The sequence below is a fragment of the Acipenser ruthenus genome, chromosome 5 (assembly GCF_902713425.1).
Source record: "Acipenser ruthenus chromosome 5, fAciRut3.2 maternal haplotype, whole genome shotgun sequence".
Taxonomy (NCBI): Eukaryota; Metazoa; Chordata; class Actinopteri; order Acipenseriformes; family Acipenseridae; genus Acipenser; species Acipenser ruthenus.
In genome coordinates, this window is record NC_081193.1 from 6,681,363 (window position 1) to 6,802,489 (window position 121,127).

The 121,127-nt window shown below is 40.2% G+C and overlaps 3 protein-coding genes and 1 long non-coding RNA gene across 4 annotated transcripts; 2 read left to right on the forward strand and 2 right to left on the reverse strand.

Annotated features, from left to right (window-relative positions):
* Window positions 1-8,580: 8,580 nt before the first annotated feature.
* Window positions 8,581-9,866, reverse strand: LOC131737197 (uncharacterized). The gene is made up of 2 exons (XR_009328782.1): window positions 9,689-9,866; window positions 8,581-9,439 (listed from the first exon to the last, which is right to left on the reverse strand). It is a non-coding gene; the product is annotated as an uncharacterized LOC131737197 (long non-coding RNA).
* A 21,078-nt stretch (window positions 9,867-30,944) lies between these two features.
* On the forward strand, window positions 30,945-76,437 carry lama4 (laminin, alpha 4). The gene is made up of 40 exons (XM_034005351.3): window positions 30,945-31,381; window positions 40,714-40,815; window positions 41,782-41,909; window positions 42,299-42,379; window positions 42,959-43,173; window positions 43,667-43,767; window positions 44,663-44,843; window positions 45,238-45,330; window positions 47,252-47,403; window positions 48,005-48,115; window positions 48,719-48,830; window positions 49,090-49,254; window positions 50,761-50,954; window positions 52,768-52,884; window positions 54,259-54,407; window positions 55,350-55,491; window positions 56,560-56,659; window positions 57,193-57,309; window positions 58,326-58,511; window positions 59,544-59,683; window positions 60,117-60,281; window positions 60,680-60,825; window positions 61,739-61,901; window positions 62,863-62,996; window positions 63,380-63,554; window positions 64,091-64,222; window positions 64,397-64,539; window positions 65,014-65,143; window positions 65,922-66,059; window positions 66,580-66,713; window positions 67,227-67,385; window positions 67,860-68,013; window positions 68,495-68,688; window positions 68,899-69,088; window positions 70,101-70,256; window positions 71,629-71,788; window positions 72,103-72,233; window positions 74,737-74,830; window positions 75,183-75,302; window positions 75,859-76,437. Exons 1-40 carry the CDS (start codon window positions 31,280-31,282, stop codon window positions 76,002-76,004), a joined length of 5,652 nt encoding a protein of 1,883 aa, XP_033861242.3. The 5' UTR covers window positions 30,945-31,279; the 3' UTR covers window positions 76,005-76,437.
* Window positions 76,438-80,151: 3,714 nt separating this feature from the next.
* LOC117403308 (tubulin epsilon chain-like) lies at window positions 80,152-90,855 on the forward strand. Its single transcript, XM_034005367.3, is given in 13 exon segments — window positions 80,152-80,414; window positions 80,665-80,738; window positions 81,070-81,122; window positions 81,484-81,544; window positions 81,645-81,760; window positions 82,382-82,503; window positions 82,838-83,025; window positions 83,515-83,597; window positions 83,599-83,685; window positions 85,697-85,837; window positions 86,117-86,257; window positions 88,189-88,363; window positions 90,477-90,855. Coding segments are annotated over 13 exon segments (1,425 nt in total). The 5' UTR covers window positions 80,152-80,389; the 3' UTR covers window positions 90,636-90,855.
* Window positions 90,856-91,065: 210 nt separating this feature from the next.
* LOC117403223 (cellular communication network factor 6) lies at window positions 91,066-99,740 on the reverse strand. Its single transcript, XM_034921379.2, has 5 exons — window positions 99,640-99,740; window positions 95,251-95,530; window positions 93,660-93,890; window positions 92,547-92,740; window positions 91,066-92,096 (listed from the first exon to the last, which is right to left on the reverse strand). The coding sequence occupies exons 1-5, from the start codon at window positions 99,685-99,687 to the stop codon at window positions 91,815-91,817; spliced, it is 1,035 nt and encodes a 344-aa protein (XP_034777270.2). The 5' UTR covers window positions 99,688-99,740; the 3' UTR covers window positions 91,066-91,814.
* Window positions 99,741-121,127: the final 21,387 nt, after the last annotated feature.

Consider the following 121,127-nt stretch of genomic DNA (forward strand, 5'->3'; position numbering starts at 1 on the left):
AGTTAGTTTATTGATTACATTCACAGATGATTTGTTTTTGCAAATCGTGCGCAAGCTAACTGCATTCTCTATTTTTCTTTGGTCAATCTATAAGCTTGGATTGTAAGTGGAAGCAAGGTCCTATAAGTAGTTAAGGTTGCTTTTAGTCAGCCTGCCTTATGGTCGGGTGGATTTCTTACAACAAATGTCCTGTGGGAATAATAGTACAAACTGGTGATACATGCTGCCATCTAGAGTGTCTACCAAGGAACTACACAGCATGAAAATGTGGGGCAATTCTGCACAGTCTCAAAATACAGGTCCAGTCGTATTTATAGACAGCTGTCTTTCTGCATGAAGATAATTAAACAAGGATCAGTTAACCAAGACCAGAAGCATTTCCATGCTCACTGCAGCAAAGGGTTTGTAGTGTAGAAATGTGTTCTGAAGAAATTGCTTCTGCCTGTTAAAAAATAATAATTATTGTACTATAGGGAGCATGCCTTACCTTATATCTCTCCAATGTTTGCTTCTTTCATTAGATTGTACAGTAATGCATTAGGATCTTCCCACTAATAATCTCCATATCTACCTTTCTTTTCCTGTCTTTTCTCTTCTTGCAACTTGCATGGGCAGCAGTGTGGAGTAGTGGTTAGGACACTGGACTCTTGACCGGAGGGTTGTGGGTTCAATCCCCAGTGGGGGACACTGCTGTTGTACCCTTGAGCAAGGTACTTTACCTAGATTGCTCCAGTAAAAACCCAACTGTATAAATGGGCAATTGTATGTAAAAAAAAAATGTGATAACTGTATAATGTGAAATAATGTATAATGTGATATCTTGTAACAATTGTAAGTCGCCCTGGATAAGGGCGTCTGCTAAGAAATGAATAATAATAATAACTCAGAAACAAGCACTGGGTGGCATTGCTTTTTGAACAACTGATGCTTCCATTCTTTGACACAATCTTCTTTTCGCATCTCTCTTGCATTCTTTGTTTTATTCTGATCCATATAGATGCCTGCACATGTTGTCTCTGCAGGGATATGCCTTTCCATACATAAAAGCAAGCACATAGTTGTAGTCTTAAATATTTACAAATACAAATAAAATAGCTTTTTGAAAATAACGGTTGATTATTTAGATAATGATTCAGTTAAATTTTATTTCTAAAATGAGATAAGCACAAACCAATTAAATATGTTACTTTGGGGTAGATCGGCAAACCATGGAAGTGGTCAGTGTTGTGCATTAACCTGTGATGAGATATGCACATTACAGAACAAACAGAAAATGATGTTTGGTGTCTAATTACATTTGTCAACAGTATTATTATTATTATTATTATTATTATTTATTTCTTAGCAGACGCCCTTATCTAGGGCGACTTACAGTCTTAAACAAAAATACATTTCAAGAATCACAGTACAAGTAATAATACAATTAAGAGCAAGATAAAAATACAATGACTTTGGTTCTAGGAAGTACAAGAATAACAAAATACCACTCAATAACGGAGCAGATAACAGTGTCAGTGATAGTTACATCAAGATATAATTAAATACAAAATACTACAGATTAAATAACACTTGTGACAGACTACAGTACTCTAAAGTACAGGATTAAATGCAGTAAAATAGGGGGCAGATAAGAACAAGTAAAGTGCATTTAAGGAAGCGTGATAATTGTCCAGAGGAAAAAAAAGAGGAGTTCTACAGGTGCTGTCTGAAGAGGTGTCTTGACGAGGCGCCGGAAGGTGGTCAGGGACTGGGCAGTCCTGACATCTGTAGGAAGGTCATTCCACCACTGCGGGGCGAGGGTGGAGAATGAGCGGGATCTGGAGGCAGAGGAGCGTAGAGGAGGTAGAGCCAGTCTTCTAGTGCAGGAGGAGCAGAGAGGTCGAGTGGGGGTGTTGGGAGAGATGAGGGTCTGGAGGTAGCTGGGTGCAGTCTGGTCAAGGCATCTGTAGGCTAGTATAAGAGTCTTGAACTGGATGCGAGCGGTGATCGGGAGCCAGTGGAGTTAGCGGAGCAGTGGAGTTATCTGGGAGAAGCGAGGCAGAGAGAACACCAGGCGAGCAGCGGAGTTCTGGATGAGCTGGAGCGGATGGGTGGCGGACGCAGGGAGGCCAGCCAGGAGGGAGTTGCAGTAGCTAGACGGGAGAGCACCAGGGCCTGGACCAGGAGCTGCGTGGCGTAGTTGGTGAGGAAGGGTCGGATTCTTCGTATGTTGCTCAGGAAGAATCGGCAAGTGCGTGCCAGAGTGGAAATGTGCTGGGAATAAGAGAGGCAGGGGTCCAGGGTGACTCCGAGGTTCTTAGCTGAGGAGGAGGGATAGAGTGTGGTAGATTCCAGAGGAACGGAGATAGAGAGATCAGAGGAGGGGGAGGAGGAGGAGGGAAAGAAAAGGAGGTCAGATTTAGAGAGGTTGAGTTTGAGGTGATGCGAGTGCATCCAGGAGGAGATAGCAGACAGACAGGTAGAGATACGTGAGGGGATGGTGGAGTCAGAGGTGGGGAAGGAGAGGAAAATCTGAGCATCATCAGCATAGAAATGGTATGAGAAACCATAAGATGCGATGAGGGGGCCCAGGGAGCGGGTGTAGAGAGAGAACAGGAGAGGACCCAAGACTGACCCTTGGGGGACTCCTGTTGAGAGAAGGCAAGGTATGGAGGTTGCTCCACGCCAGGTTACCTGGTAAGTGCGGTTGGAGAGATAGGAGGAGAACCAGGCCAGAGCAGTGCAGAGATTCCCAGGTCAGCGAGAGAGGATAGTAGAATAGAGTGATCTACAGTGTCAAAGGCAGCAGAGAGGTCGAGGAGAATTAGGACAGAGGGGAGAGAGGCAGCTCAGGCAGAGTTTAGTGAGTTGGTGACAGACAAGAGGGTGGTTTCAGTGGAGTGAGCAGAGCGGAAGCCAGATTGGAGAGGGTCGAGCAGAGAGTGGTTGGACAGGAAAGCAGAGAACTGGCGGTAGTTTTAGAGAGGAAGGGTAGGAGGGAGACAGGACGGTAGCTCTGGAGGAAGGTGGGGTCGAGGGTAGGTTTTTTGAGGAGGGGAGTGATAGAGGCTTGTTTGAAGGCAGAGGGAAAGAGACCAGAAAGGAGAGAGGTGTTGAGAAGGGAGGAGATGAAGGGAAGTAGAGCAGGAGCAGCAACTTGAAAGAGGTGAGTGGGGAGGGGGTCCAGGGCACACGTGGTGGGTTTGTGACCCTGGAGCAGGGAGGAGAGGTCAGAGTCTGAGAGGGGAGAGAAGGTGGAGAAGGAGGGTGAGTTAGTAGGGGTTGCAGTGGGTGTTGGGGTTGGAGCGGGAGGGGGTGCGGGGGAGGGAGAGGTGTTAAAGAGTTTTGGATATCTGAGATTTTAGATGAGAAGAAAGAGGCAAAGTCATCAGAGGAGATAGAGGAGGGAGGAGGAGGGGGGGGTTTAGGAGGGAGGAGAAGGTAGAGAATAGTTTACATGGGTTGTTAGTGGAGGCTTGGATTACAGATTGGAAATAAGTACATTTAGCAGAGGAGAGAGGAGAGGAGAGTGCAGTAGAGGTCTAGGGCAGCAGGGAGTTTGGTTCTCTTCCATTTTTTTTCAGCAGATCGCAGTGTAATTCTTGCTGAGCGGAGCGCAGAGGAGAGCCAGGGTTGGGGAGAGGAGGGGCGAGCAGGTCGGGAGGTGAGGGGACAGAGGGAGTCGAGGGAGGAGGTGAGGGGAGTCGAGGGAGGAGAAGAGGGTGGAGGTAGCAGAGTCTACAGAGAGTTGTGAGAAGGAGTCGATAGGAGTGGAGGCAAGGACAGAGGGGGAGAGAGAGCGGAAGTTACGGCAAGAGGTGACAGTGGGGGTAGGAGGAGGAGGGAGAGACGGGAGAGACAGAGAAAAAGAGATGAAATAGTGATCAGAGAGGTCCAGGGGGGTGACAGAGAGGGTGGAGGGGCAGCAGGCCCTGGAGAAGGTGAGGTCCAGTTGACGGCCAGCTTTGTGGGTAGGGGGGGATGGAGAGAGACAGAAGTCGAAGGAGTGAAGGAGAGAGAGGAATCCGGCAGAGTGGCTGGGGTTGGAGAGATGGATATTGAAGTCACCTAACAGGACAGTTGGGGTAGACAGAGAGGGGAGGTAGGAGAGTAGATAGTCGAGTTCATCGAGAAAGTGAGCGAGAGGTCCAGGGGGGCGGTACAGTACAATTAGCAGGAGTTGACAGGGAGAGGTTAGTTGGACGGCATGAAATTCAAAGGTGTTAACAGAGAGTGAGGAGAGGTCGGAGGGGACAGAAAAGAGTAAGGAGGGAGAGAGGAGGAGACCAGTCCCACCTCCCCATCCAGTGTGACGCGGGGTATAGGACAGGACGTAGAGAGAGGACAGGGCGGCAGGAGTTACAGTGTTATCAGGGGACAGCCAGGTTTCAGTGAGAACAAGGAAATCGAGAGAGAGGTGGGAGGCAAAGGCAGAGATGAAATCAGCTTTGTTAGCAGAAGAGTGACAGTTCCAGAGTGCACTAGAGAGTGTGCGGGAGGGGGGGAGAGGCAGAGGGATGAGGTTACAGGGATGTGAGAGACAGTTATAGCAGGACAGTAGTGATATCACCTGTGTAAGATACTGAACCGATTGTATTAAATAACAGCCAGAGATTAGTTTGATTTTACATGACTGTTGGAGTGAACCTACAATACTGCACACACCCATATGATACTGTGTGAGTCAGACTGGCTACCACTAAAAAGTTAACTTACAAAGTACAGCAAAACACAATTTCCACTGCTGCCAGCACTGATGGATAGAACTAACACCTGCTGGATACACTAAAGAGGGATGCCATTATAAAGGTGTTAAAAAAGTGGAATTATCATGAATATGATATCCTTACAATTGACATTTCTACAACACTAAGTCTCTTATTAAATGTGGGAACTGTACTTTGCTCCAAAGCGTTACACGTGACACAGACATAAATATTGTATTTGATCATTTAAAAATGGAAACTGCATACAAGTCGCTATTTTATGAGTAATCCTCTTAATGAGATTTCTTTCTATTATGCACTGCACAGGGATATAGATGGTCCCTTAATAGTTCTATTTTAGGAATCTTGTTTCATTATGACGAACACAAACAACAAGCAGTCATGATCTATGATGAACAAGCAGTAAATCGAGTCTCTGCTGGAACACCACAGGGATCTAGAGCCTGTAAGCTATGGAAGTGTATCAGTTATAGCCTATCCTGCCCTACCATGGCTTGTCGTTCAAGCTCACATCAAATCTGAATACAATTAGATAAATAAACAAACTGTCTATTTCAATGTGTGAGTATGAATATGTTTTTTGGTGATGCCTTTTTAATAGTATGAGCTAAAAAAAAATGTACACTAGCTTTCAGGAACAAAAAACATTTTTAAAGGCAAACCAATTCCTCTCATGAATAGACTGAATACGAACAGATCCTCTAAGACCTTGTCATCTTGTATGTGGACCAGCAGATTGGAGATGTCGAAGTAGTAATGAATTTGATCTCTATCTCTTTCTCTGCCCTCCTCCAGTATCACTGATTTGCTTTGACAAGGGCAGCCTTTGGCTTGGTCAAAGTAAGCAACTTTCTCATGCTGAAAACATATTGAGAACAGCGGGACAGGAATGAAATATTGAGAACAGCGGGACAGGAATGAAATATTGAGAACAGCGGGACAGGAATGAAATATTGAGAACAGCGGGACAGGAATGAAATATTGAGAACAGCGGGACAGGAATGAAATATTGAGAACAGCGGGACAGGAATGAAATATTGAGAACAGCGGGACAGGAATGAAATATTGAGAACAGCGGGACAGGAATGAAATATTGAGAACAGCGGGACAGGAATGAAATATTGAGAACAGCGGGACAGGAATGAAATATTGAGAACAGCGGGACAGGAATGAAATATTGAGAACAGCGGGACAGGAATGAAATATTGAGAACAGCGGGACAGGAATGAAATATTGAGAACAGCGGGACAGGAATGAAATATTGACAACAGCGGGACAGGAATGAAATATTGAGAACAGCGGGACAGGAATGAAATATTGAGAACAGCGGGACAGGAATGAAATATTGAGAACAGCGGGACAGGAATGAAATATTGAGAACAGCGGGACAGGAATGAAATATTGAGAACAGCGGGACAGGAATGAAATATTGAGAACAGCGGGACAGGAATGAAATATTGAGAACAGCGGGACAGGAATGAAATATTGAGAACAGCGGGACAGGAATGAAACATTGAGAACAGCGGGACAGGAATGAAATATTGAGAACAGCGGGACAGGAATGAAACATTGAGAACAGCGGGACAGGAATGAAACATTGAGAACAGCGGGACAGGAATGAAATATTGAGAACAGCGGGACAGGAATGAAATATTGAGAACAGCGGGACAGGAATGAAATATTGAGAACAGCGGGACAGGAATGAAATATTGAGAACAGCGGGACAGGAATGAAATATTGAGAACAGCGGGACAGGAATGAAATATTGAGAACAGCGGGACAGGAATGAAATATTGAGAACAGCGGGACAGGAATGAAATATTGAGAACAGCGGGACAGGAATGAAATATTGAGAACAGCGGGACAGGAATGAAATATTGCTGAGTAAACCTGTTACCCTCTTTGCTGATGTACCTTCTAGCATGGGATTGGTACTGAGTCAGAATGCAGGCAGTACAGTGCAGTATGTGTGTGGTAAAGAAAATAGTACTGTTAGCTACAAGAACAGGAATCGAACGGTTTTAACAAATAATATTAACATAGGACGAGATATGAAGTGCTTATTCTATTATTGATTGCTATTACTTTTTTTGTGAGCCTCACTTAAACGTTTAATAATTGATTAATTACCCTGGTGCCCTATGTTGAGTCTTACGTAGCTAGCTGCCCAGAAAAATGCATTTTCCTTGTTCTTCTCCAGATGTATTTGTTTTGTGATAAAAAAAATGGCAGAACCTAATGGAAAAACATGCATGTCTGCTTTCTTTTTAATTTTAAAGTTATCAGTGCATAATAATAATAATAATAATAATAATAATAATAATAATAATAATAATAATAATAATAAATGACCATATATAACAATATGCACACACGTGTTATCAGTTGTACTTTGTGAAGAGAGTATTCTTTTTGCTTCTTCATTTTGATCCTGCAAACAACTCAATTTTTATATTCGATTAGACAATTGGTTACCGATTACACCTCTACATTAATTCTGCTGTTGGAGTATATTTTCTACCAGTGCCATTTGTATACCACTGCTTCATGTAAAATTAACTTCAAGGCAAGCTCTCAGTGCAGCAATGTTTTATTTTTTTTCAGTCTCAAACCTTGCCAAGCACAGTCAGTGCATCAAGTTTAGCAAGACCGGAACATCATACTGCTCAGCAAATAGTCGACAATCACAGTGAGAAGTCTTTCTAATTAGGTAGGTTTAATCTTCTTATAACCTGCATAGCTTTTTACTGCAGTATTCAATACTCGTCAGACTGCATCACACCAGAATTATTGCCTGGCTGTTTCATGCAAAGACTATAATTTATCCCTCAGGTCTTCAGCTTCTGCTCACACACCAGTGATTGGCAATGTTTAGACCCTTGTAACTTCAATAAAACAAGTGCACTGCTTTGATTAACTGTGCTTCACAGAGAGGCTTCAGTGGCTAGGAAATCAGCATCCAGAACTGAGAAGCAATGAACCTCAATGTAGCTGTAAGCTCCAAAACATAAGTGCAATCTATCATTTGCCGCACAGCACTTTGTCTCAGTCAAGTCTAATGGATTTAGTTTATTGACTTGAAAGAACAGACAGGCAGTGCAGCTGGAAAGAGAACAGACTATATTATGAAGGAAGCGAACCAAGTTAATTTCTGTGAAAAATAGCAGAGGTAAATCAAAATTGGTAGGTCCAGTGACAGGCTGTTCTTCAGCACTGTGGCTTATCATCTCTGTTCAGGTATCATAATATACTCGTCTCTTTGTTAGAGCACTACTTTACTACTGTCTTGTTCACGGTGTAAATGCTGTCAATGGAAAAGTGACTTCGGTAGTAATCACTCATCAACTCACACTTAAAATTAAGAAGAAATGGGTTGCAAACAAAAAAAACACGTTATATTTTGAGCAACAGCAAAACATCATAACAGAGTGGCAGCTTTGAGATTTGTGAATTTTATTTAACACTATGAATTGTCACACATTCACCTCATGTAATAATTTGCACTCTTCAGCTCTCGATCTACTGCAGATTCCAAATCAGCAGCCACCAATGAAGATGCCCTACGTAACTCCAAGTGATTACAGAGGATGCCTGTGAAGAACTCCCAGAAAGGTGTCCTAAGCTGTCCAATATGCCAAAAGAGCAACTTCAGTTAGCTACTGGAGAGAGTTCATTACAGGCCAAACTAGGCAAGAATATTAAAACTGACACTGCAGTAATGGACAAGTAGTGTGTCACGGGTGGGGTGACCTATGTAGCTGACGACTACGCCACCTTGTTTTTAATAAGGCAAGGACCTTAGTAACCGAATGATAATTATACTCTCCAGTTCAGGTTCTTAGATTCCCAGGTTCCCACACACAATGAAACCGTATCGGATAAAACAAATTTTATTGTTCAACAGGGTACTAAAAACACGGTACAAAAAAAAAAAAAAAAAGAATTGGTAGACTAAAATAAAAAAAGGACCACACGAGGGAAGGCCAAAAACAGAACAGAAAAAAAAGCAAAAATCCACAGCACACTAAGGCAATCCCCTCCTGTCGGTCACTAGCTCCAAGAAAAAAAAAAAAAAACCATAAAAACAAGGTCCACATAAAACACCAGTCACGGACGTAACACAAAGATGGGACAAAACAGAAAGAAATAGTCCGGGGGTAAATCCCATGCTCCCGGGGTCTTCTCCTCCAACTCGCTTGGTCCGTAATCGGACTCCTCGTCGCTGGTAGGACAGCCGCTCTCTGCTGGACCTCTCCCGGCCAATCGACCACCACTGTCCCCGTTGCACCTGGGAAGGAGGAGTGAAGCAGGAGGAAGCATCAGAAGCTGAAACACAGGTAAGTAAATCACTACTTCCACCCAGAAGCTCTGGTCACTTCCCTTAAGCCAGTCTTTCACGTCGCATTTCTCTCCACTCTCCCACGTTCCTACCATGCCCTCAGACCTCGCCCGATCCTTTGTGTACTGCCACCACGCCCGACCTGGAAGCTGGACTAGAAAACCTGGAGGTAAGGCAAGTAACACACCGTAGGCCTCGAATACACCCAGAAGGGTGATACGGGGCCAACCAGCGTAGGTAAGTAGACTAGGAATTTGTCCATCTGTGTAAACAATAATCCTTTCTTCTTATTTCTTTCAGCATGGGTAGAATTCAAAATATAACCCCTCTCCCAGATCCGTGGGGAGAAAGACCCAGGTGTCCAAAAGCTGGGACGCCAACTAATAATCCGTATCTTGTTCCAGAAACAGTCCAATAAGAAAAGCAAGTGAACAAAAGAAAACAGAAAAAATTAAAAAGTGACCAAATTAAATCAACAATAAAGTAACAAAAAAAACATGAATGTGAATCCCTTTGTTTTTTTTTGGTTTAGATAAGATAGCTATGTTAGTTATCACATATAGTAACAGCCACAAAATACAGCCTTCCGTCCTATACTATCCTGCACAAAAGATAAGAATAAAAGAAAATAGTTTTTCCAAACCTGTTGGATCCAATGATTGAAGCTCTGGCCAGTTCCCTCAGCAGCGTTCCAGCCAGAAGAAAAGTAATCCAGCAAACAATCGATTTCCCAAGATGATTCCTCCAAGGCTACGCGCTTCTGCCTGCACGCGCTTCTGCCTGCACGCGCTTCTGCCTGCACGCGCTTCTGCCTGCTCAGTCTTCTGTTTCCTGCCTCCATGTCTCTCCCTGTCTCAACTCCCTGCCTTATATAGTCCCATCTGGAGCGCCATTGGCCGTGGCACTAACCAGGCAAGGCATCCTATTGCTAGGCAGAACAGCACCCTGTCCATGAATCAGCACAGCAAAAAAAAACAGCAGGGGTTTAAGAGGAGCAGATTCCACACAATTTAAAATATACAAAATAAACACCCAGGAACCCATTAACATTCGTCACTTGTGACAAGTGTCCACAGCATCATGAATGGCCCTGTAAAATAATTGTATAAGGTGGTTACATGTCTTATAATATCCCCAAAGCTATTTTTTTACAGAGCTATGATCAATTACAGAGCTTTGATCATTCAGAAATACAATGCTGATTAATAAGCAACCATCCTCCATACTGTAACTCTAAACCGCTTAATCAAAGATGTAAAAAAATACTAAAAAACAAGATGCTTTGATGTGCAATCCTGGGTGAATCACAGTCTCAAAAAGATAATAAAACACCATCTAAAGCATGTATTAGTTGTAGTTTAATATGGTTAAATATAGTAGTTTGTACAGTGTATGTTACTGATATAACAAGAATGCAATACATACTGATGTTTGCAGAGCTATTTATTTCGGGGAAACAAAAGGAGCCAGATGACCACAGCAAGATCTCAATTACAGATTTTATTCAACAAGGGGTCAGGTCAGGTCAGGACAGGTCAGATCAGGTCAGGTCAGCACAACACAACACAGCACAGTCCCGAACTGCTCGCAGGCAGCTCCTAAATAGGGATCACCCCTGAGCCCTATTGGCTAACACACACACACACGGACCAATCGCTCAGACCCTCGGTCCTGCGCAAGCAGACCGGTGGAACCGAACACAAATCACAGTGCAGCTAGAATAGACCCCATCTACATACAGCTGCACTGTACACATGACACAAAACACGTTTCACTCACAGACTCATGCAGGGAGACACAAACGGTGGGAAAGACAGGACAGGACACACCACACACACACACATAGCACAGATCGCTACAATATATATATATATATATATATATATATATATATATATATATATATATATATATATATGTACATACACAGGTAGTGGACAAAAAAAATGGAAACACCTGGGTAAATGAGGGACACCAAGTATATAGAAAGCAAGGGCTTCCACACAGGTGTGGCTCATGCGTTAATTAAGCAAATAAAATCCCAGCATGCTTAGGGTCATGTGTAAAAATGATGGACAGGCCTGGTTGCCTATAATTATGGCTAGCATGGCTGCAAGAGGAGAACTCTGTGACTGACCTATATATACTAAATTGCCTTTTGTGCACTACCACATGTACAGCACAGGGGTCAGTATCGACTCTCTCTGCATTTTCTATCCAGGGCCCTCCACCCTGACACACTGCAAAACAAAGTCATGTCAGTCTGCGCTGAAATTTAGCATTGTGGCAGAGCAGGGCTCTGCCCTTAGAAATACTGGCAGGGAAGAAGTTAAATTCTCCTCCCTGCCCAGGTTGATTGCTTCAGGTGGGAGCAATCCACCAATTAATTATTCAATTATTATTCAGCCACCTGGCATAAAAGGAGGCCTCGGCCTCCCAGTTGGAGAGAGAGTTCTGGAAGGAGAAGAAGTGGTTTTCCTGTGTGTGCTGTGTTTTGTAAGTTTTTGACCAGTGAAGGCAACACCCAGCCTGGAAACTTTATTTGTAAGTTTTGTTTTGTGTTTATTATTTTGTGTTTAAAACCTTTTTGTTTGGCCCTTGTGCCTATTTATTTGATTATTTTTTGTTTTAATAAAGATCGTTATTTTGCCCTTTTCACTGTCTCTGAGCCTCAAACCTCTGTCATCCTTGTCACAAGCATATACAGCATGTTGGTTACTGAACAAACAAGCTGGTCTGTGACCCAGTGTTAATTAGATTGGTTTGAACCTCAGCTGTTATCTTTTAAACTGGGGTAGGCAACACTGGCAGTCCAGGTATCTGTGCCAGTCATGCCCCCGATTGTTAAAGTTAACCAATTAAGCTTCTTTGCTATTTAAAATGTGGTGACCACTGTAGTGACTTTGCAAATAAAGGGCATTTATGAATGATGCAAGGAACTGTCACTTAATAATGTCAGGTCCATGATAACATATTCTTTTAATAGACTGGGAGCATCTAATGTGTTACTGCAAGTTCCCAGATGTCTTCATGTCTTACTCAAGTGTGGCAAATTAAGTTACAGTCCTGTTTGAAATATTACAAAAGATCATTAAAAGATCTGCCGCAGTATACGGTGCCATATGCATTATTGATTTTTGTATGTTTTTCTGACACAATTTGTTCAAGTGGGTAACACGCTATGGGGCAATGCAGAATGTCCTCAGTCAAGCTATACTTCCTTCCTCCAGTCATCCATTAATTAAATGATTCCAGTAAAATGTTATGCAGCCACCAGGTCTGACACTATCCAAAACATCCTTGCATTATATGCTGCACAATCCAGCATGGACTGTCCATTGACGTAATGCAGATGTTTATTTTGGTGGCGATGGAAGCCAAACAAACACCTGTTTATAACGTGAACACGTGGTTTCTGTTGAATCCAGGCATCACATACTGTAAAGCTGGGGCAGCATTATTGCATGACACTACAATAAAATATACATACAGATGTGACACATGTGCCAAAAAAAACAGTAAAACAAAGGTGTTACCAAACCTAGTGCATCAGGACGTGTTGTGGTTGTATAGCTATTCAGTCAATTAGGTGTCCTATTAATGTCATCCATCAGGCTACAAACACTCTCAGAAACTACTCCAGGCAATTATACATAGTGTGTTTTTAGGCCTTCAACCGTGTTAAGTAGAAGTACCTCTTTCTTGCGTTTTCCTTGAACAGACTTTGATCTCAAGCTTCCACCCTTAATTAAAGAATATTTAAGGCCATGGTCAGAACAAACAAACACCGAGCCATGTCACTTATTTGGTCTGTCAGGCTCAGCAGAGGAGTACCGCTCAGTAGTACCTTTCTTTTCTGCTGTTGATTGGGTTTTCCATGGAATCAATGGCAGCATTCACAGCAAGAGGGCCCGGCACGTTTCATGTCAATACGCGCGTACCTGTTAAAGACCCTGAGGTTTTCCCAGGATAGGGAATGCTTATCTCAACTATGGATCTGTTCTAATTTAGGTGTGCACCCAAAGGGATTTTTCTCTATCGTCAAATTAAATTATAATCCTAGAAGCAGCTGCAACAATATTAATAATGGTATAGAGGTTTTCACTGGTGTATGTTCCAGGCTACAGTGCCATCAATCTTTGGGATGACATTCTAATCAGTGAAACAGAAATATATGTTGAGCATTTATAAAATAGTGGAGTTGTTTTTGTAAAAGTGTTTTTGCATATATGCTTTTAGAAAAGTATACAGCAGCAATAAAAAAGAAATTGCTAGCTATAGTACAATGTAATGTTAAACACACACCAACTGTTACTTTATCAACGTCCGCACCGCAGAACAATGCAGACCAATTGCCAAGCACAGTGTCAGTCACAGCCAATATGTTATTCAATAAAAGATTCACACTGTCAGCTGCTCGATTCAAAACAGTCAATATGCTTTTCTTATTAGTTCAAAAATACACTTTTAAAATGAAATTCAACAAATATTTTTTCTGTACAAAAACAAGCATCAAGGCCAACGGTTCTCAAACTGTGGGTCACGACCACAAATGGGGTCACAAGTGCCTTCTAATGGGGTTGCGAACACCTCTGCAATTTAAAAAATAAATTGTAGTTGGTGTGTTAATTTATTATTATTATTGGCACTTTTTACTCAGTTTTACTCCCAATGGGTCCCTCGCCCTACATCAGTGTTGCCAACTCCACAAAGCAGGAAGTATAATTGATGTCCAGAACTGTGCAGATCTGTGGAAATCTGCGCTACAAGAACGCCACCACTGCACTACTTCAGGACAGGAGAAACGTGGTCTATTGAGCTGCTTGTGACTGATGTTGTGATGATACAATTTGGCAACTTCTTTCTCTGAAAATCGGTGTTGCCGGCAGTGAAAGTAGCTAGATTTGTCGCTAGTTGCTTTGACAATGTTTTTGTCGCTAGGGAAACCCAAAAGTCACTAGATCTAACGACAAAATCGTTAAGATGGCAACACACTACCCTACCTGCCTTTGTCTGAACGTTCTGAACTGGTTACATAGCAACCAACTTCCCATGGCAGCCAAGCAGCAGAATCCACTTCTGTAGTGTTTAGTCCAGCCTCTGTGATTTTTCTTGTGAAGTGTTCAATGAGTTGTTTTATAAATATCTAAAGTGACAGTTTTCTGAAGAAAAGTGTTGGAAACAAGAGTAATGAAGCGGAATCGAGAACAACAAGAACCCAAAAAAGAAAACCTGAAATGTTTATAGATTCTTAAAGGCTGGCTTTGCTTCCTTGATTACCTGTTAGATATTTTTGATCGCGTAAACATTCGTAATGGCTATATATTAGTTTTGTTGATATTGCCTTGCAGTGCATGTTTTACTTTTCAAAACTCACCACTGTGTTCCGCAATAACACAGGGCAGTGGGGTCGCGTAGTCATTTCTGGTGGTCGCAGTGGAGCGAAGTTTGAGAACCGGCGGCAATGCACTTGAATTAACTGTGTTAACTGGTTTTAAAGTTTTACCACCAGATGGTGCTTTAAAAAGAAGTGTGCACTGTTCACGTTTTAGTAGAGGTGCAGTGGAGTCATTTTGTCTAGTTTATTTCTGGAACTCAAAAATGCACCATTAATTGAGTTGTTTATGGAAATCTTCATGAGCGAGAAAGCACAGCACTCTACGATCGTTCATGGGGTATTCTGTTTATATAACAAGTATAATGTACAATATGTTTTAACCTAAATTAAACAGCTGCCTTTGGAAAAGTGTGTGTGTGGGGGGGGGGGGGGGGGGGGGTTGGAGTTGATCTTAGCTGCAAAGGGACAGTGACAAATGTATTCACACTATATAAATTACACAGGAGCAGTGACAAAGCTATGTTACCATTTCCAGAAAAATGTCAACAGGAATACAAAATTAATTTATATAAGGTACTGTAGCTCCACTTAAACGAGAAAACTGCCAAGATTATCTATGTTCAGATAACTGGCCTGTGTACAATCTTAATGGTGAGAAAAATAGATTCCAGCTTGCTATATAGTCTTGACATAATCAGGATCCTGCCTGGTCTAGGTATCAGTTTCAGTTTAATGAACTGAAGGAATGAGTCACACTCCCACGGCAGCTCACATCTTCCCCAGTCCTTAAAAAGGCTCCAGTCACATGACCTCTCGCCCCATCTGGTTTTAATCAAATGAATCTAAACCCTCCAGCAGGCCTCATTGCGTGCCTATTCTTTAGAGAGGAATGTATCTGTCTTTATCTGGTCTGATTATTAAACCAGCACTAGAAGAAACAATGTAATACAGGGTATACTCACACTGACATGTCTCTGCTGCCTCCGACTCCCTAACTAAAACAAAAAACAGAAATTTAAATCAAGTGGAGTGAGATTTATTACAAGCTGTCAGGTTTGTTGTGTTTTAACTTTTTAAAGCTCAGCAAACAAACTAACACAAGTTCCATATAACTGTGTAATGTGTTATGAAATGAGAATCAAAAGATCTTAGACACATTGATATACAGTGCTCCCTCCCTTATTTCTTCTCTATCTGCTATTACTAGACTTTGATAGGTTTAAGTTTTTTGTAAAGCAGGGAACGTCGATCACAAAGTGAATTGGATGGCTATCGCCATGTCTAATCATGTAGAACTCCACTGGTTTTCCCCTGGGACACTTATCACCCTTCCTTAAATGCGCTTTACTTGCTCTCATCTGCCCCCTATTTTACTGCATTTAATCCTGTACTTCAGAGTACTGTAAACTGCCAAGTGTTTAATATGTAGTATTTTGTATTTAATCATATCCTGATGTAACTATCACTGACACTGTTATCTGCTGTATTATTGAATTGTATTTTGTCACACTTGTACTTGCTTGAACCAAAGTCATTGTATTTATCTTGCTCTTAATTGTATTATTACTTCTACTGTGATACTTGAAATGTATTTGCCTACGATTGTAAGTCGCCCTGGATAAGGGCGTCTGCTAAGAAATAAATAAATAATAATAATGTGTGCACGTGACAGATGCTGCCTAAATTAGGCACCTGGAAGCTCTTTGTATTGTGATCAGCGGGATGAATGGAACCTTTAAATTATTATTATTATTTATTTCTTAACAGACGCCCTTATCCAGGGCGACTTACAATTGTTACAAGATATCACATTGAACAGATATCACATTATTTTTACATACAATTACCCATTTATACAGTTGGGTTTTTACTGGAGCAATCTAGGTAAAGTACCTTGCTCAAGGGTATAGCAGCAGTGTCCCCCACTTGGGATTGAACCCACGACCCTCCGGTCAAGAGTCCAGAGCCCTAACCACTACTCCACACTGCTGCAATACGGAAGGGTCCCCCAGTGACTCACCTTGCTAAAGCACGGCAGTGTGGTGTGCAGGGTGAGTCATACAGTCAGGGGAGCGCAGGGGAGCGTTCACTAGAGTTCCTGGGTGTAGAAGAGGAAGCTGGCTTGGTCGTGGGATCGAAGGACGTCCACTGAACCTTCAGTTTCCCTGAGCTGAGTGGGGAATTTCTGTGCTGAGGGGAAAAAATAATTGGACATTCCAAATGGTGGAAAGAATTGGGGGTAAAATTACTGGGCACACTAAATAAAATAATAATAATAATAATAATAATAATATACATATATATATATATATATATATATACAGACGTGCTCAAATTTGTTGGTACCCCTCCACAAAAAACGAAGAATGCACAATTTTCTCTGAAATAACTTGAAACTGACAAAAGTAATTGGCATCCACCATTGTTTATTCCATATTTAATAGAAATCAGACTTTGCTTTTGATTTTTTATTCAACATAATATTGTAAATAAGAAAACAAATGAAAATGGCATGGACAAAAATGATGGGACCGCTAACCTAATATTTTGTTGCACAACCTTTAGAGGCAATCATTGCAATCAAACATTTTCTGTAGCTCTCAATGAGACTTCTGCACCTGTTAACAGGTAGTTTGGCCCACTCTTCCTGAGCAAACTGCTCCAGCTGTCTCAGGTTTGATGGGTGCCTTCTCCAGACTGCAAGTTTCAGCTCTTTCCATAGATGTTCGATAGAATTCAGATCAGGACTCATAGAAGGCCACTTCAGAATAGTCCAATGTTTTGTTTTTATCCATTCTTGGGTGCTTTTAGCTGTGTGTTTTGGGTCATTATCCTGTTGGAGGACCCATGACCTGCGACTGAGACAGAGCTTTCTGACACTGGGCAGTACGTTTCGCTCCAGAATGCCTTGATAGTCTTGAGATTTCATTGTGCCCTGCACAGATTCAAGGCACCCTGTGCCATGCGCAGCAAAACAGCCCCCAAACATAACCGAGCCTCCTCCATGTTTCACTGTAGGTATGGTGTTCTTTTCTTTGAAAGCTTCATTTTTTCGTCTGTGAACATAGAGCTGATGTGACTTGCCAAAAAGCTCCAGTTTTGACTCATCTGTCCAAAGGACATTCTCCCAGAAGGGTTGTGGCTTGTCAATATGCATTTTAGCAAATTCCAGTCTGGCTTTTTTATGTTTTTCTTTCAAAAGTGGAGTCCTCCTGGGTCTTCTTCCATGGAGCCCACTTTCGCTCAAAAAGCGACGGATGGTGCGATCAGAGACTGACGTACCTTCACCTTGGAGTTCAGCTTGTATCTCTTTGGCAGTTATCCTTGGTTCTTTTTCTACCATTCACACTATCCTTCTGTTCACTCTGGGGTCGATTTTCCTCTTGCGGCCGCGCCCAGGGAGGTTGGCTACAGTTCCATGGATCTTAAACTTCTTAATAATATTTGCAACTGTTGTCACAGGAACATCAAGCTGCTTGGAGATGGTCTTGTAGCCTTTACCTTTACCATGCTTGTCTATTAGTTTCTTTCTGATCTCCTCAGACAACTCTCTCCTTTGCTTTCTCTGGTCCATGTTCAGTGTGGTGCACACAATGATACCAAACAGCACAGTGACTACTTTTCTCCATTTAAATAGCCTGAATGACTGATTACAAGATTGGAGACATGTGTGATACTAATTAAAGAAACGAATTAGTTTGAAATATCACTATAATCCAATTATTTATTATCTTTTCTAAGGGGTACTGTGGCGGAGTGTCCCGCCCCTATTTATTATTATTTGTATTTTTGTTTGCGGCGCGGGTAAAAGCGCCGCGTCTTTTGTTATTATATTTAAAAACCCCGTGAGGATGCATGGCTGATCAGCTACTGATTATTTAACTAGCTGACAGTCATGCATCCTTACCAAACGCGTGCAGACTCTGGCCGGGGGATAATAAGATAATTACCAACTAGTTAAATCCCTCGGCCAGAGTATATAAACCAGCAGCACTCTGCACTCGGGGTTGAGAGTGTAGAGGAGAGTACGGGAGAGCGGAGAGAGAAAAAGCAACATTAACAAAACAATTGCTAAGACGTGCTGGATTTCCCAGCACATCACTTACTTGTTTGTTTGTTCATTCGTTTGGCCCTTGTGCCCTTTTGTTTTGTGTTGTGTTAATTTGTTTAATATTTTGTTTATTAAATACGCTGAGTGCACTAACACTCAGCTTCAACCGCCCATCCACTGTTTGGTTTGAGTTACTTCCTGGTCCGTGACGTCATCCACATCACCACTGCGAGCCAGACTGTCACATATGGTGTCCTGCGTGGGACAAACAACGCCTCCAACAGCCGGACCAGGATTGAAAAGTGCGTTTTTTTTGTTTGTTCGTTTTTTTTTCAAATTAAAAATGGGGAAAAGTAGCCGGAGGAGAAAGCAGCAGCAGCAGCAACAACAGCAGCAGGAGGCGCAGCAACATCAGCCTTACCTTGCCACACTGGATATCTGCCTCACCTGCCTGAAGGGTGAGGAGTGGTGCTTCGCGGTTGGTGAGGTTGGGCACGTGGCACCAGACCAACCCCCTCCATGGCAGGAGAAAGAGGAGCCAGAGCGTCCAGTGAGGGAGGACCTGCATCCTCCAAAGAGGACGAATGCACTCTCCTCTGAGGGAGTCTGGGACTGGCTGGTGGAGCCGGGGAGGGATTATGAGGAAGCCCTCCCTGCAGTGATCAACCTCCTGTGGGCAAGAGATGGGGAGCGCTGGGAGGCGTGGGAACAGCAACACCACCCAGCTTCCCTCCCAGACATCGCAGCCATGGTGTTCAACTACCTGGCTGCGGATATGGGAGAGACCCTGCTGCTGCCATCTCCAGCACAAAAGGGAGAGGAGCCATCGCTACCGTCTCCACCAGCAGAGGGAGAGGAGCCATCGCTGCCGTCTCCAGCGCCAGAGGGAGAGGAGCCATCGCTGCCGTCTCCAGCGCCAGAGGGAGAGGAGCCATCGCTGCCGTCTCCAGCGCCAGAGGGAGAGGAGCCATCGCTGCCGTCTCCAGCGCCAGAGGGAGAGGAGCCATCGCTGCCGTCTCCAGCGCCAGAGGGAGAGGAGCCATCGCTGCCGTCTCCAGCGCCAGAGGGAGAGGAGCCATCGCTGCCGTCTCCAGCGCCAGAGGGAGAGGAGCCATCGCTGCCGTCTCCAGCGCCAGAGGGAGAGGAGCCATCGCTGCCGTCTCCAGCGCCAGAGGGAGAGGAGCCATCGCTGCCGTCTCCAGCATCAGAGGGAGAGGAGCCATCGCTACCGTCTCCAGCATCAGAGGGAGAGGAGCCATCGCTACCGTCTCCAGCATCAGAGGGAGAGGAGCCATCGCTGCCATCTCCAGCATCAGAGGGAGAGGAGCCATCGCTACCGTCTCCAGCATCAGAGGGAGAGGAGCCATCGCTACCTTCTCCACCAGCAGAGGGAGAATGCCTGCTGGTTTCGCCTCCACAGCCTGGGGAGGAGCCCGAACGTCCTACGCCCGAGTGGGAGGAGCCCGAACGTCCTACGCCCGAGTGGGAGGAGCCCGAACGTCCTACGCCCGAGTGGGAGGAGCCCGAACGTCCTACGCCCGAGTGGGAGGAGCCCGAACGTCCTACGCCCGAGTGGGAGGAGCCCGAACGTCCTACGCCCAAGAGGGGGGAGTCGGTGCGTCCACAGCCCAAGAGGGAGGAGTCGGTGCGTCCACAGCCCAAGAGGGAGGAGTCGGTGCGTCCACAGCCCAAAGAGGGGGGAGTCGGTGCGTCCATAGCCCAAGAGGTGGAAGTCTGCGCTTCCACAGCCTTAGGACCCAAGCTGCAGTCCCAAGAGCCAGAAGGGGAGGAGTTACAGGCTCAACCCCCTGAATTTTTCTGGGGGGGAGAAGGGCAGGATGCTGATGTTCCCCAGCAGCCTCTATTTATGCTGCTGAAGGGAGCACGGCACACACCAGCCCAGCCGCCACAGCAGAGGGAGCCAGAACCGCCACAGCCTCCCTCTGAGTGGCCAGCATCCGCCCCATCGCCTCTGCCTCCACCACCACCAGGAGCAGAGCAGCAGGAGCTGCCTCTGTCTCCACCACCACCAGGAGCAGGGCAGCAGGAGCTGCTTCTGTCTCCACCATCACCAGGAGCAGAGCAGCAAGAGCTGCCTCTGCCTCCGCCACCTCCACCAGCAGAGGGTGAATGCCTGCTGGTTCCACATCCACCGTCGTGGGAGGACTGCTTGCCCCTCCCACCTCCACCAGCAGAGGGTGAATGCCTGCTGGTTCCGCCTCCACCGTCGTGGGAGGACTGCTTGCCCCTCCCACCTCCACCAGCAGAGGATGAATGCCTGCTGGTTCTGCCTCAACCGTCGTGGGAGGACTGCTTGCCCCTCCCACCTCCACCAGCAGAGGATGAATACCTGCTGGTTCCGCCTCAGCCACCGTGGGAGGACTGCTTGCCACTCCCAGCTCCACCAGCAGAGGGTGAATACCTGCTGGTTCCGTCTCAGCCGCTGTGGGAGGACTGCTTTCCCCTCCCACCTCCACCAGCAGAGGGTGAATACCTGCTGGTTCCACATCCACCGTCATGGGAAGGACTGCTCCTGCCCTGCCTCGCACCACCCAGGGATGCCTGCCTCGCATCGCCTGGGGCTGCCTGTTCCACATCGCCTGGGGTCGCCAGGGATCCTGCTTCGCCTGGGGTCGCCAGGGATCCTGCTTCGCCTGGGGTCGCCAGGGATCCTGCTTTGCCTGGGGTCGCCAGGGATCCTGCTTCGCCTGGGGTCACTACACTGTGGTCGGAGCCCCACGGAGGGGAGCTGCCGGCCATGAAGAAAGGGGGGGAGGTCAGGAGACCAGCTTCCCCAGCCGCACTTTCGCGGCCGGAGATCATGTGGTCAGAGCCCCACGAAGGGGAGCTGCCAGCCATGGAAAAGGGGGGGGAGGTCAGGAGACCAGCTCCCCCAGCCGCACTTTCGCGGCAGGAAATACTGTGGCTGGAGCCCCGTGAAGGGCAGCTGTCAGCCATGAAGAAGGGGGGGGAGGTCAGGAGACCAGCTTCCCCCGCAGCAATTTCGCTGCAGGAGAAAGGGTGGCCAGAGCCCCACGGAGGGGAGCTGTCGGCCATGAAGAAGGGGGGGCAGGTCTGGAGACCACCCCCAAAAATTTTTTGGCCAGAGGAGCTGGCCGGTGCGCGGGCCATTGGAACACTACGGCTGTTTGGGTGGGAGGAGGACATCCCACCGTGGCCGCCACCTTTGGCCCGTTGCTGCCCCTGTTCCTGCGCCGGGACTGCTGACCGGGACTTTGGGGACTAAGGGGGGAGGTGGCCGAAAAGGCCATGTGTGCTGCGCACAAGGGGGGGCATGTGTGGCGGAGTGTCCCGCCCCTATTTATTATTATTTGTATTTTTGTTTGCGGCGCGGGTAAAAGCGCCGCGTCTTTTGTTATTATATTTAAAAACCCCGTGAGGATGCATGGCTGATCAGCTACTGATTATTTAACTAGCTGACAGTCATGCATCCTTACCAAACGCGTGCAGACTCTGGCCGGGGGATAATAAGATAATTACCAACTAGTTAAATCCCTCGGCCAGAGTATATAAACCAGCAGCACTCTGCACTCGGGGTTGAGAGTGTAGAGGAGAGTACGGGAGAGCGGAGAGAGAAAAAGCAACATTAACAAAACAATTGCTAAGACGTGCTGGATTTCCCAGCACATCACTTACTTGTTTGTTTGTTCATTCGTTTGGCCCTTGTGCCCTTTTGTTTTGTGTTGTGTTAATTTGTTTAATATTTTGTTTATTAAATACGCTGAGTGCACTAACACTCAGCTTCAACCGCCCATCCACTGTTTGGTTTGAGTTACTTCCTGGTCCGTGACGTCATCCACATCACCACTGCGAGCCAGACTGTCACAGGTACCAACAAATGTGTCCAGGCCATTTTAGAATATCTTTGTAGAATAAGCAATAATTCATCTCTTTTCACAGCTTCTTTGCTTTATTCTATGACATACCAAAGGCATGCAAGTATACATGATAAAATAGCTTTTAATTTCATCACTTTTCAGGAGGAATGAAGCATTATTTCAATGAGCTGTAAGGGTACCAACAAATTTGAGCATGTCTGTATATATGTATATATATACACACACATTATAATACAGTAGAGGTTTGTAATGGACTACACCTCTGAAATGTGTGCATTTTTTAACTGTGATGTATCGGATCTAATTACCACCGTCATTTAAACCATTAAAAGAAGGGGAAAAACAGCCAACAGTGTGTGTGAGTCTCTTAAGTGGATTTATGTATTTAAAAGTATGTTAAATTCAAGGACTGATAATATTTTATTATTTAATATGCATGAGGATCCGCTGCTACAGTATTTAGATCAATTGAATAGACCCCAATAGCTATCCTGTTCAATACCAACTATGTTACAATGTACAATGTATGTACAAGAAAAAGCCATTGTGGGAAATAAAAAAAACATAAAAGTCCTGAAAATATAGGACACATACATTTATAAGATTATGGTTGATAAATGTGCAATGACCAATAACCCATTTTGATTATTATTATTAATAAAACCATACACTAACTTCAACCATTAACTCTTCCGGATACAGACTAAAAGCCTTCTTATTTATGTTATATTTCAGAGCCCACAATTGTGTATATTGTTTGTCAAATTACTTATCTAGGTAATGAAAGATGCTATTGCATGGAAAGTGGACCCATAGACAGTGCTCTAAGTTACTGTGCTTTGCCCCTGTTGACAGTAATTGATACAGTGCAGTTCCTGCTGGTAATGATGATCCTGTGGGTAGCTACAGGAAATGTAGTTCTTTGGTGCCAGATATTACATGTAGGATCTATAAGTGAAGGAGAGCTGTCAAATTGCCCTAACACCTCATATGAATTCTTGTTCTGGTGGATAGTTTTAAAACATATACACTATGCATTAAAAAACAAACTGTGGATAAGGTAGCGTAACTTTTAATATAGAGTTGTACACATACATTTAGGACCAAAAAAGTTTTCATAAGAATACAGAATTGAATTTTTTTTTTTTTAATGATCTACAGCAAGGGTTCCCAAAGTTTGGTGATGGAGGGCCAATTTCCGGAGGTTGCATGGGATGGGGGCCGCACAAGAAAATGTACCACTCATGAAACCGAAATATGTCCCAAATCATACCTTTTTTATTTCCTATACATTTTTGTATTTAAATTAGGAATGTTTATTACTACCACTGCAACACCAGCAGCTTTGAAATGTATTTGTATTTTATCCTGTGTCTTGGTGCCACAACAGGCTTAGGTTTGAGCACTAATATCATGCTGTCACATCTTACATTGTCCTGGTCACAACAATTAAAGAAGATGATACCGAAATAGATACTCTTCAAATTATACCAATTAAAGTCGTTTGTGGGTTATTGTTCAGTAGTGAGGCAGAATGCATCTTGACTTGCACAACTAACCACTTCACTAAGAGCTGAATGTATGTACAGTGAACTCTGCTTAATACGAATCTCTGGGGACCATACAAATAGTTTGAGATGTGCAAAGATCGAATTAAACAAATTATGTAAATTGCCCCATGGTGTGGACATTTAGAGCTATTTCCATAGTAAATGTGCAGAAATAAAACACAGACATTACTGTATTTTACCTTGATGTTTTTATTTTTATTTTTTTCTGAATACAACAAAATATTCACACATTTCTATTTAAAGTGCTATTTATTCATAAATTCTCTGTCATTCCATTGGTGCTTTTTATGCAATTACATATGATTGCTACGTAACATCCTACTAGCTGCTGTACTGTAGCCTAACTGTGGCCTTATTCAGAAACATTGTACAAAAAAGTAATGTAACAGTAACAATTGTTAACTGTAGCAGGTTACTGTTACTACAGTAGCGCTTTCCCCAACAAAAGATCCAAGTTGAACAGCAAAACTACAATACTGTACAAAAAGCATTTTTCCAATGTAGTTGAAGCTGAATACAGTTTTGCTCTTAAAATAATAAAATAAAATCTACAAAAGAAAAAGTGCCTGTATAGTGAACCGTAACGTTTCTTGCACTGGCTCTGTTATCATTACAGAAGTTAGCGAGCTACTTCAGCTGCATAAAGTAATCTAACATTGTCTGGATGGTACCTTCACGTCTTGATATCACAGTCATTGAGCATCTTCCCCTGTGGAAAGCGATCGGAGACAAAATAATAATTTAGGAAAAGTAGAAGTGCTGTCATAACATGTGGAGGGATTGGGCCGACTGCAAAACTCAGAACACAAATAAAGTTCTTAAGTTTTTTTTTTTTTTTATTAAACGAAGAATGCCTCAAGCCTTTCCAAATTAGATACAATTATGTTGACCTACTCATTATATAGCCTACTGAAAAGTTTCACTCAGGTACGTTAGTTGTGTATTATCACTATTATTATTATTATTATTATTATTATTATTATTATTATTATTATTATTATTAATGGATCAACTTACCTACTGTCCTCTTACATGAGATTTGTGGTGCTGACTTCTCCCGGCCACAATCTCTGACAACCTGGGCTTGATTCCCGTTGTCACAATGCGAAGGACTGAATGTAGGTGGTCATTGGTCAGTCTGGATCTCAATTTGGATTTGTTGATGTTCATGGTGGAGAAGGTTTTCTCACAAGTGTACGTGCTTCCAAATAGAGAAGCCAATCGAAAGGCATGCTGGCGGTAAGATCTGTCAGGAACGCCAGATCACAAATCCATTCAACGTCACTTAGATGTGGCAAATCCTGCCCTTTCTGGTGCATGAAATCTGTGATTTCTTTTCTCAACAGAAAAAAACGCTTCAGAGTGGCCCCTCTGCTTAGCCACCTGACAGCTGTGAAGTAGATCACTTCCCCAAATTCAGCCTCTGATTGTTCCAAAAAGGCCTTAAATTGGCGGTGATTCTGAGCTCTGGATTGAATTAAATTAACTGTCTTGATAACGATGTCCATGATGTGCCCCATCCCGAGTACGCGTGCAGCAAGAGCTTCTTGGTGAATTATACAATATTATGTCTACACCCCCGTCTTCCAAAACTTTCTTGCTTATAAGCGCCACAGCACCTGCCTTACCCCCATCATTGATGGTGCTCCATCTGGCAAGTTATTAAGCAACAGTATGCTTCTTTTGCTGGTGCCAGTAATATATATGGATGTGAACCTTGAACCTCAATGCTCAGAGACGCAAATATTGAACTATATCAGCTCCTAGAAGGAACCTATTCACCGCTAACCCTGAATGTGTTATTGTAATGGATGATGAACTGTACAGAACAAGACAGTTATGACTCCTCAAGTTGCACTTGAGGAGTACTAAATGAGTGCCATCAATTTCAATATTAGTACTTCACACTGGTGAAGTAATCAAAGACCTGGCTTGAACAGGCCCTGACATGGAATGGTGAAAGAGACACAAGTGAGCACTGCTGCTTTAAAACTAATATTAATTGACCATAACAGCAGTGCTTCAGATTGTCAAAAAAAATTTTGTTCTCAGATTTTCTAAACAGTGTTGCACTGTAAACGGGTACATCTGTGGTATTAAATTGCTGTCATGCGCATTTTAATAAGAGTCATCAGAGGTACACTGATGCTGCAGAGGTTTAACATTTGAACCTAACAGTTGTACTGTGTGTCAGACATATCAACAGGTCAGAGATTTTCCATCTGTTCTCAGACCTCATATCAAGCAGTGTTTCAAACAGAGGAGAACATGTTAATCAGCTCTAATATTCATATTCATTTTACAAGAATGTTCCCAAGGACATCCCTCAATGACAACTACACAGCTGCACTTTACTGGGGATAAACATCTGTGGAAGTAAGTATAATCACCTTGTACCATATATAAGCCTGTTGCTGTAGGACCGGGGTGGCCAAACTCTGGACCTGGAGGCCCAATCAACTTCAGGATTAACAGGTATAGTTAAATAGTGACCACCTTTGGTACCTGGGAGGAGTTAGAAATTGTTGAATCATTCAACAATTTGAACAAATACCTGGTCTGAAAGAGCCAGAATTGTCCATCCCTGCCATAGGAAATTGGTGTACTGTAATGTGTTTGTTTGAAATAAACTATTGCTCTTACCCCGACTTGTTTAAAATAACATTACAAAAACTATGCAAGTAAATCTTGCAATTAATTTACTAAACAGCTAGCAAGGTATCAAACACCCAACACAGTGCCAGTTCAGTACAAGAACTGGGTTAAAACCACAGCTCCTGAAACATACTTATCAGTTTAAAAAAGTGGGACCTGCACTGACTGCTTCAGTTATTATATGCATTCAATCATAATAAAAAGGATAAAAGATAATTCTCAAACATAATTCTATAGTTATTGGGGATGTGTGCACTAAAGATGGTAGGAGAACCTTATTCCCTGTTTTCATATTACAAATAATAAACATACGTACAGATCAGTTCACTGTTAACATCTAAACCTGCAAAGTGAAAGGAAACAGCTGTGTGTTTTGACTAAGTCATGCCTTCACAAACACCATTTAAAAACCGTTGAACCAGCTGTCGCTCTTGGTGGAAACAAAGGAATTAAGTTATTTGCCTTCAAAGTAAACATTTTACAGAAATATGTCTTATGTTCTGTGGTTTCTCAAGTTACACTAGGGGGACGTATACTTTATACTGTTAACATTCTCAATCACCAATCATTGCTATAATGTTACACAGGAAATTGATCTGCATTATTAATCTGTACAATATATACAGTATTGTGATCAGGATGACATCACTGGCAAACTGTTTCTACCAAGAAGAGACACAAACACAAGACAGCTGCAGGTTTAATTAAACCAAAGTAGTGTCAGAAAAAAACATGGATTATGTGCCATGGTAGTGCCGTGGTAATTTTTGCTAAGGGAAACACACTTTTGCACAATTAATGATACATTATAAAACAAACAGTTGAAAAAAACACTGCAAATGTATCCCGTGGTTTCAGGCCGAGCCGCCTCTTTCACTCTCACAAAAAACTCTCCTAAACACCAACTGATACCTCACTACAAAACAGCGCAGCACACATACCTGCAGCAACTAACCCACCGATATAAATTCTCTAACCCTCGTCATCACCTACAACAGGGTGTTAAATTGACCTATCTTATACCCCTCCAGCTGGACCCTTAATTAATTATTTCAACATTAATTTGATGGCTCCAGCCACATTCCCATGTGTGTTTGCAGACTCCCCACATCACACGCACCAATGCTCCTACAGGCTGCCACACACCTACACCAATAATAACACACAATACACCCAAACAATAAACAAGAACACCAACAATACAGAAAATAATACAAATATACACAGGGACGGGGTGTACATATATTTGGGGGAGGGAGGGAGGGAGGGGGGGTCACTGACAGGGGTTACATCTAATTAAATAATTGTATAGATATTACCAGTAGTGTAATAAGCTACTGTTTGAAGAAAGGTCAGTTTGCTTCGCTTACTCTAAGGTAGTCTTGTACTTCAAACATCATTTCAACAGGGTGTTAAATTGTCCCCTTCTTTTCCTGCAGGGGTGAAATGACCTCAGATGTGAGCAGTCCCTGACAGTGAGACATGGCAAACAGAGCCTTCCATAACCTAGTATGGTTCCAGACATCATTTAAAAAAAAAAAGAAAACATACATTTGCTGGAACATGTGTGTACATGTGAGACCAACTTAACGAATAGAAGTGCATGGCAGGTACAATTTATGGAATTATTTTGTTATCCAGAACCCCTTTGCAAATGTTTCTGCAGTAAATGCGGCACTAAGTACGGACTAGGCTGGCGAGAGACATGAGCCAAGCTTTTTTGGAACTAAGTCTCTGGAACATTCTTTCCCAGAGGCGATGTGTGACCTGGCAGTCCTCGAAATTAGGTTTTTACCCAACAGACCATTGCATTTATCAAGATTAATATCTTGTAGCAATTAAATGGGCTCAAAATACAATATCATTTGCTCTACATTTGTATAGACAAAGAGAGTTGAAAGGTCACATTTTCACATGATTTAAATGTAATTAGGAAGGCTGTTCAGTCCCAGCGCTTAGTATTCCTCAGACAAGCTTAAAGCAAGTTCAAAGCAAGGCAAAGGCAAATTTAGAGAAAAATCGTAATAACTAGAACCATTCCGAATAATTGCAAACACCATAAAACAGTAAGGGAAACAAGATTACAAATAACATTGGAAGCTACTTACTCTTTAAATGTTAGTTTGTGCAATAAACTCAGTCTGCTATTGCAATCACACAATTCGTGCAGACTATATATATATATATATATATATATATATATATATATATATATATATATATATACAGTACTGTGCAAAAGTTTTAGGCAGGTGTGAAAAAATGCTGTAAAGTAAGAATGCTTTCAAAAATAGACATGTTAATAGTTTATATTTATCAATTAAAAAAATGCAAAGTGAGTGAACAGAAAAAAAATCTACATCAAATCAATATTTGGTGTGACCACCCTTTGCCTTCAAAACAGCATCAATTCTTCTAGGTATACTTGCACACAGTTTTTGAAGGAACTCGGCAGGTAGGTTGGCCCAAACATCTTGGAGAACTAACCACAGTTCTTCTGTGGATTTAGGAAGCCTCAGTTGCTTCTCTCTGTTCATGTAATCCCAGACAGACTCGATGATGTTGAGATTTGGGCTCTGTGGGGGCCATACCATCACTTCCAGGACTCCTTGTTCTTCTTTACGCTGAAGATAGTTCTTAATGACTTTCGCTGTATGTTTGGGGTCGTTGTCATGCTGCAGAATAAATTTGGGGCCAATCAGATGCCTCCCTGATAGTATTGCATGATGGATAAGTATCTGCCTGTACTTCTCAGCATTGAGGAGACCATTAATTCTGACCAAATCCCCAACTCCATTTGCAGAAATGCAGCCCCAAACTTGCAAGGAACCTCCACCATGCTTCACTGTTGCCTGCAAACACTCATTCGTGTACCGCTCTCCAGCCCTTCGGCGAACAAACTGCCTTCTGCTACAGCCAAATATTTCAAATTTTGACTCCTCAGTCCAGAGCACCTGCTGCCATTTTTCTGCACCCCAGTTCCTGTGTTTTCGTGCATAGTTGAGTCGCTTGGCCTAGTTTCCACGTCGGAGGTATGGCTTTTTGGCCGCAAGTCTTCCATGAAGGCCACTTCTGACCAGACTTCTCCGGACAGTAGATGGGTGTACCAGGGTCCCACTGTTTTCTGACAATTCTGAGCTGATGGTACTGCTGGACATCTTCCAATTGCGAAGGGAAGTAAGCATGATGTGTCTTTCATCTGCTGCAGTAAGTTTCCTTGGCCGACCACTGCATCTACGGTCCTCAACGTTGCCCGTTTCTTTGTGCTTCTTCAAAAGAGCTTGGACAGCACATCTGGAAACCCCTGTCTGCCTTGAAATTTCTGCCTGGGAGAGACCTTGCTGATGCAGTATAACTACCTTGTGTCTTGTTGCTGTGCTCAGTCTTGCCATGGTGTATGACTTTTGACAGTAAACTGTCTTCAGCAACCTCACCTTGTTAGCTGAGTTTGGCTGTTCCTCACCCAGTTTTATTCCTCCTACACAGCTGTTTCTGTTTCAGTTAATGATTGTGTTTCAACCTACATATTGAATTGATGATCAATAGCACCTGTTTGGTATAATTGTTTAATCATACACCTGACTATATGCCTACAAAATCCCTGACTTTGTGCAAGTGTACCTAGAAGAATTGATGCTGTTTTGAAGGCAAAGGGTGGTCACACCAAATATGGATTTGATTTAGATTTTAATTCTGTTCACTCACTTTGCATTTAGTTAATTGATAAATATAATCTATTAACATGTCTATTTTTGAAAGCATTCTTACTTTACAGCATTTTTTCACACCTGCCTAAAACTTTTGCACAGTACCGTGTATATATATATATATATATATATATATATATATATATTGGTCAGCTGAGGGTTCCACATGATTTTCTATACACTATAAGCCCTATTTAAATGTTAAATTGCATACAAGATACTCTTTGTGTAGGGGGAAGTCAAGTTTTCCATTCTCCAGTTGTGTTCTTTTTATAGATCTATATGACATAATTTGCTGGTTTAATACACAGTCTTAGATTTAATATAAGACAGACGTACCTGACTACTTCAAATAAATATCAGAGAACTGAAACAACACTGTTGGACTACATGTGAATTATAAAAAAATAAATAAAAAGACTGGGCCTTTATTGTAACAACATACCCTTTGTACTCACTTGACTGCGACCCTTTTTGACATATTTAGTGCTTTAGGCCTCTAACATGGTTTTAATAAATCTGGCACCTTCTTTGAAATGACAGTTCTTAAGAAAACAAGGGGGGGGAGGTTGGATGGACAGAGAGCACTCGGCTAAGTTGAAGCTAGGCCTTGGTTCTTGGATAGCAGACTGAAAGTGGGAGGGACGTGCTTTCCTCTGAAGGTGAAGGGGTGTTGTGAACATGGGAAAGAAGCCAGACACTTACTATAGACTCAATTTGTATCCTGAGAAAGAGGTGATAAGGTGGCCAGGGATACAAGCAGAGTCTTTCTACTATTCCATCCCTCTTTGACACTCTCAGTTGCTCACCCCCTCCGTTTCAAAGGACTGCCCATCTGTATGCTATTTTAAAGGAGGCTCCAGAGGAAAAACAAGTCTGCCGGCAGGGAAGGAAGTCCATGCATTTCAGATTGGCGTAAGCAGCACCACATCTGGAAACCAAAAACAGGGGGAAAGTCAAAACAACTGAAGCACCCAACCGGGGAGGAAACAAAGAAAGAGGGGGTTACAATAACCAAGAGATAGACAAGAAGCTTGGATGAAAAATAGGAAATGGCTTTCATTTGTTTCTCCTTACTGTGCTTCTTATCCATGTTGTTGAGACTCTTTTCTCCAGCCACAGGGGAAAGGGGACAGCAATCTACAGTGGTCAACGTAAGTTCCTTTTCATTTCTAACACTTTTTTTTTTTTTTACAGTGGTAACACATAAGGAAACAAATATAAAATACTATAGTGTTAACAAAAGAAATGTACTGTAGTCTTATGCCTTACCTCCTGGTACTTAAATAAAGTTTAATATATGTGTAAAAAGTTTGTTTTGTAGATATTCAAAACAAATTTTTCTATGCTAAAACAATCAAGAAATCATTTTGACATGTGACATGTAAGGCTATTAATTTACGATTCAATAGAAGTTATGATAGATGTTTTTCATACATTTCAGTACAGCTTGATTCCCAAACAGGCACAAGTTAGAGAAACGGCTTTATGTTCTTTGGGGCTGAACTGCAGATGTTCTGTGAATTCTGGCTTAGGGATTTCATCAGTCATAATGAAAACCATCTGTGGTGAAACTAATTGCACTTGTGTAAGACAAACAGAGAGGAAGATCACAGGGAGCATGTGTCGCATAGACAATTGTGAATCGTGATGAATTTATATATATTGTATATATTGTTACTTTATGGACATGTGCTGTTAGGAGTTTCAGACCAAATGATGAACTGAAACATGTGATAGAGGCAAGAGGCTTGAGATGAAAAATGTGCTGGAGCCAAAAAAAAGTTAGCTTCACCACCCTACACAGTGACAAGACAAACCAGTGGATATGTGTATGGGTATGTGATCAGGATTTCCATTAGTGTTGTTGTGGACATTTTTGTTATCCTTTAGGTGTGTACCTACAAAGGGTGTATCTATCAAACAATACTCACGTTATTCTTTCAGAATTCTAGACAAAGGGGGACACACCCCAAATACTCCAATATGCTTGCAAAAAAATGCCAAAAATAATTTGTAAATTAAAATGTTTCTTCATTGCATTGATTGTGAAGCATCCTTTACATTTTAAAACCTGTCTATCACTCCACACTGGGGCAGCAGTGTGGAGTAGTGGTTAGGGCTCTGGACTCTTGACTGGAGGGTCGTGGGTTCAATCCCCGTGGAGGACACTGCTGCTGTACCCTTGAGCAAGGTACTTTACCCAGATTGCTCCAGTAAAAACCCAGCTGTATAAATGAGTAATTGTATGTAAAAAATAATGTAATTGAATGTAAAAAATAATGTGATATCTTGTAACAATTGTAAGTCGCCCTGGATAAGGGCGTCTGCTAAGAAATAAATAATAATAATAACAATAATGGCTCATGGCTCATTACCATATCTGGTAACAAACATGACAGTTGTCCTTCCAATGAGGAATGTAATCACTGTTTTTACAGTTTCCACAATTATTCTGTAGTTGTTTATCAACCAATATAAATCAATTGCTAGTAGTCAAATGGAAATATATGTATGTACTTAGAAGCACTAAAAATGAAATGATACAATAACAAACATTTCAATATGAAGTCTTTAACATGCAGGTGTAGTCAAAAGTCTACATACCCCAATGGAAATGTATAATTTCTAGAAATTTTTTGAAAACAAAGAATTTGGGGAAAAATCTTTTGTAGCAAAAGTTTTGGTTTTGTGAATGAGAGGAAAAAAAGTTACACGAAATAGATGTCTACAATTATTTATTTCAGTATTATTATTTTTTTTTGCAAAACTCCAAAAATGCTAATTCAAAAGTATTCATACTCTTTGATGCTATGATAGTATTGTCTAAGGTGCTAGAAATTTCAATATGATAATGCAGAACCTAATTCTAGAAAAGTCTAGAAATGCTGGATTGTAGGTGAACATTCTTAGAGAGTATAAAAGGGTTAGCATAGGATGATTGCTGTCATTACCAATAAGTCAATATGGCAAAAAGTAAAGAGCTATCTGAAGACAGGCAGAAAATTATTTATTGTCATAAAGCTGGAAAAGGATACAAGAAGATTTCCAAGCATTTGAGTATCCCAAGTTCAACTATTGTTTCTATTATCAAGAAGTACAAGACTCTTGGTACTGTCACAACACTCCCTCGGTCTGGAAGAAAGAAGGTTCTTTCACCAAGAACAAGTAGAAGAATTGTGAGGAAGGTTAATAACAATCTGAGATTGACTGCCAAAGATATTCAGAGTGAATTGGCTGCAAGCGGGACTGGGGTTTCCATTTCAACCATAGTATTGTATGGTGAAGGTCTCAATGGTCGCAGACCAAGAAAAAACCACTTTAGGAAAATGTCACATTCAAAACGGCATTTGAATGATGGATATGAGTCCTGGTCAAAGGTTTTGTGGAGTGATGAAACAAAAATCAAGCTATTTGGTCACACTGATAGTCGTTACGTTTAGAGAAGGTCTGGTGAGACGTACAAAGAAACGTTTTTTCTGTTTTTCCTTTAATGGCACAGGAAATTTAGTTCCAATACATGGTAAAATAGATTCCATAGCATACTAAAAGATATTGGCCAATCATCTAAACCCTCTGCTTCAAAACCTGGTTTAAAGCGCAGCTGGACGTTCCAACACAACAATGATCCAAAGCACACATCAAAATCTACCTTAGAATTATTCTTTTTTATTATTATTATTATTTATTTCTTAGCAGATGCCCTTATCCAGGGCGACTTATAATTATTACATGTTATCACAGTACAAATTATTGCATTATAAAATATCACATTACAGTTTATCACATTACAGAATATCATAATACAGTGAAGAGCAGATATGAAAGTACAATAAAATCAATTAAAGTAAGAGCAAAATAAAGTATACAGTAACTTATAAGTAAGAGCGAATTTGACTAAGTGCAGTTAAACCTTATAGTAACTATTTACTTATATGAGTAAAGTCCAGTAAGAACACACAGTAAGTACGATAAATGGATGAGAATGATTTCAAATAAGAGAAGTTACAGAAAATGTGAGTACAGATACCTATAAGAGTACCTATAGAATGGTTAAAGAAGCCTACACAATGGTTAAATGAGAATAAAATCAAGGTTCTGGAATGACCTAGTCAAAGTCCTGATCTAAATCCGAGTGAGAATCTTTGGTATGAGTTGAAGAAGGCTGTGCACAAGAGAAGTCCTCAGAATTTGAATGAACTGGAACTGGAGTTTTGCATTGAAGAATGGTCAAAAATCACTAAAGAATCATGCCAAAAGCTCATTGACAAATGTCCTAATAATTTCAAAAAGGTTATTATTGCTAAAGGTCTCTGAACTAGCCATTAATTTTATTTTCCTTGTCAAGATATGAATACCTTTGAATTAGCATTTTTTGAATTTTGCAAATAAATTGCTGAAATAAATAACTGTAGACATCTACTGTAAAAACCTTTGTATGTCTATTTTCTAGTTATTTTAGGGGGTCCTAAAAAGAGGGGAGTGACTTATACACCGGTGTGACCCATAGGCTTTTTCCTGAAATTGTTGTCTAAAAAAAGGGGGGGGGGGGGGGGGGGGGGTGGCCACTTATACACAGGTGCGACTTATACAAAAAACTACGGGGTAGATTCTCAAACCTATTTAAACCAACACAAAAAAAACATTTCCAAAAGTAAAAACAACAATTACAATATTAAAACAAATGAGAAACTACATCAAACTATTTACAAGCTGTTACATTGAACACCTGAGTTGTTTATTTCTGTTTGCAGTTATTATCCTATTAGGAAATATATTTACCCCTTTTTAAAACACAACCAGATGGTTTGAGGAAATTAGATTCAGGTTTGGTCAACGCTCTTCCTCCCCATTGGCATGGACAATGTGCAAACCAGTCCTCTGGCAATTGCAGTACTGGTATATTATTTACAAGTAAAGGGATTGTATTAAAATTGTACTTTGAGGTTTCTTAATTGGAAATCCCACACTAACATATTTTACAGCCATAAAACCACCTGGAATTAACAAGAGCCTGGCTCTTTTGCATAGTGGTTAAGATATTTGCTTGCTTTGCACAAGGTCGTCGGTTTGGGCCCAGCCTCTGCCCTGTTACATTGGTGCTGTGACTCAGATCTCAGTGATTGGCTGCAGCTGATCACCAAAGTTAAAAGGGTGAAGAGTGTAACGGGCAGTGTTGTGTGATACGCTGCCATTACGAATTCTGTCCCCTGTCGGTTCTCGTACAGCCTCCGCCCTGTTACATTTGCATTGATTTTAAGAACCAAATAGTAAAATCACTGCACTTACTGTTACAATCAAGAAACAGGTTCTGGTTTCTTTTTGTTTGTAAAGAGGTTCTTCTTTGAAAATACAATGGCTGACTACAATAACAAAAGCATCTCTGTATGCCAAACTAAACACAGAATCTTTAGCCAGCTGTGACCAATAATGGCTTCAAAGTTGGAGGCTGCCTCGTTCCCACTGTTTATGGAAAAAATGACTGAGCACTTTCATGGTCCATGACCTGCTGAATATGTTTGTTTTGGACGTCACTGCACCTTGAAATCAGGGCTTGTTATTGTATGTAGCCCCCACTGTGTTTTTTTTTTTTTTTTCCAAAGACTACAGAGGAGGGCTTTTAAGCACATTTAACATTTGCTGAAGATTGTGGGCTTGATTCTCCAACTATTCACAAGCTACAGGATGTTTCTTACTGGAATATTAAAATGCACAGTAATCTGCTTCTAGCAGCCCCAACAACTGTCTAAAGGGATTTCTACAGACAGGTGCATTGCCCTTGTTTAAAAGTTTCTTCTAATACATGTTTGAGAGTATTAGAAAAACAAATGGTTTGTATTCAGGGACCCACCAGCATTTACCATTCTTTACACAGTATGTGCTGCTCCTATACTTTCCTCTGTTATTTAATAATATAGTTTACATTAAAGCAGTGGCATCAGGAATTAGTCCCGAACCAGAAGTAATCGCTAGGGCTGGTAGTGTTTAGGACGGCTGCTCAAAGAGGATTCTGGGGAATGTCAGCAGCAGCAGCAGCAGGAGCAGGAGCCGGCTATAAAAGCTTTACTGTTCACAGGATGTTTCCCATTAGTTCACAGTAGAAGCATATCTTTGTGTTTCAGCCTGTGAGAAAACAAATCAAGGAAAAATATGTTGTGGAACTAGGCACATATTTTAGGAATGTGCAAATGCATCCCGCCTCGCAAGTCAAGGAATAAGTGACCAATTGATACTGAGAGATTAAAGGCCAAGTCATTAGATTCTAACAGCCATCTATGAACAAAGTCATATTCATTGCTGAAATCTTTATTCAAATGGAATGTATTTCCTGTTTTTTGACTTACAAATGAACAATATTCGTTAACAATGTACAGTTAATTAGTTGTAAATAACCAAAACTCTTATTAGAAAAGCATCTGGTTTCACAGACTCAAATTAAACTTTGGACACCCGTGGTGTACTATAATTGCAACCACAATTTCGTTTTTCAAATGGACTTCAGATCTTCGTGGTTGTTTGAATTGGATTTTTTAGGGTTTGGTTTGAGTTACACTGTGGGACAGCTAGCTATAAAACTAATGCATTTTTCAAAATGCCAGACATCATTTAACAGTATGTCAGCCCCTGCTGTGCATACTCCATTGGTGTCCATTGAACACATGCCCATGAAAAAGTCTGGCTTTGATCTAAGAAATACAGAAGATATAAGGACAAGATGTTTTTTAAATGGAGAACAGAAGAACAGAAGAATGTTTACGAATGAGAGGAGGCCATTCAGCCCATCTAAGGAAATAAAAGTGGTACTCACAAAAAAAAAGACCAAATCTTGTCAGATATCCTGTTGGTATGCTTTCATTAAACAGATAGCAAAATTGTTTTATACCATTTAGTAAACCTTCATGAAGAGTTTCCACTTGAAACACCAATCTACATAACTTCCTTGGTGTTTTTTAAAAATACAAATGGGGTGTATGACATAAACCTGGGTTTACAAAAGGCCTATGGCAAAGTGAAACATTAAAGATGCATTTTTAAAATAATTGTGCTGAGAAACCAAGAAAAACAACAGAAAGCAGAGAGTATTTTCAATTGAGATGAGGTACTGAGGGATCAGTGCTGGGACCCTTGCTCTGTCTCTTCAACATAAATTACCAAAACCATGGGATACAAATCAGCCATTCAAATACTTACATTTGAAAACCACATCAAGGTGTGGGAGTAGCCCGCAGATACTCAGAGTCTCATCCAAATTCAATGTTAACAAATGGAAAGTGTTACATGCTGGCACAAAAATACAGGATATAATGCCAAATAAGATTTACTGGACTCCGTGTGAAAAACACCTTGCTGTTTGTAGCGAATCCAGGCACTTTGGAGAGGCATTAAAAAGGCTAACAGAATGCATGATTATATAGCAGTCAATACTTGAAATACTGTGTTCTCTTATTCCTGACTGCTCTTATGTTTCTGTGGATGTGAAGTCCAATAGGCTCCTCCTGATTTAAATATTTAACAATCAGTTGCAGGCAAATCAAGTGACAAAATGATAATATGGAGGAAGCCTGTCCAAACTGGAAAACAAACACAGCAGTTAGACTTACAGTACATGCTCTCAACAGTTTATATACAGGGTGATTAGAATATAAAGCGTTGATGTGGTAAACTTACTTTCTAATCACCCTGTGTGTGTGTGTATATATATATATATATTGTAGCACAGCGGGGAGGGGGTTGAAATCCTCCCCGCAGTAAAATGTGTAGTTTTGTTAATTGGGGAAGGGTGTTGTTAATTGTTTTATTATTAATTATCCCCTGCACCTGGTAGCCATTGTTAAATTAGAACCAGGTGCAGGGTATTTAAGAGAGGCAGTCAGTTTGCTCAGGGCTGCTGAGGAGAAGGAGGCAGAAAGGAGTGCTCTGCTTCCTGGCAGTCGTGAGGTAAAAGTGTGCTGTATTAAACCTGTGTGGTTTTTGTTTATTGTTTGGTGGGGAAACGGCCTAGCTGTCCCACTTGTAGTCAGGGTGTTCCTGTGTGTTTAGTTAGTACTCCTTTGAGGAGTTAGGCTTTTGTTTGTTTTGTTTGGGGTTTATGAATAACTATACAGGCCCTGTCCTGTTTAAATAACCTCTGTGGTCCAGTAAATGTTTCTTTTACAATCAAGAAGGTCCGGAATTGTAGCAAGGCACCCCTACTTTGTTACAATATATATATATATATATATATTAGGGCTACTCCAATTAATAGATTAATCAGACTGATTAATCAACTAAAGAGTTGATCGCAGATTTTTTTTTTTTTTTTTTAATTAAATCATGCAGTTTTATTTTTGTATATGAAATAAAATCAACCAATAGAAATCTGCATTTTCTCCGCGGCAGTCTATTCATAAGTGACCAGAGGCAGGACATAAACGGTGACGGTCTTTATTAGGTTTAACCAATGGGAGAGTCAAAGATCTGCTCCTTGTTATACAGGTGTCCAATCATGAGTGAGCAGAGGCGGGACACAATTGGGAGTTTAACCAATGGGAAAGTCAAAGATCTACCCTGGTTTTACAGCTTTACCCTGCACCCAGCTCTGATTTGCAATGATAGCCAGGTGCAGGGGATAATTAATAATAAAACAGTAATTAAACTAAAGAAATGTGCATACGCACGTGTTTTTGGCAGGGAGGATTTGGGAGGGAGGCTGTGTGGTCCAGTGGTTAAAGAAAAGGGCTTGTAAGGAGGAGGTCCCCAGTTCGAATCCCACCTCCGCCACTGACTCATTGTGTGACCCTGAGCAAGTCACTTAAGTCACTTAACAAGTCACTTAACCTCCTTGTGCTCCGTCTTTTGGGTGAGATGTAATTGTAAGTGACTCTGCAGCTGATGCATAGTTCACACACCCTAGTCTCTGTAAGTCGCCTTGGATAAAGGCGTCTGCTAAATAAACAAATAATAATAATAATAATAATAATAATTTTAACCCCCTCCCTGCTTGGTTACAATATGAGCCCCTTCTGAGGCACTTAACTTAATGACGTCAAGCTTATAGTTGGCAAAAGGTCAGGAACTCAACATTTTGGATGAGGTGGGGTTTTTTTTGGACTCACTAGAGCCAGACAAATCAAGCTATTTAAACATAATCAATCAGATGGCATTTGAACCTTCATGATAAATGTCAGTGAAATGTCAGCTATTATCTTTTAATGATTTGAACTTCAACAATATAACTGAGAACATTTCTGGAATGTTCTTAATTGTGTACTCTTTTCTCTGCCCTTGCGAAGGCCTTGCTGACATTTTTTTTTAACAGATTGGAGATGATCAGTCTCACATGCTGGCAAGGGTTTTTATTCCATGCAAAACGCCATTTGATTAAATATCAACAATAATCATTCTGAATGACACCATTAGCCCTGACAGTTTCATTTCAAGCATTCCTTGACTTCTGCTTTAATGGATCGCAAGTACATAGGGCCTCATTTACGAAAGGACACTAAACATTATGGTGCACCATAATTGCAATTCGTGTGCACCTTAATGATTTCCGGATTTACTATTGCGATGTTATTCATTATCGCGCAAAATAGTGGGCATATTATGGCGTGCACTGATTTTATTGTGGCACACTATGGCAATCAGAAGGAATATGTGATTTGTATGGTAATGCATAAGCTTTATTCGCACCGTATTTACTATAGGGCGGTAGTCGTAGTGTTCACCTTAAAGTGAGCGATAATTAGTTTGTTTGGAAACCAGGCTTTAACCACTGATAGGCACTCTATTTAACAAGTTTTCTGGACTAAAATCTTTCTGGCATTATGGAGGCATTACTTGCACACAGAGGCTGTATGGGTAGGATCCAAAGAGGAAAATGAATGAGTTATGAATTTGAAACGGAAGATTTAGTCTTTAAAACTTGGATGGTCATCCCCCTGTGCGTGTTACCGCAGACCAGTTCTGAGCAATCTTCTCTTTAGTTTTTCTTTTCAGCTCATCCATTTTTTTAACATGTCAATGGCTCTTTGGCTGTGACCCAGGGCTGCATCTGTTGATCGCTCATTTTCGGTCAATGTAAGCCACCTCCACCTTTCACAATAAGCTACTGACCAAAAGATACACCTGGACTGCTGGGGCTTTTTATATCACAGTGGTCACAGGTAATTCTCGTGCATTATCGGGCACGTTAAATTATCGCTCACAATACATGTAGTGTGTGCACTATGGTATGTAAATGAGCCGAATAGTGTGCATGTAACTGAATGCGTTCTCTCTTAGTAAGTGGGGCAGTACCATTTAGATTTATGGTGCACACTAGGCTCACTGCATAATGTATTTGGTGTAAAAATTGCAATGCATAATTTTAATGCATGCTGCTCAGACCACCAGAAGGCTACAGTACATGTTAACCTGGCATAGTCGAATGAGAAATTTGAATGAGTGTGTTCCCTGCAATTGGGTAATGCACAGTATTTTATGGTGTTTTCCTTCTTATTTTTAGGTTTGTGGAAAAGGATATTTTCTTTATGAGCTGGAAACGTGTCTACCATGCAGCTGTAATGGTCACTCGAACAGCTGTCAAGATGTAACAGGTATCTGCAATGTAGGTGTCTGGCTATATTATTATTATTATTATTATTATTATTATTATTATTATTATTATTATTATTAACTGATCAATTAATATTCTTTCTTCCACATGGTACTGGACTTCCCCAGGATTAGGTCCTGTTCACACCTAAATACTTGATCTCTTCACATATTGAACATAATCTATTAAAAAAATCATAATTGTGGAGAAATATAGTAATTTTAAGCAAATTAAGTAAACATTAACACTTCGGTCAGCTGTTTAAAACCATCAATCTGGCTTCAAGAATGTCAAAACCCATGTTTACAGTTTGGTTGGTAGATTTCTAAGTACCTTTAAGGAACAGAAATAAATTGCCTCAACTGACCTTCATTGTAACTGTTTAACGTTCCCTATATCTAAAGTCAATTATTTGATTGCTTTCACCTTTTCTTCCGCTGTAAGATGCCGTATTCACAAAAAGTGAAATAAACAGAAGAAATGTACATCTGATATGTAGGGTCAATGAAAAACACCATACATGTGATTTCTGTACTACCTTATTAGTGCTTTCACGTCCATTGTATTTTGTAGTTACAATAATGGCTAAAATGTTCACTGTTATTTCCATTTCAGATAAACTATTATTACATTTTTAATTGCAGTATGTTAGTGTTTGCATAACTTAAATAATATACAATGAACTGTTTAAGGCAAGACTTGAATTTCCTACAGGGGACTTTCCAACGAGAAAGTGGCATTTTGCCAGATCCAGACTTTGCTTGTGGTGGTCCAAGGAGATAACATGGAAACAGCTAAAGCAAAGCAAATACAAGTCAAAGCAACAAGGAAAAGTAAAATGAAACCAGTACAATTATGTTTCATACTAATATTGTAACAGACAGTCAGTTGTTATTTTCTGTTAGAACAATAAAGCACGATTTTCATGTAAACTTGTCCCAGAGTATGCTCTGATATTCCCTTTGCCTTGATTTGTAGAATTGTCAGAACAGCACAGCTGGAGACTATTGTGAAGAGTGTCTTGCTGGATATGTTCATGATACAGCTGAGGAGGGTCAGCTGATCTGCAAGCCTTGCGCGTGTCCTTTTCCAATCAGCTCCAACAAGTACGTTCTAAGCTATTTGTTTTTTTATTTTGCTGGTTTTTAGTGGCTCCAATCGTTTAAAAAACTGACACAACCGGTGAGAATCTACCTGTGAATTAAAATAAAGAACCAGTAGACATACATTTCAAAACCATTTTACCTTTTATAAAATTAAACCTAACATTAACCAAACATAAACCCAACATTCCTTAGTATTTAGATTTCATGACTGTGTGGTTGAGGTTATGCGGAATCTGTCTGAAACTATTATGCTCAGTGTAAAAAAAAAATTGTACTTGCACGTTGGGTATAAAATCGCCCACCCACTGTGTGCCCTTTTACAAAATACATACTAAAATGTACTATTATTATTTGTGTTGAACATCTGTAAATGTTTTTCTCTCTGTCAGCTTTGCAGTTTCATGTGAAAAGAAGGGCAGCGCAGTTCGGTGTATGTGTAAGGAAGGTTATGCTGGACCCATCTGTGAAAGGTCAGTACTTCTGTTGATACAAAGCCCAACACTCTACCTATGTTATGTATCTAGCAGCTGTTTCACATGGACATCAAGCGGAAAGATTTTGCAGTAAGTACCCAGAATTAAATGGGATAGAAAGGGTACGTATAGGACAACTGATAAGATGTCAACCTTAAAAAGCAACACAGTGTGATTCTGTGTGTGAAGAACCAATTAAAGGGGAGAATCAGAACACTCACCGTCCGCTCTCTAAGATTTTTACCAGGCCAAAAACCACTACTGTATGTTTTCCAAAGGAAATACCGCCCTGACAGACTACATTGAGCCAGAAGAAAGAGTGAAGAAAAGTCAGATTTTAGCAGTTGGGGTTTTCCAATCTGAATATTCCTCAGATGTGTTAGGTTTATAGTGGTTGTTGTTCTGTTGCATATTCACTGACCATGAATCTTAATGCTTAAATTGGATTCTGTGTTTTTATTTCTACTGTCCAGTGATATAAAAACAAGAAGCAGAAACTTAAATGTATTTTATAATAACAATTGCTGAAGAAATACTGTATTCACTCAACTGCAACCTTTGTTTATTACTGACTAGATGTGCCCCTGGTTACTACGGCAACCCTTTATTGGTTGGAGGCACCTGCAAGAAATGTAACTGCAATGGGAACTCTGATCCTAACCTGATCTTCAATGATTGTCACAATACGACTGGCCACTGTCAGAATTGCTGGCACAAGACTACAGGAGTCAACTGTGAGCGCTGTGCTCCTGGTTACTACGGGGATGCCATCGGCGCCAAGAGCTGCAGAGGTAAAAAAAACACTATGATGTTTCTTCATTTGTGAGCTTGTATTGTATTCAACAGTCCAGGATCATGAAGGGTAGGACTACCACTTTCACATCGGCCCCAAAGTGTAGCAAGATAGATAGTCATTCCACTGTAGCATACCTTACATAAAGCTTTGCATATCTATATATAGTGGAGGAAATGCATGGACATGAAATATGCTAGTATTTGAACAATACAAAAATATAAGCTTATACTGGTATAAAACTTCATTGAACACCAGAATTAATGTGAGACATATTGGATTTGGTTGTGTTGACTATTAACGATACAGGGTCATCCAAATGTATTACCATTTTTTTTAAAGAATAGTTTGATAAACAGTGCTCTTGGAATTATAAGATGATTAGAAATATTTGCCTATTAATTGATTCACTCGATTTCTAATATGAAGTGATGCCAGTTAATGTCCGTTATAATCCAGTTCTATTGTGTGTTTTTCTGCATTATCTATAGAATGCAATTGTGATACGTGTGGCACAGAGTCCTGTGATCACAGGACCGGAAGGTGTTATTGCAAGCCAGGAGTCACAGGCCCTTACTGTGACCGCTGTGAGGTAAGAAAAGGAACTAGCATCTTAGGCACCTTCAGTTTGCTGTGAATGCTGACAATTGTCAAGAGACTATGTAAAGCTAGAAACAGACACCCCTTGTATTCCACTAAAGCAAATGAATTATTGACACAAATATATCAGCTGAATTATTTTAGGGCAGTATTTAAGGGAATGCTAGAGAAGGTATGTGGATTGACCAAAGATAATGGAAATGCATTTATAACAGGGTAACACTTTACAGTGTCTCTAATTACTGTGTATTTACATAGTAGTTACGTAGTAAATACATGTGTATTTATTATTATTATTTATTTCTTAGCAGACACCCTTATCCAGGGTGACTTACAATTGTTACAAGATATCACATTATTTTTACATACAATTACCCATTTATACAGTTGGGTTTTTACTGGAGCAATCTAGGTAAAGTACCTTGCTCAAGGGTACAGCAGCAGTGTTCCCCACCTAGAATTGAACCCATGACCCTCCGGTCAAGAGTCCAGAGCCCTAACCACTACTCCACACTGCTGCCCTACACATTTACACATACACTGTTCTTATGCACAGTTACAATGTACTTAATGTGTAAATTGTTTTGCACAAAATATGTAAGTACACAAGGGTTAGAGTTAGGTTTAAGGGGCTGAGGGATAGGTTTAGAGTTAGAGTTAGGGTTAAGGATAGGGATAGGGTTAGGTTTAGGTTTAGGGTTATATCATTCAAACAAATGTACACATTAAGTGCATTGTAACTATACATAATAACACTGCACTTATGTGTACGTACACATGTATTTACTAAGTAACTACTAGGTAAATACACAGTCATTACAGACACTTCATGTAAAGGGTTACCGTAAACAGATAACCCTCATGAGTATTTCCTCCGGTACGAGTAGGTCGGTCACTATGGATTCAGCAGTTGCCATGGATGCAGGAGGTGCGTGTGCGGCGTGGCCTCTGTGAATGAGATCTGTAATCCTGTGACGGAAGCCTGTGTGTGTCAGCCTGGTGCTGCTGGCCTGCGCTGTGAGCGCTGTAAGAATGGCTACTGGAACTATGGGCCTTCTGGCTGCCAAAGTAAGTGCACTGTATCTGGTGGTTATTCTCATACTATGTTCTTTTGTTTATTATATTCATGATCAGATCTGTTTGTTAAAACTTCAAGATCGAGCTTACACTGTAGATAATGATATTGGCAAAAGCAACAATTGACTTCAGAGGCTTTTAGTAAAATTTTAAATGACCTGCTGGGAACTTTGTTAAGGCTGCTCCCTATTGCAGAGAACCACCCACAGCTCGGCTTCATGTTTCTGGTCTTCACTGTTTGAACCGTGCCTAAACATGAAGCTAATTTCAGGCAGCTCAAATCAAAATTATGTATACTGTATGTCTCAGAAAACAATTGCTTACAAAGTTTCCCAAAAGTTTCCTTGTCTTACATGGGCTTAACTGTTAATATTTTGCTTTCTAGAATGTGATTGTGCAGGAGGATCATGCAACAGTGAAACAGGGCAATGCCTTTCAGTTCCTGTTATACCACCATCTACCAATGCCTGTGATATAAGTAAGTTGGGTGAATGTGGAAATTAAATTGCATTAGATAACATTACATGCTGGTGCATTTTACTAATTTGCAAATAGTGCTTGGGTTATTTTAAGGTTGCTGTTATTCTCTGTATAGCACGTAGGAGCCAGTGGGTTCAAGTTATTTGTCGATTTACGTTATCCAGGAAGTGTTTAATTAGGACATACAGTAACTGCAAGCAGGCAGGTATTGATTAAAGTAGACTGCAAGCTCTGGGTAAATGTCAATTGAAAAATATTGCATTAACAATTCATTGTTCTCTGTGACCTACTTAACTGTGTGTAGCTGCTGCTGCTATAGTCTAAAATCAAGTAAACCATTTCTGGGTAAATATGATTAGTGCGTGGATGTCAGTGTCATTCTGCCTACCTCATTGTTTTTTTTCATTATTCAGTGTGCACAGGCCAGGCTAGGCTGTATGCACTGGACTCAGCACAGTGCTGTGCCTTTTTCCTGAGTAAATAGTAAATGGTATATCAGGAATCTGAATGTTGTAAAACACTGCATTAGAGAAAGACCAGTATTATACCTGGTATTGTTGAGTTTATTGCGTTCTGGCTGTATCCACATTCTGGTATAGAACCATCTTGAGGGAAATTACTGTATGTCCTCATACTCACTGGGTAGGTCAGAATCCTTACTTGTTTTATACAGCCCCTGCAAACCACTAATGTGGTCATGGAACTCATAGAGTTTGAACACAGACAAAAATAGGGGATATACATGACTGAGTGCATTCATTTGGCATCTCTGAATATACCTATAGTTTTAGAATTCAGAAACCCCTTTGGTCACTGTAAACTTACCTAACTCTAACCCTAATCCCAACCCTAACCCTAACCCTAACCCTAACCCTTCATGGCTTTAACCATTAATGGACTGTGGCAATGTGCCCCGCCCCTGTGTGCATATTATGTGTTGTATGTTGCGTGCGTGTGTTAATGTTGGTGTATAGTCATTGGTACATGGGATATAAACGGGTCTGTGTTTCACGTGTATTTAAAAAGTGTAGATTTGTATTTAGGCACGAGGAGGGCACAAATCACTTCACGTGCTGGTTAAAAGTAATATGAGAGCACGGGGTTGCACAGAATTAATTCACGTGCTGGGATTCAAGTGAATAATTAATTAGTAATTGAATCCCAGCACAACAGTATATATAGATGCACATTTCTGTCACTCAGGGTTGGGTGTTCGAGAGTGGAGAACGGGAGAGAGAGAAGGAGAAAGAAAAGCAAGATAAAGCGTAAAGTGTTTGTTTGTCTCCGTGCACCGTTTGTTAAGTGTTAGTTCGTTTTGTTTGTCTGTTTATTTTGGCTACAAGTGCCGTGTCCTGTGTTTTTGTTACAACCCGTTTATTTTCTGTGCTGTTTATTAAATGCTGAGCGAAACCATTCGCTCAGCTTCACCAAACCACACCTCTCTGTCGTTTGTGTTCCTGTTTCTGGTCTGACGCCACCCACTCCGGCCGTCTTTGTGACATGGACCCATGAACTTTGATGATAGTTCCCAGTCTTATAACAATCTAGTGTGCACACAGCAGACTTTAACTTTATATACTATGTGGAAATATGCAAATTATTACAATGCACTTAGTAACATAGGCTGAGAGAGAAATGTAGGATTTAGCTAGAAAAAAACATGGAAATCATATAGAAAGAGAAAACAGCAAGTAGGTATAAGTAGAAAGTTGAAGGAGAGCTGTATAGAAAGAAATGTAGTTGAAATGTTTGTTAAATAATTAAATTGGTTTCTTTTAGTATTAGTACAGTGTGCAGAAGAAGATAACTGGAACCAGCTTACTGCCATATATTTAATGTTCCACAAAGAGCAATAAATCTAATTTCTGTGTTTTTAAATCTAAATAAATCACTGCCTCTTGTTCTGTTTTGCCAAACAGCTTGTGATAAATGTATCTGGGATTTAATTGAGGACTTGAGGTTTTCCAATGAATCTATGAAAGAAATCAAAGCAAACATGGTAAACATTTCGAGTGGAGCTGCTGCCAACAACCGCTTGAATCACCTCAACACCACAACCCAGCACCTCAAGGTACTGAAAATAACAGGAATAACAGCATCATTATTATTAGCCTTCTATTAGATACTGTATCCCTTTGTCCAGGATCTTGTGGGGTAAACCACTTTTCTAGCGTACACAACCTACAAACTTGAATATAACTTACAAAAAAGCCAAGACCATAAGCTGTGAGTCTAGTCCTTCTATGTATGCATGCCAATCACCAACTTTATAGAGATCTTGTAAACTGTTGGGCTTCATGATCACTTACAAGGATACCAGTAATATACAGCACACACACACAGTTAGTTCATTCATAAAAGGGCATGGCCATATATAATGGGGCCCGCTACACCAGGTAACAGCAAGAGATGTTCATAAAACAGATATCGCCCTTTTAAGGTGTTAATGGTTTAAAATGATTTCATAGGCTTGCTTACGTTATGTTAATGAGATCTATTATTGAGATAACAGTATAGAATGGACATTGAATGCACAACTAATCACTAACAATGGAGGATATTAATGGTTTTCATCTGTGAATATACAAGATTATATTGTTATTTTTATTTGTATTTATTTCATTTAACAAGAGTTTTAAAGGACAACTCATTTTGTACCGTTTCAATCACAGAGCCAGTTATCTGGGTGGAGGAACCGGTCTGAGCACAGATTACTCCAAACAGATGATGTTGAGGATGTCGTTGCAAATCTACAGTCAGATTTGAACTCTTTGGGTGAAAAGGTATGCAACAATGTATCTGTTCAAACTGATACAAAATATGTTGCCGTAATAAAGGAAACTAGGACAAATGCATTTAAATACATTAATATATTTCACACATTACCATGGTAAAAGAACGCTTTATTGCAAAAAAAGATATATCCCTGTATTCCACACACAAAAATATATAAACATACCAAGTAAAACGTTTTTCTGCTCTGGTGTAAACACAATACAACACAAGAAAAATACAATGAATATGAAATTAAGACTTACACATTCAACCAAGGAATGACTGAAACAAGGTCCAAAAGAATGATAGAAAAACAGATATATAGAATATATTTTTAAAAAAAACATAACATAACAATATATGTCTCTTGTTCGTTCTGGACTGGTAATTAAAGTACATATTATTGTGTGATAATACATTCGGACCCATGCAATATTAGATTTATTATTGTACAGTTGTACAAAACAATGAGCTCTGGTTTTATGCAGCTTCCATAAAACCAGGCATCAGTTTTTCCAGGTTGGGGCTTCACTAATGCTGTGCTGTACAATATACAAATTGTGGTCAAATGTAAAGTAGTGATTAATAATGCTGTGGTTTCTGTTTGTTAGGAAAATATAATGATCTCTGAAGGACTTGAAGTAGAGAAGGAGACACAAGACACCTACCGCCGTGCAGATCACCTTGAAAAACAGCTAATGGTAGTGAGCAAGAGTATTCAAGGTACACACTGGATTTAATAGTTATGCGATTATATGAACGCGAGAAATAAATCCTTTGTGGCAGCAGACATATTAAATATGGTTTCAGTGTGGATTATGCTAGCCACAGTTAGGATTGCAGGCTGGCCGATACCATTGTCATATCGCTTTGATGAAGGTTATGACACAATTAACATCCAAAAGTCAATTACTCGTTGGGTTCTTCTTACATGATCTTAACTGCAGTCTCGTTCTTCTGTTGTTTCTTTTATCGCCGGCAGAAATTATTGGCAAGCTGATCTACTACAGTTCACAAAATGATCTATCTGCTGAAGAAAGCACCTGGAGGAAGGAGGACGCAGAGGAGATGGTGAACACTATGAGAAAACTGAATCTGTCTCTAAATGAACCCATCGCTACTGAGGAATCCATGAAAGCGATTCAAAGTAAGTTCTACCAAAAAAAAAAAGAAATATATCATTTCAAAGGCCTTTTAGTTTGCCTGGTTTTGCTGGGTCCTCTCTTTCTTGTTTCACACTGCTTACTTCTGAATATCTTAATGATCCTGTCCTTCGAATGAAACCCACCTCATGCTTACTGGATCCTATTTCCTTTGTTCTTTTTCGTTCTTGTCTTGCAAATCTTAGCCCCTTGGTGTTAAATATTTTAAATGACTCCCTGAGCTCTGGCGTGTTGCCAGCTGCTTTTAAAACGTCGCTCTAGTGCCTAAAAAGCTAACATGGCATTGGATAATTTTAATAATTATCGTCCCATCTCAAATCTGCCCTGTATTGCTAAAATGTTAGAGCAAGCTGTCACTTTGCAATTAAAATGATGTCTAACAGCAAATAAACTCTATGAACCTTTGCAATCTGGTTTTTGACAACTACACCGTACTGAAACTGCCCTTGTTAAAGTTACAAACAATTTTCTTATGGCAGCTGACTCAGGTGCATTATCAATTTTAATTCTTTTGGATCTTAGTGCTGCATTCAACACTGTAAATCATGCTATCCTACTTGATAGGTTAGAGAGTTTGTTTGGTATTTCTGGCATTGCACTAAAATGGTTTCAGTCTTATCTTACTGGGCATCAACACTTTGTCTCTCTTGGCGGTTTTAGTTCTGAGGTTGGGCTGGTAACATCTGGTGTCCCACAAGGCTCAAAGGTTATGTTGCTAGGCACAGCCCACCAGTTATGTAAAACCAATGCTGTAAACTTGTCAGTTGATGGTACCATGCTTGAGTTTAGATCCAAAATGAGAAATTTGGAAGTTATTTTTGATCCTAGATTAACTTTTGAATATCATGTACCGAATACTGTTAAGGCATCGTTTTTCCACCTTAGAAACATCGCTAAAGTTTATTATTATTATTATTATTATTATTATTATTATTATTATTATATTGTTTTTCTGCATTTCTATTCTACTGTATATTGTAATACCTTGCCTTTGGTTAATGGTTTTGCCGCATGTAAAAGATATTTCTATTTCATTATACTCACATATTGTAACACGTATTATGTGGACAGCCTTGATGTGTATCAGCAGTACTGTATGTACAGAATGGTATAGAATAAGAAATACGTTTCATGAAAATTGGATAAGTTGTATTTAAGACCCAGACATCTTCAGGTAAACGAATGAAGTATTAGTATCATGGGAAAGTATATTGATGACTGATATAGAGTATGTAAACCAGTGTTACATACAGACAGGCGGATGTACAGACAGAGAGACACCTCCATGGATCCCCACAATCCCATACACCCCACACATAATGTTGATACCAAGTTTCATCATGACAGGAGAAGCAGATTTTCAGATTTATGAAAAAATGTAAAGTGTAACCTCCACTGTAACCCCGTCGACAGGGATCACCCCTCACAGGTCATAATAAAGGACAGATTAAAGGTGGCTGTGTTATACATTAACAGTATATGTGGTTTAGTTTTAAGGCGTGTTCTTCAGCTGGAGAAGAAGCTGAACAGCACCACGGGCCTGGTTTCTCCGATTCAGCACGAGCTCTCAGAGCTCAGCAGCAGGCTGTCTGACACCAGGGAGCTCCTTGAGGGGGCAGTGAGAACCACTCAGCAGGCTGAGGAGAAACACAAAGAAAACCTTGTCAGATTCCAGGAGAATGAGGTAACTCTCGACAGCAGTGTCCGGCCCTCAGACCGAGCTCTGTGATACTCCCACGCTGTGATAACATGATGGGTGAAGAAGGCATGTGGCATTTTGTCATCGTTGCTTAATTAATGTAGAGCACAAAATTGCTATTTTTGTCTGAAATTAAACACACAATAACAATCCTCTCCGGGATATGTACATTTAGTTTGACGGATAGTCAGTCACTATCTATAAAAATGTGTTTTAAATTAGCATTGTATCCCTGTTAAGTGTGCCAGAGGCTGCAATTTATCATATTGGGAGTGTCCCATATGGTTTACTTTAAGCACAAAATCGTCAAGATGGTGAATTAGTTTAAAAAAAAAACATTCCTGTTTGCTGATGAAATCTAATTTGTTCTCAACTTAAAACACTTGACCATAAAAATCTAAAATGAAGACTTAAAAAAAAAGTAGAACCATAAAGAAAGAAAGCCAAGAAGACAAGCAGCGTTATGGATTGACCTTTACAAATCATGCTGTGGAATTCTTATGCACTTGTTTTTGACTTGACAAAAAAAAGTATAATTGACTCAAAACTCAGCAGTTAGTTCCCTTAATATAATACAATTTACCTTAGTTATATTTCAATTTGTGCCAGAGGACTTTAAAAAAAATTAAATTAGAACATTTGAATAGTTTTTAATACTTCCACATCTTGCTGCTGGCACACTTAAATCCCCCCCCCCCCCCCCCCCCTTTAATTGTATTTCTGGAACCTCTGATGGAATTCTGTGTAGGCCATTGTTTTGTTTTGTTATTATTAATTTGACAGTAGTGCCTCAGTCAAATCCTTAAAGTGGAACTCCCTTTAAAATCCCACATTTCAAATAAAAAGTCTTTGTATTCTTGTTGACATTTTTTTGTTTTAATAAGTTATAAGAAGAACAAAAAGAAAGTGATGGTGGATTCACCAATGAAAAATTATCTATTGTCTTTCATGATCAGGATTTTCTATAACATAATACAATTAATTGCTATTATAATAAAGAAAAGGCTTCCACTTTTTATGTACCTCAAATGTAAACATAAAGACACAAAAAGGTAAATGACTTATTCACCATTCCCAATTATATATTTAGTGATCCCTGCAGTGAGTTATTGCTATAATTAATCATTTTTGTTTAAGTACGTTTTAAGGGGTAATAATGTAGGTTAAGTTTATATGTAAAACTATAGCCAAGGTCTCCTGGTTTGCAAAGTCGTGCAATAAAGCAAAGCTTAAGTATGTTTTCCTACCTTATCACTGGCTTCCTATAAGCACCTACAATATTTCAAACCTTTCAAATATAAACTACAATTGTAAGTTATATGACTAAACATAGTAATCTTCGTATTTGCACCTGAAGCCCAACACTTACAGGTGTAATATTAAGGCTACATAACAGCATAAGAGCCACAGTTATATTAATCGTGTTAGAGTGATAATGATTGGCTCTAAAAACAATATGGTGCTTTTGCAACTGGGTGCTTAAAATGGTAGTGGTGATTTGTTGTAGACATTTAGGTTAAGGATATAAGTCTATGCTGTACATGTGGTTGCTGTTGGTGTCTGTATTTGTGTCTGTATTTGTCTACTTCTATTAAGGCTATTATGGCATTGTGAGAAAGCACCTGCAGAACACTGTAGTATAGCCCTGCAAGTGAATGAAATGCAGTGTGTCGATTGGCTAATGACAACACCTTTCTTAACTGAAAGTGGGTAAATCAGTTTAAATTAAGAATTCCTCTTGTATGATCTTCATTTTCTGCCTTTTTTAATCTAATGTCACATAATTTGCTTTTTACAGAATTTGCAGCAAAAGCTGAGGAAAGACTATGGACATGCTAACGAGACACTGCGGGTTGCAGGAGACATTATAATTGACACAGGCCTTGACGTTGGCGAACTGGAAACTATGATAAAGGTACAGTAATGCTGAACAATATTATCAATGTAGCCTTTAAAATCAGACCAGACCCATTTCCTGCTGGATTTTCTTTTATCAAAATTCTACAATCCTTGGCATACAGATTCAGCATAAAAACATGTGAAGCACTGCTTAGTATAACACAAAACACCCCACAACGTTCTAATGGGACATAACTTCTAATAAGAATGATTAGATGATGAAGTGCTTAGGACCTGGTCATGGTTTAATCCGTTCAATGAAATAATTAGGGACACAGAGAGAGACCTACTTGAAGTGCTGGTGTTGCAACAGGCAGCTTACTTATAAAGAAGATATCCTGAGTGTGAAGCCATAATTAGCAGCTTTAGAAAGCACCCTAGTTATTTTAACTACTTTCAAGGCAGCTGCTGCCTCCAAAGACTCATGTAGCAGGAGTGTTTCTAACAGTGAAAGGATGATATGTATTTGTATGGTAGGAAATAATGTTAAATATCTATGTACTACATAATGCTATAAATGTGGCAATTTCTCAGGCAGAGAAAGTTAACGCAGAGCAGCTTTGGGTAGGAGTGAAGCTGTGAAAGTCCTATCAAGTAATCCAATAGCAGTTTAACCCTTTTAGTGTTTCAATATGATACATGAAGGTTATACAAGCCTCAATGCTGTCCCTTAGGACAATGCTTCAGTCAGCCTGCAGGTTGGACTGGTTCTACGTGAATTGCATCTTTATGTTTTCACTATATTCTGTAAATCTGCTACTAGTGGAAACGTAGGGAATGTTTCAATACTGTTTATATTATATTTTTGTAAAAAAGTTTTTAAATTTGACATCCACAGATATTTTACAGGCAGTAATAAGGTTAAAACGGGTATTTAGTGGATACTGCATTCAGAATGTACTGTAACATCCTTGCTTTGATTTAATATACAAAAGCTCAGCATTTGAAGGAAATGGAACAGGCCTTAGATTATTAAAAATGTAAATGTGATCTGTGAACAGCAGTTGTAATATTTTTTCTTAGAGGATGAGTTCCTTCAATTTTGTGTCCAGTTTCTAGGCAGCTAGCTACCTTAGCCTCCAAATGGGGCACCAGGGCAATTAATTGATTAATGAATTGATGCTCTCAAAATAAAAACCATGGCTATCGCTAATCGATTAAGCGATTAATTGCTGCATCTCTATCAAAATAGCAAGCAGGTTTCAGGATCAAGGAAACTTGCATCTTTGCAGCTAAAATTATTTTGAGGAATGTAAACTACAGTACCTGTTGAAAACAAGTATATGGAAAAATATAGCAATGACACCAATCACATGCATTTTAATATGGGGCACTGCAGCTTGAAATAGTTCTGTCCAATAATTCTACTACAATTTACTGTTTAATCTAGAATGTGTCAGAGTTCCATGCAGCGATCGATGGGGCCAACAAACTGTTGAGGGAAAGGGAAGCTAATTTGTCGAGATACGACAAGGACTTGGTTCATCGAGCCACAGACTATGCCAAAGAACTTCGGAAACTTGCTGCTGAGTTGGAAAAGTAAGTTGTTTCTTTACAGATTTGTGGCAACGTGGTTTGCAGTGTAGAGGTGATGCAGTGCTCAGGAATAACAGACACAAGACATTTTTATTTGGCTGGATTGTGTGCTCGCAACTCTTAAATAATAACTGGCTTTACACACCAATGTGTATCACTCAGGTAAACCATGGAGTTCAGTCCCGAAATAATAATACACTAAACAAGAAACACAAACACAACACGGTCACAAGTCCAGAGTGAGTGATTTACAGGTTTATACTTGCACAATGGTGAAGTGTATTACGGGTTTAATTGCTGGCGGTTTAGCTACAGCTCCCTGAGTTTAGCCTTCTATAATGACAAATGTAACAGTTAAATAGACAGGCAAAGCAACACACAAAAACTTATGGTTTCTTTTCGTTACATAGTAATCCTTTACTGGTCCTTAACCATAACAAAGGAACAGATTGCTTTGCCACATCCCCTGATATACCCTCAGTCACGGCCCCTTCAGTAGCAAGTGCAATCACATATCCTCCAATCCATGACTGACACATCGCCTACCGCATTAAGGCAATGACTTCTGGTATTGTGACTCCGCCCCCTTTCTGGATGACCGACTTCCGACTGACCCTGGAATGAACTTCCAAACCATCCAGTCTGGGGCACACTGTTCCTGTTATACAGCGCCCTCACAGGTCTGGAGGGAGATTGTTGACTGGGATTCATTCTCCTTCTCTCACAAGATTGTATACTGTTTTGAGGGAATTTGATTAAGAAAGGCACACACGTAATCAAATTAAAACTGGCCTTTCAATTTTAATGTTATTATTCTATGCGATCTAAAATTAGTAATGGAAATGATTTATAGCAGCTGCTTCAAGTTTTATAATATACTGTAGAGAGTTAATTTAAACATTTAGCATGTGCTTTAGCTTTAACTGTTTGTTTCTGTTTTCATAGTTATTTGAAAAATATTGATGCCAACGGGTTTGTACAGAAAGCAATAAATGCTTCCAATGTGTACGAAAACATTGCAAAGTATGTTGAAGAGGCAAATGAGACTGCGGTAATTACATTCAACTACACAGAGAGAGCTGAGGATGTAAGTATGAAAAAGCAATTTGCATTGTTGCACCTCTCTCAATATAAATACTTAGCGCTAAAATATGCATTAAAATGGAAAGAATAAAGGTGAGAGAGCAAGAGGTAGTGAATACAGTATACTCCTCAATCATAAAGGTGACAGTTAAAAAGCAGAATAATAGATTCATTTTATTGTTAACATCATGTCTCAGTCTATGGGTAGAAGCTGAACTTAAGTCCCCTCAATCATACTAAGCGACAGAGAGTTTCATCACAATACTAAAGGTAAATTTGCAAATGCATTTCAGAAAATGGTGTTTCTTCTAAACGCACATGCATTGAATATACTGCAAACCTAATATTACAACAAATGAATGCCCTCTAGTGGCAGTTCTTACATGAACATGCGAAGAGTACCTATAAGAATATTATCAAAGGTCCAGAATGTACCCACATTTTACAACCTCATTGCTGTGCACTAATTGGCACAATTACAGCTATTAAAAGGTAATTTAAACATGTTGACCTGTCTGTACATTGACAATATTTTCAAGGAATAGTCTACAGTCTTTTAGTTCATTTTTCTTTCTTTTTTTACTGTTACATGCTTTCCCCACAGCCAGAATGCAACGGTTGGCAATATAGGCTTCAATCTAGAAGCAGTTACACAAGCTGTCCGTCAGATTTTCCCATTGCATTTGTTTTTAAATTGTTCCTGAGAATAAGTAAACTAATAAACTGAGTGGTACAGATTAGTCAAACATATTTTCTAATTTGGAAAATGGTACAATGGTCATTAAAGGTAAGGGACAATGGTACTGACATGAGCTTTCCCCCCCAATCCTGACCTGAAGCAGCCCCTGTCAGTCCCCAGCGTTTCTCAAGCAGATACTGTGCCTACTGGTGTGGTCATTTTGTCATTTTGACTAATGTCCACAGAGGGTTAAACTGAGAGTAAAATACACATTTCACCTGAGACTAATCAGAGCACAGGCCCCTCTGAATGAAAAGCTAATGGCTAGTGAGTTACACGCAGCACCACAGATGTTCAAATCCTACATGTGTTGTTTATGTCATTATATTTTAGGCGATCTTTGGTATAAACACTCAGATTGGGTTTCTTAAAGACCGAAGTGAAACCCTTTTGATTGAAGCCACGAAATTGATGCAGTCAGAAGAAGAAACCGGTAAGCACCATGTTACTGTTCCTTTGCAGTGCAGTACAGTGTGGGCACTGGAGACACTGGTGAAACATGGCTGTACATTCATGTGTGTACAAAAAGATAGCATGCAGTAATAGAGTCAGCCAATATGAATATAAACCCATAGAATATTATTCAGAAAACACACAGTGCAAAATGCAGGGTTGCTTAACTGAGGAAAGGGAAACACTATTATAGCAGGTATATAGGTATAATTTGAACACAGTAGTTTGGTATGTAACTGAGCGGAGGCTAGGCACCCCCACCTGTTGGCCATTTAATGTATTGCAGGAATTAATATTATTATTATTATTATTTATTTCTTAGCAGACGCATGAATTTTAAACCAGAGAACCAGGATACAAAATCATTTTTAATCTGATTAGCAGTCCTACAGCAGAATTTTGAACAAACTGTAACATTTGTTTAGCGAGTGTGATACAATAATATATTTAGTTAACTGTTTTCTAGAAGAATTCCGAGTGAACTGTACCTTTTTGTATTACTGTTTTCTAAAGACAATGAGGCTGCCGTCCGTGCTGCCAAAATAAATATTAATGGATTGATCGCTGAAGTGGTTTCTATCAAGCAAGAACTTTCAGAATCCTCAAGTCAACTGAATACCATTCAACGTGGTAAGATTTGTGGCCTGTCTATACCTGCAGCCATGCACCGCATGGATAAGCATCACTTGAAGTTGTGTTAAGGGTGCTGTCCAATATATATTAAACCCTTGAAGCCAAATTCATCTTTACTCTGTCCATATCAAACCATTTGAGATACAGAGCTTGTGTTTGTAATGCTATGCAAACACTGAAATAGATGCCTTCAACTTCAGTACTCCACTGTATACCTAATATTTTAGACAGCAACAAAATCAAAATAATAATGATTTGACTTGAATTTGGCTTTTTTTTTCATTTATCAGTATTATAACAGGATTAGATAGGTATTATTCACATTTGATTGTTTTCATTCAAAATTAGAAAGTGTTTGAGGTGTAATGTATTGACCCAGTATTTTGTCCAGTTGTCAGTACTGGGCAGTTCTTGTGAAAGGTATAATTCTGTACTTATTAGATAATTGCTGTTTTGGTTACACTACATGTGACAATGTCTAGACATGCTAGTCCGTCCATAAACTATGCAATAATGAATGTGTAAAGTCTTTGACCTTAACATCAATGTCACAGAATAACAGACCAAACTGTTTCCAATATTCTCACTATAGAAGTAGAACCAGTGATCCAATGTTCATATGCTTTTGTACATAAATTAATAGGTCATTGCCGCTGTCAAAAGCAGAAGAAAAAATGATCAGATTTTTAAAAAAAGTTTCACTGTTAGCTCCAAACTTTACAAGACAATGGCTGCATATACCAGATTCAGTTTATTTTCAGAAGTGATCATTCTGACATGCTTTGTGGTGAAGAAGGAAGAACGTATGAGCTTGACAACGCTGATCTACACTTCACATTTTTGTACCACTCATGTTAAAAATATAGTGGACGATTCCTTTCAAGCAGTGGCAGATATGACTCCCACATTTCACTGTAAATTGCTGTTTCCTTCCAGATATCAGCCTCTGCTGCATGTGCCAGCCTGATAAAATGTTATTTTGACTGAGTTCCAAGCATTATTTTCTGCACCAGGTAACACAGCGCAGCGTCTGGAGTACTCAAAGAGGATTGCTGAAAACACACTTAACAAGACTGCGATGGTCCTTCAAACAGTCACTCCCATTAATGAGACAGTCCAAGGCTGGGCCAGGAATCTGGACAACTCTGAGTACGACACATCTGCATACAACAGGGCAGTGAGCGCTGCAGGGGAAGCAGGTAACCTGCCAACATTTTATAAACCAACAAAACAGCATGCAGGTCTGCATCAGGAATGCCCAGAGACCATGCCCAGACAATCTCACAATATTTGACTACACTGGAAAAAAGTACAATGAAAAAATATTATTTACCTGAGAGTGTGGCTAGGTTACTCGTACTGTTTATTCTGTTCATGTTTCGAGAGAAGTCTGTGCCCTATTTTAAAGCAAGTGCAAGATATTTATTGGAATTAAAGTAGCAATAAAATGATCAGATAATAATCAATAAACTGCTCCTTCCTGCAACACTGAGTTGTTTTGATGTTTACAATTTTTTTTTTTATTTCTCAGAAAATTTGAGTTTGCTTTTGCGTTTGCTTAAAAATAGAGTCCTCAGTATCTGATGCTGCCTGTCCCTTAAATAAAGGCAACGATGCAGGTTTAAATAAACTTGTGAAAGGTATCATTGTGGCCCAGGCTGAAAGTCGACCCAGAGACGGCGCACACTTTTATTAAAAACAGAACAAGAATAAAAACACAAACAATATAAACAAGGCACAGGGGACAAAATGAAAGGTTCAAGTAAAACAATATTACATCGGCTGGGCACGGTTCCACGGTTCCACGGTTCCACGGTTCCACGGTTCCAAACTCCCCTAAACTCCCTCTTCCAAACAAACCAGTTTTACAAACTGCTTTTATACAGGTGACCATTGCCCAATTAGCACTCAATTACCTAACTGGAGAATGGCCACACCTGTGATTGTTGGTGGGGGCAGATTTAACCCCATCCCTGCCAACCTTACATTCCCCCAGCTTCAAACTGTTGGCTTTGATTGAAACTAGTGTTATTATTAAATAAGTAGTTGGTTTTCATTGTATTGTGGGGTTTCCTGTTTCTAAACTAATTCTGGTTTATGATGACACCACTGTGTCAGCCAAACTTAGTGCAGTAGTTTAGTGCTTCAAATTAAGCCTAATGCAAAAAAGGAGAAAATGTTTGGCCTCTTTTACCTTTAAGTTTATGTCTTGCCTCTCTGCTCCTTCGCAGTGGAAAACCTGACAGACATGGTTCCTGAGCTGCTGGATAAACTGCGAGTGGTGGAGCAGAAGAAGCCCATGAGTAACATTTCATCCAGCATCCTGCGAATCAGGCAGCTCATTGCACAGACCAAGAGTCTGGCCAGCAAGGTAATCTGCAGCCCCCTAGTATCAAACATGAGAAAAACAAAGACATTGCAGTTATAATCATGACCCCAATACACAAACACTCGATGGTATCGTAGATATCTAAACAGCAGCTGAATAGACCCCACTGTGGTAATTAAAGACATCTGAACTAAGTTTAGCTTTAATATTGTCTCTCGTCTAATAAAGTAGACTTTGAGCGGTTATTCAAACTATCAGACTTATAAATGTCTAAATGGCAACTATCCACAATAGTTCATATATTTTCTCCCATTGGTAGCTCCAGTTATTTTTTAAGGTCACAAACTCACTGGTCTATTAAACTACCACCCTTTTGCTTTTAGAGCTTCCTCAGTATGAGATAGAGTGGCCTGCAGGTGTCTTAAATTAGAATGCAGGATGAGATTGAGGAGCTTTGTCACTTGTCTGTCCACAGGTTCAAGTTTCCATGCGGTTTGATGGCCTGTCAGCAGTTGAGGTTCATCCAAAGACTAAACTGGAGGAGCTGAAAACCTTCACCTCGATGAGTTTGTTCATGAAGGTGGATTCAGAAAAGCACAAGGGGCAGGACAGATTCATCATGTACCTGGGAAACAAAAATGTAAGAGTCTGGATGCTGCAGGACTGTAAGGCCCTGCCATTGCCACTTATTTAACAGCTTATATCTCATAAACTGTTAGAGTACTACAAAAATAAACCCTTAACCCATATCTCTGAGACCATTTAACTAACAGACATCATATTTTCAGGGTTATACAAACTCTACATGCTAAATGTGTTGGTAAGTATTACCTTGACCTGTTATAGAAATAACACACTTTTACATGGTGTCTTTGTAATTGGTACACAGCTATAATCTATGATTCCCTCAGTCAAGTTCCCTTACAGATATTGTCCACTTAATTTTCAATGCCACTGTCAACAATAGCATGAACCTAAAACCTAAAAACATTCATTGTTAGTAATAGAAGTATTACTAACCCTTTCTGACTGTTTTAGGGAAGGAAAGATTATATGGGCCTTGCTATCAAGAATGACAACCTGGTGTATGTTTACAATCTGGGAGGTGGAGATGTTGAGATACCTTTGAGCTCCAAGCCTATCAGCACCTGGCCACCCCAGTTCAACCTCATCAAAACTGAAAGGTAATGTCAATTAAATACTTAGCATTAATGTCCAACGCAGCGGTCATGACCTGCTAGAGAATTGACTGTCGCGACAGTTAGGTATCCCAATCCATAAGAGATGACTGCTGCGGAGGATATTAATGCTATTTTAAACCAAATGTTTTTGTGCATGGGCCGGATCGCTTAGGCTGCTTGAAAACTGCGTTGCTGTTTCAAGATTCTTAAGTCCTGTTAGCTTTAAAAGGGCATCGACTTGTTGGATAGTGATCTGATTAGCTGAGACAATCTTCATGGTTTATAATTTACAGATTTAAGGGAAAAAAACATAAGAAAAAATGTTGCTTTGTGTGGCCCGCCCCTTTTATCATTTATGTATTATTATTATTTTTGTTGTATTGTTATTTTCATCATTATGATGTATTGTATTTGTATGTGGGCAGACGAAAGCTGTCTGACATTATTGTTTATTGTTTGAAACCCGGTCTCGTAAAGTGTAGCTGGCGTGGATGGGGTTGAATCCCCATCCCAATAAAGCCCTTGGGAATGTGGCTGGAGCCTTAATAAGGTAATTGTCTTATGGGTAATTGAGGCTTCAGCCACAGTATAAAATACCCACTCCAGGCTCAGACAAACGGAGAGTATTAGAGAGAGTTAAGGAAGTAAGAGTGAATGCTACCAGACAGTTTTTATAATACAATTTTTTTTTAGTATTTATTTTTACTTTGGCCAGTGTGCCCTTTATTTTTGTGTTTTGTATAAACTGTTTGATTTATTATTTAATAAATATACTCACAGCAGCAGCACCGTTTTTGCCCGCACCTCCCTTTGTTTTGTACTGTTTCCTGAACCTGACGTCACCACCCACGTCTGTGACACTTATTAATAGATGCCCTTTAAACAAGTAAATGAATTATTATATGTTTCTTTGCAGGCTTGGGAGGCATGGCAAAGTATTCCTAACCGTTCCAAGTCCTGGTAGCACAGCAGAGCAGAAATTCATCCAGAAAGGGGAGGCCCCGGGCACTGAATCGCTGTTTGACCTAGACCCTGATAACACTGTCTTCTTTGTTGGTGGTGTTCCTCCAGACTTCAGGGTATGTGAGAGGATAGGGTGTTGCCTGTTTGCATGAGTGTGTCAGGCCTTCAAGGCCAGCTCAACAGTAATAGAAAATTGGGTGAATTGAATTGATCCAAGGAAAGGTGAATCTAAATATTACCACTTAAATTAGACCTCCATGTCTACTTCATGCATACATGCCTCTCCAAAAGGTACAATACTGGAATGTATTTGTTGAACAATTCACCAAGCAGTAAATATTTTTACAATAAAAATGACACACAAATCTAAATCGATCTTGTGTTACAGTTACTTCAGTGTCAATGCGTCTGGAGAAAAACCCAGAACTGCAATGCAGTGTATATTTTAAAACACTGCTCCAATGAAGCTGCAATTTGAAATGTGGAGTTTCCCAATAAAAACCACCCTATATACAGGGACTGTTTCCAGGGTGTCGGGAACAAGTCTTATCTGTACTAAAGGTGTATTTGTTCATTTTTTATTTTGTACTAATGAAAAGCAATATGCTTTGTAATTGGAAGTGAATTCAGTATTTTTTAAGAACAGCACTTACAGGAATCTGAAGTAAATGTCTGAAACCGTATTCACGTGCACTACAGTATCTTCTGTTACATAGTGATGATGGCACCAAGGGAAAGCTACTGTAATGTAACTCTAAAAGGATGAATTACTAGCAACATATCAACAAGAGTCAGACTACAAAAAATGAATTAAAATCTACATTTGAAGTGAGTGATACACTACAGTTTTAACAGCATCATTATTATCCAAACAAATTACATGGTTGTCATGCACTGTAGCTCGAGAAGCATGCACTGATTATTACATTGGCAAAATGAATGAGTGGACAGGCGCTGATGACACCATTTAGTTAACTTTTAGTCTGTCTGGCCTTTCAAAAAGTCGAAACGTTCCCTCACATCACCTCTGCCACATTATACAATGAAACTGATTTGCCTCGTTTTTCTGTTCCCCAGCTCCCAGCCAGCCTGAACTTGTCCCCCTTTATTGGCTGCATCGAACTGGCAGCTCTGAACAAAGACGTTATGAGCCTGTACAACTTCAAGAACAAGTATAAGATCGACACCGCAGCATCGCCCCCCTGTCCCAGGTACTGCATACTGTATTTATTAAATAGATCAACACCGCAGCATCACCCCCCTGTCCCAGGTACTGCATACTGTATTTATTAAATAGATCAACACCGCAGCATCACCCCCCTGTCCCAGGTACTGCATACTGTATTTATGTGTAATTGTTTTATATTGCTATATTTCATTTACAAAAGGCAGTCTAATGTTTTCTTATTTGTTTTTAAATGCTTAATAGATAGTTGATTTAAAGATTTATTTTTATTTATAGCTTTCTCTACAAATTTGATCAAAACGACTAGTGAGTCAAATACAGATATTATTATTATTATTATTATTATTATTATTATTATTATTATTACTACATTGCATTACTATTTCATTTTCCAAACTCTTTTTGTAGGTACAAGCTGGCTTTCACCCAGAGCCGGGCAGCAAACTACTTCTTTGATGGCACAGGCTATGCTCTTGTGCGTAACATTGAGAAGAGAGAAAAGTTTGGCAAGATTTTGACACGATTCGACTTAGGAGTGCGGAGTGTGATGGACGATGCGCTTCTCCTACTGATGGTCAATGGTGTAAGTACCACTGCAAAACTAGATACACAATCTCCTTTTTAAATCCATTACATACATTAAGATATGCATCTTCCCCTGCTGGATTTAAAAGTATCATTAATAAACAGGCATTTTGCGTCTTTAAATCGGAGAGTTTGCAAGTCCTATTCTCCAAACCTACACTGCTACTGTGAATAAAATAAACTGAACATGCTCTGAATTGCAGCTCTCCCTAGTTCTATTAGTTCAATTGCATAGCAGTTCAGTAACTTCCCAATAGTGATTAATAACAATAGCATGCAGGTAATGCAGTGAATTACATTCTGTTATATTCCAATACTGATGTATGAAAATAACATTATTGTATACTCAAATTAAGCAAGATTAATGGAGCAAGATTTCCTTCTGGCTTCATTTCCTTATGGCTAATTTGTCCATTGTTTCGTGTTTGTTAAAATGTTTAATTCACGTACAGTATCCCTACAAACAAAGTGGTTCTTCTTCCTCTTACCCTCACTGTAAAGGAGTACAGTTCTAATTGGTTGTGGTTTTTGCAGAGCAATTTCTTCACCCTGGAAATGCAAAAGGGCCTCCTGCGCATAGTCTATGACTTTGGATTCACCAATGGCCCTGTTGTTCTTGAAGACAATTTAAAGAAAATCCAGATTAATGATGCCAGATACCATGAGGTACAGTACATATATATGGTTACTTGATGGTTTAATGTTCAAGGTTTTAAGAAACTAACGTTAAGAAGACAAACCTATCTTAGTTTGTTGTTGTTTAAATTTAGCAGCTTAGCAGGTGCCTGCTAATGGAATAATTTATATATATACTGTATATCATGTTTCTGTGCATTTCAGATTTCAGTCATTTATCATAACTCAAAGAAGATCATCCTGGTGGTGGACAGGGGCCATGTGAAGTCTGTGGAAAATGAGAAAAAGTCCATGCCCTTCTCTGACATCTATATTGGAGGAGCGCCCTCTGAAATCTTGCACTCCCGGTATGACTTCACAATATACACCATGCATATCCCTGGCGAGGAGGATATAGTGGAGCTAGCCTTTCAAATATCACATGTTTACATAATCTAGAGAACCACTTCCAATTGTAACGAATCTTGCAAAGAACATTCTTTAGCAGAAGTATCTGAATCTGGGGTATACAGTATGAAGGCATGTGTCAATCTGCCATCACAAAGTGATTGTAGCTCATAATAATTGTCATTATACTGATAGCACTCATTTTGTATTTGCAGCATGGGCATGGAATGTATGACATACTTGTTATAAACCCTTTGGTCATTATTTTCCACTTTATTTAATGTAAAAAAATGATGTTATAATCACTTTTTCGGTGATTACGTCTGTTTCATACAGTCCTTATGCATGCTGCTTAAACTAGGAAGTTTAACATAAATTTTGAACTCCATAAGGGAAAATCCAGGCCAAAGTAAATGCATCTCTTGTTCTTCCAGCCCTGAACTAGCGACCCTTGCTGGGCTGAGAGGCTGCCTCAAAGGCTTCCAGTACCAAAAGAAGGACTTCAACTTGCTGGAGGAGGCTGGGACCATTGGAATCAGCTCTGGGTGCCCAGAAGAATCACTTGTAAGTACAGCCACTGCTCTAAGAAGACCACCTGCTGTGTGGATTTAGGTAGTTGCTTGATGTACTGTAATTAGGGAAACATTTCTAGTGTAAATAAAGTGCTTTATATAAAGGTGATACATTATATTGTAAATTATAATATATATCTATAAACCAATGCAATCCACCAAGAAGGGTCATATGTCCCTATGAAAATGCTGCATTATGAAATTCATCTTTGAGGTAAATAGTGCCAATATTTCGTAGCTAATGCAAAACCACAGTACAGCCCAAGTTCCATTGCTCAGTGGTGAATGATGTTTCGCAGCAGCACTGCAAAGTAGCCAACTGACTTCACCCTTTATGCACAGTAATCTTCATATACTGAATACAAAAATGATCTCTTTGCTGTCTATATAGCCTGATCTGCCCTGCTAATTACAGGCCTTCAGGACCAACTCTCTATGATCATGTTAGTTTAAAATAACACATTAAAATTAACACTTACAATACAGTAGCACGATCTCATCCAGACAATGATCCATGATCTGAGCTCCTATCTCATCTAAATATGTAACTGTAGCTGATTCCAAGCCACAGGATCCATTGGACCCTTGTTTTACACGCTGTTTATGTTCCTTCTATGTTTTCCAATCTGAACACATATGGAAACATTATTAAACATAGTCACTGTTTCCAAAGGCTATGCAAAGCAATGCAAAAGGGACTTTGATGTTTATACATGCAAACTGGACATTTGTTTAAGCCAGTCATCTTCTTTTCTTGTGTTTCTGCCCAGATGTCCCGTGAAGCCTATTTTAACGGTGAAAGTTTTGTTGCTTCAAGCCAGAAAATCTCTGCCTTCCAGATGTTTGAAGGAGGCTTCGATTTCCGAACAATACAGTCTTCTGGGTTGCTTTTCTACTACACCGAGGGGGTACGCCTGCCTTTCAGCAAATGTGTTTTACTGTATATCATATCAGACATTACATCGTGGTGACTTTTTCAAACTCAGAAATGTAAAGCATTCCTGTGGCTTCAGTGTACAGCTGATACACCAGATTGTAACCAGTGTTGGGGTCAATTCCTTTTATTCAATTCCATTTCCTTCTTAAAATCAATTCTCAGCTCCAATGTCCATTCCCTTTTAATCAATTCCAATGCCAAGGAATTGCATTTGAAGGAATTGGAATTGGAGTTGGAATTGATTAAAAGGGAATGGGAATTGGAATTGGAATTGAAAGAAAGAATGGAGCCCAACCCTGATTGTAACCATTAACCTGTCCCCCTGTAACACTCCCTTTCCCTCAGTTCTAAAAAGTCCCCAGGATGTGATGACTGAAACAGAAAATGCTGTGCAAAGTGAATATAAACAAGAATAATACGTTAGTTATGATATCTGTGATATTTCATGGTCTATACAAAACTATAAGAGCTAACCCTGGATTTTCTATTAGTCTGATGAAATTGCCATCTCTCTGGAAAATGGAACAGTCGTCCTCAATACTAAGGGAACCAAAGTTCGGTCAGAAAAGAACCATTATAACGATGGACAAACTCATTTCCTCGTTGCATCGGTCACTCCACAGAGGTAAAGCATGCTGAATTTTGACCCTCTGTTGCATATTATTCTGCAGTTATTTGAATTAAGGGAATACACAGTTGTAGATTTCTTATTGGCTGAAGTGTTTCCTTTTCTTTAAACAACCCAGAAGAAGATATCTGATGCAATTACTGGTATCAGCATTAATAATGCTTTCTACTGAATTTGAATAGTACCATCATGCATGTACTGTAAATTAAAAAAACAATATAAAGATCATTCACAGGATTTGTATGTCTTGTCCTATTTACACATGTCATCCTGTGCACAGAAGGAATGTAAATGGTAGTGATTTACATTTTCTTTTGTTTCATAGCATCTTGCACAGATGTCAGTATAAGCAGCAAGAAGTGCATAGATTTATTTTGCAGCTCTCTCTCAAACTGCACAATGAGAAACTCTACTTATACACAATGTAGCGACATATGTAGTAGTTTGTCATATATCTGAGTTGCTTTAACATTGTGTTAATGTGTGGGTCTTTGGGATGTTGACCTTTAGGTATCAGCTGATTGTCGATGACAAAGACAGGCAAAGCAAAAGTCACCAACGTAGCACACAGCAACAAGCTTCTGCACCCAGCAAGTTCTACTTTGGAGGGTCACCTAGTGGCCAGTACTTGAACTTCACAGGATGCATCAGTAATGCATTCTTAAGCAGGTACGTGATCTTTCAAGGGCAAAACCTTTTCTATAGAGGTCCATATCTTATGTGAGGCTATTTCCTACTTTTCCACATCCACAGTATATTTTCTAGCAGTCTGTGGGTTGATCTTTGTGCCTTTTTTAACATCTCTCTCTCTCTCTCTCTCTCTCTCTCTCTCTCTCTCTCTCTCTCTCTCTCTCTCTCTCTCTCTCTCTCTCTCTCTCTCTCTCTCTCTCTCTCTCTCTCTCTCTCTCTTTTTTCTCTCTCTCTCTCTCTCTCTGTACTTTGCTTGTATTTTACCTTCCAGAGTGCTCTTGACAAGCATTGATCAGGAATCAATATAGTATGGGTTTAATTTAGCAATTTTAAAATCACACAATGTCATTTTATCGCAATGGAAGGCTCTGTATCATTAGAACAGGCCAACAGTGAGAACTGATTGCATTGTAAAAGACCAGCACAGACTGTGTACTGCTGTGTGTGCCACAGGCCTGACAGAGACATGGAGGTGGAAGATTTTCAGAGGTACACTGAGAAGGTCCAGGCTTTGCTGCATGGCTGTCCCATGGAGAAACCTCCTGCTGCATTGTATGCTAAACCTGACAGAAACTCCTCGAAACCCAAGAGAGGACGCACCAGTAAGGTGAGAACCAAAAAAAACACTCATTAAGATTCCTTAGTGATGTACAATTGTAGCACCAGGCAAGCAATGTCCCCTTTCAAAGTAATGAAAGACAGAGTGGTAGTAAAGGTCAAAGCACAATAAATATATCTCTAAGTATAGCTTGCACACCAGAGTGTTACCATTAACTTGTTCCCCTGCAACACTTTGACCTTATTGTATGTAAGAACTACCCCATCTGTTCTCTGTGGTATTTCTCACTAATGTATTTATTACAAAGTGAATCTAAACAACAAGAAAACAACATTGTATAAATAAGATAACTGATATTTCACAGCCATGCCAAGTTGTTTTTAAGGTTATTTATAGTAAGTTTAAAATGCTTGCACATCATTGGACTGAGCTGTTTATAGACCATTGCTTAGGTATATTATGGTATAGGCGAGGATCTTTTCACAAACTTTACACTGTTTTATGTGAATACCATTTCATTTTTGCAAAGGTGGGCAGAGATAGATTAAGCACCCCAGAGGTTCCTGACTCTCTAAAGGATAACCCTGAGGAGCTGAGAGGAAAGGAAGAGGCACACTGCTATCTGTCAGCCAGACCCAGAGCTACACAGCATGCATATCAGTTTGGAGGGACAGCAAACAGCCGGCTGGAGTATGGCAGCATTCCTGCCTTTTTCAAGGAAAGGTTAGTTTACTGTATTTAAATGATGTTTTTTTCGTTTGATTCTTTATTGTTTGAAATAGCGTTTTCTATCTTTTTAAATGTGTCATGCTGTTGTATATGTGCTTGTTTACTGTAGTGCACCAATACTGTGACATACCGTTGACACTTCATCATAAGTGAAATACATTTTTGTTTTCTGATTTTATTTCTGCTTTTTGCATTGCACTGTAGGTCCCACTTCTCCCTCAGTTTGAGGACTCAGTCCACCCATGGCCTCATCTTTTACGTGTCAAATGAAGAGGAAGACAATTTCATGGCACTATTCCTTGCTAATGGCAGACTAGTTTACATGTTCAATGTTGGGAACCATAAGCTAAAAATCAAAAGCCAGGAGAAATATAATGATGGTTCATGGCACAATGTAAGTAAACAAAAACAGTTGTACTTTAGACTACAAGCTATAACTACATGACTACATTGTAATTGCCAATGTAACTGTCATGATTTCCATTACATGAGAGTAGGTGTTAAAACTTCATGCTGATATTGGACTCAGCTCTCGCCAAGATAAGCACCTACTAAGACATAGCTTATTTTACTGTAAACTAATGTGATCCATCTGTGTTTCCTTCCATCTGATGATGTAGATATCCTTATATGGTAAGTACTGTGTAATGCTATGGAAATGGCCTTTTGAAAATACATTTTGCAACATGATGTAATTACATGGTACCAACCTGGTGTAACAGGGCAGAGTCTGGGCGCAAACCACCAACCCCACACACAGCAAACATGCCAGGCTGATCTGCATTTGTGGTTATAGAGCTTTGAGTCCCATCTCATTTCACAGTTAGGGGACAGAACCCATAATGGCAGTGCATCACACAACACTGACGGTAACAATGGCACAGGTCAGTTTCATGTTACTACACAATAATTCCACCAGTGGTTACTATGTAAAACCACAACACTTGAGTTATTACCCAGGTATTACTGTGTTATTACATGTTTGTATGACCTGTATTTTAGAAATTTAGACTGTATAATTGTATTGAATCGCTGTTGCTGATATGCTTCAACAGCCTCTATAGTAAACACATTTTTACAGTACACATTAAATAATTTACCCTGCTTTTTATTACAGTAGAGTTTTGAAAATACCACCAGGGAACTACAGTATAAAACCAGTGTTTTACCTTGAAGAAACCTTAACAGAATCATAACAGACCACCTGTAGAAACAAACATGGATTTTACTTGATGAACTTCTGAGTTTTAAAACAGGGTGTTGAATACAAGAAAACATTAGTTAAGCTGTATTTTATATTTCTTAATAACATGTACATTCCCTTTAAAACAATATTAAAACCCCAGGTGGCAGTGATATCAGAATCAAAGGTATTCGATAACCCCTTACTCCTGCTTTGTTTGCAGGTCGTATTTACCCGTGAAAAGAATGAGGGGCGTTTAATAATTGATGGGCTTCGAGTGCTGGAGGACACTGTCTCGGAGGCTGGTGCTCCTTGGCATGTTAGTGGCGTCTTCTATGTGGGAGGTGTGCCACCTGGGAAAGCTCATAAAAACATACAGGTAACATCAGAAACGCGCATCCATAGATTAGTGTGAACGCTTTCTCAATAGCAAGTCGGTGAATCTAGAAGAATTAATATAAGGAAACTTTTAATAAAAAAAACAGTTATGGGATAGCAAAAAATAATTATATATTTCCTATATTACAGTAGTCTCCAGCTAAGAGAACACCCCTCGGGAAGCAAACTAAGTGTTCTTATAGCAGAAGTGTTCTCTAAGACGGAGTTAGCCACCAGACGCAATTTGAATATACAAATAAATAAATAAATAAATACATATGTATTACTTGTCATGACGCATGTGAATCAACATATGAAATGAACTGAATAACTAAGAGAAAAGCAATAGGCAAGTGTGTGTTAATAAACTATAATAATAAAGTAACAGATAAACTAATATTACCCCTACACACGTTAAAAAATGCAGCAGCAATATACAAGACATGCACATTATTTAACAGAATGGTGAAGCAACTCACCAGAATGGGAAACACCAACTTGCTCAACGACTTGTGTCTGATTCAGGTTTTTTTCAAGTGCTCAGATAATTTCCAACTTTTTGTAGGAAGAGAAACAGCGGTGCATTTTGCCGTTTGTTTACATGCCATTTTGTAGCAATAAGGTGCACTCATGGAAAGCAGAATACAAAACGAGTCAATGATATGATGGCGGTTCTGAAAAGATTTAATAAACCAATCAGTGTGCCTCAAGACACTCTCGCAATAACAAATCGCTTTTGAAAAGACTGAATAAACCATTTTAATTTAAGTTTGATGATGATGAGTTATCAGATTTCAACAGTACTGTATCCATTGTGAACAAATCGCTATAGGTGCCAAAAAGGTGTTCTTTTAAGCGAAGTTCCTGTTCCTTTAGCCAGAGCATTTACAATGGGGAAAAATCTGTTTCACCACAAGGGTATTACCTTAGGCCAAGTGTTCTCTCAGGAGGTGTTCCAATACTCAGAGACTACTGTACTACTGTAGCATTATGGATCAGTATAAGTAAACAAATGTTACATCAAAGTGCAGAGATAAAACATTTTGTTAAATTGCCACAAAGTGCTTTCTAACAACTTTATGATACAGTACAATATAAAAGTACAGATTTCAATGCATCTCTGTTTTCTATATTAGATATCTGGTCCCTCATATACACTGAGTTGTGAAAAGTAGGGAGGGGTGGATAATCAGAATAAAATGTACTACATAAATAAATAATCATAATAAAGGAAAATAATACAGGTAAGGTGTTAAAATGGGGAATAGGTGGATTTAGTAACAATAAAAGCTTAGTTTTACCTCTGAATTTACCAGTACTCCACGCCCTTCTGTTCAACACTGTCTAATAATGTTCTGCATTTCTGCTTTCAGATCAATTCCATACACAGTTTTACCGGCTGTGTAAAGAGCTTCCAGCTGAACGGCCAGTGGCTCTCTTCAGTCTCCCATACATTTGGGGTCACACGATGCTTCAATGGGCCCACAGAGTCTGGAACGTACTTCTCAGCTGAGGGAGGATATGTACTTCTGGGTAATGTAGAGTTCCGCGATATGTCCGCAGCACAAATATCTGCATAAATGTTTTCAGCAGATAGGTGAAGTGTATAATCTCAACACAGTATCTTCAACATAACTGTTCTTTGCATACATTAGATTGTAGGATCCCCAAAGTTCAGCTAATACAAATAAATACAAGTTTTGAACAAGGGAATTTAAGGTATATATGGATGTATTAAAAATATATATATTAAAACATGCTTCATGTATAGGTCCTATGATTTGCTTGTTAGCACATTGTTTGTAATTCTAATCAAATTAAAAAATGATGGCGCCAATTTTTTGCAGATGATGCCTTTAACCTGGGCTTGAAGTTCGAGCTGGTGTTTGAGGTGCGCCCCCGAGCCAGCTCAGGACTTCTGCTGCACGTTTACACCTCGGGTGGTGAATACCTGAACATGCACATAAACCACGGGCAGGTACATAGTACAGTCCATTACCTATTCATAGTGTAATTATTTATCGACCACCTAAGTCAAACCCGCTATTTCTGACTGAATTTGGGGATCTGCTATCTATATTGATAGTCAAATATGATAGGATTATTTTATTGGGTGATTTTAATCTTTATGTTGACATTGATCTAAATTGCATGTTCATTACATTACATGGAAGGGCCACCTGGTTAAATATAGGAAGGTTCTGGCGTTAGCTGGATCATCGTATTATTCTAATTTAATTTAAACAAATAAAAATAATTCTAGATTTATTTTTGCTATTCTAGATAAATTAATTAATCTTTCCCCTAATAGTCCTACCCTTGACATTTGCTCCTCTCACAGCTGCAATGACTTCTTACATTTCTTTAAAAATAAAATACTAGACATCAGAAATGAGATTCCACAGACACCTTCTCGTAAGGAGGACTCCAGCACAATTTTACCAACTAGACCTATTAAGGCTACTGTGAGGGCCTTTTCTCTGATTACCTTACAGGAACTGACAGAGCTAGTTCAGCATATGAGAGCTACTACATGCTCTCTTGATTCTATTCCTGCAAAAACTATTAAATACCTTCATTTTAAAAATTATAAATAGTTCACTTTCCTCCGGTATAGTTCCCTTACAAAAATGTCTTAGCCTTAATGGTATATTCGAGAAGTTTCAGTCTGGTTTTCATGCTGCACATAGCACCAAGACGGCCCTTTTCAGAGTTGTGAACAATCTGCTGATAAACTCTGACTCTGGCTTTCCATCAGTATTAATTCTTCTTGATCGAAGTGCTGCCTTTGATACTGTAGACCATTCCATCCGACTGAATTGTCTTGAAAGCAAAAAGTAGGACTTTTTTGGCCTTGTCCTATCCTGGTTCAAATCTTACCTTTCTGATAGGTTTCAGTTCGTCTCAGTTGGGGAGGTAAAGTTGGCATTATCGGAAGTTGTCTGTGGTGTTCCACATTGCTCCATTCTAGGTCCTTTGCTGTTTTCATTAAATATGCTACCATTAGGTGACATTATCCGCAGACACAACGTGAACTTCCATTGCTATGCTGATGATACCCAGCTATATTTGTCCCTAAAACCAGGAATTTTCTTCTGACTGGGTTAGTTACTTGCCTTACAGACATCTAGCATTGGATGTCACTGAATTTTCTAATGTTGAATTCCCATAAAACAGAGGTTATGCTAGTGGGCTCACAGAGCCAACTAAAAGGAAATGTGGGATTACATGAGCTCAACCCTTGCACTCTCTCATCAAAACTAGAAATTAAGAGTTTGGGGGTCATCTTTGATCCTGATCTATCATTGAGACTCATATTAGGGAAGTTACTAAAGTATATTTTTACCATTTGAGAAATATAGCCCAACTTAGACCAATTATTTAAACATATTACCCCTGTTTTGGCCTCTTTACATTGGCTCCCTGTGCAGTATAGAATTGATTTTAAGATTTTGCTGTTAACCTTCACAAGGCCCTGAATGGATTAGCACCTAGTTATTTGCAGGAGTAACTGACCCCGTATCTTCCAAACCGCACTCTGAGATCACAGGATGCGGGGCTGCTGGTTATTCCTAGGGTCAACAAAAGCAACACACTAAAAATGCAGTTTTATAAAATGACTTTCTTATCCTTGTGGGTTTTAATGTAACTTTAAAATTGCTGCTTTTGTATTATGTCTATAATGTTACCTAAATGGTCTGACTTGGCAGTTGTATGTGTGACATGCTATACAAATGTATTGTGGTTTGTTCTTTTTTCTGCTATGTACTGTACAGTGCTTTGCGATACTTTTGTATAAAATCACTATATAAATGCAAGATATATATATATATATATATATATATATATATATATATATATATATATATTAGTCAGTGAATACCTGAACATGCACATAAACCACAAACAGCTATATATTTACCAGTCATTTCTCAGTTTGCTATGTTTATACCACTCTCATGCCATTTGCTTTACTGTGATTTACTATGCTCACCTGTGCCTCAACATAATGTTACAATATTTTCACTGGGGTTTACGACCCTTCCTTAAGTTTTTATCACAGTACACTTCTAAAATGCATAATCTGTTCTTATTTCTTATCAAATCCTGTTAATCTTTTTTTTTGTTCATTTGTATATCTCATCTTTTTAAATTGTTTCCTGACCTTGAATATATATATATATATATATATATATATATATATATATATATATAATCTCTATATATATATCTATATATATATCTATATATATATATATACATATATTATTCTGCTGTTAATGCCGCACATTAACCTGGTCTATATAGTCATCTTTATACATCTTTATTTTGCAAAAAAAAAAAAAAAAAACTATAAAAAAAAACCTATACACTCTGTATTACCATAGCTTACAGATTGTACCCCTTTGAAAGTGAAATCTATTACACTTGTGTTGTAAAGACTACATTGTAAATGTTTTTCCATCCTTTCTCCCCTGCAGGTGATTGTTCAAGTTCACAATGGAATTAGAGAATTTGCCACTTCAGTCACTCCAAAACAGGGTCTATGTGATGGCAGATGGCACAGAATTGCAGGTATTGAACACATTTCCCACTATAACCCACAACAAAACCCATGAGAAAGCAAGCGAATACAAGCGCTGGCCTCCTGTGGTGGGCGTTCTTGCGTTGTTATAGTTGCAGGACAAGATAGCAGCTAATGAAGGTTTTAGTTCATATATTTAAAATATATATTTATTTTTCTGAGAACAGTCTACCTCTATTGGAGTTATAGTCATTGTGTTTTGCTCCAAATGATTAATGATAAATAAAAGATGCACCAGATAATATTACAATAGTTTGTATTACTTACTGTCCTATTCCTTTTCTCTGTTTCTCCTACAATTGTGTTTATTTGTCTTTTTTGTTTTTGTTTCCTCATCTCCAGTTATCAGGGATGCCAATGTAGTGCAGCTGGATGTTGATTCAGAGGTTACCCATGTGGTAGGACCACTGAACACCAGAGCAATGGACAGCAAGGCTCCTGTTTTTATTGGGGGTGTGCCAGGTAAGCTGAATTAACTGTAGACTGTTGCACTGTGGAAACACATTAGCAAAATACAAGGTGAAAAAAGAACTCTGACCTTAATCATTTGTTCCACAAGCTTTTTTTCATTAACCCAATCTGAATCTGACAATAAATAACCATGTTGTACACAAGTGGAAAGTAGCACATATTTAGGGTATTTAAAAAATGAATGCAGTATACCGTACGTAATCACTAATATTCATTTATATACCAAGTAGCTTCCTTCACGTGGGGGCTTTGTACCTAGAGTAACATAATAACAATGCTTAAGTCTTGGTTAACACTTAAAAATATCTACCCTGTTGCCACGCCAAGTAAAACTCAATTTGATCTGGCACCATAAAGCTTCTTTTTTTCATCAGATTCATACCAAAAGACCATTAGCTGATCTCAAACTCAGATCATGGTCAGCATCATAAGTGAGGAGTAGTTTTAAAATCAAAGCGGTAGTGAAAGCCTGTATAATGACTTCAGAATTGGATTCATGGGTTTGATTTGCGATTGCTCATCATGTTGTATTATTTTTCATTTCCAGAATCTCTTCTCCCCCAGAGCATGCTTATCAGAACAGCCTACATTGGCTGTATGAGAAACCTCATTATCAACGAGACACCAGTGAGCTTCAGTAAAGCAGCACTGGTCAGTGGGGCTGTCAGCGTCAACTCCTGCCCAGCAGCTTAGCAGCCTGCCACATCTACAAAGCAAAGAGCTGCACGATCAAAGCAGAACACAAGAGAGTCGCAACATGTATCTGATTGTATATCCACTGTCTTATGTAGTAAAAGCATGACATTGCATTGTCACTACCTTTTGTGTTCTTCATGCTCTGTTTAGCTACCACACCAGGTAGATTGTGCTGTCATTATGAGGAATTGTGAGGAACACTATACAGTACACCTTCAGGCTCTATTAACAGAAACATGCCAACTGAAAACCTGCGTTTTTATTTATTTTATTGTGTTCCATCACAAAAGTGCTGATTCCCAATCTCATTGTGAACACAAGAGTTCTGGCTAAATCATGTGGCTTATCATGTATTCTTATTGGAGGCCAAACAGTATTATGCCAAAAACAAGCTAATTCTTTCATTGGAAATAAAGTGACATTTAGACAATGTTTTTGTGTTTTGAATGAATCCAGACACAATCTACACCTGTATTACACAGAATGTATGTACTGTAGGAACCAAACTACTTTGAAAGCAGAAAAAAAAGTTTTCTAATGCAGTTTACTAATTGCACTTTCAGCTTTAAAACTACAAAAATATGTTTCATGAGTTTTTATTTTAATACAGATCAGTTTTACTATTGGTCTACCTATTGTCTCTACAGCCCTACAGCCATACCTGTATCTCTGGAAACACCATTTTCAATAACATTCCAGCAATATGAATAGAATTCAATATTACCTGTTTGTGTTACTCATGCATTCACAGGTATTTGCTACTTTGTAATTGTTTTTTTTTATTATTATTACACAGTGAAGTTTAACAATAGTAGTTTACATGCACTTATGTGGGGCATGCCACAGGTGTGAAAGTATCTTCTATCAAAGGAGATGTTTAAATGTTTAAAAGGCCCACTGCCTGAACTTCACAATTTTCCAACCCTTAACATGCAGTCCTAAATAAATATAGTGCTCACACATAATAACGAGGAGGTTAAATAAAGCACAAAGGCAAAAAGACAAAAAGGTAAAACAAATACTAAGCACTGAGTGAATAAAATATACAACTGATCACTAAAGTATTAGCTGAGAGAGATGTTTGAATGCCTTACTGACACTGTTGAGGTGTAACAGACTACAGGGATTAATGGAATGATAACCAAGGCTTTAAAATCAATCCTGTTTTTATCACTGATCTCAGTGATACTTCAACTGGGGGCATGCAAGTTCAAAGTACCATGTGTTAATTTAAGAACTAGGCCTATATAGCGAATGGAAGTTCAAAGCAGGTACGTTTTTTTGTCATAATCACAACCACTTTCACTCAAATGTGTTTGTCAGAGACCCAGTGGATGTGCGTTATACCAATAATGTGTGTGTCCACTTGTGTAAGATGATTATTGATTAACTGTCCCAAACTGTCCTAGTGTAGGGGAGACCGGGGACAGTTGTAACATTTTTTACCTTTCTCTCCATTATGCACAGATGATTTGAGCTAGTATGACCAGACTTTGATACAAACAACTTACATACAGTGGATCTCAAAAGTATTCACCCCCTTGAGTCAATATTTGGTAGAGGCACCTTTGGCAGCAATTACGGCCATGAGTCTATTTGGATAAGTCTCTACCAGCTTTGCACATCTGGACACTGCAATTTTTGCCCATTCTCCTTTGAAAAATTGCTCAAGCTCCGTCAAGTTGGATGGGGTCCTTTGGTGAACAGCAATTGTCAACTCTTTCCACATATTCTCAATTGGATTGAGGTCCGGGCTTTGACTGGGCCACTCCAGGACATTGACCTTTTTGTTTTTAACCTGAAATCATATGAAACACCTTAATTGCACATAGGTGGACTCCCTTCAACTAATTATGTGACTTCTAAAGACAAATGGTTGCACCAGAGCTTATTTAGGTGTGTCATAGTAAAGGGGTTGAATACTTATGCAATCAATTATTTTCTGTTTTATATCTGTAATTAATTTAGAACAATTTGTAGATTTTATTTTTCACTTTGACATTATGGACTTTTTTTGTGTTGATCAGTGGCAAAAACTCCTAATTAAATCCATTCTGATTCCATGTTGTAACACAATAAAATGTGGAAAAGTCCAAGGGGGGTGAATACTTTTGAGAGCCACTGTATGTCCTATATCAACCCCCATAGTGATCCTGTTTTAAGAGGTGATATACATACTGCAAGAGCACTTGAAATATAAGGTGTCCAATGTTACAATTGACCCCATGGCCAGGGTCAGTTGTATGTATTTTATGTATTTATTTATTTAGCAGACATCTTTATCCAAGGCGATTTACAGAGACTAGGGTGTGTGAACTATGCATCAGCTGCAGAGTCACTTACAATTACGTCTCACCCGAAAGACGGAGCAGAAGGAGGTTAAGTGACTTGCTCAGGGTCACACAATGAGTCAGTGGCTGAGGTGGGATTTGAACCGGGGACCTCCTGGTTACAAGCTCTTTACTTTAACCACTGGACCACACAGCCTTGTAATAAATAACAACACATTTCATTTAACTCAAGAGTTGAAGGTTTTACTGAATAAGATCAATTTTCACGTGAAGCAAATATGTTTGTTTTTATTTAACTCAAAAACTGAGTATCTTTATTGAAAAATAAAAATGTTCACATAAGGCAATTTTTTTTGTTGTTGTCCTACTTTTAAAACTTTTTAACATCCCCAAAAATTATAAGCCTTATCAAGCAAGACTATGCTACTCCGAGTCACAATTGTGATATATGAATATTTTGTTTCCTTCAGTGCAAGATTCATGTGCCCAAATATAATTCATCTAATGGTGTATGGGGTCAATTGTAACACGTGTTACAACTGGCCCCAACCGGGGGGCCATTACTAAACCTCATGTTCGGGCAAGAAACAATAAAACTAAGAACAATCAATTGTGTCAATTATAAGTAAAGAGATCAGGGATGAGAATGCTAATAACCTGGATAGGAGGCTGTGTGGTCCAGTGGTTAAAGTAAAGAGCTTGTAACCAGGAGGTCCCCGGTTCAAATCCCACCTCAACCAATGACTCATTGTGTGACCCTGAGCAAGTCACTTAACCTCCTTGTGCTCCGTCTTTTGGGTGGGACATAATTGTAAGTGACTCTGCAGCTGATGCATAGTTCACACACCCTAGTCTCTGTAAGTCAGCTTGTATAAAGGCATCTGCTAAATAAACAAATAAAAATAATAATCCATAAACTGGATAACACAGATATATATCACAAGAAGAAAATTTGGGAATAAATGTACTCTACTAGGTCAAAAATCAATTTTTCTAGATAAAATCTCAGGGCTTTGGCAGACAGCTCCTCTTCCACAGGCAGACAGAGACCTGAACTGAGCATGTGCAGAGTGAGTGATGGCACGCTAGCTTGCTTCTGATTGGAGAAATTCAAGGTGTTACAACCGTACCCTTTTACAACTGTCCCCAGTCTCCCCTAGTGCACATGGAGTCATATGGTAACCCTAACAGGGAAATACATATTCACTCCAAAACAAACACTACTTTTACATCATTTATGAAAGAAAGCAAATGAATCACAGTGAGTTGGTTACAATATCTTAGGGTCATGCAGGGTTAAACAAGATTAGTGATAATCCTGTACCTTGTTGGGCTTTCATATTAATACTAGTGGAGTAAAATCTCTGTACATTATTAAGAACATAAGAACATAAGAAAGTTTACAAACGACAGGACGCCATTCGGCCCATCTTGCTCGTTTGGTTGTTAGTAGCTTATTGATCCCAGAATCTCATCAAGCAGCTTCTTGAAGGATCCCAGGGTGTCAGCTTCAACAACATTACTGGGGAGTTGGTTCCAGACCTTGTCAATTCACAGTGCTTAATTTGCTTTTTTCAGTTGAAAGAAATTAGAATTACAACTTCTTCCAATTAAAAATATCACTCCAAATTAACTACATTTTGTTTTCATACCAAAAAGATTAGGAGAATGTGTGCTGTCCCTTTTCCATGTGCTATGCTTGACGGACAGGCTAAACGTAGCTAAAATACAGTATTATTTAGAAAGAAGTTTGACCAAACCTGTGCCTGCATGAATATTGTTGGTGCCCCCTGGTGTTAAGAATTAAGTAATCCAGTATCTGTGGTTTCTATGGAGACCAACGTCATTGAAAGGCGACGACATGTATTAGTATTTTGAGGTGCTTAAACTATAACTGCTGTTTGACATTCTTTGTAGACAGACCGTGTTCTGTTGCTGCAGATAGCTATACACTGGCATCCATACCGCAATAAATACAAACTGACTGGATATTGAGGATATTGCCAGAACACCGCATTGTTATTACAAAGTTAAGCCTTCGAAATACACTTGTCTCTGTTGTGACGGTGTGTGTAAGTACCGGTTGCTAGGATGACACAATCTATTGTGGTACAGGGTAAGTCAAATGTGTTTTATAAATGGAATCAGCATTGATTACATCTGGGTAGAACAGCGATATATTAGTAGCGGATAACGAAAAACTATTGTGATTTATCCCATGAATTTTACAAGCAGACGTCCTGAAACTGCAGGCACGCGTAGTAGTTGCACTGAACTAGACCCTGCGTGTATGTAAACATCGATTCTTACAGATTTTCACTAAGTTAAGGCTTTATTTGCACATTAACCCTTTTCTTTTTTCTCAGTTGGTCAGTGTGGTAATCAAGTTGGCTGTCGATTTTGGGACCTCGCTTTAAGGGAGCATGCAAGTGTAAATAAAGTAAGTACTGTAGTTCAGTATATGTGTACATAAATCAAATGTGTTAGAAACGTATACGCTGTAATTGGGCCACGTGCCATGGAGCTGTAACTCGTGTTTATTATTTTAAATGATCACTAACTTACAAAAAGTATAACGGCAATTTCCCCTACTTGAAATGTAGCGGTTGATATAGACTTCTTAAAACTTCTTTAAAATATGCTGGAAGTAACACAGTGCCTATATATATATATATATATATATACACACACACACACACACAAAAGTTTAAGGAGGGGGTTACTGTACATTTAAGATCTGATTGTGACTTGTGCTTGCTCTCCATTTCTAGAAAGGAATCTATGATGAAGCTCTAAGTAGTTTCTTCAGGAATGTTGATACCAGGTAAAGTTTTAATGTATTAATTTGTAGCTCTCTGTACAAAAGTACTAGAACTACAGTAGGAGTGATTCACAAGAGCATCAGTGTGTTACATTCTGAAAAGCACATTTTAGTGCACATTCTGGATATGTTATTTAACATTAGGTTAGAGTATGACATGCAGCTGGTTTCAAAGTCAGACCCTGACCCACACTAATCCTGGAACTACTTGTATTACAGTAACTCTAATCGGGGCTGTGAAACGTTTTTAAGAAATACGTTGGGGCATACGATTAATACATAATCTTTTTAATCTGTAAAATGATCTCAAAACTAATCTCTTATTTTAAACCTCATTTAATACAACACTGCTTAATGTTTTTAGGAGAAGTGATGGGGACAATAATGATATTTCTGGAGGAAAAATAAGATCCCTAAAAGCCAGGGTAAGATAAAATACATTACTATGTATCATCTTTACAGTGCATTTATTTGTATACATTTTTGGCATAGGCTTATGCAATATTGTGTATAACTTTTCCCAAGGCTGTTCTGATTGACATGGAGGAAGGTGTGGTAAATGAAATACTTCAAGGACCTCTGAGAGATGTTTTTGACAGTAAGCAACTCATTACTGATGTATCGGGCTCAGGCAACAACTGGTAAGATATCCATGTTACAAGGGTATAACTGAATCATAGAGTTTAGGGGTCTGTTCGATTAGTTCCAATCCAAACCGTCCATAACTATTAAACACTCAATAGTGCTGAATTTAGAAATACTAAAATAAACTAAAATGCAATAACAAGCATTTCGACTAGAAGTCTTTTACATTGTCCTCGGGACAAATTCAAATACTGCACGCTGTGGGAAATGTGGAACTAGAATATAACCCCACAAGTAATCCTGTAGTTGTAATATGCTTAGTAGATTATGTTTAAATATGTACTCATATGGTTTTATCAATAGTTTTTATGTTCATGAAGGCTGAACTTTAAAAGCAATTTCTCAGCATCTCTTTGATAAAGTGCAGTATACAGAAAGCAAAACTGGATTAATGTAAATGTATAAAGGTCGACATGTATTCATTATGCTTTCATTTTCAACAGAAGCAAGTCATATCCATTCCAAACGTCCAGTTTTTCTGGTTACAGTAAACAGTGCGTCTCTATTTAAGTGAGCAGAGATTGTAATTTCTCCTTTTGACTGAGCAAAGAATATGCTTTGGGAGGGAAGGCTGCATTAAGGAAAACAAATGACCACAATGTCTTTCTGTTCTACAGGGCAGTAGGGCACAAAGTGTATGGGTCCACATACAGAGAGGAGATTGTGGAGAATCTGAGGAAGGCTGCAGAGCACTGTGACTGTCTGCAATGTTTCTTTGTTATTCACTCCATGGGCGGAGGTGAGTTATGTGAAGATGAGTTTGGAACACATTGAGGATGTTATTCTCAATACTTAGTGTAAATAAATATATTTTTTAAAAAAAAAAAGCTCAGCTATGAACTGTACTGCTCTTCTGCTCTCCTGGCTTATAACCTGAAAGGTTAGACATCACAAATCAATGTGACAACAGTTGCCATGGTGCTGGCTACAAACTGTCATTTTGCCCTTCTCTCCTTTTAGCAAGCCGCTACTTGAAGCAGTAGGACTGTCGGTAGTGGCCAAGGGACACGCCCCTAGTGATCAGGACATGTATGCATGTGGGGAAGCTGTATTTTCTGTTTTCTGTCCATTAGGCACTGGCTCTGGTTTAGGTACTTTTGTTCTGAACGTGCTTGAAGACGAGTTCCCCGAGGTTTACAGGATAGTCACTTCAGTTTACCCCTCTGCCGAGGACGATGTCATCACCTCCCCCTATAACAGTGTCCTTGCCATGCGGGAGCTAACAGAGCATGCAGACTGTGTACTACCAATAGAAAACCAAGTGAGTAGGACATGGAGACATAGTACAGAATTAAAGCACTGCAACGTTGGGTCAATTTCCCTCATGGTATGTTACAGCAAAAACTGTGGTCAGAGTTGATTGCTTTATATGAGCAACCTGTTATAATAATGTCTTTGTTTATTTATACTGATTTAATATGGTACTTTATTATAGCTGTCTATAATAATTCAAGTCAGAATAAATGTAACTGTTCTAATTTCATATGACACCCACAGATCCACACTGCCACATTAATATGCTCATCTCTTGTATGGCGCAGCTCTGACCATTGAATATTAATTTGAGTGATTTATTTATTTATTTATTTTATTAATGGGAAATTACTTTTTGACTCATTTTAAAATGATAATACATGTTTTACTGTTGCATTAAACTGACCTGTATGAAAAGTAATGTGCTTAGCTTGCAGCACAAGGGACTTTTAGTGGGTAAAAGGTTTAACTTCATTGATTTTGTTCCACCTTACAGTCCTTAGTTGATATCGTCAACAAAATTAAGCACATGTCCCATTCTGGAAAACTGGGAGCTGAAATCAAACAGAGCAGCACCATACTCTGGTCAGGGAGGAGTCAAAGGCCAGGAGAAACCATTTGATGCAATGAACAACATAGTGGCAAACATGTTACTCAATTTAACCAGGTAGGTTGGAGACGTCTAAAATGATCACATTTATACTCTGCATAAAGTATTTACAGAAGTATATTTATATGAAAGCTGTGTTGTGTTTTAATTCACAAAGTTTTACCATTGCAGGGTGATATTATTAGTGTATTTAAGCCCTGTTCACACATTTTTATACCGGAACAGTATTGCAGCGTCTGTTCACACTGGAGTTGTTACCGGCGTCATACCAGTATAACCGTATCGATACAAACCCCAGACAAGAGCAAGGTTTGTACCAGTACAGTTGCGATGACTCAGAACAGTGAAGTGTGGACAAGTGAATCTGAGGCCTGCACACACTTACACCAAAGATATTCTATTACCAAGATTATCGAGGTATGAAGCAGGCCCGGTTTTTGGGATTGAACCGCATAAGTCTCTCGTTTTGATTGGTCCTTGTCTGTCAGATGAATATGACGTCAACATGAGTAGGAAAGCATTTTTAACATATGAGAGAGAGAGAGAGAGTATTTAATCAGTATTGTATACTGTTCCAATTTCAGCACAGCCTGTATTGCATTATCTTTTACGATAAGTAAAAAATGCAGCCTACTCTCCTGTTTGGTACATGCATTGTGTGTCAATACTGGTATTGAAGTGCAGATAGCAGAAGCCGATGAAGATTCCAAGAGATCTGATGTATAGTCATGCGTAGGGGTTTATCAGACCTCAACATGAATAGAATGGTGGAATTCAACATATTTTATTCACCTATCACACACAAAAAAAAACAAAAAAAAACAATAAAGGCCTCTCTCAGCTCTTTCTTTTATGGGTTTTAAGAGATCAGTGCCCTTCAACAACTTAACATGAATATTACTGAATTGCATTGGTCAAATAGTCCTTATTTATTCCTGATAGTCTAAACTGTAGGATATATACATAATGTTTAAAGAGTTGGACTATGCAAATACAATGTAAATAAAAAATACATTGTAAAATACTAATGATCACATCTAGTGAGAGATTACAGACATTTTTGTGCAAAGTACAAGTAACGTGTAAAAATGTGCCCCTCAACCATTTACATACATTGGCCATAAAATGGTTAACTGCAAGAGTGATAGAATGACACAAGTCAATTGTATCAACCTGTATGACCTATGTAATGTCTAGATTGATACTTTGTTGTAGTTTATACTTCTAACAGTCCATAAGCAGTCCTGATATTGATAGAATGCCACAGGTTAAATGTGTCAACCTGTGCAACTTAATAACTGTCTAGATTGATACTTTGTTGCAGTGCATACTTCTAATAGTCCACAGATGGACATGTCTGACATTCTAAACAGCTTGACCTTATAAAGAGGCTTGGTAGTTTTTGACATATATTCCTAACAAAACTACTTGCCTGCAAATGTCATTTAAAAAAAAAAATCATATCAATTAATAGCAAGATTGACTTAATGAGCCTTTCTTTTCACTCCAGCAAATGATACACAGAACAAAAGGCGGCTAATTGACTAGTTCGGCGAGGTGCATATAATATGTTAAATACAATATCCCATAATCCTTTGCATGTAGCGTGACGGAGGTCCCCCATAGAGAATCAGTGGAGTTGAGTATCTTGGTGTAATACGGAATATCTTTGATGTAAGTGTATCGATAGAAACCAGTTTAAATATGGATAGGTACAGTATATCGCAACAGTATCTGTCTTGTGGTGGTGAAAAGTGAGTTAGGACAGAAAGTGGTATCGTAGCGGTATATTCTAAACAGAAACTAATTTTACCAGTACCATTCCAATACAAGTGTGATCAGGATAAAAGAGGCTGTTGACAATACATTTTTTTAAAGTGCTTCAGTATAATGTGATTGGGAGTTGCAATCGTGTTTAACTTGGCAATCAGATCATACATTTCCAAAGATACACATCATGCCTTGAAAATATGTAACAGGGGAAGTGTATATATTAAAGTATAATTAAGAATCTATTCAGCAGCCTGTAATGAATGTGTGTGTGTGTGTTTTTTTTTTTTATTTGCAGTTCTGCCAGGTTTGAGGGCTCTCTCAATATGGATCTCAATGAGATTACTATGAATCTTGTTCCATTTCCAAATCTTCACTACCTGGTTTCCAGTTTAACTCCACTCTACACACTGGCAGATGTTAATGTTCCTTCGAGGAGGTACAGTACTCTTTGAGCTATTTTTATTTCTTCACTGTTTATTTGTGTTTTCAGAAGTTCAGGATATTAGGTTTGAGTTTGGAAGTCTTCCATTGGTGCCTATAAAGGACTCTTTCAGCTCCACTGAACGGCGCTCTCGTTTAGCAAAAAAATCACTTTGTTGCATTTAAAAAAGACGTTGATACTTAATTTAAACATTGAAAGTTTGTTTTTCTGTTTATTTAGCAGTTTCTGTCTCACACAGAGACATTGCTTGTTTAACCCTTGTTCTGTTTGCAGGTTGGATCAGATGTTTTCTGATGCTTTTAGTAAAGATCACCAGCTGATTCATTCTGACCCAAAGCACAGCCTGTACCTGGCCTGCGCTCTAATAGTGCGAGGGGATGTTCAGGTTTCTGATCTCAGAAGGAACATTGAAAGGTGAGACACAAGGTTTCATTATTTTAATATGGTATGCCAGGAGATCACATTTTTGAGTGTTTAAAAAATATGGATGAACTACATTTATCATATCATTTTTGCAAAGTGTAAACAGAGTAGCAAGTAGTTACTTCCAGTGCTTCCTATTCAACAGCGCAAAAAAAAAATTCCAACTAGTGTTACTTCATGCACCCTGGGAAGCATTCCAATCTGCTGTAAACTAACTGTGCCTTTCAGCTACAACAGATATGTGATATTGTGATATTCTTGCAGGTAGAAACGATAAAACACTGCTCTACTTTATAACCTGAATTATTTATATTTTTTGTAACTGCAATTCTAGTCAGAGGACCTCCCCACACATCACTGCATTAGTATTAAAATACATATACACGTGAAAGTTTGATGTCGCCATAAATAAAGCATACTGAGCCATTATCGATTACCTCACTATATTGTAGTCCTTATTAAGGCTATGCAGATACTTGTAACATCTGAGTAATTATCTTTAACATGTTTTAAGTTGTTATTTAAAATGGAATAAAACCTTGTTAATTACACAACACTTAACAAAACGTTCCCTCGATTGCTCTTGTCTACACAATTATTGAGTACCAAGCAATAGCAATGTGATTTAATATAGAGCCTGCCGAGATCTAACGTACTAAAACCACTCATTGTATTTATTGTTTGTCTTATCTTTCTTATCTGTTTGATATACATTAATTTTGATTTGACTAGTTGGTATTTATTTTGCTTGTTTCCATAGAAATGCATCATCTCTGCAGTCAATCATGGGATTGTAACCCTAGGAAAGAATAAAATAGACAGAAATCACCCAGCGTGTTTAACGGCGAAGAAAAAGTTACATCTATGTGACAACACAGTAGCATTTGCTAGTTTGGGAACATCTTTTGTCACTTTAGGGCAACAGCTGGCAGTACAGCAATAAAAATGTCAGTGCCCTGGATGAAAGGACAATTTGCTTCCAAGCTACTTTTAAATCACTCAATGCTTAAGTTAATTTCCATTGATTGGTACTCAGTTGTATAAAATAGGCCAAACAAGAAAAAAGCAGCTTTCCTTGTGAAATTAACACATTTTTTGGCATGTTTCGATGTATTTTATGCAGACAAAGAAAAAAAAAAAGAAAAAACACATTAAAGGGAATTGGTCAGAAAAAAAGGGTACAATACTTGCAAAGCCTTAGTCTTTATTAATTAGAAATAGTTTATTTATTTTGTTTGTCTTTAACACTAGGGGGCCCCACTTTGAAGCAAGTGCAAAGGCAAAAACTGATTTTCTGACCATTGTGACAAGCAAGAAAAAAAAACAAAAAACAAACCTTTGTGACAGGACGTTGTAACTACTTCATTATCCTGAGATGTTCCTTACTGTTTTTGCTTCAATATGTCTTTTATACAGTAATCCGTCGCGTATCCGCCATGATCAGCCTCTTTAGCAACGTTAGTTTATTATTGAACAAAGAAGATTAGTTCAGCTATTGTAGATCCTAACAAAGTTTTTGTACACTGTGTTGTATGTGCACCGTGCGCTGCCATTGCTGGTAGTGTCCCGTGAGCTGTTCAGTGTGTTGTATATGTAAATAAATCCTGTTCACCTGCGGGATGTATCAACTTCAACCTCCGTCTCGATCTCCTGCCTGTCACTCAGCAGCAAATGCACGCACCGACACAGCAGACGGCTGCTCTGTCACAAACATTAATAGGGGAGCTCCATATTAAAAGCTGAATCTCAAAACAATAATTGTGTGAATATAGTAATTGTTACAGCTTATAATGGTATTTGAAACAGGATTCATTCATTTGACTTTTTACATATCCTCCCTTACTCTGGTCCCACTGCAGTCAGATACGCGACGGATTGTTGTACTCTATTTGTTTGAATATTTTTCTGTTTTGTTTATCTAGGTTGAAACCTTCTCTCCCGTTTGTGTCCTGGAACCAGGAAGGCTGGAAGACTGGTCTGTGTTCTGTGCCTCCAGTTGGACATTCCCATTCCCTGCTAGCTTTGGCAAACAATACCTGTGTCAAGCCTACTTTCATAGAACTGAAAGACAGATTCATGAAGCTCTACAAGAAAAGGGTATAGTGCAATGGACAGCATTTTGTTTTCAGCATTGACATTAACAACACAAAACATACAGTGCCTTGCGAAAGTATTCGGCCCCCTTGAACTTTGCGACCTTTTGCCACATTTCAGGCTTCAAACATAAAGATATGAAACTGTAATTTTTTGTGAAGAATCAACAACAAGTGGGACACAATCATGAAGTGGAACGAAATTTATTGGATATTTCAAACTTTTTTAACAAATAAAAAACTGAAAAATTGGGCGTGCAAAATTATTCAGCCCCCTTAAGTTAATACTTTGTAGCGCCACCTTTTGCTGCGATTACAGCTGTAAGTCGCTTGGGGTATGTCTCTATCAGTTTTGCACATCGAGAGACTGACATTTTTGCCCATTCCTCCTTGCAAAACAGTTCGAGCTCAGTGAGGTTGGATGGAGAGCATTTGTGAACAGCAGTTTTCAGTTCTTTCCACAGATTCTCGATTGGATTCAGGTCTGGACTTTGACTTGGCCATTCTAATACCTGGATATGTTTATTTGTGAACCATTCCATTGTAGATTTTGCTTTATGTTTTGGATCATTGTCTTGTTGGAAGACAAATCTCCGTCCCAGTCTCAGGTCTTTTGCAGACTCCATCAGGTTTTCTTCCAGAATGGTCCTGTATTTGGCTCCATCCATCTTCCCATCAATTTTAACCATCTTCCCTGTCCCTGCTGAAGAAAAGCAGGCCCAAACCATGATGCTGCCACCACCATGTTTGACAGTGGGGATGGTGTGTTCAGGGTGATGAGCTGTGTTGCTTTTACGCCAAACATAACGTTTTGCATTGTTGCCAAAAAGTTCGATTTTGGTTTCATCTGACCAGAGCACCTTCTTCCACATGTTTGGTGTGTCTCCCAGGTGGCTTGTGTCAAACTGTAAATGACACTTTTTATGGATATCTTTAAGAAATGGCTTTCTTCTTGCCATTCTTCCATAAAGGCCAGATTTGTGCAGTATACGACTGATTGTTGTCCTATGGACAGAGTCTCCCACCTCAGCTGTAGATCTCTGCAGTTCATCCAGAGTGATCATGGGCCTCTTGGCTGCATCTCTGATCAGTCTTCTCCTTGTATGAGCTGAAAGTTTAGAGGGACGGCCAGGTCTTGGTAGATTTGCAGTGGTCTGATACTCCTTCCATTTCAATATTATCGCTTGCACAGTGCTCCTTGGGATGTTTAAAGCTTGGGAAATCTTTTTGTATCCAAATCCGGCTTTAAACTTCTCCACAACAGTATCTCAGACCTGCCTGGTGTGTTCCTTGTTCTTCATGATGCTCTCTGCGCTTTAAACGGACCTCTGAGACTATCACAGTGCAGGTGCATTTATACGGAGACTTGATTACACACAGGTGGATTCTATTTATCATCATTAGTCATTTAGGTCAACATTGGATCATTCAGAGATCCTCACTGAACTTCTGGAGAGAGTTTGCTGCACTGAAAGTAAAGGGGCTGAATAATTTTGCACGCCCAATTTTTCAGTTTTTTATTTGTTAAAAAAGTTTGAAATATCCAATAAATTTCGTTCCACTTCATGATTGTGTCCCACTTGTTGTTGATTCTTCACAAAAAATTACAGTTTCATATCTTTATGTTTGAAGCCTGAAATGTGGCAAAAGGTCGCAAAGTTCAAGGGGGCCGAATACTTTCGCAAGGCACTGTACTGGGGTCAGTGGCTATTATTTAGACCAGTTGAAGTCACAGTGTCAGAACAGTATAATAGCCTATGTTAGTTATTACATTACTTTGGTTAAATATCATTCAAAAGTATAAATTAGGACATACCCCCAACTGGATTTTAAAAGGAAATTCCAGCATAGCGTCATTCTGTGTCAAGTAAGGCCGTAAGTGACTGATTCATCTGGGGTTTGATTTAAACAAAACAAAAAACATAGTGGTTGGGCCCTACAAACAATTTTGAAGTGCTTTGTTTCTCTGCTGTAGCCTCAATTGTTCCAGAGGTATACCTTCATAGTTTGGGGACTGGGGGCAGCTGCTCTAGAGGGCGCTATCCACGTGTTTTAAACTTCTTCTTTCTTCGTTTTAAAAATGCTAATCTGCTTTCATTCTTATTTTGTGATCCCAGGCCCACCTTCACCATTACTTGCATGTAGATGGGATGGAGCAGAGCTGTTTCTCAGAAGCATTCTCATCCTTGTCCTCTCTCATCGAGGAATACAATCAATTGGATGCAACAAAGGGTTTACGGATGACAGATGCACAAAGACTTAATATCGCTGTTTAAGGTTTCTTCTCTAAAATATTTTGGTTCTTCAAAAGTAATTTTTGTATAAATTAATTGTTGTTCAGTATAGGTTTCTAATGACCCTGACAGTGACTTTCAGGGAAAAGTAAACGTCAGCTGACAATCTGACCATGAATATTTTGTGTAAATAAAGATATATTTATATTTAAAAAAATAATAATAATAATTATTGGTGTCGAGTTTTATGAATAGACCAGGATGAGAGATCACCATGACCTATATACTGTACATTGCATGTACATGTGCACATTCTACCGTGTAATTGTGGACAGACTAGTTCCTCCTAAAATAAAGAATTGGTGCTAGTTTCATCAAAATTGGATAAGCAGTTATCCAGACTTTAAACTTAAGTGTGACATATGTAAGGACCCAACATGAGAATCTTAAATCTGAAAGGTTTGTCTAAAAGTTTTATTAGACATTATTAAAAATGTAAATCAAACACAAGTTTAAGACCACACAGGACTCCTCTTCAGCTGAGAATGCATTTAGATTATTTATGTACAAAGTATATAACACATGTGTGTAGTCAGTATAGATGTTTATATTACTTTAAAGCCTAATATTCTCACTACTAATTATAGTATCACAATTTTTGTAGCAAATACACCTCATTTCTTAACCCTACAAAAAAACTAAATGCTTTGTTTAAAATTCCCTTTTTAAAAAATGTGTGTTCATAATATACAATTTATCCCATCCCTTGTAACAATTCTACCAACATACGCTATTTAAAGTTCTCAGATAAAGCAGTGGATCTGTAGTGGTACAATTCTGTAGTCTGACCCTGTAACAAAAGATTTGCAACAGTAAATCAGTTCATTTGGACCAGCTTGTGTTGTGGCATAACTCCATGTACAGTATACTTTTATGGTGAGAACATACTGTACAAGCTTCTGTGAAAAGGGTGTATACTGCCTCAGAATGCACATTGCATTATGTTTAAAAGATGTGAACAGGCCTTGGTCAGAATTATAAAAGGCAGTTTCCCCCCATAGCAATTGCATTGTCATGTGAGTCCCGAACCTATAGTGTAGGTACTACGGAAATAAGAAAACGCAACCCTGAACTGTTTCTAGACTATTTGAAAAGATCTCCTTAACTCCACCTTGCCAGCTTTTCAGGTATGTCATTTTGTGTTGATAGTCCTATCGGTAACTAAAGAAATCTGAGTTCAGAGAACATGTCTCCAGGCTTTTGGCAGTTCCTATGGCATACGCAGGAGGTGATCCACATCATCTTCCACTTAACGATTCCCCCATCAGTGCAATTGAACTGGACAGTACTCATTCTTGATTTGTTGGGGCTACAGCAGCGCTTGTCGCTGCAGACTCCGCAGTATGTGAGTTTATAGCTTTGCTTGCTTGTACAGCCAGAAAGAGTTAGCTTCTCTCGTTTCTGTGGCTGGAAATTCGGCTGGCAAGTTTTTCCTTTAGGTATCTAAAAAAACAAAATTACAGCATGCTGGTGATGTAGTTAACACATTCCATTGGTTTTAGATTTAAAAAGTAGTTTTGTAGCTTTTTTTTTCTTTGTGGCTCACTTACCCATGGTAAATCTCTGCATGCCATGAAAAAATAGAGTAACTTATAATATAAGGTATGCTTAATGACGGATTGAGGAAATCAATCCAATATCTTATTTTTTGTGACTCAATGGACATAACTTTCATTAGCAGTATAATTCAAGATATCTTAATCACACTTAAATGCCTAGTATGACACAATATACACTGGTATAATAGTCAGAGTTGAGAACACCTGCATTCAAATGCAAATATTGGACTTGTAAATCTTACAAATGAAAATGCCATGTATATTTCTTGCAATGAAATGCAAATGCACTTGCACTTGAATCCATCCCTCATAGTAGTTTAATCAATTACTGTACCTTCACTTTTCTTAGTATATCGCTATCACAAGGCCGCAGGAAGCAGAGCCTGCGCTCTTTCCTCATTTCACATTTGCTGTTGTCGTTGTTCACCCTGACGGAGATGCCCATCCCGCAGGACTTGGAGCAGGAGCTCCATGGGGTGGTCTGGACCAGGCAGCTCCTCTTCCATGTTACAGGATGACCCCTGTAAGCTATCAGTATTACTATTAAAAGAGCAATGCTAAATCGAATGACAATATTACATAGATTAAAACTGCCGTTGCTGAATCTAATGTATTGCGATATGATAGGAAAATATATGACATGATAAAAAAAAAAAAACTGCTGAATTATTTCTGTTATAATAAGACACACCCTACACATGACGTAATAATTATAAATCACAAAAACAAAAATTGTTCTTCTGAACTATTATTAAATATAATAAAGTGTTATTTCATTTTTTTACTTTAGAATTCTGTCATAAGTTCTATGCATGGGATGGCATTTAATATACACAACATAACAGCTGAAATCTCATTTGTCTCAAAACTCATCTAAAAAAAAAATTGGGACATCGTTAAAGTGCATTCCATGACAGTCAAATTGAAGTATTTTGTTTGGTGACAAATAAGAGGGTCATATTAGGTGACATGGGCTCTGCATAGCATTATATAGATGACAATTGCCTACTGCAGTGTCTGGTTTGTTTTGTTGGCCAATATTCCTCTGCTGCTCGATAATCCTAGAAAGTCATATATGCAGTGGGTACACTTTCAATTGCTTTTATTTGAATTACAATAATGGCAAGCACACATATACAGTACTTTCTAATTAACTATGCCAAATTTGGACATCGCAAGCCAATTTTGGTTCAAATGGTAGCAGTAAAAAGCAGTGCAACCCTCAGAAAGCTGCGCATCCTAATTTCCTCCTTAAATTGAAATCAATATTAGACCAAGGAACACTGCCTTTAATGTTTCTCCATAAACTGAACCCAAGTATAGTAAAGAATGATGATAGGTAATTGAATCCCTGCTTCCTTGTGCCAAAGTAATTTCACCCTGCTGCAATTATCATTCCTGGTCTACAAGTGCTTGATTATGTTTTATTTTTTATCAAGATACACACCTGGCATTGCTCTGTAGGTTGTATCCTGTTGGTGCTTCCTTGGATCATTGGCAGCACTGAGCTGTGCTGATTTAGCAGCAATTCCTTGCACAGCAGCCGGTTTTTGAGCGAAGGCGGGCATGCAGCCAATCGCACCAGCGACACATGTGCATTTGTACAGGGGGCTGGGCTGAAAAGTATGACCGTTGTTATAAAAAACACCATTGAGCTCACATCCGACTCCCATCATGTCTGAGAAAAAGGTAGAGAGTTAAATTAGTCAGCCTGCCTTGCAAATGGCAGCTTGCTGCAGCTATGCAAAAACATATACCGTACAAATGCAAGCCACTGTTCAGTGTCACAGATTCACAGGAGTAACTATAATACTATTAGATAACATACTCAAAGCTTGTCGAAGTCCATGTCTATATGGAGTTTATTTACTGTGTATGAACATGTGGTACCATGTAGCAACTTCTCCCAAACATGGCAATTACAAAACGTATCCACATGGACATTATTTGATAATGTCGTCAGCTTTCTCCTCACAGAATGTATAAGACAATAGCAATATGCTTTATATGGATGGTTACAATAGCACAGAAAATACTGTGTATATTATGAATGCTACTTTGCTTAAAATACTAAAGATATCCAGTGTAAATAAAATCCAGTTATTAAATGTAATTCTCATGAGGAACTTGCATCCCGTCAACAGTCTCAAGGACCCATCTGGAATAAGAAATTGTTCAAGCCGGCTCCCAGCGTTCAATAATCCATTGTCTGTTCCTGATGATGCCAAGAGTACGTGTACCCACATGAGGATGATGATTTCTAGCAGTTGGTCAGTGAACAAACCAACATATGGGGATTACAAGCTAAGCCCATGGTACAACTCAAGACAACCCTGGATGAGATCAAACAACTAGTTGTCCTGGGGTGTACGCATTTGCCTTGAATCTGATTGTGCTATAGGCCAAATCTCAAGATCCCAGCCATCACCCAGATTTCAAGAGACAGGCTCTTCAAGCTGAGGAATCATTTACACTTTGTTAACAATTTGGATGTCATGGCTGAGGAAAAGAAAACTAATAAGCTGTGGAAAGTTGCCCCAATTCTGAAATGATTTCGAGACGCATTTGTGAAACTTCTACGACCACAAAACGTATGTGCAGACCAGCAGATGATCCAGTTTTCTGGCGACACACTTCACCACTACGTTCCAGGGAGACCAAACCCAGTCAGGCTAAAAAAATTAATTCTGGTCTCACAAGTGGGGTAGTTCTGACCTCCTCATCTACTGTACCAAGGGGCGGCCAAGCCTAGGCATCGGGAGTTCTGTAGTGCTGAAGCTCTCAGGTACGCAATTGTATTTTGATTGCTATTTCACCTCTATCCCCTTACTTGATAAGCTCCAAGACAAAAGAATTCTCACAACTGGGACCATCATGACAAGTAGGCTGAAATGGTAAAAAGTTCATGAAACCCCAAAGAAATTCTTTAAAAAAGGGAGCAGGTTCTGCATAAGTCAAAGTATGCCAAACAAACCGAAAAAAGAGAAACGTTATATTCAGTTTTAGTGAAATGTCAAATTCTAAAGACAGTTACTTACAGGCGCACACACCAACCTCAAAGCGAGGCCTGTCGGCTGAATAGTCGCAGTACATCCCCTTGTGAGGGTCACACACCTCAGCCTCATTGCAGATCTCCCCGACTTGCTTGGCACACATTTTACAGCATCCACAGCCATCCTTCACCAGACTGACTCCCGGAGCACACAAGGGCTTGATGCTGCACTTGCAGGGCCAGTGACAGAACTGCCTGCGCTCAGGGCTGCCTGCTCCAGCCTTTGGTGCAGCTAACTGACCATTGCTTTGTGCCCTGCAGGGAAACTACAGATATAGTACAAAACTAAGAACAGGAGCAATTTCCTTTTTCCATTGCAATAGGCTTTCTCATGCCTCTGTCAGGATTATTTTGTGATAAATACCAAATGCCATATTAATAATATTTCCAAATGATGTATCAGTAAGTAAAATACCTGTTTTGGCTTTATCCCAGGTGTAATCAACAAAACAGGATGGTCTAACTAATGTATTTTCCAGCAGGCATTGATCTACATGAAATGTCTGGTCCACAGATTGTTGCTTTCCATTACTCAAATGTGCACATTTCCAGCACTAACACAGCAGCAAAATAGATTTCCACACAGAGCTTTAAATGTGCCATGCATCCACTTTTAACACAACAGGGGAAAGCAGGGGAATTAAACTTGCAAGGGGAGTGAGATTCTCAAGCTGGACCATTGGGCATATTGTAAAGGAAGAATATTGGTTAGAATCACATTTAGAGGAGCCTGACAAAACAAGTGAAGCACATGCAATCTGTAGCACATACCTTTGTGGAATTGGGCTGTCCCTAATATGACCATTATGCAAAATGGCATCCTTGACAAGTATACTGTTATATATCAAAGCTGCATCTCACTGTTGCAAGTTTCAGTCACACTGGCCAAAACAACAGATCTGACAAGTCTGGATAGACAGGCCCTCCGAGAGGATGGGGAAATTTCCCTGGGGCCCAACGCCCCGAAGGGGGGTCCTGATGAAAGGGGAACTTTTTTTTTTATTTTTTTTTTTATTTTTTTTTAATATATATCAAATATTTTAAAACAACTATGCTTCTGTTGTGTAATGATTGTGTATCCAGGCGCTGTCAACAAACACTTCCTTTCACACAATGATTTGAACTTTCGCATTTCATATTTTACTACACCAAAAAGCAGAAAAAAAGGCATAGCAATTTTGTGTATTTTTTTTAAAGACTTGTAAAAACTTTAAAAGAACCCTAAAGTTGCGGGAGCGGCAGCGGGACATATCAGTCCTTCCCCGGGGCCCATGACGACTCTCGGCGGCCCTGTGGATAGAGGGGTAATAGTATGGGGTTTCCACACAATTTACTGGTATTTCATGTGTAGAAGCCATTTCTATGAAATGCATACTATACCTTTAAGAACCGTCTGTTTGTTAAGTGTTGTAATCGTTTTCTCTTTGTAGGCTAAAGTATTTAAACGGAATCAACCCCCCCATCCCAAGGGGAGAGAGAAGTTTTATTTAGTTTTTTGGGTGAACTGAGTGTGGAGGCGGTGGGAGACGCGAGGACTACTGGTTTGTTTTACGGCGAGTACTTTAAAATCGGCTTCTGTTTAATTGCATTGAGACGTTCTCTGTGCTTGTGACGGTTGCGCTGTTTTGTAACCAAAGAGATCCACAGCTGAAGTATTTTGTATAAAGAAGTACTAAATTCAAATTATTACTGAACAGCCTTACCCTCCACGCTCAGGGCAATGTGTGTCGTGTATCTGTTTTTGTATTGTGTGTAACTATGTTAAGGTTGTTGTAACAACAAGGGATTGCTTATTTTGAATTTTGTAATTTTACCGCGATTGTATTACTACTCCTGTGCACTGATTCCAATACAGACCGTTTGTTCATGTGATAGCCTGACCAGTCTAAAGTACCAGTTGCTTGGTGGTAGTTAATTAATTATTTTTAGTATTAGTGCACTTTATGTTTTTGGATTGTGAGATTCTTTTTTTGTGTGTGTGAATACATATGAGATTTTGGTTGCTGTTTTATTTTATTTTTTTTCTTTATTTTCACTGATAACATTTTATTTGTGTTTAGTTTCACATTTGATATTTATTTTGGTTTGACTGTGTTTTGTAGTACGCAATGCTGATAAGGGCTGACCCTTTTTACTTGTCACCTGATTGTTGCTGAATTTGTTGCTGGTAACTTGAAGTCCTTGCTCAATAATAAAAAATAAAAAAAAGAACCTTGTCGATTTTTTCCTCTTTCAGAACCTCGGAGCCTCCCTGCGTCTGCCACCCATCCGCTCCAGCTCATCCAGAACTCTGCTGCTCGCCTGGTGTGCTCTCTGCCTCGCTTCTCCCACTCAACTCCACTGCTCCGCTCACTCCAACGGCTCCCGATCACTGCTCGCATCCAGTTCAAGACTCTTGTACTAGCCTACAGATGCCTTGACCAGACTGCACCCAGCTACCTCCAGATCCTCATCTCTCCCTACACCCCCACTCGACCTCTCCGCTCCGCCTGCACTAGAAGACTGGCTCTACCTCCTCTAAGCTCCCCTGCCTCCAGAGCCCGCTCCTTCTCCACCCTCACCCCGCAGTAGTGGAATGACCTCACTACAGATGTCAGAACTGCCCAGTCCCTGACCACCTTCCAGCGCCTCCTCAAGACTCACCTATTCAGACAGCACCTGTAGAACTCATCTTTTCCCTCTGGACACTTATCGCTCTTCTTTTAAATGTGCTTTACTTGCTCTTATCTGCCCCATATTTTACTGCATTTAATCCTGTACTTTAGAGTACTGTAATCTGTCACAAGTGTTATTTAATCTGTAGTATTTTGTATTTAATTATATCCTGATGTAACTATCACTGACACTGTTATCTGCTCCGTTATTGAGTGGTATTTTGTTATTCTTGTACTTGCTAGAACCAAAGTCATTGTATTTTTATCTTGCTCTTAATTGTATTATTACTTGTACTGTGATTCTTGAAATGTATTTTTGTTTACGACTGTAAATCGCCCTGGATAAGGGCGTCTGCTAAGAAATAAATAATAATAGAAAAGACACTGTACAAACCATTAAATAGCTGTTATTTGCAACCCACAAAAAGCTTTCTGGGAGATTTTGAACAAGATTTTTATTTATTATTATTTTTTTTTATTTCTTTTTTTTTACAATATTTTGACAATATATTCCCCAAAATAGCTCAGCTATATTCAGTAATGTTTCTGTGAGGAAATTAGGCTCCGGGGGGGGGGGGGGTTATAAGCTTCCACAAACTGTCAAATAGTTGAAAAATGTGCATAAATATAGTTTTTAATTAGTTTAACAGCAGAAAAAGGCATGGAGAAAATGTCTCCTGATCATCATTGTCTGCTCAAAGGAAGATCATAAAGGCAACTATACTCTGAAGCCCAATTTATTTACTTAAATATAAAGCCCTGAATGTTGTGACTAGAACTAGCTCACCGCTGTGAGTTTTTATTCTGAAAATACCAGGACATATATGGAGAATTTCTCTAGTACCGTTAATCATGGTCCTGTAGGTTATGATGAAAAATCTAAAGCCTCTGTGTCAAGTTTATGGAGTACTGTATTTTATTGCTCTCTGAACATTGGTGCTGGCAGTTAAAATAAGACCCCAGTCTATCTCTCTTAAAGTACTGTTTCTGCGTTACTCTAAACCGAACTATTCCAGTTGGCTACAGCAACTGAACATTTAGTTTGCATGCGGTGTTAAGACTGTAATACACTTTTTTTATGGTAAGCAATAATGAGAAATGTTAAAAAAAAAAAAAAATCTTCAACAAATAGTGTATACAATTTAATTAGGCCATCCTGTTCAAACACTACACAGGTTTTGGGGAATTAAATCTCTCTGATGCATTTTATTGTAATTTTTAAGGTTTAAAACATAATTCTCTTCTATCCTGCTGTCATAGAAAGTGTCATGCAAACCAGACCTTTATAACTTATTTACAGTACAGAAAATCTGAAATAGTTCAAGACGTCTTGATTGGGGATGCCATATTAAAAAAAAATTGCAATCATTTTTGTTTTGAAAACAAATTGAATTTTCAAACTCCCCCTGGTCCTCCTGGAAATACTTTACTGTATTTAATTCCCCCCACCCGCACCCTGATGAGTCTTAAATCCAACATTTACATTTTAGAAGATGTTTATATTCATCTTGAAAACTTAACAGCAAGAGAATACCACATTTCTAAAAAGCATAGAAAATAAACACGATACTGTACAGTTTGTGACATTTAAATACAGTATTCTATCCTTATAGACCCAGATTAACTTCAAGTATGACATTGCTCGACATAAAATAAATGTCTATTAAAGGTTGCTGCCTACTTTGAAGTATTTAGAGGAGATTAAACCGTGCGAGTCTTACCTGTTGCACGAAAGTGACTAGAAGTGTATAGCAGAGCAGGCCCAGCATGTTATTTGTGCTTGCTGTGTGAGAATTCTGAGAGTAGAGGTTGAGAGGGCGAGAGAGAGAGCGAGAGAGCGAGAGCTGATCTGTATTGGATGTGGAAGTGCACAAAGCTCCCCTCTGTCTCCTCTCCAAACACACCTTTCCTTTAGCATACAGATTCAAACTTGAAATATTTCTCTTCATAAAAGTCCTTCCTCATGCATGCTCAAGACACACAGTTTACCTACTGCTGCATACAGCCCCCAGAATCTCCTCAAACTAATATGGAAACACCTGCACCAAAAGGTGGTACAGTAGATTTGAAAGAAATGTTTTTTTTTTTAAGTTTTAGCAATCGGACTGTTGAAGAACAGGTCGCTCATTAGGGATTAGAGCCCCTTCTCTTATCAATGAACTTGTATTTGGCTCAGTAGAAAAACATAATGGTGACTCTACTGACTAATTCACTGCTGTTCATCTAAGTCAATACATAAAGCTCATAACAGGCTGCAATCGCTTGATGATAGTGCTTTCTGCAACTACAAACAACAAGGATTTAAAACCGGAGCTTCTTTGGTAAGAAGCTGTTTCAAGACTATATGCCATACAGAAAGGATCGTAGCCACAGGTGATGGGGGTGACTTGAGACGTTCTAAATTTAGGGTTAACTTCTTTTCCAGTAATGATAAAAGCAGTTCATTCTGTATAATCAAATTTGCTCATCTGCCCACTAAGCAAACTGATATCCTACAGTTTGATTAAGGCTACAACGTCATCCAACACGTAGCTACAAATCTGAAATTTGTGGCACCAGCTGTAGAACTTGCTTGTAATACATAGGTGAGAAAATAAGCCAATGTGTGTCAGAGTAACACCAAGGGTGTGCAAAGAGGCTACAAACTTTCAGATCCTCCAACGATCATCAAGATTTACAGTCATCTACTCCGATTTGGCTGTTAACTCAGTTGTGATGATCATTACCAAGGGAAATAAGTTCCAAATTGAAAACACAGCCTAAAACAAAACATGTATTTATTTATTTATTTATGTATTTATTTATTTATGTATTTATTTGCTATGAATTTTTTCATATAGGGCTGTGTTTCTAGCAGAAATTCTTTTTTGGTAAAAAGTGTACATTTATAACTCAGACTCAGCTCTATGATGCACACTTATTTTCAGAGTGGAATGTCCTGTTCCTACTCTGATGAAATGTTACCATACTAAAATCATAGCAAAGTGTAATACAGCATAGTGAAAGCATTGTAAAGCATTTATACTTAACTTTTACAAATGAAAGGTATTATAATAACAGAATTAAAGAGAACATTTAAATAACATGTAGATGATGCCAGTTAAAAATGCTCCAAAATATGAGAAAGTAGCCTTTCGTCGAATGAGGATTATGACACTTAACGGGTTAAGAAACATTTGCAGAAAACCCTCGAAATCATCAGAGCTTTCCTTCTGCTGAATGCTATGTAGGTGGATGGGTACTGTAACCTTCCCCGGCTGGGTAGATTGGTGATTGTTTTTTTCCTTAAATTATTCAAAGAGAGGTGCACAGTGGGTATTACTTAACTTCTCTTTTTATTTGCATTCTACTTTTATTGAGTGGTTATTTCATTATGTGAAATTTGTGTTTGAAACACCTTGGCAATTAATTAACATTACTAGGAACAAGTGGTGTACCAAAAAGGAAATTAGACACTTAGACACTCATTAGGGTTATCCATGCTTGGAGGAGAGAATTTTTCCTCAAGTCAACCAGGAAAGTTACTTGGTCATTATCATTGTCCAAAGTTAATCACATTCAACATTCTGGTTTAAATAATTGTTGATTAATTGAAGCAATTACTCAACATCCCAGTAGCAGACATCGTTTGAAACATTGTATCAATGTGCTTGCTGTTAACACTAATCTGGGAGCAAAGAGACCGAGTTCGTTTGAAACATTGTATCAATGTGCTTGCTGTTCACACGAATCTGGGAGCAAGGGGACCAAGTTCGTTTGAAACATTGTATCAATGTGCTTGCTGTTCACACGAATCTGGGAGCAAAGGGACCAAGTTCGTTTGGATGCCAGCTAAAGTCCCCCCCCCCCCCCCCCTGCACTTTCAGTTACCTAATACTGCCACTAGAGGGTAACAAAAGCTCACTTAATGTGCTAAACACTGTCAACAGATGTATTTTGTCCAGAATTGCAATCTTTCTGATGAGACTTTAATTTATGTACAGCACAGTTACATCTTAATTGTGTTAACACTAATACCTTTGAAGTAAGGTGTGCAAGCTATTTATTAGCCCTACAGAATTACAAATAAAAAGATACGAAAACACTTTATTACACGTTTCTCCACAATAAAGGAAAGGCCATCCTGTATCTTAAAGGGTACATAAGGACCTTTTTATTTTATTGTGTTACATGTTCCCATGTTTTGCTACAACTGTTTACTTAAGGTGTGTGTATTGTTATTTTTTATTTTTATTTTTATTTTGACCACTTTTTTAACATTTTAAATTGAATTCCCTGTCAAGATGGCTTCCCATGTACCCACATGGACTACAGAACTACATGTCCCATCATCCTCCTACTCACTGTTAAATCCATTTCAGTTACATATGTGAGCAGGAGGATGATGGGAAATGTAGTTCTGAGAGGCCCATGCGGGTAGATGGGAAGCCATCTTGAGGATAGGAACACAATAAAATAAAAAGGTCCTTATGTACCCTTTAACCCTGACAGTTTCCTCAAAAACGCAACAGCATTCGGAGGGTCATCATTCCACAAACCCAAGGCTGCACCAAAAGAGGACTGTTGAAACAAGTTTGACACGTTTGTCCTGAGGGACATTTACAGAGATTGTTTCATAAGGCCTATTAAAGCAATGGAGAACGATCAAATCAATTCTGATCCTTTCGTAAGTGCCCAACCCATCACAAAAATACATATACTGTATATAATCATCTCTCCAACCACCAATAGGGTGCGATTTCTGTCATTTCTCTAGTTCGAATATTGAAACAGTTCAGGGGATACAGTTGCACATTTATTGTGGACAGTTCTAGAACTACCTTGCTTTCAAAAATGTGCTTTTAGGAGTCTTTTCAGAAGTAGACCCTGTGGTTGAAAAAAGTATTCGGGGATTTTCCATAATGGTGTGACGACCCAAAAAAAGTGAAAGGGTCTTTCTCCACATGGATGTATTCTTTCAGGCTTTTAGTTTGGATCTTTTTTTTTTCCTCCATGACTGCCTGTAACAGGGTGAGGTGCCCTGTACATTGTTTGTTTACTTTTAGATCGGGGTCCCCCTCTGCCCCTGTGTTATTTTGTATTATTATTATTATGATTTATTATTGTATTTGTCGGCGAGCGCCGTGTTTTTGTTTTGTTTTTAAAACGTGTCCTGGCAGAGGCGAGATCGGTGCTCGTCCTCTGCCAGGAGTAATAATTAATAAACCCGTGCAGATTGTGGCCGAGGGGTAATAGGATGATTTGCTAATTAGTTAAACCCCTCGGCCATGATATAAAAAGCCTGCAGCTCTCGCTAACGGGGGGTGGGTGTTTGGAGTAGAGAGACGGAGAGCGAGAGGATTAAAACGAAACTAACAGTAAACAGGAACAGTGACGGCGATCTGCCCAGCCTGACCTGTGTTTTTGTGTTAGTGCTTTCTTTTTGTTTAATTATTTATTTTGCTCTGTGAGCGAGTGTTTTCTGTTTAAATATTTTATTTATTTTTGGATTCATTAAATAAAACGGCGCCCGCGCCACTGCACAATACCTTTTTTGTTTTTGTTGTCCCTTCTTCTGCCGTGACGTCAGACCACTCAGCCGTTCCTGCCACACGTGGTGTCCTGCGTGGGATTGCAGCGCCTCCAGGACGCAGGCAGAAGAGGGTACTGCAGGTTTTTTTTCGTTTTTTTTCGTTTTTGTGGTTGGAGGGAGAAAGGAGAGTAAGGAGGAAGAAGGATGGGAGGAAAACGGAGGATAGGGAGAAGGATGAGCTGCAGACAGCAGCAGCTGCAGCAACAGCAGCCCGGGTGTTACTGCTGCGCTGAGCCTGGGCATTCCAGGACCAACTGCCCCTGGTACCCCCTTGGACAGCGACCCCAACTATGCCCCATCTGCGGAGGTGAGCACTACGTGGCCCGCTGCCCTGTCCATCAGGAGCAGGTGTCGCCTCAGTCTCCACAACCAGCAGGGGGAGGTAGACTGCTGCTCCCACCGCCCCAACAACAGCGGCCACAACAGCAACCACAGCAGCTGAACAAGAGGTGGTGGTCCAGGGTGCCAACTAAGTTTGGACCCCCGGACTGGGCAGCTGAACAGGAGCAGTGGAGGAAGGAGGGGGCTCCTATGTGCGGCGCCTGTGGCGAGTTTGGGCACGTCAGGGAAGACTGCCCTTACGGGAACCCCCAGTTTGAAGAGGCGTGGAACCAGGGTCTGGTGGGGGACGCTGCAGAGTGGTTCTGGGCAGTGGACCAGACCCGGTCATCTCCAGCACCCAAGAGTGAGGAGCCCGAACGTCCTGCGCCTGAAAGGGAGGAGCCTGAACGTCCTGCGCCTGAAAGGGAGGAGCCCGAACGTCCTGCACCCAAGAGGGGGGAGTCGGTGCGTCCACAGCCCAAGAGGGGGGAGTCGGTGCGTCCACAGCCCAGGTACATGCCAGCAGAGGGAGAGTTCCTGCTGGTTCCACCTCCACCTCCGTGGGAGGACTGCATGTCGCTTCCACCTCCGCCAGCAGAGGGAGAGTTCCTGCTGGTTCCGCCTCCACCTCCGTGGGAGGACTGCATGTCGCTTCCACCTCCGCCAGCAGAGGGAGAGTTCCTGCTGGTTCCGCTTCCACCACACTGGGAGGACTGTGTGTCGCTCCCACCTCCGCCAGCAGAGGGTGAGTGCCTGCTGGTTCCGCATCCATCGCCGCCACCAGCAGAGGGAGCATGCCTGCTGGTTCCGCCACCAGCAGAAGGAGCATGCCTGCTGGTTTCACCGCTGCCTCCTTCGCAGCCAGAAGGGGAGGAGCAGGAGCTGCCTCCTTCGCAGCCAGAAGGGGAGGAGCAGGAGCTGCCTCCTTCGCAGCCAGAAGGGGAGGAGCAGGAGCTGCCTCCTTCGCAGCCAGAAGGGGAGGAGCAGGAGCTGCCTCCTTCGCAGCCAGAAGGGGAGGAGCAGGAGCCGCTTCCTTCGCAGCCAGAAGGGGAGGAGCAGGAGCTGCTTCCACCACCACCTGAGGGAGAGCAGCAGGAGCTGCCTCTTTCTTCACCACCACCACCACCCGAGGGAGAGGAGCAGGAGCTGCCTCTCCCTTCACGACAGGATGGACCGAAACAGAAGGTTGGCGGTCCGCAGCTGCCCTTGCACAGGCTGCTAAAACGAGCAAGGGGGAGAATCGCTGGGTCGCAGCGGCTGAGAAGAGGGCCAAACCTAGCCCCAACGCTGGTCCTGGCTCCCCTCCTGCAATCGCCTCCTGAGGGTCCGTTGCCGCCGTCGCCTCCTGAGGGTCCACTGCCGCCATCGCCTCTTGAGGGACCGCTGCCGCCCTGTCGTGCATCGCCTGGGGTTGCCAGCCGCTCCGCATCGCCTGGGGTTGCCAGCCGCTCCGCATCGCCTGGGGTTGCCAGCCGCTCCGCATCGCCTGGGGTTGCCAGCCGCTCCGCATCGCCTGGGGTTGCCAGCCGCTCCGCATCGCCTGGGGCTGCCTGCTCCGCATCGCCTGGGGTTGCCAGCTGCTCCGCATCGCCTGAGGTTGCCAGCCGCTCCGCATCGCCTGGGGTGGCCTGTTCCGCATCGCCTGGGGCTGCCGTTTGCTCCACACAGGGTGCAGGGTGCGAGGGAGAAGTGGAGCTCCCGCTGCCGCCTCTATGGCCAGGGGCTCCCCTCCCAAGTCCGCTGCTGCTGCCGTCGCCTCCCGAGGGTCCGCTGCTGCTGCCGTCGCCTCCCGAGGGTCCGCTGCTGCTGCCGTCACCTCCCGAGGGTCCGCTGCTGCTGCCGTCGCCTCCTGAGGGGGCGCTGCCGTCGCCAGGGATCCTGCGTCGCCTGGGGTCGTCGAGGGTCCTGCGTCGCCTGGGGTCGCCAGGGGTCCTGCTTCGCCTGGGGTCACTACACTATGGCCGGAGCCCCACGGAGGGGAACGGACGGCCATGAAGAAAGGGGGAGAGGTCAGGAGACCAGCTCCCCCAGCCGCACTTTCGCGGTCGGAGATCATGTGGTCGGAGCCCCACGGAGGGGAACTGCCGGCCATGAAGAAGGGGGGGGAGGTCAGGAGACCAGCTCCCCCAGCCGCACTTTCGCGGCAGGAAACACTGTGGCCAGAGCCCCACGGAGGGGAGCTGCCGGCCACGAAGAAGGGGGGGGAGGTCAGGAGACCAGCTCCCCCAGCCGCACTTTCGCGGCAGGATAGTGTGTGGCGGGAGCCCCTGAAGAGGGAGCTGCCGGCCACGGAAAATTGGGGGGTGCCGGACCTCCCACCATGGCCACCCCCATGGACACTGTGCTTCCCCCCCTCTTCCGGGACTTTGAGACTGAGGGGGGAGGTGGCCGTTGGGGCCATGTGTGCATTGCACAAGGGGGGGGATATGTAACAGGGTGAGGTGCCCTGTACATTGTTTGTTTACTTTTAGATCGGGGTCCCCCTCTGCCCCTGTGTTATTTTGTATTATTATTATTATGATTTATTATTGTATTTGTCGGCGAGCGCCGTGTTTTTGTTTTGTTTTTAAAACGTGTCCTGGCAGAGGCGAGATCGGTGCTCGTCCTCTGCCAGGAGTAATAATTAATAAACCCGTGCAGATTGTGGCCGAGGGGTAATAGGATGATTTGCTAATTAGTTAAACCCCTCGGCCATGATATAAAAAGCCTGCAGCTCTCGCTAACGGGGGGTGGGTGTTTGGAGTAGAGAGACGGAGAGCGAGAGGATTAAAACGAAACTAACAGTAAACAGGAACAGTGACGGCGATCTGCCCAGCCTGACCTGTGTTTTTGTGTTAGTGCTTTCTTTTTGTTTAATTATTTATTTTGCTCTGTGAGCGAGTGTTTTCTGTTTAAATATTTTATTTATTTTTGGATTCATTAAATAAAACGGCGCCCGCGCCACTGCACAATACCTTTTTTGTTTTTGTTGTCCCTTCTTCTGCCGTGACGTCAGACCACTCAGCCGTTCCTGCCACACTGCCATATTACTGAAGATACAGAAAGGAAATTAGAACTTTCTGCTTTTAACTTGATGTAGAAGATCCAGACAGCTGATATAGGCAGCATAGCACATTATTTTCTACACCTATTTAACAGGCGACTGGTTTCTCCCTCTAGGGATTTATAAAACATAAATCCCTCATGATAAGTTTATATATTTTATTATGTCCTATAGAACTAGTTTTGCTGTCTTGTAAAAATAGAACTTGTTTTGCCCTCTTCACCTAGTTGTTGTTATCCAAGATATTTCTTCTTCTGAATGTATTAGAATATATTTTACATTTGTAAGGAGTTTTCCATCATTCTTAAGGCCATTATTAAAATACTGTATTGTATTCTCTTTTTAATGTGGACTGTATTAATGTGCTGTGAGCCGAGTCAAGGAGCGGCTCTTTGGTTCTTCTCTTTCACCAGACGTACTGTATGTAACACAAGCTAGATCAGCCAAGCAGTAAGATCGCCATCTAGGGAACAGCTACTGTGTATCAAGATTCTATCTGAGAACTGAATATCAAAATAAAAATATTTTTGAAGACATTGAAAAAGACGTTTTAAGGATTTCTTAAGTATAATAAAATACATGTTTATGAAAATGTAATTGAAAGCTACTTTCAACTACTGTTACATCACTCTGAACAGCTCTCGTCACTAGACTGTTTTGTCATGAATATTGTTAATTCCTATTATGAACTTGTCCTCTCTAATAAAAGCATAAAGCACCAAAGCAACTTACCAATTAGCTCATCCTTCTGGTGTAATTATGAGCAATTATTGCTGATAATTATCTCACTGCAATTATCTCACTGACCTGTAGTGACCAAAGAACAGAGATTCAGAAAATAGACTTTCACAGAGAAACTTGAAATAATAACACATGATGTTACAGACACTAATATTCCAAATATGTGACTTTGGTTAAATATTTCAATTTGGACCACAGGCTTATCCACAGCCATGGGTTAAACAATTAGCTAGAATGGGTCACCCTAACCCTGGTTGGGCCATCTGCATGGCAAGCAGGAGAAGGAGAAGGGAGGGGGAGGTGTTTTCAGATCATTTATAATGGCACAGAATCAAGGTGACTCATTTGAGTAGTCATAAAAAGAAGCTTAGATTGTGAAAAGCTTTATGAGAAATGCTGATGAATGGGTTTTTCTCTTAGACTTCTTCAGAAAGAGTAACTTTAAAAAAGTCAGTTTTAGACTTCTTCAGAAAGAGTAACTTTAAAAAAGCCAGTTTTTGTTTCCTGTCAGTTTTAAAAAAAATATGAACCTTGAATTGACACCTTCACTAGTGCTTGAATATGCCATTGGTGCCAGAAACTGGAGATCTTCAAGCTCTTTAATGTTCCCAGCAACAGTAGGTCTCACAGCTTAAGGACAAATGTGTACAGTTCATGAAATGAAACATAGATTGAGTCTTTTTATGAAGTATTTTCTTGCAAGTAAATGCATTGCCTGCGATGTACTCTATGTTTCCTGTACACTAATATTTTAGAAATAAAATGCATTATGTTTATGAACATAGTATACTCAAAAGATCACTGTTTTGAATGCTTGAGCCAATTGGTTTGAAAATAGTAATTTGTCAGGATTATTGGATAGCCAAGTGTGCAGGATCCAGACAGCATGTAATCCAGCCTGTCTGTCATACAGTAAATATTAAAAAAGATAGTATTTTGGATTACATATACAGTAGGTATCCAGCTCCAAAAAAAAGAAATATGCCCCAGGATTTCTGTCACACCCACAGAGAGTGATTATATCACTCACAGGAAGCAGTACTCTTACTTAACTTGGATGAAAGGAATATATGTACACAACTAGTGAGGAGCTTCAGACAACTTTAAAAGGGAGACCATCATCTGCAGTTCAGTTAGGGACATGTGTTCTGTGTGAGTTACTTCTAGAGATTTTTTCCAGGCCTCTTTATAATTGATCATCATTGGTTTTCAATGGTTTTTATTACCATTCCATCTGTAGTCTTGTTTGTTTTGTAAATCTTTAAATCCTTGTTTTTCACTGATATATATATATATATATATATATATATATATATATATATATATATATACACAGTATATATATATATAGTTTTTTCTGAATGCATATTTTTTTCAGCTTTAAAAAAAAAACAACCATGAATTTTGACGAAGTACTGAAGCAGATTGGGGAGTTTGGCAGGTTCCAGAAGATCCTGTATGTGTAGATCTGTGTACCTCAGATCCTGCTGGCCTTTCACATACTGGTGTCGATCTTCACCACTGCGGAGCACCAGGACTCTGCAAGGTCATCGCCAGCATTCCCAACATAAGGAAGGAGAGCGACTAGAAGCTCGCCATCCAAACCACACCAGAGGGTTCCTACAAGTCCTGTGCAGTCTCTAGTTCCCAACCCAGTCAGTCCAACTACAGCAACCTAGTTTCCCATCAAGCCAGTGTCATCAATGCCTCCTGCTTGGGTGGCTGGGAGTACAGCACAGAAATCTTCCAGACCACCATAGCAACCGAGGTAAGCGCTGGTTCCAGTCTAATTATTTTCCAGTTGCAAAAAACCTAATTTTCAAAAGGGCTGTAGGTCAGCAAAGGTCAGATTTAGGTGTTTTCGTTTCCAATAGGGGCACATTGACATGTTGTTATGGATGCCCTATATCAGGTGTTAGAATATTTTTTGCAACCTATTTTGAAAGTAGTGAGAATTTCAGCAATGATTAAACATTTTAACAACTCTTATTATATAGGGTATTCTTTTGGGGTATAATCTGGTAAAGTGTTGATTTTATTCACATTACAAGATTATGAGCATGTGTTCACATGTCAACAACTAGGGTGACCTAATGAAGGATTTTAAAGGACAGTTCCATGTTTTTTAAAACTTTGCTTTACCAACAACAACAACAAAATAAATAACAGCAATTACAAAATGTGTGTCTCCAGCGCTACAGGGAGAGGCCCTGCTGTCACCGGAGGATTGCTACGGTTTAAAAAAAGGTTACAGGAAGGAATTTAATTATTTTAAAATGTTTTGGTGTGAAAGTTAGTTAGGTGGTGTCAGGAATTTACAAAAATATCTCATATGCTCAAATCGAAATACAAGTCAAGTCTCGAAGCCAGGTGAAGAATTTCAAAATATATTTTGACTGGAGTCTTTTTAATATAGCTCAACATTCATAATTCAGCAGAGAGAACCTGGAGGCAGTAGTTATTGGTGCTTGTAAAGGACTCATACATAGAGGAGATCTTGCTTTGTTCTGACAGCACGCTCATATTTTTGCAGTTTACTTTATTACCTGTTCTCAGACGTGACTTGTGTCTGCCTGGGACAGCCCCCTATGCAAGAAAACATGACTAATACTGTATATTACTATATCTACTATAAATGTGTGTAGAATTCCACAGTGCAGACAGAAAATACATGAACAGCAATTAAAATGTTTAGTTGAATGGTAAGGCGTTCGTCTTTGAACCGTGAGGTTTGCAGTTCCTGTCCTGCCCTTAACTTCTCATTCGATTCAATGGGATGAGATACCAGGCCTTTACGAGAAGTTAATGAGTGCAAAGTAATCAGATGTCAGCTTGAGGCTGTCTAGCTCTATGTCTATTGACATGTATCCAGAAAACACTTATTCAGTTGTGCAGAAACTTGTGAATGTTCTTTAGCACATGTTTGAGATTTATTTTTTAATCTGGGCTATAGGGAGCATCTCTTCCTCTGTCTATATGTCAAACTTTAAATCTGCTTACAATGGATGTAGGTCACTTTTTCTTCGTATTAATAATATATCTAATTTTATATTACTACCTCTCAGATCATCTCAGCCAGTCAGCTTATGAATACTATCCTATGGTAAATGCACTCTAAAAGCTAACATGACTTAAGAATCTTGGAACTCACAGCCCAAAAAGTAACCTGTGAACACATTTTAAAAATGCATTGCTATTCTTTTCGTAAATAGAAAATATATAGTTATGCCAGTGTGGCAGAGTGAAAGCCCTGCCGGTGCATGTGTGTATGTGTGTGGGGTGAATATTAGGCTGGCAGGGAGAGGGTTAAATTTCTCCCTGTCAAAACATGTGGGAATGTCACAGGTGTAGATAGGTTTAGTGGAATTAATGTTGTGGTGGAGGTCAGTGAGTGTGCTTCTTTCTGTGCTGCCCCATCTTGTGTTTGTATTCATGAGTTTTTGTAGACCCTTTTTGTTTTGGCCCTTGTGCAGTTTATTTTGTTAATGTGTTTTGTCAAGTGTTTTGTCCGTGTTTCTTTGTTAATAAAGAGTGCATTCACGCATTTAACTTGCAGCTTTCTGTGTCTTAGTCTCTCTCCCTGCCAATACCATCTTTGGGATAGCACCTCTACAGACAGACCAGGAACTGCAGGTTTAAAAAAAAAAAAGGGGGGGGGGGAAGAGAAGAGCATGGAGGCACATCCGTGGTGCCTCGCTTCTGTAGAGCACGGGCACTACACAAGGTTTTGCCCCTTTCAGGGCGAAAGGGAGTTTCCACCTGCCTCAAAGAGGAAGAAGGGGAGGAGCTGCCGGTCCCCAAGGCAAGCGAGGGAGGTGCTGTGGCCCGAGGGCCCAAGAAGGGGGAGCTGTCTCCAGCTGCACGTCAGGAGGGCAGCTGGGACACCTACCTCAGCGCTCTCGAGGCCTTGTGTTGGTGCCCTTGGGTTGGTCAACTGCCCTTCCAACAGGAGGAGGAGGAACAGCTGCCAGCCCGAGTGCCAAAAAAAGGGTGGGATAGCCGTTCCCAATGGCGAGCAGGGAAGCCGTCTCCAGCGCCTAAGAAGCGGGAGCAGTCTCCAGCGCCTCAGGGAGAGGCCCTGCTGTCTCCAGCGCCACAGGGAGAGGCCCTGCTGTCTCCAGCGCCTCAGGGATAGGCCCCGCTGTGTCCAGCGCCTCAGGGATAGGCCCCGCTGTCTCCAGCGCCTCAGGGAGAGGCCCCGCTGTCTCCAGCGCCTCAGGGAGAGGCCCCGCTGTCTCCAGCGCCACAGGGAGAGGCCCTGCTGTCTCCAGCGCCTCAGAGAGAGGCCCCACTGTCTCCAGCGCCTCAGGGATAGGCCCCACTGTCTCCAGCGCCTCAGGGAGAGGCCCCGCTGTCTCCAGCGGCTCAGAGAGAGGCCCCACTGTCTCCAGCGCCACAAGGAGAGGCCCCGCTGTCTCCAGCGCCTCAGGGAGAGGCCCCGCTGTCTCCAGCGCCTCAGGGAGAGGCCCCGCTGTCTCCAGCACCTCAGGGAGAGGCCCAGCTGTCTCCAGCGCCACAGGGAGAGGCCCCACTGTCTCCAGCGCCACAGGGAGAGGCCCCGCTGTCTCCAGCGGCTCAGGGAAACCTTTAAACAAAGACGGACCTGGCAATTCAGTGGTCTTTTCCATACACCCACATAACTCATTGGGAATGTTAGTTACATTTTCCTGAAGAAATTTCCAATCTCTACATACTAAATGTATGACAGTGCGTTCTAATCTTTAAGTTTAAACAATTGTCTTTAAAACATTGTAGTTTTTTTGAAGTTAAGTTGGTTTTAATTAATGGTGTTTCACAAGAATATTCTTAACTTTGTTAATTTCACAGTTTGTATTTTCCGATGGAATCCTTCATTGTACGTTTTTAGTTTAAAACAACTTTTACTGTCCACCAGATGGTGCTGGTATTCTATATTTGAATATCTTTCAATAGACTTTTAGATTCTCTCGTGACGTTCACTGTCTGTTGATGTCCAGCCAGATAAGCAGCTTAACTGTCAGCATTTGAATATTGATGGTCCATTAATTGTCTTTGCATGGTCTGGGGGAGAATGAAAATCTCGTCTGTTTAGAATCAGAGCCTCTGTTTACAAATGTGTTAAGTCTGAAGCTTGACAGTAAATCCTGAATGGTACATATTTGTGGGGGTTTACCCATACAGAGTGGCTCCAATTATCTTCAAGCCGTTATTATGGAATAGTTTCCTTGTAGTAACTAGTTAAAAAGAATCTCATAATAAATGATACATTTCTTCCACACGGCTCATGAGTGCTCGACTGGTCCCAGTAGCTGATTGATCCCAAATCTTTGTGTTGAATTTAAACCTAGGGAAGTAATGTTAAAACTTTACAATGCATTAGTAAGACCTTATCTAGAATGTTGTATTCAGTTCTGGTCACCTTGTTACAAAAAGGATATTGCTGCTCTAGAAAGAGTGCAAAGAAGAGCAACCACAATTATTCCAGGTTTAAAAGGCATGTCTTATGCAGACAGGCTAAAATAATGTAATCTGTTCAGTCCTGAACAAAAAAGACTATGCGGCGATCTGATTCAAACATTCAAAATCCTAAAAGGTATTGACAATGTCGACCCAGGGGACTTTTTCGACCTGAAAAAAGAAACATGGACCAGGGGTCACAAATGGAGATTAGATAAAGGGGCATTCAGAACAGAAAATAGGAGGCACTTTTTTACACAGAGAATTGTGAGGGTCTGGAACCAACTCCCCAGTAATGTTGTTGAAGCTGACACCCTGGGATCCTTCAAGAAGCTGTTTGATGAGATTCTGGGATCAATAAGCTACTAACAACAAAACGAGCAAGATGGGCCGAATGGCCTCATCTTTTTTGTAAACTTTCTTATGTTCTTATGACAAATGGCTGTCTATGCCATACACTCACCATGTAAAACAGTGTCACTCACCATGTAAAACAGTGTCTCCCACCCTCTGTTCTATGTCTGTCGCAACTTAATTTCCAACTGTGTCCACTGGAATTGGCAAGGGTTAACTTACTAGTACTGTAATGTTACATTACCAATTTACAGAACTTGTCTATTTTGGTTGCCCCTTGAATCATGGGTTTATGCAGCTTTTCGATGAAACATGTTATGGAAACTTCATGTATGTCCACAGAATGTCCTAACCATGATTGTGTGGGTTGGGATGTCTTCTCAGATAAGAACAACGTTGTCTTCCTGCACATTTTCATGATCACCTCAGGCTGTCTCCAGCATGGTCTGTGCACCATCTTAGTGTCCCATACCGTACTCTCCAGAAATACAACAGTTATTAGGAAAACCTTTGAGCTGTTAGGCGTGTTGGAGAACTGCAGCAGTATTGGGTGGTACTTTGTGTGGCTCATTGGGACAAGTCTTTTGTTCATTCAACAGTAGCCGATGACCCAGAAATGCAAATAATAAATAATAAAATCCTCATGATTATCTTGAAAAAGATAAACTAGATACAGCACCAAAGACAATGGATCCTTGTCTCACACAGCATGGGGGTCCCCCAGTCAAGACGTGCCCAGTTCCACTTTCCTCTTTGCACTAAAATATAAACAAGATGATTCTATAAAGTGGCAATCGATCTAGAGGGACATATTGTATTTTAAATGGTGGCAGCATTTCCAGCTGTTAAAGGAAGAGACTTGGGGAATAGGGTGAAGGGGCCTGTTTATTCCAAACTTGCTTGCACATTATTTTGTATACAACTGTACAGTATTAGAATGCTTTACTTTTTCTGCAGGAAACCAAAGAGTTTCCTGACTACAAGGAGAAGAAAAAACATTGATCGATATAATCCGCACATCGAACATGGAGAAACAGTCATTAATATTGCTCTACCTCTGGTAAATTTGGTATTTCTGTATCGGTGTTGTAGTCAGCTACCAGTATATACAAGTTTTCACATTTTAAGCAATATTTAATTAATACATGTTGCTTTGGTTGGAAGACACATACTGAGTCAGCAGCAGTGTAGCAGTCTTCTCTTCTTCCTTTGATCTAACATCAAACTCCAACTATGCTTTATTTATACCCAACTTGGTTACAACTTAATTGTCTCAAAAGGACAGCAATGATGTTAACATCAAAACATTTCTGGCTTGAGGTTTTAATACTAACACAACTAATCTTTCTGTGAATTAGAATTAGCATAGTTCAAAAGGGTTCAAACTAAGTGCAAACACAAATTGTGCTATCATAGCGACACAGAAAATGACAATTCATATTTTATATTGAAACAGTATTCAATTGTCAATAACTCTGTCACAATATGATGGTTATTGATTTTTTAAGTTTTTTTTTGTCATTATGGGGTATGTACATTTTTAAAACTTAAAGACAGATTCAACTGTAAAGTGATCAAATGTCTCTGTCAAGAATCTGCCTCTTGGCAGCAACCTGTGGGTGCATAGAGTAGACCATGTATATTTTGATATAAGGCTTAGCACTTTACAAAATACCTGAACAGGTTATGAAACCATGTTTTCCCCATTCTGAATGCCTCTAATATACAAAAGAAACCCATAGAAATAGCACAGGTAAACACATTTCAGTAGAAAATATTGTTGAATGGACCTATTTCATGAATGGACCTAATCCTATTTCAGCTAATAATAATACTAATATGTTTTACAGAAAGCTTTCTGAAATGGACTAGACCAGAGCCTCGGGGATTTTCGAGAAGTTCATTGGAAAACAGAACCTGACACTATGATAATGAATATGATATACATTACATATGAAACTATAAGGTTCAAAACATAAATTCAATGCAGCTTCCATACACTAATACAGAACTAGAACTTGAAATTGGGTGTGTGTATTCCAACGTGAACTAGTCAAATCACAGGTTACTCTTAATTTATCCAAACTACGCTTCAGAATTTTACTGGTCTGTACAGTATCTACTGTATGTGTAGTGGCAAATAAAACCTAAGCCTTTTCTGGAAGTTTAATATACCTTTTAAAGCAGCTGTCAAAAGATGAGGCATTGTCATGTGTGCGTGTGTGTGTGTGTGTGTGTGTGTGTGTGTGTGTGTGTACAGTACTGTGTTCCAAATGTGTTCTCTGTGTACAGTTATGGCCAAAAGTTTTGCATCACCTAGAATTTTAGGAGTGAGACATAATTGAAAAAAAACTATATGAACATAATTTTGATATTTTATTTAACTACGTTTTGTTTTATTTATGACAGTTTTTCGTTACATATATGGAAAACTACAAAGCGGTATGTAATTCAATATGTTAAAGTAACATTATTGAGCAAGTTTCATTAGACTTTATGAAGCAAAATGAGTTAATTCTATGGGGTGATGCAAAACTTTTGCCCATAGCTTTATGTCCACTGAGCACCAGCCACCATACTGCCATCTTGTGGTGGCTGGTTAATTCTTTTTTTTTTTTTTTTTAATGTTATTTGCTTAGTAATAGCAGATTACATAAATACAGTAGTTCCAACATTTATACATACAGTATATGTGTATTTTTACCTTTTCAAAGCTGTGGCTTTAATTGTTGTATCAAAAGATGTAATTATGAATTACGACCTGTCAAAAATTGCTGATAATGGGGAAAACAAACTTCAAACCATTTAAAAAGAAAAAAACACGAGTTAGGAATGAATTCATGCATAATGAAACAGCCAGCTTATTGTAAACCACAGAAAGGTACACTTGTTACAATATAACAGCCATAATAGAACAGATGTTTCCTGCACTGTAGTCTGTGCAGTAACCACCTAGTAAGGCTGAAGACAAACTCCTTATCCATCAGATCAAATCAGGGGTGTCCAATCACGGCCCTAGAGGGCCATTCCACGCCAGGTTTAACAGGTAACAGGATATAATAAACTACCCCAGGGTCTGGATGGAGGTTTAATTGGTTCAATTAAATCATTTAAAAAAGGCCTTGCAATAAAAAAAAGAGTAATTGGCACAGATAATTACTGCAGAGGGGTGCAGCTGTTGCTTGGGCTTTCTGTTGCCGACTCTCTTCTCTGCCAGTTGGTGTCTTAATTTCTAGCAGCCAGTGCATGTCCTGATCTCTGCCAAAGACACAGGATCCACAGTTATATGGGTCAAGGGTTGGAGAAAATCTAAGTCATGCGGTCGTGTTGTACAGATGTAAATGAGCTGAGTAATAATAATATAAACCTTGATGATCATCTCAGCCAATCAGGTTCTGAGTAGAGTAGTCATCATCCAATGGTAGATTCCCTCTAATAGCTAACAGGACATTGGAAGCTTGTTTGATTTATAATGGCAATAACATCCTTTGTCATTGCCTGTTAGATAATGAACACTTTATTCTTTCATTAATTACCCTTGCCCTTGGCTTTAGGACACTTCCAGTTGCTGTGGTCAAATCTATCAATGCTTAATGAAAACACACCACCAGAAAAGGAGCCCCAAAAAAATGTACAACTACACTACCATTTCAGAGCTTTAAATGCCATACTATTTATTCTCTTCCATTTCCCCCTCACCATGTATTATGTCTGCAGTCCTTATCACTGGTTCTGAATTCTGCTGCTCCAATATTGAGTTTCACAATCCTCCTGGAATTGCTGACTCTTTTTTAAAAAATGACTTCCTGATTTTAAAGAAATCACTTGATGAGATGACCTTTGAACTGTACTCCACCTTCTCCATGCTGTCCCTTCTCCATTCCCTCATGCCAACAAGCCAGCTAAATGGTGTCTGTGACTAAATATACAAAAACACATGGAGTAAAAGTGAACATTTTACTAGCTAAAGAAAAATGTTTTGATTGTGATGTCTGAAACCTACTTTTTAGGTTTGGTTCATCAGGAACATATTCGTTCTGAAGTTAGTGATGTCATGTAATAGGATACGAATGGACCGGAGAGACATCAAGCAGGCAGTTTTCAGAACCAACTTATTATATCAGCAGTAACCCAGGAGATCATCTGACACAGAAGAAGAGGCTTTTCTAAATCAAGTGTCAACCTGTGCGATGTCATATGTCTTTCTGCGGTTTAGTCAAATCAGTCTGAGAAACAGAATTGCCTCAAGAAAAAAAAATATTTACAAAAACTGATATGTGAGGCAACAGCGCAGCACATTTTACATAGGAAATTATTTATATTAAAAGTGTTACAAATATTTAGCTGCTACTCTGCACATATTTTCCCAAGAACAAGTGAAAAGTAATTTGAGGTTGAAAAAGTAAAACAGCACAACAAAAAGTACCTGAGCACGTCCAATCTTCTGAGTTGACAAAACAAGACTTTCAATATGTGGTGAAATTGACTTATTTAGATCCTGACAAACAAAATAGGAACCAAGGAAGCGATAGGTTACAGATGTAACCCGGTTCCCTGAAAGAGAAGATGACTGCCAAATTGAATACTTTTGGGATATGCCTGCTTGTCAGGTATTCACTGAGCATTTTATATCAAAGCTGCTGATAGGCCGATCCGCGGAGTGACGTCCTCGGTCCCACCTCACCGAGGTAATAAATGCGCAGAGATCTCAGCCTCTTTTGCATTGAACCCACGAGTGCAAGTGATTGCGACCTCACAAGGTTGACGGTCATCTTCTCTTCCCTTTCAATTCGAAGATGACTGTCAAATTTAATACTTTTGGGAAAGTATACCAGAGCCGTCATGAGGGAGAATGAGCGGACAGCATCTCAGGGACATCTCACTACCGCCATCTAGTGTTGGTGGTGTGAGCGTGCAACCTCATGGACCCTAGTGCCTATTAAAGGCATAGAGAGATCTACAACATTAAGTCAGTAGAACCTGATAAATGTATGCTGGGTAGACCAGCTAGCCGCAGTACATATATCGGTCAACGAGGCACCTCTGAAGAGGGTCCATGACGTAGCCACACCTCTGGTTGAGTGCGCGGCCACCCTCCCAGGTGGGGGTAGGCCGGCATTAGTATACGCAGTCGAAACCGTGTCCACAATCCAATGGGAAAGTATCTGCTTAGAGAGGGCTTGACCTCTGGTCCGTTCACCATGACAAACGAAGAGCTGGTCAGACTGACGCAGCACTCTCGTTCTATTCACATAGCATCTCAATGCCCGAACTGGGCACAGGGAATTTAATCTCCTATCCGATTCCTCCGCGAAGGGAGGGGGATGGAAAGCCTCTAGTTTCACTGATTGATTCAAGTGAAATGCTGTAATCACCTTAGGGAGGAAAGCAGGATTCGTGCGCAACGATACCGTTTCCATCGTCCATCGCCCATCGCATACAGGAACTGTGCACGGACAGTGCCTGTAGCTAACTGACCCACTTAGTGGAGGTGATAGCTAACAGAAAGGCTGTATTCACAGAGAGATATTTCAGCTCTATGGTATCTATGGGCTCAAACGGGGCCTTAGTGAGAGCCTCCAGTACCACATCTAGACTCCATTCGGGGAGAACATCCTTTATAGGAGGACATAACCGCCGAGCAGGTCTAGAATGGGGCAAAGGCCGCCGTCCTTTTTTGGCACCAAGAAACACTTCGAGTAGAACACCTCTCTTTGAGAGGTGTGTTCTACGAGACGGATAGCTTACTTTTGAATTAGTGTTTCTATCTCTTGTTTGAGGGCCAAGACCTGGAGAGGGTCGTTCACGGATGTGACCGTGATCCCTCTAAAGGGACGAGGTCCAGAGTGGAATTGCAGTGCGTAGCCGGTGTGTACGGTGGCAAGCACCTAGGAGTCTGAGGTGCAACTGCACCAGTAGTGCAGATGGTGTTGTGCGAACGGGTGGGTCTGAGGCCGCGAGCCTTCAGGGCCCCTGCTGGGGCTGCTGAGGCTGGGGGCGGATGCTGCCTTGTAGGCTGCCTGGAGTGGTTCCACTGGAACTGCCTCCATGGGCGCTGGTGCACTGAGGCCCCACATCCGGCATTCCCTCATATTTGTTGCTGGCTCCTTGTCGCGGAGGCCTGGAGATGGTGCCTCAGGTTGCTCTGTGGTGTTGTGGGCATCAGGATAGTCCGGGTTACCTGTGCTTCAGCCACGTAAGCCTTTTTCAGGTGTGCTTCTGTGATCCTGCATTGGCCATTAGGGCATACAGGATCCTTGGATAGACCTCCTACTGGGGGGGCTCACACTAGGGCCGCTATGGTGGAGTCCACCGGGGGAACTGTGCGAGTCCTACCGCCTCTGCTCCCTCCATGGAGGCAAGTGCGGCTGTGCTCTTGGACATGCTGGGCGCTGAGGCTGGTTGTTTCCAAGAGGATTTGACCTCCTTCAGGAAGTCCGGGAATACTGGAAAGGGCTGGGGGGGAGGGGGGTCGAAGTCTGCGCTGGTCTGAAAACAGACCTGCGCTGCTCGGAACTTTCCTTCCAGGGTACCTGGAGGAAGTTGGAAGCTCTATCCATTAGTGCCCAAACCAAGTTCGGGGGCGCTGGAATCTCAGGCTCCGAGGCGAGCTCGGAGCTGGGGCCCATTACCTGAGTCAGGTCTGGGTCCTGAGTCTCGTCCGCAAGAAGGACTCTTCATGGACTCTTCATCCCAGGAAGCCGCTAGGGAGAGCGCATCCTGTTCTTTCTCACTCATCACCACGTACTGTTGCTCAACCTATGTAGCAACCACTGGCGAAGCCGGGGTATGCTCTGGGGCAGGCGCTGGTGGAGCTGGGGCAGGCGCAGGGGGGACCTGCTGCCTGCTTAAGTGCTCGAGTATATGGCCCTTTAACTCGGCAATATGCCTCACCTGGTCTGCATTTCTAGCTCTCTTTCTGCCACTCGAGGGAGATCTAGAGCGATTGCGGTGGTGCTGTGGAGCCTGCGCAGAAGGAATACTTTGTGCAGGGCTTGGAGGGTAGGGAGTGGAGTCCTGGGATCCCGAGACCGACGACGGCTCTTCTATGCTGGCTGCAGGGTTCTCATCCGAGAAAAGCGCCAGTCTTTTTTGTAGGGTGCTCTCCTTGGAACCAGTGCAAAAAAAAGCAGGACGACTTGTCTGTCAAGGCAGCAGAGGTGTGCTCAATGCCCAGACACCACGCACACACTAGAGTGAAAAGATTGTGCCAAACTGAAAAAACTAAATAAATAAATAAGTATATGTAATATATTTCGATTTTTATTTATTTTTTATTTATTTATTTTTTTTAATTAATTTTGTAATTTTACCTGGGGTATACATCACTTTCTCGTGCTGCTTTGACAAAATTAATTTAAATGGCAAATGGTTTAAATGACACTGCATTTTAGGGATACAGCCAGTAGAGTGTGCCAATCGTCTGAAATGTTATTTGAGAGCAGCAAAGTTAGATAAAAACACTCAGCCCTTTCAAGGTGGGATACAAATATATTTGGCTGATAATGAGAAATTACTGATTGTTCACGAGGAACGGTCTCAAAGTCACTGAAGTGAATTAGGGATTGAAACAGATTCTGTATGAACAACGAGTGCTGACGGTGACATTTGGTTATGCGCACACCACCCGCACAATTCCTAAGGGCACACCAGCGCTCAGAATATAGATCCTTGCTGTGGCCTGGGAGTAGTCGCCCTCTGTCAACACAGATGTGAATGGGAAATTGATGTTGTGTTGCCAA

Excerpts from the sequence above, each read along its gene's own strand:
- lama4 (XM_034005351.3), top strand. The coding sequence starts at position 31,280 with ATGGCTTTCATTTGTTTCTCCTTACTGTGCTTCTTATCCATGTTGTTG. Across the intron at positions 42,380-42,958 it reads GCTGGACCCATCTGTGAAAG|ATGTGCCCCTGGTTACTACG; the intron begins GTCAGTACTTCT and ends ATTACTGACTAG. Across the intron at positions 50,955-52,767 it reads TCAGATTCCAGGAGAATGAG|AATTTGCAGCAAAAGCTGAG; the intron begins GTAACTCTCGAC and ends TGCTTTTTACAG.
- LOC117403223 (XM_034921379.2), bottom strand. The coding sequence starts at position 99,687 with ATGCTGGGCCTGCTCTGCTATACACTTCTAGTCACTTTCGTGCAACAG. Across the intron at positions 92,741-93,659 it reads AACCTACAGAGCAATGCCAG|CTTACAGGGGTCATCCTGTA; the intron begins GTGTGTATCTTG and ends TAATACTGATAG. Across the intron at positions 92,097-92,546 it reads ATATACTAAGAAAAGTGAAG|ATACCTAAAGGAAAAACTTG; the intron begins GTACAGTAATTG and ends TTGTTTTTTTAG.